Source organism: Carettochelys insculpta, chromosome 4 (assembly GCF_033958435.1).
Source record: "Carettochelys insculpta isolate YL-2023 chromosome 4, ASM3395843v1, whole genome shotgun sequence".
Classification (NCBI taxonomy): domain Eukaryota; kingdom Metazoa; phylum Chordata; order Testudines; family Carettochelyidae; genus Carettochelys; species Carettochelys insculpta.
Genome location: NC_134140.1, coordinates 47226377 through 47370555, shown reverse-complemented (window position 1 = coordinate 47370555; position 144179 = coordinate 47226377). Strand labels below are relative to the sequence as shown.

Here is a 144179-nt window from a genome sequence, read left to right as displayed (position 1 = left end):
GAATCATGTAAGAAGTCAATCTGAGGTGGTTCCATACTAAAGCTGTTAGCAAATTTTTTATATTGTAAAAAGTGTATTTTACCCCACTTTACTTACTCAGAAGTAGATAAACTTTAAAATAATAAAAATTAACCTTTAAGTTGTGCCTGAAAAATTTGAGCATAGATATACAATAATTGGAAAATAGAGCATTGTCTAAACAGAAAACTTGTTCTGCTTTAGTTACTCTGCACTGGTTAAATCAGTGCAACTTCGCTACAGCAGACAGAATTATAGCACGATAAAAGTGCATATCACAATGTAGTTCATTTCCATATAAGAACAATAAGCTGTACAGGTATACAGCACCTTTATACCTGTATAACTGTCTACACTAGAGATTGTACTAGCTAAAGCGCTTCTGTGAAAAACTCACACCTGACATAGTTATACTGATGCAAAACTTGCATTGATCAGGCATAAGTACTCTGAATGGACATGCTTAAGCAACCATATTGGTATCTGGGACAAAATGCTCAGCTTCCATTTACCCACTGAGTTCTTAGTCATGTGTTTCTAATGCAACCTTCCCAAATGACGGTGAGGTGAGTTTTTTCTTCTTCTCTGCTCAAGATTATTATCTTCTTATAGATGCTTGTTGAAACTGTCAGCTGTGTCATAACTCACCTTTCACTTCTTTGTGAATATATTTTCATACTTTCATTGAGCTGCTGCTCTGATGATTTCTGTCTCTGACTCGAGATAATTCACTGCAATCTTTCCAACATTCTTTCAAATTTCAAAGTGAAATCCTGATGACACACTCATAGTCAATAGCAGTTGTCTGTGGCTGAATTTGTATGAAGCCTCGATTACCCTATATCTTTCCCTTAGCTTATTCTATACACTTGTACTATTTCTTCAGAGATATACTTTTGATAGGAGTAATTTAATAAGCTACCCATATGAAGCATTGTTTTACTATAATGCAGTAGTTATGACATTGGAAAGATTACACTGTAACGCGCGGCAATTCTGATAAATTATTCTGTAGTAATAAAGTAAATATGTCTTATATCCCCTCTACAGTCTATCCAATTTCTTTTGCTTTATTTCATTAAAGAAAATCTAAAAAAAATCCACATACTTACTAAGATTTCCTTTCCTGAGTTTATAGTTAAATAACTTCAATCTCTGTCACCATTAGCCTTTTGTTTGCCTAAGTCACTTTTCAGAATGGAACATGAGCTTTTAAGTCACGTAGGCATGTTTTACCCCAGGCACCTTTTAGCTGTTAGCTTTTTCTTTCCTGAGAATGGTCAGAATTAAAGTTAATGTGACCGAAACAGCACAGAAAGGCAATAGGAGGCGGGTGCCCTACTTCCTTTTGTACATCTCCTTCAAATTCTGCAACATTGACACTAAAAACAACAGCCTAGTCCCTTGTCCAGAAAAAGTAGTGAGGGCCAGCTGATTTGCTTGCAGTAGGAAGCTTTTTGCATTTTGCAGCTGTGTCTTGTCAGTTTTTCTGTAAGCACACATCAGCTCACAAATAAGAACACTTTTCTTGAAGTTAACCAAAACCTGAGTTGTATTTATAGTTGTTTTGCCTTCGCTAAGAAAGATCTTCAAACTATCCTGAATGTGTTTGCTGATGCTTACACATGATCTCATGCTCAACATTAAGAAGGCTAAAGTGCTCCATAAGTCTTTTCCAAATGAGGTACCACAAATTCCATTTATTAAAATCAATGGAGAAGTACCTTTTCCTCTACCGTGAAAGTCCTATCTCATCCAAGGCAGATATTGATGCAGAAATCCAACACCCTCTGAGCTGGGCCAGTACAGCCTTTGCTTGTTTACGGCACAGGGATTTGGAAGATCACAACATTCAAACAGGCACCAAGCTTCTTGTTTATCCATCCATTATTCTCCCAATATTGTTATATGGGTCTGAAACCTGGACAACCTATAGGTATCAGTTGAAAGTGAGAGGTCCTGGTCTCTCAGCTGAAAGAAGAGTAACATACTGTAGGAGGACAACAGAAAAATTATAAGGATTTATTGAAGGATAACTTAAAGAAGTGCAGTATCGATATTGGCACTTGGGAGACACTCACCCAGGATTACGCAAGACGGAAGAAAGTACTATGCGATGGTTCCCTGCGTTTTGAACTTGTCTGCTGACAAACTGAGGAGGGCAAGAGATGCAAGGGATGGAGAGACGTGGCAACAGGTTCCTGCTGTACCTGGAAACATCCCCCGTCACGGTCATAAACCTATGGTTCAAGGATAGGCCTTATCAGTCACCTGAGGAGCCATAACACCCAGGGAAGATGATCATACTCAGCAACAAGTGATCGTCATACATCCACATCAACTGAATTTATGGCAAGACTTATTCATTTAAACACTAGGCTAAATAACTTTCTTTACTTCAATAAAGTATTTCTGCATTTTAATCACTAGTGACTCTGGTCTAGATAGGGCCTCTGAATTTAGCTTTTAACCAATGAACAGCAATAAAACACCCCAGTAAATAAAAATCAATGTTTATGCCATAAGCCCAGGAAAAAAATCATGATTATTTGTATCTGAGGGCTTGTCTACATGGAAAAGTAATGCAGACCACAGGGCTGTGATTTCTAAAGTACACTATCATGTTGCTCCCTTAATGAGTCCATGTCGATTCTTTCTTAGGGTGTAAGCAGTCCTGGGTGCATATCCTGGATGAGCCCCCTCTTTCTAGGTCCAGGGAATGGCTCAGTGGTTAGCATATTGGCCTTGTAAACCAAAAGCAGGGAATTCAGCCCTTGTAGGGGACTCAAATGTATTTCATGATAACAGCTTTCAAGTACCTAGGGGCAGGTTAGGTGTCTGTCTGGGATGAGGTATGTGGTGACACATCCTAGTGTGTGTGCAGGTGACTGGACCTGGTGATGTCAAGGTCCTTTCTATGACTTTTTGGGGAGGGAGAGCTCAGTGGTTTGAGCAGTGGTCTGCTAAATCCAGAGTTGTGAGTTCAAGCCTTAAGGAGGCCATTTAGGGATTGGGGTAAATAGATGTCAGGGATGGCGCTTGCTCCTGCTAAGATAGCAGGGGGTTGGACTAGATGGCTTCCTGAGGTCCCATCCAGTTCTAGGACATGCATATCTCCAATTATTTACTTTAACATAGTGTTGTGTGAAATAGTGAGTTTGAACCAAGACTGTTACCGTTAAGTCATAGGTGCTGGGAACATGTGTGCCATGGTTTGGTTCTGCAGCTGGTTTTCTTCACCATCATTATTAATAGCCTAGATGAGGGGATGGACTGCACCCTCAGCAATGGGCATATGGCACTCAACAGGGGGGAGAGAGTGATACATTTCAGGGTAGAGATAGGGTCCAGGGAAACCTAAACAGTTAGGAGGTCTGGGACAAAAGAAATCTGCTGTGATCTTTCTTAAACCTCATCCGATTCCTGCACTTAGGACAGAGGAATTCCAAGCACCACTCCAGGCTGGGAAACAACTGGCTAAGCATCAGTTCTCCAGAAAAGGATCTGGAAATTACATTGAATGAGAAGCTGTATGTGAGCCAAGTGTGTCCTTGTAGCCAAGAAGACTAACTGCATACTGGGGTGCATCAGTAGGAGCGCTGCCTGCAGATCTAGGGAAGTAAGTATCCCTCTTTATTCGGCACTGGTGAGGTTGCATGTAGAGTGTTGCATCCAATTCTTCCCCCCCCGCATTACAGAAAGGATGTGGAGGCACTGGAGGGTGTCCTGCAGAGGGCAACAAAAATGATTAGGGGGCTTGAGCACATGACTTATGGGGAGGGGCTGAAGGATTTAGCTTTACTCTACAGAAGAGAAGTGTGGGGTTAGATTTGAGAGTTGCCATCAACTACAAGAAGGGGGAGTTGCAAAAAGGATGGAGAGAGGCTGTTCTGCAGTGGTGACAGAGGGCAGAAAAAGCAGCAATGGTCTCAAGCTGTGGTGGGGGAGCGTTAGGTTTACTATTAGGAAAAACTAGCTTGCTAGGAGAGTGGTGAAGCTCTGGGTTACCTAGAGAGGTGGGAGAACCTCCTTTTCCAGGGGTGTTTAAGTTCTGGCTTTACATAACCCTTTCTGGGATGATTTATTTGGGATTGATCCTGCTTTCAGCAGGGGGTTAGAAGCGATGACCACCTAAGGTCTCTTCCAGCCCTGTGATTCTATGAAGCTCTCGCCGTACCCTCTAGTTATACTCGCTAAAGTAGCAGAGAGAAGGAGAGAGTAGAAGCTGCTGTGCCTCCTCCATGTCACTGGAGAAGCCTCCTGTTGCCTGTCATCATTCCATGGCCAGTCATCTATGCGCCCATCTTCTTCAGTGAGGGAACTGCTTTACCAGGGCCTGGTCCAGGAGTAGGGTTACCATATAAAAAGAGAGGATACCCCTGAGAGGGACTGTATCTTTATCAGTATCTAGCAAGTCATGTTGTATTCATGTGTTATAGTACATCTAGTACATTAATACAATGTGAGTTGGTAGATGCTGACACAGAGATGCTCCCTCTTAGGGGTGTCCTCTTTGTTGAAAGCTCCTGGCTTGGGTTACCATATTTTATCTATCTGCAAGTACCCCACAGCCTTGCCATTATGAGTCTCTTCCAAGCTTCTAAATGGAAGTGACTCGTCAGGAAATTATTAAATCTTAAAACATAACTAAATATTTTATCCAGTTTTAATTCTACTGTATTTTCCTTCTTCCACTGAAAAAGAAGAAATAAAATTTGATATGACAACCCATGGACTATCCATTAGAAGAATTGTTCAGGTATATTTAGATGCCTGTACATTGCGTAAAGAGGAAAAAACCAAAAAGACATGATGGAGAACACATTTTGAAAGACTGTCTGTCTTTATCTAAGATGAGCTATAGCCCATTTTCAAAGGATAATAGTTATCAGATCAAGATAAAAGAGCTATTAGCTGAAATAGCACTTTCAACATTTATTTTCTGTGGGTTAGCTGCACATTTCCCCCATTCTTACAATAGAAATAGTTTATTTTTAATAAATAGTTACATATCACAAATCCTGCAATTATTGGGCCTCAGAAACTGACAAATTTAGTAATTTGATCTACTAAGCTTTGGGAGCACATGTGTAATGTATTTAATATTACTTTTGGATTCTATTTTTCTTTCATAGGAAGACTTTAAAAAATAAAAAAACTTTTGTATCTCATAATTTGTAGGACGCCTCTGTTTAAAAAAATAAAATTGGGGATGGTGTAGAAAAGGCAGAATGGGGAAAAAATTCAAGGTGATGAAATTTACAGCTATGATGACAAGCAATAGGTCAAGTCACAGCAAGAGGTTTTAGAAAATCTTCTTTACGAATACTACTGGGTTTCTATATGACCAATGATCAAGTGCTGTTTTCATGGACTAGAAATAAAATTTCTCTTTCTCACTCGTTAGGACTTGCGGTGCTGAATGAGAACATTGCTGACCTGCCCATTGCACAATTTGGGGTTCTATGAAAAATACAACCTAATAATACAAGATCACGTTCTCTCAGTCCCAGTCATCTGTCTCACCTTCATTCTCCAGTTCTGCAGAAATCTCCTCAAGCTGGGCATCCTTCTCACAACGTGCCCTCTAACTGTGCGTAATTCATTAATCTCTCCCTTCCAAATCGGAGGGTAGCCGTGTTAGTCTGGATCTGTAACAGCAACGAAGGGTCCTGTGGCACCTTATAGACTAACAGAAAAGTTCTGAGCATGAGCTTTCGTGAGCACAGGCTCACTGCATCTGAACAAGCGAGTCTGTGCTCACGAAAGCTCATGCTCAAAACTTTTCTGTGAGTCTATAAGGTGCCACAGGACCCTTCCCTTCCGAATGTCTCCCCACCTCTGAGATTAAACCCGAGCCACAACTCCACCTTTAATCTAAGTTCCCTATAAGCTGTTGCCTAATATGCAGGGGCTCAGGACTTCCCCCCACCCACACACACAGAGCTGTTGCAGCGGGGTGGAGAACACCTCCACCTTATGTCAAGTCTAAGGTGACCATCCGTCCCGTTTTCGACGGGAAGTTCTGTATTTGGGGTGCCAAAAAGGCATCCTGACTTATTTAAAAAGGGGATTTATTGTCCTGTATCTGCTGCGCAGGCGCAGCTGCCTTCTGGGGAGCATGTACTGTCTATCAGTATGTGCTCTCCAACAGAGGGAGTCGGCAGGTTAGCTGGGGGAGGGAGACCCCTGTGGCTGCTCTGTCCTGGCCACTTCTCCGAGGCTTGGGGAAGGGAGGGTGAGTGCTGCAGCTGCTCCATCCTGGCTGCTTCCCTACAGTTCAGGGAAGTGTGGGGTGGGGGGACGCGTCCGCCTCCATCCCATATGTGGCCATGGGAGATGTGGTCACCCTCGGCAAGGCCATCAGGGAGCTGCCACAGCCTGGGGAGAGGAGTCTTTTTAAAGTTTTCCCACCACAATCCCCAGCAACCCAGACCTGATGAAACCAGGAGAGAAGTGTCCCTCCCACAGCTCATGGCTGGCAGAGAGACCCCCTCACTTGGCCCAGAGCTGTTGTGAAGAGAGAGGACCGTGGAGAGCCTGTATCTCAAACACTTCATCACAACCCCACCCTGCATCCCCAGCTGCTGCCTTCAACCCTGCATCCCTATCCTCTGCCCTGGCCCTGAGCTCCCTCTCATACCCCAAACCCCTTTTCCCCCAGTCCCATGCCAGAGCCTGCATCCCCAGCCAAGGCCCTCATCCCCCTAACCCTGATCCCCTCCCATGCTCTGAAACTCCTCAGGTCCCCCCTCCCCCAGCCACAAATCATCCATGTGCAGAATGAATTTAGTTGTATGCACCAATACGGAGGCAATGTGTCACATCTCCCAGTTGGTGAACATATCAAAATCCATTCTGAGCATGGGCATAAAAAATAGAGAGAATATTGCCCTTACTCCTCCCAAACAATTTCACCCTTGAAGATCCTGACCACCTAAAATCCATTGTATAACCATTTCTCCAAACATCTTGCTCCTCTACATCTCTGCTTCATTCCACCGGCATTCTCGTCAGAGAGGAGCTGAGGTGTCTGGCTGGGGAGAAAGGTCTCAGCTGCCAATTGCTTTCCTTCCTCTTGCACCCAGCCACAGTTAGTTTCAGGGCTCCCTCCTAATCATCTCCTTTGCTGCTTGTGTTGTCTGAACCACGCAGAGGTCTTTGTCTCTTTCCATTGCCACCATATAACCTTTTATTTAGGAATTGCTTCTAGTGGCAAGTGCTGCCCGGCTCTCAGCCTGGATCATGAGAGAGTGGGTGCTCTTGGGTGGATACAGTGATGCTATTGATTCCAGTATAGCTGGTATACCCTACTGGCTAACAGAGTAAAGAGGACACCCACAGTAGGTGCTCAGAAGCAGAACAGAGGCAGTTCAGTATTTCAGTCACGTTTGAAGCACAGCTACGTTTGATAAAATGGTCAATTTAGGCTATATCTGTTGACAGTCATGTGAAGTAATAGTTTTTTATTATAGTGGCAGCCACCTTGTCTCAATTCTCGGCTTCTAGGTTTTTTTTTTTAAATTAAGTAACTGGTGTTTACAATGACAAATCTAATCATCTCCAAAATGTAAACATAGTAAAACTGATAAAATGAGTCGTCAGAGCATCTGGAACAAGTGCTATGGGAGGTGTGAAACTCTCCAGTCACCTTGCAAGTCATTTTATCTCTGAAATTTTTTTGGTATAGTCTTAATTATTACATATTAGTTAACTTTAACTACTTCACTGTTGAACAGAACACACAAAGGTTGTAGCTACATGGGTACAAATCTTCGAAATAGCCATACTAAGAGCCATTTGGAAGATTACTAATGAAGCGCTGAATTCAGCCCCTCATTAGCATTAGGACGCTTCCAGCCACGGTGCTTTGAAAGCGCCACTTTCAAACATCTGCGGCTCGGCAGAGCTACACGGGGGGTCCTTTTCAAAAGGACCCCGCACATTTCCAAATCCCCTTATTCTGCTCAGCTGAACAGAATAAGGGGATTTTGAAACGTGAGGGGTCCTTTTGAAAAGGACCCCCATGTAGCTGCGCCGAGCTGCAGGCATTGGAAATCGGTGCTTTCAAAGCGCTGCAGCTGGAAGTGTCCTAATGCTAATAAGGCGCTGAATATTCAATTCAGTGCCTCATTAGTAATCTTTGAAATGGCCATTAGCATGGCTATTTCGAAGATTTGTGCCCGTGTAGACACAGCCACAGAGTTTAGATTTGAATAACCTGCAAATGAAGGCCAAGCCTTTAACAAAAGCCAGCTGAGAGCTAGATTAATGGCTCAATGTGTGGTTGGTGGTCAGTTTCAAGTGGGGTGCCCCAAGGATTCGTTCTAGGGCTGATATTATTCAACATCTTTATTAATGACCTGGATGAGGGGATGGATTTCACCTTCAGCAAATTTGCGGATGACACTAAGCTAAGGGGACAGGTAGATATATTGGAGGGTAGGGACAGGGTCTAGAGTGACCTAGATAAATTGGAGGATTGCTCCAAAAGTAATCTGATGAGGTTCAGCAAGGACAAACACAGAGTCCTGCACTTGGGACAGAAGAATCCCGAGCATTGTTACAGGCTGGGTGCCAACAGGCTTAGTAGCAATGCAGCAGAAAAGGACCTGGGGATTATGGTGGATGAGAGGCTGGATATGAGTCAGCAGTGTGCCTTATGTCTGAGAAGGCTAATGACATATTGGGATGCAGTAGGAGAAGCATTTCCAGCAGATCCAGAGACTTTATTATTCCCCCTATTCAGCACTGGTGAGGCCTCATCTGGAGTATTGTGTCCAGTTCTGGACACTCCAGTATAGAAAGGATGTGGATGCGTTAGAGCGGGTCCAGTGGAAGACAATTAAAATGATTAAGGGGCTGGAGCACATGACCTATGAGGAGAGGCTGAGGGACTTGGGCTTATATAGTTTTCAGAAGAGAAGACTGAGGGGCAATTTGATAGCAGCCTTCAACTTTCTGAAAGGGGACTCTGAAGTGGATGGAGAGAGGGTGCTGTCATGAGTGACAGGTGGCAGAACAAGGAGCAATGATCTAAAGTTACAGAGGAGGTGGTGTAGGTTGAATATTAGGAAAAACTATTTCAACAGGAGAGTGGTGAAGCAGTGGAATGCGTTGCCTAGAGAGGTGATGGAATCTCTGTCCCTAGAGGTTTTTATGTCCCAGCTTGACAAAGTCTATAGTTGGGGTTGATCCTGCTTTAGGGAGGGGGCTGGACTAGAAGACCTCCTAAGGTCCCTTCCAGCCCTAGGATTCTATGATTCTATAAGTTCATGGAGGATAGGTCCATTAACAGCTATTAGCCAGGATGGGCAGAGGTGCAAAACCAAGCTCTGAATTGTGTCTAGCCTCTGTCTGCCAGAACATGGGATGGGATGACCCTGGAGATTGATCACTCAATGATTATCTGTTCTGTTCATTCCCTTCAGGTCACCTGCCAGAAAATAGGATATCTGACTTGGCAGACCATTGGGTTCAGCTAACATGGCTGTTTTTATGTTTTCCAGTTATTGTCATCTCATTTTGGTGTTGCAAATGAGCAGAGATTGGGTAGTGTGTGGAACTTGGAGTGTCACTATTTTTTTTACCTCATTTAAAGCTTTTTTTCTGATAAGGTTATGTTAAATGTAAAGCTATAATTATTGAAGTAAAACAGGCACAAATAATGCTCACTAGATATGTAAAAGAATATATATAACTAGAAACTTTTTCCATTATTTTCTCCATTTAAAGATGTTCCCAAAGATGTCATAGCCCCATCAAGCTATGGTCATGTATCTGATGTAGGAATCTTTCATTTAAACAAAAACCAAAATGTTGCCATGGAGATCAGCCAGAGATAGCCAAATGACGAACTACTTCCCTCTGCTTTCACTTTGGTTTCTATGGTTTCCAGATGGGGGGTGGGAGGGGAGTTGTTGATTTTTGTAAAATGTGAAAGGTTAATGCAAACTAAAAGATCAATCTGAAACTGCACCAGCCAAAGTAATCTTTGCCTCCTCAGTCATTGAAGAGATTTGTATAATACATGTTGTACGGCCTTATGGCTTCCCTCACTTATTCTAAGGGAAATATTGGTGATTTCCTACAAAGCAGTAAAGCTACTTTGGAGTTACAACTGGGAGGATGAGTTTGGAAACACTAAAGTTAATAGTGATAGCGGCAGCTGAGTGGCTACAGTAGTAGCTTCTTGCTTCATTCTGAACTATTGATGTTCCACAAATTTGAGTTCCATTAAATATTTGGATGCAAAATCTGGCAATGCAAGATCACATTACATTGAGAGTTCCAGTAGTGGTTTGAGCCCATTTAGAACAAAGGCAATATTGCAACCCTTATGTATAAGACAAAACTTGATATATCGTGAATTTTAGGTGTTACCTTTTCAATAGCGAGCAGGCATCATGACCTACATATCTCAAACATGGGGCCTGAGGGGAGCAGCCATACTCCAACCCACCATCTGGAAGCCTGCTGCCAACTGCTTTCCCAGGACCCATAAAGTTCAGTCCCAGTGTGAGGCTCTGCCCTTGAGACCCTATTGGTAATGCCCCAGAGTTGATTGGTCCTTTAGCCTGCCTGAAGGCATCAGCAAGAGGAGAGCTGTGTGAACAACTGGGATCCCACATGCAGTGAACTGTGGGCCTTATGCTTCCTGCTCCCATGGTGTCTGGTGTCTGACTTGTGAGTCTTGACCTCCAGTTTCTCTCTTACTTCTGGCTCCCTAGTATCATGACCCAGACTCATTCCCAACTCATGGTTCTGATGTTCCGTGTCATTGCAGCATATTTGGATTAAAAAAGTAGAATAATATTTAAAACACAAGTCCACAAAACTGATTCACATGTATTTCTCCCTGGCACTTGATGACAAATTGATTTATAATACAAAAGACTATCTTATTTTCTAACTACCATTGTAACATGAGAGGTATATGCCCTAAATTACTTTGTTTTACATAATTTAAATGTTCTACAGGTCTCTTTAATATAATATTCTCATAGAACCTCAGGCATGCTTTACACATCTGATTGTTTATTCCGCTGTCTAGAGTAGGGAGTAAGAATCATTACTGATGCAAAATAGCTCTTAAATTCGTTGTGTGTTGTTTGGGTTATTACAGACTCACATTTTGCCTTTACTAAAAACAGTGTTCATTCCTACGATGCTTGAAGACTGTTAGCTGTTTTGTTTAATTATAAAAAGTATCAAGCTAGTTCAGGATATTCCCAGAAGGTCTCTGCTTTCTATCAGTGAAACAATCTCCACTGCGTAAAGGGAGATTACGTTTAAGGTTTTTACAAAGTATCTGAAATGCAGTCTTGGAACTTCTATTTTGTATAAACGGTCTATAATTTTGTTCTATATTTAAATAGATACATACCAGTATTTTCTTATTGTGATTGAACAGAACATTTAATAGGGGTCTTTAATTACAAGTTGTAAAAAGATGAGTGGGACACTTTGTAAAAGAATCTAATGCTTAATATTTGGAATTGGAAGCAGTGAATTAAATCATAAAAATGGGCCTTTTCCCTTGCAAATGGGAGAGAGTAAAACTCTTGGCTTAATATTCAGAAAAAGGATTCTAGGAAAAAAAATTATTGGCAATTTCCTTTATATACAATCTGTCGTCTTCAGCTGTTAAATAAATTACACATGGGAACTACTTTGTAGAACAACAAAGGAGTTCTGCAATCAATGTTTTTACTTAAAGGAAAAAAAATAACTCCTTATAGGCCTAAAATGGCATAAGTTTCTTCAGAAAGAGTATATCTTCAACTATTTTGTATCTATATACAAGTCTGAGAAAATATTTCCTGATATCTTTGCTATGTAAATAGTGAGATGTTTCATGTAGCAAGATCACTTAACTGGTTGCTAATATCTCATAACTAATGTATGAGCCCATTTAAAGAATGACAAATAAATAATTGTTTCTCCAAGTGATATTTATCTGACAATGCTTAAGCAACTTTTTACTAAACTGATAAATTAAAAGAACCTCCCCAAGGACCGAGACAAGATAATGCCTTGTTTGGCTGTTTCAGTTTAAAGATTCTCTTTAGAATTATTTAAATTCGATTATTTTGAGAGCTGAAGGACCATTACACAGGAAATATGAGTGTGTGTATTTGACATTTCCTTAGCGTGAAATTTACCCGAGCACAACAGCTTGTGCATCACTCGAGGGTCTTGCTCAGGACCTGATTGTGCCTCTTAGTAAAGGCTGTATTTGGAAGTAACGCAGGGGAACAGTCATTCACACGGAGCAATGACACCACCTACCCGTAGGAGCGAAGCTCATCTCTGCAGCAGTTTGGGATTACGAGGGAAAGGCTTTGCTGAGAAAATTTGTGTATTGGTGTGTCTGATGTCAGAACCGGGAAGTGTGAAGTGTTCCAAAGACTATACTGAAATGTGCTAAACAGGGATGGATTTCTGTCACGCTGAGGCTGTGGCCACACTACGCGTCCCTTTCAGAACAGGCATGTAAATTACGGCCGTTCAAAAATGCATAATGGTGGCCAAGCAAATTTTGAAGTTGCTAACTTTGAAATGCTGATTGGCAGCCTAGCCATGGGCACTTCAAAATATGTGCCCAACTACAAAATTCCCTTACTCCGAAAACAAATTTGAAATTCATGTGGCCACCATTATGCTAATGAGGTGCTGCAGATGCATAGCAGCACCTTATTTGCATTTTCAAATGGCCGTAATTTACATGCCCCTTCTGAAAGTGTTGAGTAGGTTTTCTAAATAATCCCTGGGGTGTGGTTAATGCAAATAATCCAACACTGGCTATTCCCACGCCCCCCCCCCACTGGAAAAAAAATAAAACAAAACCCAAAGCTTTGTAAATCTTCACTCAGAGAAGAGAGTCACTGATTAGTGGGGACTTGTTGCAGAATCCCAAAGATCAAAGACCCAAACTGTACAAAGAGACAGCTGAGATGCCCCAAGATTGATCCTGATCTTGGAGTGAAACTGGGCATGAACACGTAATTCAGTAGAGCTAAAAGTGAGAAAATAGCACCTAGTATAGCCCTATTTTGAAGTCAGAGGTCAATTTCTGGTAAGGTTTTAGTGTACATGCAGGTTCCTTTATTTATAATAATTTTGCTCTAACGTTTTTGACCTGCAAATAAAAGCACTTTGTGTTACGAAGGGTGGAGGGTAACTGGTGGTTTAGTCCTGGAAGAAAGGCCAAGCCTCAGTTGCTGCATCTCATTCATAGCTGCTGGGGAAGTTACAGTGAGGTGGAGAAGCCCTTTTAGAAGTCTGAGCTTTTGTAATTTTGGCAGTAAATCTAAGGATTGGACAGGATTTGCTCAGAGAATATTAATGTGAATTCAGATTTATATTAAGATCTTTTATTCTTAGGGTACTCCCCCTTTCCTATCCAGTTAAGGTACATTCTACTAATGCTCAGGCAATATCTGTAGCATGGCTTAGAGGGGCTCTCTTATAGAGAGACATTTTTATTTGGAATATTCTAGGAGATCCAGCAGTGCCCTGAGAGAAGCTTGGAGAGACTGCTGTCAGTATCAGGACATTAGGTTTTCTGAAAATAGTACATTTGAACCTCTGTAATCCAGGTGTCCCTAATCTGGGAACACCTGGAAGCAGGAGGAAGAAACAGCTCTGTGTGCTGCCACACCCCTAACCCCACAGCTGGCAGAATGGCAGCACAGGGATGTGCTTTTCTGGGGGCTTTTCCGTGTTACTCTCATAATGGGAAGCAGGACGCATGGAGCTACATGTACCTCTGGGAGCAGGGCACAAGGCAAGTGTCTTGTCCCTATGCCCCTCACATCCAGACCTTGCATCTCAATCTCCCTCATGCATCCTCCCTCCCAGACCCTGAACCCCCTCCCCAATGCTCTCTATGGTCCAGAAAATACCGTAATCTGCCATATCCTATTTCAAGTGTAGTGTAGTTTTTGCATAAAGGTGCAAGTGTAGTTAGTGTTTGCATAAAGGCTTTTAATAAATGGAAAATAGTGTTAGTTTAAATTTAGAAACCTTAACATGGCTGAACAAAATGGTGAACATGGGGAGAATGTAGTGGAAGATTTCCATCTTTGAAAGCTACAGTGTGAGGTAGTAGAAAATTCCCTTAGATGATGTCATAAAAAAGTGACATTTGGTCACATCTAGATACATGGGAATGGAAGGGTTGAAGAAGGTGCATGTGGCAAGGAGGGTCTTTCCTACCTACAATTAGGGATGACATTTTGGGGGCAGAGCTGAAAGTCTAGAAGCTGAGTGGCAGAGCCTGAGAGTGCAACCAGTATATAAGGCCAACAAGCTGAATTTGTGCCTTCTGGATCTTGTAAGGTGTCTGCAAAGAAGAAGGAGCTACTTGAGAAGTAGTAGTAAGAGAACTGAGGCTGCCTGGCAACAGTTGCTACAGCAACACAGCCAGCAGTTTTTGCTACCCATGACTTAACTGGCATAGGAACCACAGAAGCATCAATAGAGAAGCAGTAGCCATTTTGCATCAGCAGCCGCATGAAGCAGTAGTACCTGTTATGGAAAACCTACGATCAATATCTAGACAGAGCAGAAGGACCATATGAAAGATGAATCAGACGGACATTGAGAAGGAAGAAGTGTAAGTCTAATGTTTTCTACCCCTTATTTAAAGGCTACGGTTTCACTAGAGTGTTTTGTTGATAAAACACACTGCACATTTACACACAAAGTGCCTTTTGTCAACAGCGTATGGCCAAAACCCAGCACTTTCCCCAACAGGGTTCTGCCTCTCTACCGCAAGACTTGGCACTTTTTCATTGGCAGAAATCTGTCAACAAAACAGCTGTGTAAATGCCCCCAGGGGGCCTCTCTGGACAGACAGGGCATCCACAACAATGGGCAGCCCTGTCTGCTGTGCTTCCCCAGTGCCTGGTTTCTTGAGAGCAGCCCGGCAGTCCAGCTGCTCTGTTGACTGAGCGGACTGCTCTCCTGATTTTCTTTTGTGCGTTGCCGCACTCTGTCACCAGAAGTTTTGTCAGGAAATCTCTTCCAACGGTGGTTTTGGTTGATGGAGTGCTGTCGTGTAACCACAGACAAAGATTGTGTGGGTTTTGTCTGCAAATAAAGCTGGGTGCCTGTGTTTTGAGTGAGATCTTCCCCTAGCCATCCAGTAAATGCTTGGCCAGTGCTTATTGGGCATTAAGGGTGCGTCTACACTAGCTGGCTACTTTGAAGTAGCCAGCCCAACATCGAAATAGCACCCGTCGCGTCTACACACGCCGGGTGCTATTTCGATGTTGAAAGCGATGTTAGGCAGCGAGACGTCGAAGTCGCTATTCCCATCTGAGGATGGGAATAGCACCCTACTTCAACGTTCAACGTCGAAGTAGGGTGCGTGTAGATGATCTGCCTCCCGCTACTTCGAAATTGCGGGGTCCTCCGTGGCAGCCATCAGCTGAGGGGTTGAGAGACGCTCTGTCCAGCCCCTGCGGGGGCTCTATGGTTGCTGCGTACAGCAGCCTTAAAGGTACCACCGACCCGGATTTCCTGTGGCAGGAAGCTGAGAGCATGCAGGCAGCAGCACAGGCAATGTGCTAGCCCTGCACACTTCTCACAGGCCCTGATCCCCGCTGCCTTTGCCCATGGCCTCCAGCCAGCCCCTCGAGCGCCCCCAGGGCTCCCCTCCTGAGGGGACCCAGGCACCCCCAGCAGCCAGGCAGGGGGCCAAAAGGACGCGGGGCCCCTCCTGGTCGGAGACCTGCTGGGGCTCTGGGGTGAGGAGGAGGTGCCACATGGTGGGGAGCAAGCGGCGGAACACAGAAGCATTCGCCCGATTGGCTGAGGGCCTGGCTGACCAGGGTCACCCTGCCCACGCTCCGAATCACGTCCGGAGTAAAGTGAAGGAGCTGTGGCAGGGGTACACCCGGGCCCGGGACTCGGCCAGCCAGTCTGGGGCTGCCCCCGCCACTTGCCCCTATTACAGGGAGCTCAGGGCCAGCCTGGGCCCCCGGGACAACTCCTTCCCCCCGACCACCCTTGACACCACGGCTGACGAGCCCCAGCAGGCCTCGGAGCCAGAGTCCGGCCTGGAGACCAGCCCCGCACCCTGGGGCCCACCCGAGGAGCCCTCCTCGGGACAGTGGAGGAGGGGTCCAGCAGCGAGGAAGGGGGCGCTCCTCATTGAACTCCCTTCCTGGAGCACCAGCTGGGCATCTGCCCACCGGGCTTCCCCCAACCACGGCAATGGATGGTCAGGTGTGTACCCCACAGAGCACACATCCATGGGCCACAGGGTGGGGGCACCAGCTACGACTGGGAGCCTCACACACCCCCAGCGGACCCCAACCAGCGAATGCCCAGCCACAGTACAGTCCCAGGATGGCGGCATGACCCTCAGCACCCGTCAGCACCCGTACCCATGGACAGAACTCAGTCTTGACCCTGGGGGCGAGGGGACAATGCCATGGCAACAGCCAACAGGGACATTAAACCCACCGATGGGGACAGAGACCCAGCACCCAAGAGGGGGCAGGGAGAACGGGCCACGGGCCAGGGCACTGGACTAACAGCCTTCCCCTCCCTCTCTCCCTCTTTCCAGCTGCAGCAACGGATGCCCCAGGCAGCCAGGCACCGTCCATTGTTCCCAACAGCCTGCGGGAGGCCAGCCACTGCCAGCAGCCGGAGACACCCCCAAGGCCATCAGGACAGTCCTGCTACCTCCGGACTCTTGAGATGGGCCCTGGTAGACCCTCAGCTGCTGGCAGCTCTCCGGCGGCAGACGGAGGAAAGACTCCGCTTCGAGCGGGAGGAGTCCACCCGGTGGTGGGCGGCGTGGGAGGACTTTATGGGGGTTTTCAGGGACATAGTCGGGTCGATCCTGGAGGCTGTCACCCGGCTCCCGCCCCCCGCTGCCACCCGGGCCGCCCTCCCCGCCGCTCCACCTGCCTCGCCACCTGCTGCCCCACCTGCCGCCCCACCCACCTCACCAGTGGAAAGGTCCACAGAGCCCACTGGGGCTGAAGACCGGCCAGTGGAGGCATCCCGGCCCTGCCTGCCAGTCCTCCCAGCCCCCAGCCGGCCACGCTGGGGACTGCGGACACGGGGAGGGGGGTTGTGAACCATACCCGCCGGGGCTCGCACCCCTCTACCCCACCCCGGATTGATGGGGGCCCGGTGGATGGCTCGGCTGTTGGCCCATGTATATAGTTGTCCCCCTTTTTGTAGATTAGTTGCAGTTTCTTTGTTTAATGAAACAAGTTATCCAGTTTAAAAAAAAAAGTTTTATTTTCCAAAAAGCTGGAGGCGTGGGCTTGTTGGGGGGGGGCACGTGCGGGCATTGCGGGCTGTGTGTAGGGGGGGGTCTTCTGGGGAAGGCCAGGGAGGTGCTCAGGGGTCTCCCTGATCGAAGTGGGCCCACAGGGCCTTGCGGACCCGTACCCCCTCATGGTGGGCTTGGCGGCTGGGTGCGGCGGCTGGCTGGGGGAAGCCCGTGCCGGCATCAACCGCCCACCCCTGGACGAAAGCCTCCCCCTTGCTCTCAACGATGTTGTGGAGCGTGCAGCACGCGCCCACAACCTGGGGGATGTTTTGGAGGCTGACGTTCAGTCGGGCAAGGAGGCACCTCCAGCGGCCCTTCAGATGGCCGAATGTCCTCTCCACCACCTGGCGGGCGTGGTTCAGGAGGGCATTGAACCGCTCCTGGCTGGCGTTGAGGTGACCGGTGTATGGGCGCATAAGCCAGGGCTGGAGGGGGTAGGCCACGTCCGCCACAAGGCATGGGGCACAGTGGTGTCCCCCAGAGGGATCTCCCTCTGGGGGTTGTAGCTCCCTGCCTCCAGCCAGCGGCACAGGCCCAAGTTCCTAAAAACATGGGCACCGTGTGTGCAGCCGGCCCAGCCCACATACACGTCCTGGAAGCGGCCCCAACTGTCCACCATGGCCTGCAGGACCACGGAGTGGTAGCCCCTGCGGTTGATGTATCTTCCTCCGCTGTGGTCCGGGGTGCGGATGCGGGTCCCATCCAGGGCCCCGAAGCAGTTGGGGAACTCCATGGAGGTGAATCTGGCAACGGCTGCATCCAGGTCCCCGAGTCAGACGACTCTCTGGAACTACATGGCGTTAAGCGCACGGACCACCTGTGGGGAGGGAACACAGGTGCCCACAAGGCTGTGCAGGGTGCCCTGGGGCCCTTCCCCCAGGCCCCCCTCCCAGGCAACTCCCTGGGTACCCCACTTGCCCAGCCCCTCCCTCCACCCCTCTGTCCCTCCCTCCCCAAGCCCACAGCCGCACCCCCCCTTGCCCCCCAGTGGGTGAGTGCCCGGGCCTCCTTACCTCCATGATGATGACCCTGGCCATGGCCTTTTCCACTCCAAACTGGTGTCCCACGGAGTGATAGCTGTATGGAGTGGCCAGCTTCCAGACGGCTATTGCAACCCTCCTCTCGATGAGGAGGGCGTGCTGCATCCGGGTGTCCTGGTGCCTCAGTGCTGGGGTAAGCCACTGGCAGAGCTCGAGAAAGGTCTGCTGGCACATGCGGCAGTTCTGGAGCCACATAGTGTTGTCCCACTCCCGCATGATGAGCTGCTCCCACCACTCAGAGCTGGTGGGGTAGCTCCAGAGGCAGGGGAGCAACCGGTGAGGGAGGAAGAGGGCAGCCCGGTGGTCAGGGGCATCCCCGTCTGCCTCCAAGGTGGGCTCCTCTGGCAGGAGCCACTGGGCGGCCTCCTGGGCAGCACCTAGCAGGGCGCTTGCCCCCTGGATGACTGCCTGGAGGGCCTCCGCTTCCTGGTGCTGCTGCTGCAGCTGGTGCTGGGTGTCCATATCTGCTGTGACTGGTCTGTGAGAGAGTGGCTACTGCTCTGCAGACCTCATGCTGTGCAGGCCGGGTGTGTCTGCGAGGGGACCTTTAAAGGAGCGGCTTGCAGCTGCCCCGGAAGGGCTAGTGTGCTCTGTGACCCAGTCCGTGGTTTGTCCTGGCCCCTTATTTCGAAAGAGGGTGCTTGTGAGTGTAGACGCTCTGCATTTCCTTCCAGGGTGGCTCTTTTCGACATTCCCCGTCGCTACTTCGACGTTGACCGTTGACGTTGCCAGCCCTGGAGGACATGTAGATGATATTCGTCGAAGTAGCCTATTTCGATGTTCTTACTTCGAAATAGGCTACTTCAACGTAATGTGCTCGTGTAGACATAGCCTAAAAGTTAAGTGTTAGCTTAAAAACATTTACTTAATGTTAACACTATGAATACAGAGATGGTTTTTCATGTATATAGAGGCCACACACATCACACTGTATGTAAGTGTAGTACCCACAGGCACTGAGACCTCATCTGGGGTGAGTGAAGTCTGTGCTCTGCTCTCTGGTGTGAGAGCCAGCTGGCCTTTATCTCATGTGGTAGAGTGCAGCGCTTCATAGCCTCTACTCACAGGTCTATCCCTGGGGCTAACAACCTGGGTCTGTTGGCATTATGTAAGTATGGGATTAAATTGCAATATTAAGGTTAAAGGCCTTTGTGTGGACAGGACTCCTATAGGTTTGTTACATTGAGACTACTATATTTTGTGTATGTATTAAATAGTCTTTTATTTTAATATGCTTTTTATTTTATTGTTTTGCTATATCTGTGAATTTTGTTGCATTAATTCTATTCTTTCCTGTTCTACTAATAACATTGTAACCATTAATTTCTTTTTAATAATTTTGTTTAGTAGAATTACTCTCTATATAGGGCTTGTCTACACTTGCCCCCAACTTCGAAGGGGACATGTTAATGAGGGAGGTGGGAGATTACTAATGAAGTGCTGCAGTGAGTACGCAGAACTTCATTAGGATAATTCTCCGCTGGAGCAACTTTGAAGCACCAAATTTCAAAGTGCCTGCATGCATGTAACTTTGAGGAGTAAAGGCACTTCACAGTGCCTGCAGTTACAAAGTCTGACTCTTCGAAGTTGTCGCAGGGGAGAATTAGCTTAATGAAGTGCTGTGTAGCATTAGTAATCTCCCATAATTGAATTAGCTTAATGAAGTGCTGCATAATCATTAGTAATCTCCCATCGCCCTGATTAACATGCCCCCTTCGAAGTTGGGGGCAAGTGTAGACCCAGCCTTTGTGTGTCCATTCTTGACTGTAAGTTTTTCCTTTCAGAGATTAACCAGACTAGTTTGCTCTAGGGAGCTCTCTGTGGGTCATGGAGAAGCCTTTAGATAATACTCTGGCAATTTCTTTATGGGAGATCACAACCTTGGTCATCCTTTTGTTAGATTAGACACATTTGTAGGTAATTTAATTAGTATGTAAAAATCTTAGCATAACACTGTAGCAGCACATTCTTTGCTTTTATAAGGGCGGGGTGGCTTACACCTGCCCATATCCACAGTCCTCAATAGGGCTGGGGTCTTGGACCAGCCAGTCCTGTCTGGAGACTGCAGGTGTTTTGGGCCAGGGAGAAGGGATTATAAGAGCCAGCTGAGAAGGGGTCAGCTGATTCCCATAATTGGCTAAAATCTGAGTTGAATGAGAAGCTGCAAGAAAGTGAATCTAGTGTTAGTTAGGTCCTGCTCCATGGTAGAGCAAAGGGAAAGGCTGATGTGTTCCTCCAGAAGATCCTGATTCAGGGAAAGGACCAGGTTAATATGTGCTGATAATATTGAACATTTTCGTTGCATTTGAATGCTATATTGTGCTTAAAGGCAAGGTCTAAAAGGGCTCTAGGCATAGCATTAATTTTGCCTTGGGTGGGGGAATAGGCTAGTATCCTCTGAAGTTTCTTTAATAAAACACATCCAGCTAGAGTGGAATCTGTGTGGACAAATGCATCTCTAAAAGGTCCAGGTCCTGTAGGTAAGTAATCTTTTGGCTATATCTTGTCAGATTGCTTCAGCTTCCAAGCTTATGATGACAAATGAAGCTAACAACTACCAGAAGCAGGGAAACATTACTGAAGGCTCTGTAAAAAGAAGGAGAATAGGTTATTCACAAGAACTGCTTGATGTTTTCAGTGATTAGCTTTTTAAAAAAGACTAGCTTTCAACTGAAAATTTTAAACAAATGAATCTTTTTTTTGACTAGCTCTGTTGCTTATTGTAAGAACTTGGGTATTCCAAATATATTGCTGCTATGGAGCAATATGATAATTTATGTATTTGTCATTGGAACCTTTCTAAAATTACAGGGAGTACTATGCTTCCAGCTTCTTGAATGAAGCACTCAGCACTCCTGCCCTCATGGCAGGACCAAGCACCTTCTAGATCATCCCTGACAGACGTCTATCTAACCTGCTCTTAAATATCTCCAGTGATGGAGATTCCACAACCTCTCTAGGCAATTTATTTCAATGTTTAGCGACCCTGACTGGTAAGAAGTTTTTCTTAATGTCTAACCTAAACCTCCCTTGCTGTAGTTAAGCCCATTGCTGCTTGTGCTAAGTCAGTAAATTACACATTTCCCTTAAAAACACTGTTTACCTTAGTATATGAAACCAACACTTCCTAACTCTGTGCCAAATCCTGCAGCCCTTAATCAAGAAAGAGTGCAGAGGATATTTTGACTGAGTAAAGACCATGGAATTTGAGCCAGTTATATTGCTTGTTCATGTAGTGCAGCACACAATAAAGTCATAGATAGGATATGACAAACCATGCTTTCACAAACAAATTACCCTTATCCATCATTAACCAACACAGTCACAGCCAGTGCCTACTGAAATCGCTGTGGAATAATATGGCACATTTTTCAGTGGCAACTTTAATGTTTTCAGTGTAAAAGAAACTGTGTTGCTGAGTAATAGCACAGCTGACTTTCTGTTTTTCAATCTGTAATGTAGTCAGAGCATTGCTGTGCTGAGTAAGTCATGCAAATACACTGATTCTGGAGGTTGGTATAGTTTGTGATTGGAAAATCTGCTCCAGTGGTTACATTAAAGAGCCTATTACCCTCAATAAGCAGCTTTATCTTCTGAGAACCCCAACTTCAGCTGTAAAGTTAAACTTGGGAATTCAGATATTCAGTCAAAGCTGGAGGATGATACTTGAAGTTAACAACACAAACAGATTCAGAATAAGAGTTAGCCTATATTGCCAATTGATTAACAAATCTTATCATTGGCAGGTGCTTACCCTCTTCCCCAAAATATACAAATTTTGATGCGGCAAGTGGCAGAAAACTCCTATTGACAATGAGCAGTCTCTGGTCGACAAAGCAACCCCAGCTCATTGTGAGTAGAAGTATTTTGTTGGCAAAAATACCAACAAACAGTGTTTACCCAGACCACTTTTTAAAGACCCACTTTGTCAGTCTTTGCCCATGAAAAGTTATGCTCCAGTAAATCTTAGTCTATAAGGTGCCACAGGACTTCTTGTTGTTTTCTGGCTAGCAGACTTTATTACCAATGCACTTCCTAATATCTGCTTTTGTAACCTGGTCACAAGGAAATACAAGTGTTTGATGGAGAGATTGTTCACATCTGTGCTGCCCGTTAATTAGACTATGTAATAATTCTTCTGATAAATATCAGAGAAATAACCATGTTAGTCTGTATCTTCGAGAACAAGAAGTCCTCCGGCATCTTATAGACTAACAGATATTTTGGAGCATAAGCTTTTGTGGGCATCTGAGGAAGCGGGTCTTTGCCCATGAAAGCTTATGCTCCAAAATATGTCAGTGTATAAGGTGCCACAGGACTTCTTGTAATTCTTCTGAGAGTTATTCTCATTAATATCAGATGCTGTCACCATGATTAATATTGCCTGGTGGCAAATGGAGAGGTGAAGGAACCAGGAAAGCTGTATTCTTAGTTCTGCTACTGACTTCTACTGTGAAACCTTGGTCAATTCACTTGACATTTCTGTGCCTCTATTACTTAACACATGGTTAAGCTTATTTCTATGATGCATATACACACTGAGATCTTGCGGTGGAAGATGCTTAGAAGTACAAATATTATTACATTATATCACCAATTATTTCCGGGGGTATTGAGGATATTATACATTTTGCAGAATTGGGTCGTTTAAGTCTGTGTGGAAAATAATAATGTTACCAGAGATATGATAAGCCCAAACAGAGCATGCTTGGGGGTGGGAAGTGACTAGACAAGATTTTCTAAACTCATGGTGGGAATGCATCAAAAAAGCAGTGGCCGTGCCATTCACAGCATGCTTTGTGACAGGTGCAGGTACAGGGGAGCTTGCACTCTGATCACTCTGTCATTTAGTTCCCCTGTTCAAAAACTGATTGGAGTAAATAAAGGTACCTAGCTAACCAACTGGGCTTAGTTAGCTCATGAGCCAATTTAGTCCATCAGTTCACCACTGATAAATAGGCATGGGAAGGTAAAGCTAGGGGAGAGCAAGGAACAGTCTCATGGAAGGGAGATTGCTGCTCTTCACAGGCTCAAAGTAAAGGGGCAGGAAGCACAAGGGCTGTTGTAAAGAGCATTGCTGCAAGTTACTGTGGAGAGGTTGTGGAGGAAACGCAAATGAAAGGCAGGGGGATGGATATACACCAGCAGAGTCTGAGCCAGCTTTTGTGATGTGAAGAGCAGGGAGCAAAGCATAGTTTGTTTTGAACACACTTTGTCTGCTGCTACATCAGAGACAGTAGCAAAAACCAGCCTGTATTTATTCCTATTCAGATAGGAATGAACTTTCTCTCAGTAGCTACTGAGTAGGGACGTGTACATGTATAAAATAACTATTTTAAAAAATTTAAATCCTCCATTTTTCATTTTCCTTAAATAAGCATTAGAAATGAGTTATTTCTGTACACACATGAGGTAGATGATTGTCACTGACTATTCTTGCTTGAACATTTAGGCCATGTCTACACTTAGGAAAACCTTTGAAATGGCCATGCTAATGGCCAAATCAAAGAATACTGAGGTACTGAAATGAATATTCAGCACCTCATTAGCATGCTGCCAACCGCAGTGCTTCACAAGTGTCATGTATTGCTTGCGTGTGGCTCGTCTAAATGGGGGTCCTTCTCAAAAGGACCTGCAAACATCAAAATCCCCTTATTCCTATCAGCTGAGTCCTTTCGAAAAGGACCCCCATGCAGATGAGCTGCGTGAGAACGAAACATGGCGCTTTTGAAGTGCCATGGCTGGTGGCTTGCTAATGAGGTGCTGAATATTCATTTCAGCGCCTCATTAGTATTCTTCGATTTGGCCCTTAGCATGGCTATTTCAAAGTTTTTTCTAAGTGTAGATATAGTCTTAACTCCTATGAGCATAAATTGTACTGAATCTAATGCTTTCAACAAAATCTACAAACCTGTTCAACTCCAGGTACCTTAACAGTGTCCATTAGTCTGTTTTGTTTCCTAATCAACATTTACTTATATCCTGGATTGTTTTGAGAAATGTACTAATACCAAGGGGAGATGAGTGACAAAGTCCTCGAAATTATAGAATTTTATTTTGATATTTGCTATTAAGAAATAAGCAAGTCATTTTTTCCTCTTCTTTTCGGCTACGTCTACATTATAAAAATCTGTTGGCAGAAGTTACTGTCATAAGAGATCACCCAGCAAAACTTCTGTTGACAGATCACATCCCCACACGCAAGCAGATTAAAAGAGAAATCTACTCTGTTGACAGAGAGCGACCAGATTGCCTGGCCACTCTCTCAACAGAACAGCCAACCAGAAATTCAGCAAACAGGTGCCTGGTGATCCAGAAGCCCTGTCTGCTGACAGAAACGTGCCCCTGCCCCCCATCTGCACAGCTTTTTTGTTGACTGAACTCTCAACAAAGACGTTATTCCTCACTGTGGAGAGGCAGAACACTATTAGTGGAAGTGCCAAGTTTTGTCGACGGACAGTCAACACAACGCATTTTGCGTGTGGATGCTCCAAGGGTTTTCTCAACAAAACTCTTTACTGTGTAAACATAGACTTACTGAAAGAGACACTGGAAAAACTCAGAGATCTTGGTATGACACCGTCACACGCCAATGTCTACAGGAAAATCCCTGGCCTCTTCCATCCTTTCTTGATACTGTTATTACCATCTAGAAGAGTAAAGGAAAAACTGTCTCTCTAGTTATAAGCCTCTAACTTTTCATGCTTTATCTGCAAAAATCCACAATTTCATTTGTTCGTACCATTAGCCATGAGAAACTTCCATAAAATAAATGAGGTTTCCTGCATGTCACATGAAATAAGACACTACATAGTAAGATAAGTGTTTGGCTAAGTCATTGGCTAAAATATTCTAAACAGTTTCAGGGATTTAAATGAATCTGCAATTAATATAACTTTCACTTTTTTTTCTCAAGAAAATTATTGAACAGGACTCTCTTATTCATCTGAGGAAGACAGAAGCTTCTGTAGTTTTAAGGAAGGTTCTCCCCCCCCTGCCCCCCCCCCGAAGAAAATATCTAAGTACTTATTTTTTGTCCTATAAATTAAACATAGGAGTGTAAGGGTCTCACTGCTAAGAAAAGCTGCAGATTCTTTGTTTTAAATGTCATCTATTTGTTCTATTTACATTGACGAGATAGCAATAATCATTAAAATTGAAATAACTTCCTTTTTCTAACCTGGTGTTTTCTGAGAAGAAACCAAAGAGATTTGCTTTAAATTTGACAGCTTTTGCTTTATGCCTGTTGAAATGTTAATATATGACTGTCAAACTAGTTGCAATATTTTATGTAGAAGTGGTAATTTCAGCAGGCTACAAATTTGCCTTTGAACTAGTAATTCACGAGTATGACCCATTTACATATGTACTATCTCGCTCATAGAAGTGGTTGGGAGATAACTCGTAGTTTCCTCCACTTCGAAAATGTTAACTATGTTCTGGCAGTCACAGTGGAAAAAGATATGTTTCAATGTAAGGGGAACTGAATTACCCACCAAAAAAGAATTGACCATAAGAAATCTGATTACTTGCTGTTAATCTGTTGCTTACTTGAACTACCCAAATTCACATTTTACACTTCTACTCCTAAACAGCTAACATTTTCAATGGTAATCCATCCTTATAAAAATACTGAAGTATTGTGTTATGGAAAGCTCCTACAGGAGGATAAAATAAAAACATTAATCAGTAGACAAATATGAGAGAGGTAGCTGTGCTAATCTGTATCTGCAAAAAAATGAGAAGTCCTGTGGCACCTTATAGACTAACAGATTTTTTTGGAGCATAAGTTTTCGTGGGATGCATCTGACAAAGCGGGTCTTTGCCCAAGAAAGCTTATGCTCCAAATAGTCTCCTAGTCTAGCTTTCCTGGGCAAAGACCCTCTTCATCAGATGTATCCCACAAAAGCTTATGATCCAAAAAATCTGTCACTCTGTAAGGTGCTACAGGACTTTCTCCTTGTTAAATCAGTAGAATTTATTAAACCAATCCCTCTTGGATTCAGATGCATATTTATTGCATCTAATGGATGAGTACTTGGGGGTTTTGTTGGGAACCAGGCAGTGACTAGCAGGAAATCACTGGCAGGCTATGGCTAGACTACTGATGTTATTTGGGGATACAAATGTATCCTGAAATAGCAGATCCTGGGCTAAATGTGTGCTTGAGATACAAGTGCTATTTTGAACACAGTATTCCGTTTCCGCTACCCCTTTGTCAGGGGTGGGGGGAAGGTAATTAGTGGAAACCTTGAAATAGTCCCTTATTTTGAAATTTGGTGCCTTTTGGATGGCACCATGTTTGAAATAAGGTAACTCATTATTTTGAATTGTGGCTATAGGGTAGCAATATCCTCAGGGTATGGGTCAGTTTGTTTATAATTGAGCTTAGCTGCGTAATGCACAAGGAGTGGTTTAAGGGAAAACTGGTAGTTTATGGTAAAGTTCTGGGATTTTTGTAGGTGTCTAGTGATAAGGAGCTGGAGACCACCAGGGAACATTGTGAAGGGACTCAGAGGCTGAAGTGCCTCTAATGTCAGCATAAAAGGCAAAAACAGGGCTGGTGTAGCCCAGAAGAGAGAACTTGAATGACTGACAGTCTGCTTGTGTTAAAGTGCTGACATCTAGCTAGTATAGCCAGGCATTCCTCTTGCTGGAGGCAGGGGATTACAAAGTGACTCACAGCCAGGCCTGCCAACAGGGAGGTAGGGCAATAGGGGTAATTGCCGCCATAGTGCTGCTGCATGTGGTTATAAGGGGGGAGCCCAGCATCGCAGTCCAGGGAAATGCTGAGGGTCTAATGCCCTAGGCCCTGCCCTTCTGCCCTTGACCCCTTCCCATCTTGCCCCATGGTGACTCTTGGTGCCACTGGTCACACCCTTTTGTTCCCTGGGAAGTGTCATGCTCTTTCTGCTTTTTTGACTCCTTTTATTTTATAAGTTAATTAAAGAGCTCTTATCTTTCCTATGCATTTGGGGTAGTTTTTTGTTGTACCTTCCATATTGTCTTTTTGAGGAACAACCAGCTCTCCTGAACTTCTTGTTTTCTGTTGGATTTTAATTCCTGTGTGACCTTACCTATCTGGTCTGAGCTTGTTAAAGTTTGCTGTTTTTGAAGTCCATTGTCCCTCATTCTACTGCTTTCACCACACCCTTACCTCAGACTCCCAAAATCTGTGTCGTGTCATAATCTTTCACCCAAATTGACTTCCACCTTCAGACTTGCCACTTATTCCTCTGCATTGCTCAGAAGCAAATCTAAAACAGCTATTTTATTTGCTTTTTTTCAAAAATTGGTTCCAACTATATTCCAAGGATTCATTTGAAATTTGCTGTGTTGTTTGAATTACTTAGACATCTGATGGAGAAGTCTCCTGTTACTACCAGGTGTTGTGTTGTGCATATTTAATACCCTCAGCCTCCATAAACAATGCTGTCAGCCTGTCTCCCCTCTCCCACCTTTATCTTCACCCAGAGACTGTCAACTGGTCTGCCTCTTACCTGCTTCTGAACCTCAGAAGAAGTGTACGTATTCTTTAGGTATAATGCAACACCTTTCTTTTTCCTGAGTAACCTATACGTATCTCCTGACCAATGAATATTCCAGGCAACTAAATTCATCATAGGAACTAATACTTCTGATTCTTCCTCTTTATTCCTCATACTAAACCACATAACTTCTTGTTGAAGTCACCTCTTTTTATGCCTACCTGTTTGCTTTTGTCACCAGCCCTCATGAACCCAGTTTGAAGTTCTCATGAGCTGGTGAGTTGGTGTCTTGGATTAATCCTATAGGCTTGAACTCAAGCTGCTAACTTGGTTAAAAGCTGAATGACCATATCTTTCTGGTTATTTCAACATGAGTTACCTAATCCAGATGAGCTAACCAAAGCTTTTTTAGCCATTGTAGACATCCTCTGTGCCTAATTCAGCAAAGCACTTAATTTGAGTTTTAAGCATGTCAGTAATTATGTTGCCCTCAGTGGGATTTCTTGCATACTTAAAATTTGGGGTGTGATTAATGATTTTCTGGACTGAGGCCTTTCATTTCTAGAGGTTGTTTTTTTTTTTTTATTTTATTTTATTTTTAATTTCATGCACTGTGGGTTTTTATAGCTAAAAATATTGGGTTCTCTTCTTACAGATGACCCTAATAAACACATTGCCACAAAATAATTCTTTTTGGGAATCTGAGCTGCTGTGAATTTGTTTTCCCTACCAAAAAACCAACACAAAACATGCACAGATTCCTTTGTGCAGTTTTTTCATTTTGCCAGTAGATTTTTTTCAGTGAAAAGAGCTGTTCTTTGTATCTTTTCTCAAGCATCATAAGTGGTGGGAAAACTAAGGACAAAGTTTTCTGAATCTCTTAATCAGACTCAGAATTTGAGTTCCCTATACTACTTGACACAATTTAAAGTTTCAGTGGCCGGCGTAACACTGACATTCCTTGTTTTTCATAATTAATATCTGGCCCTTAATACAACTTTAATGTAGCTTTTACTTGTAATAGCTAACTAATTTCCCTGCTGTTAGTGACCACCTGTGCTCTCTTCATGACTATCTAATTATGGGCATATGGCAAAATCCTGAAATGACAAAGTAATAAAGAAATTAAAATATGAATAGGCACCTTGAATCCTTCTCTGAATATAGCAGCAGCAGGTTTCAGTTTCGCAGCTGACTTCCCTTGAAATTCAGATTACATCACCACCTAGTCTTACCTCAGATATTAATGTGTCAGTGCAAGTATTCATACTTGTCATCTATTTGATTAAAATAACATCTGGGGATACTTAATTCTAGTGAAGGCTCCAACAGTCATGGGCATGTTGGGTGACTTATTTTTGACTTAAGGATTTGTATGCCATATAGGAACAAGTTGATGCCCCAAGTTGGCTGCAAAATGGAAATCCCTTCCCACCAGAAACTTTGAATTATCTCAAACTGGGATGAACTGTCAAATACACCGAGAGAGATTTTCAAATATAATATGCTTTGAAGTAATCAAAGCAATCTCTCAGTTGCCCACACTTGTGAAATTGAGGCATATGTTAGTCTAGTGCTCAGTCTCCCTGTCTACCCACAAGTCTGGAGCTGGAGAAGCAGAGTCCAGGCATGGTGTCTGTCCATCTGCCTGGGCTTGGGACTGAAGGGAGGCAGAGAACCAGGGCACATGGCATCCACAGTGCTCAAAAAAGCTTTTGTTAATTTCTCTGTCACAAGTGAAATGTTGTGAGCCTTCCAGATTAAGAAACATTCTGCTTTCCTTACCCGTGACTCGCAACCCCATAAAAAAGAAATAAATTCTTCAGCAAAACAAATTTTTCCATTAAAAATATACAAGTTTTGCAAAACAGGGCATACTTTATTCCAATGAAAAATATACAGTGAGCTCATTCTCTAAAACAGATTCATAATATGGTGAAAAAGGAGCATGATCTGAGGTACACTGTAATATTTGTTTGGGCCAGAAGACGTGATCACAAAGCCCAGAAACATCAGGTTTCATTTTCCATTAGCTTCAGCTGCTGCTGTTTCCAGCTATGCTCCATGGCTTTTCTTGTACATCAGGGCACTGAAGTTGTCTTCTGCTGCAGGTGGTCTTGAGTAATAACGCATTGGAAGTGTCAGAGGGGTAGCTGTGTTAGTCTGGATCTATAACACCAATGAAGGGTCCTGGGGCACCTTACAGACTAACAGAAAAGTTGAGCTTGAGCTTTCGTGAGCACAGACTCACTTCATCAGATGCTGGTCATGGAAATCCATGATTTCCATGACCAGCATCTGATGAAGTGAGTCTTTGCTCACGAAAGCTCATGCTCAAAACTTTTCTGTTAGTCTGTAAGGTGCCCCAGGACCCTTTGTTGCTGTAACGTTTTGGAAGTGATCCATTTATTGTCTACAGTGGGATCTCTAATAACCATAAGAGAAATGAGTCCATTAGTAAATGATGTGGATGAATAAACTGACATGGAAATAACTAAGATATTGGAGTCATTTAAAAACCTGCCTTCTCAAACAAAAGAAATATGTGTAGAGGAGGAAGTTCATTTAAAAGTAACGATTGATAAAGATCAGGGAATGAAATACTTAACATATCTGATCGCGTACAAAAGAGCTGGTCTGGATGGCATGCAAGAAGCATTAAGCTAACAAACAACCAATTGCTTTTTTAACAGAGTCAAGGACAAGCAGTGTGGAGACATGCAAAGATTTGGGAAAAATACACATATGGGGTAATGATCACTGCAAAACAGAAGAGCAAGCCTGGCAATTTTTGTCACAATAACTTCTTTCCCTGGTAAAATAAGGAGAAAGAACAAATAAGAAATAAATTTATAAACAGAAACAAGGTTGTGGTGCCAGGAGCAATAAGCATGAAGGCTTTGTAAATAATACATTTTGCCACACGCATTTGATTTCTTTTTTAAGAACAATTGTAGTAGAAAATTGGTGGATGAGCAGAATGCAGTAGATTTTAATATATTTTCATTTCAGTATAGCTTTTGATGTCAAAAATTAATTCAAATTAAGATGAATGAAAGAACTAGGATATGGGCTTAAAAACCTAGATAAAGACTAAACAAAGTATAAGGGTAGATTAAATTAAATTAGCCATGTAACAAAATGGGTGAGAGATTTGTTGCCATAGGAACCAGTAATTTAACATGTATATTAAAGAGAAAAAAGCATACTAGTGAAATTCACACAGGTACTTTAAATTCAGAGGCAGTGCAAACACGAAAGAAATCAGAGGCAGAAAATAATGAGACTCAGCTTTGAAAAACTCGAGCTAGTATATTTGTGGAGGGAAGGGCATCAAACATAAAAATGGTGGTGCTGAAAGTGACTGGGATTGATGGAAGTGGACACATTAAACTTGAATTTTAAGTGTGGCATGACTAAAATCTGACGTAATTGTGGACTATGTGGGCAAAGTCACAAAGCAAGAGAATAAGGATGTAATAACTCTTCTTGGGTACAACTCATACCCTGGAAGTGCACACAGACATCAGCCTTCATGTGTGGAAGGGGAAGTCAGTGGTCCTTCCCAGGAATCCCCTGAAAAATTTCTCTGAAGGGCAGGCTGGGGTGGAAAATATGCATACCCTTTTGGGTAGGGTGGCCCATACTGGGCAGGCTAAGAACTGCGGGAAAAATCCATTGGACTGCATAGTACCATGGTATGCCAATACAGAATGAAAATACAGGCTGCTGAATGGGTGACTTAGGTCATCAGTGGACTTCCTGAACAACAAGAAGTGTCATGGCACTTTATAGACTAACAGATACTTTGGAGCATAAGCTTTCGTGGGCAAAGACCCGCTTCATCAGATGCATGAGTGGGGGGTGGTTTCAGAGGGGTATTTAAAGAGTGGGGTCCCAATAAGAGGGAGGGCCAGAGCCAACAAGGTCTATTCAGCAAGATGGAAATGGCCCAGTATTAACAGTACTTATCAAAAGAGTTAAAAACAAGTCAGATCAGACAGGGGGATGTGAGTCTTTGTCAGAGTCTAAGGGACTCTGGACTCCAAGACAGACTCCAAGCTGTTAGGAACATTATCCCTTATGAAACCGAGGCACAAATGGTGGTGGAGCTTTGTGACTTTGTCCTCACCCACAACTATTGCAGATTTGGGGACAATTTATACCTTCAAATCAGTGGCACTGCTATGGGTACCCACATGGCCCCACCGTATGCCAGCATTTTTATGGCTGACCTGGAACAACGCTTTCGCAGTTCTCATCCCCTAGCGCCCTTCCTCTACCTGTGCTACACTGAGGACATCATCATCTGGACCCATGAGAAGGTGGCTCTTGGAGAGTTCCACCGTGATTTCAACAGTTTCCACCCCACCATCAACCTTAGCCTGGACCAGTCCAGACAAGAAATTCACTTCCTGGACGCTACTGTGCAGATAAGCGACGGTCACATAAACACCACCCATATTGAAAACCCACCGACCGCTATGCTTATCTACACGCCTCCAGCTTCCATCCAGGGCATACTACATGATCCATTGTTTACAGCCAGGCACTAAGGTACAACCGTATTTGCTCTGATCCGTCAAACAGAGACAAACATCTACAAGACCTTTACCAAGCTTTCCTCAAACTACAATACCCACCGAAAGAAGTGACTTGTTTTTTCCTCTTTTGGTAAGTACTGTTGATACTGGGCCATTTCCACCTTGCTGAATAGACCTTGTCAGCTCTGGCCCTCCCTCTTATTAGGATCCCGCTCTTTAAATACCCCTCTGAAACCACCCCCACTCATGCATCTGATGAAGCAGGTCTTTGCCCATGAAAGCTTATTCTCCAAAATATTTTAGTCTATAAAATGCCACAAGACTTCTTGTTGTTCTCGAAGCTACAGACTAACACAGCTGCCTCTCTGATACAGTGGACTTCCTGAGTTCCTAAAGCCTGGAGCTGGAATATGAGCTTGTTCTTGCCTAGCAACAAAGAGATGAATAATGCCTGCTGGATATTGGGGTAGCACAATGTAAAAAGGGGGCCATGTGACCATCTCGTATGTTGCCTCTGGAAGGTATCTTCCAGTCTCAGCTGCATGGGCTGCAGAAACCAATCCGAACAGCTCCTGGGGCACTGGGGCCTCAGGGGCAGAAATACATGCTTCTGGGCAAGGCCTGTACTGACCCTGAGACTCTCTCTCTTTGGAGCTCCCATGCCCTCAAAGATGCCTCAACCTGGGGAGGAGTGTGGTAGCTGCCCCATCTCCAGCTGAATTGATAATCCCCACTCTGACCTCTGACCCTGTGACCAGTCCAAGGCCACCAGACTCACCTTCCAGTTATTTGTGGAGGGAGGGCTGTGTCCTTCCTCCAATGCGGCTCCCCACCAGAATGTTTCTGGCTTGTTCATCTGCTCTCCCTGGCAACCAGGCCTGGATGGGAAGTAGAGGGAATGAGATGGAGCCACTTCTCACACCAGGTGAGGGTGGTTTTTTTGCTCCTCTTTGCAGTGTGGTGGCTACCTGAGATCCCATCCCTTCTACTCCACACCTAGGCCTGACTGCTAAGAACAGGGCCCAAGCAAACCAGACATGCCTCTCCCCCACAATCCACTGCACACTTCCAGCTTGCTTGGGCTCTGTAGCTGGCAGCCAGACTCGGGACTACTGCCATTCCCCACAACTGGGCTCTCTGTCAGACATTCACCATGTGGCACAGAGGAGCAGCCAGCATGAGAGAGCTAGAAATAGTCCTGGTGCAACTCACTACATCTCCCCTATGCATCGCCTCACACTGTGAGCAATTTTGCACCAGGGGAAACTTGTGAAGGTTCTGACCCTTTCTCCTGCCTCTATTTCCCTCCTGTTGATTTTTTTTTTTCTTTTATCAGGGGGAAGAATGATCTGTCTGTCCTTGAGGGGCCACAATTAAAATACTGTTTCTGCAACCACATGTCAGAAAGATACAGATAGATTGCTTGGAGGGCAGAGAGCAGTAACGGATACGATCAAAGGTGAAAGCAGATGATGTATTCAGGAAGATAAATGTATAGCCCAGTGAAGAATAAGGCTCTGGTGGGCTGTGATAACAGTCCACCAAAATTTAAAAGAGAGAGAGAGAAGGCGAAAGAAAAGTTTAGTATTGTATGTGCTCAATACCCTGGTTGAACAGGGCAGTGCTATTATCTCCGCTTATCAGGTGTGGAACAGAAACAGTTCTAAGTGGCTTATCTGAGATCACCCAAGAAGTCTTTCATTGAGAATAAAACTGAACTCTGGCATCCCAAGTCACAGAGTAGTGCCTCAGTCACTGGGCTATTCTTTCTCCATCCTCCATGAGTCATGGGATACAATTTAGGTTATTGTGCTTGGCATCAGAGGACACCCTGACTTTGAATGAATGGAATACTTTCTTGTGAATGAGAACTTCTACGTGAAATTCAGCTCACCCCTAAATTTTAGACACCCATGGTCACTGTCTCCAAGTTGATGACTTATCACAACTCTTATTGTGATACCTCATTTTAATCAGGTGAAGTTCAGGTTACACAGCACTTGTGGAAAAAGGCCCATAAAAATTCAGAGGCTATATTATTTTAATTATAGCCGCATGTTAATATATCTTAATCTCAAGTAATGATTGGAGTGTGACTAAGATGTGTTCTTGTATCTGTGCCTTCAGTCTCTCTCTCTGATTTTCAGCTCCATAATTGTTCTCATTCTCTTTGGGTACAGCTGATTACTTTCTTTCAAGTGGTGTAATGCTGCTCTTTCCTTCAAGGCGGGTGTGTTTCAGATGTTTGGCTTCCTGATATTTAAATATCTCTTCCCATTAACTGGTTTCTCGACCCATCTGTGCTCAGCTTACTTGGCTGTCCATATTGATCAAGATCAATGGGAGAGTTTCTCCTGTCAACCTTCCTTATTCCTCACATCTTGCAAAGAGTATAGGGTTTCAAATGCGACCCGAGAAGTTGATTTCACATATTCCCACTAGACACGTGAAATCGAACCCCAGAAGATCGACCCTGCATGGGTTGATCTTCCGGGCTAGTGTAAACATAGCCTTACTGATCCATGAGAGAACACTTCTACTTATCCCATAACTTCCTACCAAAGATTCTCAAATAACATGAGGTATTTTTTCAAATGGTTTCTGGAAGTCCAGCTGCACTATATCCCTTTGATCAACCTTGTCCGTTTGTTTGTTGATTCCTGTATAAATATTCTAATAGATTGGTGAGGCATAATTTCTCTTTATAAATGCTGTGTTACTTCTTCCCAACACATTGTGTTCATCTGTGTGTCCATTAGTTCTGCTCTTTACTGTAATTTCAAACAACTTGACTGGTAAGCCTAACTTTAGTACCAGCCTGCAATTGCCACAGTCACTTCAGGAGCAATATTCCCAGTAAACTGTGCTCTTGTATAGCTGCTCTGGTGAAATTCAAATACGACCTAATCAGGTAGTAGTGCACCCACAACTAGATTCTTTGGTTTTATTGGTGGTGCACATTTGTACATATTTCAGTGCACATAACATTATTCTGCACATGGACCAAAGCCTTCTGAATTAATGCCTCAGTCTGTACCAGTTTTTCAAATTATCATCTAAAAAGAATAGGAATTTCCTCCACATGCAGTAAAAAATCAACTCTCTGAATCAGTCAACTTCTCTGAGGAAGTCTTATTTGCCTTAAATGCTTCTTTTGCACCTTGATTGTCCTGTGGCCTATTGATTATTTGGCAAGCTTCTTGTTTCTGATGTAAATATTTTTTTTTTTGCTGTTGCTTTTCATATTCTATTTTTGGCCTGTCTAATTATTCTTTTTACCCCTGAGTTTTTGTACCTTTCTATTTTCCTCATTCAGATTTGACTTCAAAATTTAAGGTATGTACTTGACTCAGTTTAGCCCTTGTGGTATATTTGGACCTCTTTCTGATACTTGGTGGGGGCACATGTAACTTGAGTCACTTTTTACTTTCAAGTTGCCATACAGTTTTCAGTCTTTATCTTGTAATTGTTCCTTTTGCATTTGCATTTAACTAGTATCCCCACTTTGTGTCATTTCCATTTTTGAAGTTCAGTGCCATTGAAGTAGATTTCTTTGGTGTTTTCCACCCCAGAAAGCTGTTAAGTTTAATTACCTTCTGGTAGTTCTTACTGGGTAGTTCAGCTATACTCTCCTCTTGGACTAAATTCTACGTGCTATGTAGCACTAAATAAAGAATTGCCTCTCTCCTTATAGGTTTCAGGACTAACTGTTCTAAGAAGCAGTCATGAAGGGTATCTAGTATCTCTCATCTTGTCATGAGACACAGGTTCCCAGTCAATGTGAGGATAGGTGAAATCCTCCATCGTTATGGAGTTGTATTTTGAAGCATTTCACAATCACCCTACCAGTCAGGTGGTCAGTAGTATATTCCTACTCTTTGGCTACGTCTACACTAGGAGCATCTGTTGACAGAAGTTACTGTCAGAAGAGATGTTCTGACAAATCTTGTTGACAGATCACATCTATACATAAAAGCGGATCGATCTTTCAATCCTCTCTGTCAGAAGGGCCTGCTCGGAGCATCTACATGGCTTCTGTTGACCAAACACATTTTGTGTGTAGATGCTCCGAGTTTTGTCGACAAAACTCTCTAGTATAGATGTAGCCTTACAGTCTTATTCAAACATGGAACTTGTTTTCAAAGATATTTTATGGTACAGTTTTATTCATTTAAGATTTTTACTTCATTTGACACTAGGCTTTTTCACACACAGTGCCATTCACCCACCAGCACAATCCACTGTGTCACTTGCATATATTTTGTACCCTGGTACTACTATGTCCTATTGATTATCATTGTTCTACCAAGTCTCTCTGATACCAATGAAATCAGCTAACACATTAAATCAGTTAACACATTAAATCATACTTTAAATCCTAGTTTAGGCATGGATCATCATACTGAACTTTAATACTACTGTTGAGAAATTTTGTAATTTCACAAAGATGAGGGGAGTGGGAAAGGAACTTTTTAGTAGGTTTCTCTCTGTGTGACTGATCTGTGTTAATGCTCATGGGGTTATGTTTTAATATTAATTATTAGGTTACATAAAGCTTTCTATAGGAGCCTTAAAGAAATGAGAAGCATTAAGTTGTCTCCTGTTTGTCATCTAGGATACATATGGCTGAGTTAAGAGCAACCTATTTCTGTCATGCCTCAAAAGTACATAGTTTCTAGAGTAGGTTGATGTCTTTCTATTCATAACATCTATTTATCTTTATTAATTAGGCTGATGCAGGAAGGTTCTTGAGCATGTGTAACCCACACACCTCCTGGGTGTGGTGTAGTGCCCCATCTTGTGGCACTGAGGCTACTTAACAGAGAATGATGCATCTGCTTTACAGCCCAAGTTAACAGGCAGTTGACTTTTAGCTCATATGATACAGGCCATGTGCTAAGCTCCTGAAATCCTAGGTTCGAATCTGCTGGCAGATGAATGGGTTCTGTGGGTGTTACACATCACCCCTTGAGTTCACGTGCATTAGACTTACACCTGGCTGAATTATAGCCTAAATCATGATGATAAACAGAAAATAAATCTAATTTCCATTAAACTTCTTGGTGGTAGAAAACTTACACTTACCAGGTACCAAACAGATTTTTCAGGATTTATTATTTTTCAGGCTTGAATTCCACCTTTGACTTATCTTGGTGTCTAGCCTAGGATGTGCAATAAATTTTAAAATGTTCTTAATCTGGTTCCTGTATGTCCTTGGTAAGGACATATATTTTAGAGGAACATAAATCTGTCAAGAGTTTTTTTTTTTTTTTTAAAGTACTTATTGAAAGTTGCTTTAAATGAAGCTCTTGTATGGACATTTAAACTGCATACCATGAATCAACCTATTGAAGGGCTGGATTCTGCAAATTGCTGAGCACCTGTAGCTACTAAGAATTGTGGGTACTCAATACCTTTATAGGATCAGACCCTAGACGATGAACATACATAAACAATGAAATGAAAAAGCAACACAGGTGGAACACACATTCAAAGGAAGGTATGTAACCAGAGGTGTCTGTCAATGTGTTCTATGCCTTACCTGCTGTTTAGCACTGGTTTTTCACCTACATTCTGGAGGGTCTCTCCTATCTCCAAATTCCTGTTTCTGATATAATCCAGCTCTCAGAACTGGGAAGCACAAAGTGGCTGGCTGGCTAGCAAAGTCAGCCTGCTAGCAGCCTTATAGTAGGGACACTTCAGGGCTCCGGGGAATGGAATTGTGCCTAGATGGCTTGTACAGGAAGAGGTAACTATCTTGATATCTGCAGTGTGAACACTATTCTCCGTAATTCTCTCAAGCGGTCTGGCTCTTAACTCTATCCCAGAGTGGTGGAAGCTCATAAGAACTGTAGCATTTTTTAATATGGCTCATTCACATCATTCCACACTCTCTGTATGGTAGCGGTTCTTTGGTGGCAGCCCAGGATGAGGTCAGGGAAGACTATATATAAAGCTAATGTTTCAGGATTGTAGATAAAAGGCATGTCTGAATGGTGCTGACTTAGGTCTGATGGTTGGAATTCTCCATACAACCTAGAAGAACTGAGCCTACAAATAGGGAGCCCAACCTGATGGTGCGCTGTAATATAAGGATTTCATTGGAATTGTTTATTAGTTGATAATTTACAGATGGGATTTTAAGCACCTTGGACTTTGCAGGAAGAGCACTATCCTCTACTAAGCCAAGTTAAGTACCAAGGTTCCCTAAACAATGAATGGGAAGGGACATGAGCCTTGGAACTTGATCCATGAAAGTCAGCATTCCAGAGGTGGATCTGCCTAAACTAGCCAGTGGGAAATGCTGATGAGAATGGGTTGTTTTAACCCTCCTCCTCTTTCCAGCTATGTCTAGACTAGAGGGATTTGTCGACAGATGTTTGGGTCAGAAGATATCTTGTGACAAAACTTCTGTCAACAGATTGCAGCCAGAACGCCAAAGCAGATTGCGAGAGAAAAAATCTGCTCTGTTGACAGTGTGGATGGACTGTTGGCCACTCTACTGGCAAAACAGCCAATTGGAAGCACAGCAAACAAGGTTGCCTTGTGTTCTGGAAGCCCTTTCTGTTGACAGAAGCCCCCCCGCCCCCGAATGTCCAGACAACTCTGTCGACAGAGGTGTTCTTTATTGTTGTGACTGGGGTAGAGCTGTCAACAAAAGTGCTGTGTTCTCTCATCTCACTGTAAACAGAATGTCTTTGGGCATTTGGACCCTCCACAGGCTTTGTGGACAAAATGGCCATTTTGCCGACACAACCCTGTAGTCTAGACATTGCCTCAGTTAGACGCCTACATCCAGGCTGCAGCAGGGTACGTATCTCAGCTTGGCCTTTATGAATGGGAACCTGCCCCCTAAAAATCCAGTGCCTTAGTCACCGGCTTCATGCCACATCAGAGACAGAGGAAGTGCTAGCAGTGTCAACACCCATCTTATAACTTTTAGCCCAGCAGTTAGTACACTTGCCTGGAATTGGGGGCCCAATTCTGCCGCCCCCTTCCCCACCTAAGAGGCATGGGGAAAAGCAGGACAAGTGTGAGCAGAACTGAGGGTCAGAGATGGTTTTGGCACAAGGGTACAAACTGCAGACCAGGCTTAGGTTCCTCTGACTTTATTTACATGCAATTAAAAAGCCATGTCTGGCCCGCGCCAGTTGACTTGTGCTAAGGCTAAGGGACTGTTTTATTGCAGCGTAGACATTCGGGCTTCAGGACCCTGGGGTATGGGAGCAGGGAGTTCTGGAGCTTGAGCTGCAGCCTGAGCCCAAACATCTACACTGCAATTAAACAGTCCTTCAGTCCGAGTCAGTTGGCACAGGCCAGCAGTGACTATCTAACTGCACTGTAGAGCTACCTTTATTCTAGGCTACACTAGCAAGTGCTTTTGAATATTTTTCAAAGACGTGGCTCTTTCAAAACACCCAGCAGAGCATTTACACACACAAAGCATTCTCTCATAATTCAATTGAAAGAACGTGGTGCTCCTTTAAAAAGTGCTCTTCCACTCCTGTTTCAGGAAGAACACCTTCTTTCGAAAGCTTCCTTCAAAAGAAAACAGGTGTAGATACTCCACAAGCCTTTTTTTCAAAAGAGCAGTCCTCATGGTGCTCGATATTTTTCGGTCCCTGGCCTGTTCTTTCGAAAGAGCGGGGGCTGAGTGAACACTCTATTTCAAACTAGCAGATCGCTCTTTTGATCCACTTTTTTGTGTGTGGAGGCACTCCTTCGAAAGAAGTTGTCTTGGAACAGATTTTTAGAAGGACTTCTTTCGAAAGGTTGCTGTAGTGTAGGCGTAGCCTAGGAGAATAAGAAGCCCATATCTGGCCTGTCCGCCAGGCTCACCAGGTCAGCTGCTTAGGTGCCTAAAACCTTCTCCTCAGTGTAGCTCTCCTGGCTAGCTTGGTTTGTTCCCTGCTTAACTAGTTGGCTTCTGAAAAACCCTTTTTGAATCACTTCACTGTCCCCATGCACTCTCTAGGGATCCAAGGCAGTTGTGGAGCCACCTAAATTGGGTGGACAATTCCTGCCAACTGGATGGTGGGGATCGGTATTGCAACGCTGAACGAAACAACCCCTACACCCTTTTTAAAATCCAGCCCTTGAGCCCCTTCTCCAAGCTGCTGTGAGCCTTCAGCCCAAAGGGTAAATCAGTAGGATGAGAAGGATAGCTTATCGCCTCTCATGCTCAGCACCTTATTTCAGACATCACCACTGGATGTTCACTACTGCTAATATCAGCTTGATGGGAGCACATTCTCAGTCTTGAGAACAGTATGAAATGGTGATATTTTGTTTTCTAGAGAGCAGCTGGTAAACACATAATTGAACAATAGTACACCCATGGGCTTGATGTATGGTACCTAAATTCAAGGACCTATAATCAAGTTTCAATTTTTGATTATTAATTGAATATAGAAAATGTAACTTGCTATAATTTTAACAAATGATAGCACTCAGGGATCTCAAAAGAAGCTGATATATCACCAGTGATAATGAAAAATGTTTGTCAAGCAGACCTGTCTCCTCCCTCATCCCCTCCCACTCAATCGATATGGTCTTGGTGGTTCTATCCATTACACTTCTAAAAGCTCACCTTTTTCCTTCAGTCCAGAGAACAAAAACAACAGGACTTTCATTTCCCACCTTTTGAATGCCAATCACCTTCTCTCTGATACACCCAAAATGCAGCTGCCAAGATCATCTTCTTGGGTCATTCTGACCATATTTCTCCAGATAAATTCCCACCCTCCCACACTATCATTTTCAGTTCGAGTGATCCCTTAGGACATGACTGTTTTATTACTCTGCTGGGATTTATAGCATATCTTAAAAGAAACTTGTTAGAGGAACAAAATGCTTTCAATAATTAAACTAATTATAAATATTAATTTTGAATTGCTATCACATCTTTTGTACAAACTTTGTTATTTGAATGTATAAGCAAAGAGGATTGTACAGGTAGGGTTAATTGGTATAACAGTGTTCATGCTACAAAACAGGAGTGGGTGGTGTTAATTACTGACTACTACTTGGTCACAGGCGGAAAATGTAAACAGTGTCTGTCAAAAATGGCTAACATATATTCTTCGGGTATTGCTAAATGTAGGGGAGATTTTTACATAGAGGATTTACGAATTCAATTCCCACTGCTTTTCAATGGAAATTTGCACCTTTTGCACTTTTTCAAAATCTCCCCCTTAAAGCGTATGTGTTGTGTAATGTTGTGTTTTACAGTTGGCATATGTCCCTAGACAGAGTTAATTTGTAAATGCAGAGGCTCATGCCTTGAAGTGAAGTTTTGGGACAAAGGGTGTAAAGTGTGGGGAGGTTTTGAAGTGACATGACAAACAAAATGCATGGAGACCAATTAGTGGAAAAGACTAATAATACATGAATTCATGAAAGGCTTCATTCTACCCTTGCAGTGTAGAGAGCTCTTACTCTTACTTAGCCAAACTAACAGGTTATTCAATAATGCAGTGTGGCTTGCTGAGAGATTATGCTTGTAGCTCTGACTTAGTCTAGGTGGGCACCGAAAGCAACTGTCTAAAAGGATAAACAAAAGTTTCATGTTCTGCCTAAAGATACGGCTGCTGAACCCCAAAATGCCAGCATTACCTGGATTGTCCCCACTGGTTTTCCAAAAGCAGCAAACAAATGCTGCAGGGTATCCCGTACAGAACACAAATATAGTCACTGTGGGAACATTGGACAGTGTTTCATCTGCTCAAAAGAGTACGTTCTGTGAAATGGCACCGAAGTTATGAGCGGCCATGTGACATTTATGACTTCAGATTCTGCAGAAAGCAAATTTATCTCATTTGGCTTGTCTTCATGTTAATCTGGCGGGTAAACTTGTTGTTCTGGTAATGAAAATAGGTTCCTTAGTATCATAGGTACCAGTTTCTTTCTATATATAATTTCATGAATTTATTTTGTTTACTAAGGAGTGGGTAATGATCCTTTTAGGACAACATTGACCTGTTCCTAAATATCTGCCTGGTGTAAAATACAAATTCTGCAGTCCAGTTCTACTCTACTCCTTTGCAAGGTATGCATTTCAGAAAATCAGATCATGTTACTGAATTTGATGAAAATGACATTAGATGATCTCTTAGATTCCTCCTTTACATATTTCATCTGTCTCCCTTTTTTTCCTCCTTTTCTACCCTATGAAGAGCACATGGGTGTGGAATATCTGTACAATCAGAAAAGGGTGACACCTAAAGTTAATTAACCATTGACAAGTTTGTTGAAGAATGGTGGTTTTTTGGCAAATGAGTTACAGCTGACAGTTGGGGGATCACAGTAAGCAAGTCAGCCACACAATGAATGTGCAGATATATAGGGTTTGGTTGTTGCTTCAGCAAGCAGTGATATGTAAACTGCTTCACTGCAAGAATAGCCCTGTGGTGACTTGGGACTCAGACATCTCCAAGACATAGCCTTCCCACTGCTTCCTCAGTAGGTCCAGGGGGCAGTAATTTAATCCAATTCATGGCCTACATCAATAATGAATTAATATCCCTCTCCTGTGCTAGGTCAGGGAGTAGACGGTGAAGTCAAGGCTGAGCCCATTTCCTGCCTACCTGCTTTGGGAGTGAGCAAGCAGGTGAGTGGCCCAATTCTAAGCATTTAGAGCCAAGGCTTGGTTAACTCATACAAAAGACTGTTCTTAATCCTCTGCATGAGCACAGGTAATCCAAATCACCCCATCTGACCCCTGAGTCCTTCTAGGATATCCATATGGCGCAGTAATTCATGGATATTCTTTCTGATCTGGACATTCACATCATGTGCTCCACCAGCTGTGTTTCGTTTGGCTGGAGATGGAAGGAAAATCCTGAAGTTCATGCTCAAACTATAGTCTTCAGGCAACGCTCCCACTGAATTGTAAGGAATTTCTCCTGAATTAAGACTGATTAAAAACATAAGGCTAGATTACGATGCTCAAAGAGAGAAGTAACATATTGCTTGAGTAGTCCTGTTGATATCAACTGAGGAGTAAGGTACAAATTACTGTCAAAATCTTGTCCTTAATAGTGAAAATGTGACCCCAGGGCATTTAGAAACACTGGTTCTCATGATTCTTCAGAAATTCTGCTCCCTTTGAAATAGAGGCATTGCTACATAAGGGCATTGGAAAAGTATTGTGGCTAATCCATTGCCCTCCTGTCTCTCTTCTGTTAACCGCATAGCCATGGCTAAAGAGAGAAGCCAACTTCCACTTAAGTATTTTTTCATGTACTCTGTTTCCCATTCCCTTTAAAATGACATTGGGTAGTAGGTCTATGACTGGTGATAGTTCCCATCAGATTAATATTAATTTTTCTGCAAGGTACAATGAATTTTGTGAGGGTGGGCACAGCCCCAGCTATGTTCAAACATTCTAATGAAAGTAAAGGTTAGCAGAAAAGCTACAATATCTGTTGTGCCTATTCCAGTGCATTCTTGGAAGGTGGAAAAGGAGCCACCTGGAAGGTAGGAAAAATTTCCCATGGCGTGGGACTGTCCAGAGTTAGTGGAGTTAGTTTATTCATTTAAAATGGTCATGAGAAAGGAATGACTAATTGAGTACATGATCTGGACAGTAAAAAACTTGCACACTTGTTCATAACGTCTTTATCTTTTACTCTTCCAAGTTGGCAGAGTATATATTCCTCACTAAGGACAATAGAGAATACATGCCAAATTTGAAATTTAATTAATGACTGTTTAGTCTGAAAGGTCTCCAAAGTACTTTCACTAAAAATAAAGAGAGAAAGCTTGTCCAAAATACTTTACCACAGGCAGTCGATTTCTACAGTATCAAAACAGAAATTTATAAACACATATAAACTTCACTTTTTCATGTTCTAATACTTAAAATAACCAAATTTTCTCCAAATATCCTTAGAAAAACAAATCACTGCTGTGCTGAAGAGAAATGTGAGAAACATGCATCCCCATAGTTACTTTTTTTTGGGGCAGAGGGGTGTATTGTAGAATGAAAATGCCGCATAAACCATAACATTATTTACTTGGCTTTCAGATATTTTGACCATATACCCCCATTGCCAAAACAAGAAAAGCTGGTATGCGTACTATGCATATGGGTGACACTTCTAATAAGAATATGAGTATTTCATAAGAATATGGTCATTTGCATGCAAATCTGTCTTTAGAATGTAAGAATGGATGGACTGGTCAGACAATGCTCTATCCAGCTGCAGCTTGTAGTGTATCATCTGACAGTGGCTCCTGCCAGATGCTAGAATGGACAGAACCAAGCAATTACTGAGTGTTCTGCCTCCCATTGTCCAGTCCTGTCTTCTGATAGTCAGAGGTTTAGGGACACCTGGAGCACTGGGTTATGTCCGTGACCATCCTGGGTAGCTAGAGAGACAAGATGGGAGAGAGAACCTTTTATTGGACCAACTTCTCTTGGTGAAAAAGACAAGCTTTTGAGCTTACATGGAGCTCTTCTTCGGGTCTTGGAAACTAACTCAGTGTCACTGCTAAATACAAGATTTGAATAGATTGTTTAGTATACGTAGGTGTCACATTTCAAGGGACCATTCAAGGTAAAGTTGCTGAATAACACCCATCCATTCGTAAGAGAGAAGCCGGGGAGGGGATTGTTAGTATTTTATGATTATTGTAATAAGCCATAACTCCAATGTGTCCATTCAGTCCATGATCTTTAGTGTCTAGCAGAGGTATAAATTTAAGCTGTGAGGTTTGTCTTTTGCAAGGGCTGTGCAGATTTCCTTTGAGAATGAAGACTTAGTAGGTCCAATATAGAGTGATGGCTTTGTAGACAGTGTGCCAAGTGATATGGCATTTCTGTCTTTTATCATTTTTCATGTGTGAGTTCATTAGGTTGTGTAGTGATTGTTTTTCACCCTCATACTTTCTATCGGGGCATATAATGAACTGGAGAAGATACATGACAAATTCTTGTGATGGGCATATGGAAGACCCATGGAACTTGGCTAATGTCTGTTCATGGACAGATGAATGCCCCTATGAGCATATATAACAATCTTCCGTTGAATAGAGGCGCAATATAAATATTTGTGCAAGGCTGAACCAAACCAAATGGCGGGGGGAAATGTGGTTGGATCAATTCTCTTTTTAGCATTTCACAGATATGCTCATGAATTCCCGCCCCCTCACTAATCTGAGGCTATTTGGAATTATGAAAGGAAACTTTTTTCCTCTGTCTTTGCTTTTAGAGTTAAAATTGATTTCTCCAACCCATATCAAGCATGTAATGCAAAATGCAATGACTTACTTTAAGAAAAGGGTTTCAATGAGCTGGCAGTAGATGATATTCTACAGGATAGCTACATTGGGACATTTTAGTCTATTTCACTACAATCCAGTAGCAAAGCTGCCCATGAAAAGGGGCAACGGGCATTTGTTGTGAAGCTAGAGGTAAACTCCTGCTGGGTCATTATGGCTGAATTGATTAAATCACTTTTCATTCAGCTTAAAGGAATGAGGGGCAAAGCGAACTTTAAATATCAAAAGAAGTCTCGAATGAGTGCAATTTATTAATTTAGTCTGTAATACCTGTCACGTATTATAAGCTTTGATGGGGCTTTTGCTTTTCTAGCTACGTCTTAGTCTACAAGTTTAATGCATTGCATTTTATTTATTAGATGGTCTGTTCAAAGGAACTTTTGTGAGTAAGTCTTTATCTCACCACTCTGAAAATGCTATAATCATTCACGTATAATAAAAATATTAGAAGCTAGTAACATCACCATATACATAAGATTAGAGTAGTCTGAATACAGCAATTTCTTAATGTATTTCACCTCTCAGATTGATTATTTAAAAACTATTAAACCATGAATGAAATATATGTTACATAAAAATCTTATATGCAGGAGACCCTGTTAATGTATTAAATTAACAGAGGCTCAAGCTCATATTTAAAATGGCTAGGGAGACATTGACTTTATATCTTTAAAATGAGTTTTTTAGAAAGTCCTAACTGGGAATTAAGTCAGGTTAACAGCTCTTTTAATTACTGTGGTGAACTAGTTTTAAGAACTAGGGCTTACTGTGCAATTATTTCTGCAAGGCACAGCTTGTGTTTTCATGCAATATGCTATTCCATCACGGAACACGGTGTATTCTGTTTTTTTTTTGGGGGGGGGTGTTTTGTTTTTGTTTTTCCCCCCAAATGTCTGCATCTTGGGTATTACACCTAATAGGGATACTGTGGTGGGAGGAAAGTGGGGAGAGACAGCCCAGGAGCAGCTAGAATTCAATCAGAATGCTCTTGGTTGGTTTTTGTTCTCTTTAATTATCTCTAAGTAAATTTAGTGACCATGGAGGGTGCCAGGTTAACAGCAAAGGAGAATTAAAACTATTTGTGGGCAAAGGAGTGGAGGCTAAGTTCAGTTACACATTCAGAAATTCAAATGTGGGTTTTTTTAAGCTGTCGGGGGGCTGCAAAAAAAATGGATGGAAATCAGGAATCAGCTCTTATATATAATTGGAATGGTTGTCCTGGAAAGTCCTCTAGAATTTTCTGCTTCTGGCTCAACTCAGGCAATTGAGAGGCATTTGGGGAGAAAAAAAAAATGTTATCCAACTCTTCTAATCCTGGAAGGTTGGAGGAAACACTTTGGAATGGTGGACAAGAGATGAAGGGGAAAAGGTGGGGTTTTTTTTGCTTTTGTTCTAATTGGTTTGTTTTGTTTTTGTTCTCTTTCCCAGTCAAACACATCACAGAGAAGAGGTGAGTGGCCCCTTTAAAAGTGTGGCCCACTGCATTTGTGACTGACTGCCTTCTGCCCAGTTTCCTCATAGGGCAGAACCTGGGTCTTATAAAGGGTGACAGCATCAGAGGTAGGGCTACACCACGGAGATGTGAGAAAGCTACATAGAAAACTGCTGCAAGGATTTCTGAAGAAAGTGTGTGCGGGAGTGGGATGGAATACTGAAAGCCTATAAACACGGCCTGCAAGAAAGAAGGGCTGCACAGCTCCCTAAATCCAAGGGGAGTAATGACAGATCAAGGCTGCTTTATTTTCAGCCTGTGGTAAACAGATTTTAGTTACTTTATATGGACTTTAGTATGTTGAACTTTACAAGGGGAATTTTGTTCCACTGCTTTTGGACTGTGTGGAATTCCTCAGGAGCCCCAGTAGAAGGTAAACTGAGGCAGGACTCTGCAGAGCCATTCTCTGGCAGCATGGGGTGCAGGAGGATTTAGGGAAAGGAGAGCCATTCTTATTGCCAGGTTGTGGAGTAGCAGAGCCAGAGGCTGAAAAAGTGGAATACAAGAAGTTTTTAGTGTTATTGATAATCATTAAAACAACACCCCGGGTAACTCCAGGAGACTGGGTGAGCCTCCAATTGCTTTTAAGGCTTGGAGTAGTATATCTGAAAACCATGTCAGTAGAACAAGCGAAAACTAACAAGACAACCACCACATGTTTGGTCTCTGACTTCACTACTACACTGGTCAAAAGGATGGCTGCTGGCCTGTCTCCTCTACCCTGACTTTTGTGTGCGTTAAGGCATGTGCCACTACTAATCTTTCAAGGCTGGTTCAGGCACCTACCTGTTAGAGAGAGTTCCTGATTGTTGTTTTCAAACAGATGCATGCTGCCTCCTCCTCTAGCCTAACACCCAGAATGGGGTGGAGCTTTAGACACACACTTTCTTCTGCACCTGCTGTTGGCTAGTTTGGATGGCTTCCATCCTCATGTATTGGCAACTGAGGATCCTGTTCTTAGGTCTTGTGTCTTGCCAGGTGTTTTCTAAAGAGCCTAGGCATGCACTCCAGATTGTGTGGCTTCCACTGGATAGCTAAGCACCTGAAGTTAAGCTATTCCTAAGTGGTTAAAACAAGGTCCACATATGGATTTCAGCGGCTTGATTGCTGTCAGTACAATGCACAGCTTATGCAATTTTTAACATCTGGAAATCCATAGTCCACCAAAATGTTCCTATTAGGTCTTGACTCCATCTCTCCCCTTTCTTCTGTCTCCCCCCACACAATGCTGACTTCTAGCACCATGCCTAAACTCCTTTTTAAAATCAGTGGTGAAGGGCATGTTTTCAGATGCCTGTTGTTCCCCATCTGAATGAAGAAATGCACAGCCTCTGTGATACAGAATTGGTGGGCAGTAGAGCCCTATTTGGATTAAAATAGCCAACTCAGGTAAAGAGGTTCCACGAGGTTCAAGGTGCATGGTGAATACTTCATTGGTGGAATTTTCTCCTCCAGAGTGTTAGTAAGCATGAGTAAGGGTGTCATAATTTGGCTCAAAAGAAGCTACCTTAAATTAATTTGGGTTCCTGAGGTTGTCTATGCCTGTCCTTGTTCCTCAGAGGTGTAGTTTGGTTGCAAATAATGTTGGGGAACAGGCCTTTCTCAGGCTGAGTAAGGGAAGAATTTTTAAATGACCAGATCCCTGATCATTAGTCCCTGGTCAAAATATATAAATGTATTTGACACATATAATTCTGCTCCCACACATTTAAAGGGGATGTATGCCCATTCACCTCAAAGCAGCATTGTGAACTGCGCAGTAACATAAACACCTTGCCTGGGTATGATGCTAACTGGTAAGCAATAAAAGTACATAACTTAGACATAAAATAACTTTCAGAATGGATTTACAGCAGATACAAATGTACATGCTACTGTTACAGATGAGAGAGGGGGTTTTTGTTTGTCTTTTTGGGTAACGAAGGTATAGGGAGTCAACTTTGTTAGCTGGAATATGTCACTTTCAACAAACAAAACCTACATAAGACAAACCTCTAGTATGGAGCTAGTTACAGTAAACTCTCTTTTAACTGGCATTCAAACAACCGGACTTCTGTATTAACCCGAATTTCGTTGCAGATGGAGGCTCCTCTGCTTTCCTTCCCACAGCAGCTTCCTGCGTGGTGCAGCCATGCTGGAGCTGCCTAGAGTGGGTCCCAGAGGGGCAAGCTGCCCAGATCATTTGGAACCTCTCAAGTATCCGGCATATTGGAATATCTGGCAACCCCCAAGTCCTGGGGCTGCCAGATATCAAAAAGTTTACTGTATTTGTTGAACCGTGTCTGTGTTCCTGATTCTGTAAGCACAAAGCACATAAAATCCTCTCCCAGCATTAAATCCACTTCTGCGTGAGACAAGCACAGCAGAAGCACCCTACCCTTTAGAACACATGCCTGTCTGCTTTTTATGCATCTTATCAGCATCCAGTTGCACTAATAATGAAAACTGGACTTCAGTGTCAAATGCTCAAAATGTCTATGCAGCGCTGGCAAAGCACTCTGGGGAGAGATGATTTGTAAAGCACTAATGTTTTGCTTGCTAACTGCCCTGTGTGGACCCTGGTGGCATGAACTAAAAACAATCAGTTTGGTTCAGCAAACTGGATATCTTTTTTTAGAGCCTTCTAGCAGGGTCTGCCCAGGACATTTTGAGAGTTACACATTAGTTGTGTATAAATCACACTTCTCTGGTGTGCTTTGTTGTACCATGTAGGTAAGTACTCAGCCAGGATTCTTAGAACAAAATAAATGGGCAATCAAACAGTTAGCATGACAAAAGCATATTGGACTGGTGACCATTTACAGTAATTTTGGTCATAAAAAAGGGTGGCTAGTATTTTTGTGCCAGTTATTGACAGGGGTAGACTTTCTGAGTGCAAGTAACGATTCTTCCTTACAGGTCATATTGCATTATTTTATCCAGTAAAATAACTCTCCTTTTTCTTTTCTTTTCTTTTCTGTGAGATAAAAAATTCAAATATTATTTCACTTTAATACAATTTAGATTATTTTGCTTCTTGGAAAATAGCATTTCTAGGTTATGTCCTATTTTTTGAAAACAGTTGTGTGCTCTCAAATCATTTGAGAAATAACTTGGAAGTAAGACTCTTGTGTATTTAACCACCTAGATGAATCCACAGAACCTGAGTTAGGTGCCCAAGATCTCTCTATGATGCATGGGGGGGAGAGAGGCCCTAATGAATGGGAGCCAAGGAAGCTTGCATGCTAGGCAAGGAGATAAATAAATAGCCAATGGTAGATTGGAAGAGAAGGGTGTGGTTTCAGCCCCATGTGTCTGTGGGAGATAGGCACCCAAATCTGGGCCAGAGAGGCTACTTACCTCTACCAACTACAATATGGGGTTGCTTCTTTTTGGCACTTGCAGAGTCCTTCCCCTGTATGTGGTATATAGAGTTTTCCCAGACAAAGAAAAAGGGTTCTTTACCTCTCCTTCCTTGGAGATGTTTTATGGTGTGTGTGTGTGTGTGTGTGTGTGTGTGTGTGTTTGTTTGTTTTTGTTTGTTTTAAGAGCATTTAATATATTAGGCAGATCCTCAGTCACTCCTTTGGGGTCAGCTTATCTGTGGGCTTTGAGAAGACAAATGTAGATGCCTAATAACTTTCACAGTGGAAAAAGTAGGAGCAAAATGAGTTTAGGTGCCTACAGGATTGGGCAGCAGCTCAGCATAGGTGTCAGGCTCCAAGTGCAGAAAGTGGAGGCCACAAAATCTTAACACACTTTGCCTATGCACAGGCTTTAGTTAATAATTTTCCAGGGTGTCAGATCCTCTGGACCTTGGAGGCTACGCTGCCACCCTCCCGCTCTCTGAAGTCCCCCTTTCATCCAGGCAGACACACTGGGGAATTCCTCCTGTGTGTGTGCATGTGCGTGCGTTGGGGTGGGGGAACCTTGCTCTTGAGAAAAAGAGCTGTAAACTGGTAGCTATCTGGCCGAAGGCATATAGGTAGGCAGGCCTCACAGACAACATAGGGAATAGAACTGTCTCTAAAACCAAAAAGGTGCTTTATTCAGAAAGCAAGAGAAGACTTAAGCCAGGATTTATTTCCTCGCTGTGATTCAGCTTAAAACTTTCAGGAGCAAAGAACCAAATTAATAACCAGAATCATTAAAAGAAAAGTAGAGCCAGTCCAAACCACGTTTAAAATAACCATAACTGGATCTCGTCTAACTAGACACTAACCACCTACTTACATCACTGTGGCTGATTTGGAGATGCTCAGGATATTTATGGCATTCATTCCAATTGCCTGGGAGACATCCTCTCTCTACATCCCCTTTCTGACTCCCCAGCAGACAAAAGACCCCTAAAACTGCAATTGTTCTCAGTTCAAAAAAGTCACTCCACTCCCATGGGCTCACCTGGTCTCAAGTTACCTGAGAAAGAGATTAACCCCTTCCCTGCACTCATTCATGACAGTAGGGGTTGTGGATCTGTGCAGTAACACACAACAGTCCTTGACCCTAACAGCTTAGGGCGTAAAGACAAGACATAGCAGGAGGGCACAGTCAACTTGCAGCCTTTCGTGGGAGCAGTGTAGAGAGGGTAACGTGTCTAATGGAACATGCCATTCTTAGCTAGTCATTAGTGGTGAACACAACTTGCCACCTGCCTCATCCTTACAGAGATGCACTTTTCTGTGTACTTTCCAGCAGTGGTGAATTTTTGAGGGAGGATTTGTATACCTGAGGGGTCACCTCTCTCCCTGGGCCATGGCTGTGATCAGCAGAGGTGCTCTAACTGTGTCAGCTTCAATATATAAAACAGGACAGATGGAGCAGCAGGGCAGCTTCTCTGGGAATACTCAAGACTCCAGAACTTATTGTCACTTGATCCAACATAGTCTGAATTTGGGGCTTCCCGGGAATACTGAAAAATACAGCAGTGTGAGAGGTTTCTTGAGGGCCAGTGGTATTTCTGTTTGTGATGAAGGTGAGAGGGGGTTGGGTTCCTGAGTTCTCATTGGACTGATCACTGCTGCTAAGATTTAACTGAGCTGTAAATAGCGTGTTGCCATGTCAGGGTTCTAGCTTTGGGCAGGCATCACTGTTATTTTACATCTAAATAAATTAAAATCCCTATATTTTTTTTCCTTCCCAAATCAAAAGAACTTGAGCTTCAATTTTAATGTTTCTTTTTAGAGGCTCTTAACTTACCTGAGTCTCCAAGTGAATATTACTGCAAATTAGGCTGCATCTACTTAACAGATCTCAGCGAAAAGTTAATAGTATCAATAATTTAATATTAAATGCAACATAAAAACTAACTACATGTAAAACCACACAGCAGAATTCTGCAATGAGCTGTCTTTTTTGCATGTTTACAACTGCCCTCTGCTGGCTAGACTATATCACACCTATTAAACTGGCCCGTTCCTCCTTCTGGTTGAGTGACGTGTTTGAGCAGAAAGACATGAGTGGTAACCCAGTGCTGCAGGCATGTGTTCTGGTACCACTGTGTCTGTATACTGCCAGTGTAATTTTTTAAATAAAGTGTCCTGTTTTGCTGATATTAATTGAATCTTAGCTGAGACTGAATGAGATTGGTAATGGGTTACAAACTGCAAATCCATCCCAGGTTGATGGCATCCAAAACCCATTGTAATATGATTGCTGCCTAGTGAGCTACACTTTTCCAGATTACAATAAAATAATAAATACAAAACCAACCCACCCACTTAACCATTCAGCAGCTCTAGTGGCAGCAGTAGTCCCATACAATGGCCACAACAAGAAGTCTTGTGGCACCTTATAGACTAACAGATATTTTGGAGCATAGGCTTTCGTGGGCAAAGACCCGCTTCATCAGCTGATGAAGTGGTTCTTTGCCCACGAAAGCCTATGCTCCAAGATATGTTAGTCTATAAGGTGCCACAAGACTTCTTGTTGTTCTCAAAGCTGCAGACTAACACAGCTACCTCTCTGATACATTGGCCATACATTGAATACTGAAGATGGTGTCTCCTTTGAAGTAAGGTTGTGGCTAATTGGCAGAACATACATTTTTCTGGACTGCCCCATTTTAAAAAAAAAGTGAGGAATTCAGTTTCCAGAACTGTTGTTTGGTTCTCTTGATCTATATTCAACTCTTTTTAAGTCTTCAAAAAGAGGAAAAATCAACGAACACGCATGCTTGAAAGAGCACTGGAGGTGAACCAGGTTAAACAAATAACCAGCCAACAAATGGTATTTTTCAGTGAAATAAAAATCCATCTCTTCTGCTTCTACACAGCTGCCTTATTTTGTAAAGCCAGTCTACTAAAAACATAAAGCACAAATACCGAGTGAGATACAATTCCATACTTGGAAGTCTGAACTTCTGTTTTCCACTTTTAGCGTCAATATCAAAATCCTGAACGAAGTCACAGAATATTCTATTTCCCTATTACCATCTTCTATTAACCTTTCTCATATCTCGGAGATTTACTATCTACTTTTTGCTTGCCAGTGGCAGGAATAAATTTGCCATTTCACCACTGTTCTTGAGAGATCCCAAATGAGTTAGAAACCTATGGAATTTAATTATGCTGATTTTTAAATTACTTTGCCAACCTTTTTAATTTTTACCACAGTATTTTTTTTTTTTAAATCACCATCTGAGCTCCCGGTGGAAAAGAGTAAACTTGATCAAACCTAAAACATGGCCCATATTGACTGCCCATACTAGGGCTATCTGGGGTTGCTGGAACAGTTTTTATAGTGGGTGTGGGTGGGTGCTGAGAACCCTTGAACCCAAATGGAAACTGTATATAATAGAAACCACTTCCAAACCTGGGGGTGCTGCAGCACCACTGCACCCATGGATCCAGCACCAATGGGGCTGTGATAGAGAGAGGAGAAGAAGAAAATTCCCTTCTCTGAAAAACTCTGAGGTTTCAACTTTTTATTTCATTCTGCTTTGGGATGGAAATGAGGCTTTTCCAATTTTATTGGCAAAAATACAAATGAATGAGAGGTAAGAGTCCTTCCACCTCAAGAATAATTTACTGGTGTGGGCACTTATTTGGTATGTACAGAGATGATACAATAGCAAGATTTAAAAAAAAAAACACCCTGCCTTGCTCTGTTGATGAAATCCTACTGGGCAAATATAACACATAATGGATTGGCTATCTAATGTAATTAATTAGATTGGTGGTTGCCAAATTCTGAGAGCCAAGAAATGCAAAGGAGAGAAGACGGGTGAGACTGTACAACATGTGTAGAGTTGAAAGTATGAATTGTGAGCAGGCAAAAGACAAAGCGAACATTTTTCTCTCTACTTCTTCATTCTTTTATATCCTATGCCACAGCCGCCTCCTGCTGTCACTGAAGTCAGTAGTAAAATGCTCATTGGGAACAGATTTAGGCTTTTAGAGATTCTCTTTTTCCACTCACAAGCCAGTTTCTGGCTGCCTGAAATTGCTCAAAACAGCAAAAAAACGTATCCAGGAGAAGCAACCTTCCTGTTAAACTTTTTCTTCAGCATCATGTGAGATGGAGTTTGCAAAACATATCCAAGTATTAGATTTAAATGTTTCTTGTAATTATTTTAATGGGATATTGGGATATTGAAATACTGTTGTAAACTTAAATACTTACAGCTTCTTCTTAAACACAAGACAGTACAAGTTATATTTCTGGAAATCAACTTTGGTCAACAGAAAAATAACAGGATTTATTCTGGAATTTAAGATTTATATTTAATGGTTTATTCATCTCCAGACAATTCCTTCAATGGTATCTTTTCTGAGTAACTGATTTAAATACGCTTTTGGTTTTGTAAGTCTTTGGCCATATTAAACTACTGAGTTTATCCATGATATTTTGAACAGGTTTCTTCAACCTGCTATTTCTCGTCATCACTCATCTGAGATCATTGCACTAGCCAGAGTCATAACATGGAAGAAGAGCACTCAGCTGTGTTTGCAGTAACTTACACCCTTGTAGCCTGCATAATAGGTTATTTGGGAGATTATTACAGAGAACTTGATGTTCTTCAACAGAGCCCAAAATGTGTAAACATAAATACATCATATAAATTTAAACATTCTACATGGTGGAGCTTCTCTAGCTACTTCTAGACTATTCTGACCTGAAAGTCATTCAGTAGTGCACTGAAAAAGTGTTTTCTTAAACATTCATGGTGTTTCATAGAAAGAGGGACATGCTGTGAACATTACTTTAATGACAAAGGATAATACAGTAAGCTATATCACAGCTGACGTCAATGGGTACAGCCCAAATGACTTCAAGGAAGTTCCACCCATTCATTCCAACAGTAAATTTTGCCCAGCAAGTATCTGACTACATGAATGGAATTAGGGAGGTCTAGTTTGTTACATTATTGCATTATAATATCCTGTCCTTCTAATTGTATCAAATTTACTCAAGAAGGTATGTGGAGAAGATAAATCCAATTTGGTAGTGCACTGATATTTCTCCACAGTTGTTACTGTTGTATCCCCCAATCCATTGGTGAGGGGATTTTTACAATTTATTCTTTATCAGGAGACTTTGCATCAGTGTAATATTCCTTAGATGTCTAGCAAACCCAGTTTAGCTGCTTGTGGTTTCCTGATGCTGTCAGAAGTGAAAAAATACAGGAAATGTAATCCTTAGCCTTCAATCTACTAAAATGTGATTAAGTAAAATAGGCAAATAATAAGAGCTTATTTTTATCTGATCAGCTATGTGGATTTCATTATCTTTAATTTAAGGATTATTTTGGTTATGTCTTTTAAATACATATTTACATTGTGGCCACATCTACATGGGAAACTTCTGTTGACAGAAGTCACTGTCAGAAGGGATTTCCCAGCAAAACTGTCAACAGCTTGCTCTTTCCATCTTCTTATGTGTAGATGCAATCCGTTCTGTGGACAGAGAGCAGCAAGGCTGTCCAGCCCTCTCCTGACAGAATGGCTGACCAGAAGCTCTGCAAACAGGGCTACCTGGTGAACTGGAAGACCTCTCCGTCAACAAAAGGACCCTGGAACATCTACGTGGCTGTTTTGTTGATAGAACACTGTCATGAGAAGCGTTATGCCTGAACGGGGAGAGGTATAATGCTGCCTGCAGATGTGCTGGGTTTTGCCTACAAACTGTTGACAAAGTGCATTTGCTGTGTAGATGTGCCACCTTTTTTTCTGGCAAAAGTCCAGTTTTGCTGGGAGAAGCCACTCCTGTAGATGTGGCCTGAATCTTTGGCACTTTTTGAATGATATTTGCACCAAAACAGAAGGACGCATATTGGCCCATGAGAGGCATTTTGAACCCAGTGCATGCTTCTCGATTTTTGCTCCTCACTAGACTCCCAGATCTCATTAACATACAGCAGTTTGTTTATGCAAACATAAGTGAGCTGTACGTATGTATTGCAAATGAAAACCTGGGGATAGATGTACATTCTTAAATGTAACGCTTCCAGTACTTAATGTTTTATGATCATGATTACATGGTCTTGAAACATTCTTTGCACATTTCCATAAATGTAGGAGTGTCTTACTTTCAGAAATCTGTAAAAATCACTCTGGCATTATGGTATAGTTTTAATCTTACTCTCCTATCTTTCATTTACACTCTCCTACCAGTCATCCCTATGACGGGGAAAAAGGAAAAAATGGGCCAGCTCTTCTGTTGTAACAGAGCTCTGTTCAGCACAGCTAAGTAGAGGAGGATGCAAAGATGTCCTTAAGCCACCTCTTATGTGATGAGAGAAACAGTTATACTTTTTACTGTAGTCATGGTGCACTTTTATAGACTAACAAAATAATTTATTGGGTGTTGAGGTTTCGTGGGACAGACCCACTTCTTTAGATCTGAGGTGGGTCTGTCCTGCAAAAGCTCACCACCTAATAAATTATTTTGTCAGTCTTCATAACGCTACATGACTGCTGTTTTGTTTTGTTAGAATATAGACTAACATGGCTCCCTCTGTTTCTGTGTGGGACTGTATAAAAATATGGAATGGAGACTTTGCTGAGTTTGTAATCCAAAGGACCATTTATTCACACTCTACATACTGTTGTGATTACTATCTCTACAAAATCTCTCTTGTGAGGTACCATTTGAAAACTAATAACTTGCCAATCAATAATACTATGGTGAAATATTTGTAGGAACATTATATGTAAATTTTGATTCCCCCCACCCCACCTAATGTTACTTGTTCAAAACCACAGAACCCCATGGAGGCAAAAGTTGTTAAACAGGCCTATCCTAACAAAGCAATGTGTGTTAACCTCACCTTACAATTAAGCAGTAAATAAACCCATCAAGATAACAAGAAGTGAAGGCAAACTTCACAGTAACAATTGAAGGAGGAAACATAGTGGCAGCTCTACCAATCAGAAAAAAAGATTTGGTTTGGGTTTACTTATTGAAAGAATCCATTTACTTATTAGTCTTTAAGGTGCTACAGGATGACTTATTTGTGAAGCTACAGACTAACACAGTTACCCTTCTGGTCTCTAAGGAGATTCTGGATGAGGCTCAGGTCACAATCTGTTGATTCTGTACAATTATTGTTTTATAAAAACATGAACTGAGGTCTGTTCTGAAAGTTAATGGCACACCTGTAATTAATATCATTGTGAATTGTGTGCATTAACACTACTAAAGGAATTATGAATACTCATTTAATGTTTTAAACTGTCTGACCAAAACAATGGCTGTGTGGTCTGCCCAGATAGAACGGAATATTACAGCTGTCAACCTGTCTCCTACGTAAATTAAATATGGTGGAATCAGAAACAATGGAAACCTTACTTCCATGGCAATCATAAAGGGGAATGTGAAGTCCAAAAGATGAGAAGAATAGCATGAGGTCATCCTGCCTCTTGAAATAAAAGCAAGGATGGAAGCTGGCTATGGCATCCATTATTTGCCAGACATAAGGGAACAGAGTCCTTGCAAGCTGAAAGAGAGGGGTTCTTCAACCAAGGGAGCAGTGAAGTCTCTGGAGCTGAATATATAGGTGAGAACTGAACTCTTGTAGGCTAAGATCTTTCAGTTATGACGACAAAGTAAGCCACCTTCTACTTCTGTGGAAGGTGCTGATGGAGGGAAAGTCAGCCAGGGCTGGAAAAAAGGGTTCTCTCAGAAGTCACTCATCTTAACAAAGCCTGTATTTTGGTATATTAAGCTTTAGAAGCATATTTTGTTTTGTTTTGCTTGCAACCCTTTTTATATCCTCGTTCTTTGAACCTGAACACACTTAATCCAAGGTATGTGTTGTTAATAATGTGTTTCCTTTATAAACCATTAACACCTACCCAAAGTGGAATAGCCAGACAACTACCCCCACCCTATTTTTGCCATCATCTCATGTTTTTCCATCTCCTCTCAAAGGTTAGGGAGCTGTGACTCTGGTCTTTGAGGGGAAGGCACAGGCAGAAAGAATGGAGCAGGGGGTGAACCTCCCCAAGGGGGGTAACACACCTGCCACACCTATCTGAGAAATTTAAATGGGTCTGGGGCTCCCAGGCCTTATTAAATTGCCTGGGGCCCTGGCCCCCTTTGCCTGCTACCCATCAGTGGGCCAGGCTGAGCCCCCCTCCAACACTCCAAACCCCTGAGCTCCAGCATGGAGCCCCCTCCTGCTAAACCCCAAAGACTTCATCCCAGGCTCTACCTCAGAGCATGCACTGCTAGCTGGAGCACCCCACCTCCCATATTCTGAGCCCAATACTTTTGTGCTTACCTCAGATCCTAGGGGCCCCACAAAATCTAATAGTCCTGGCTTCCAGAAGTTAATCCAGCCCTAGCAGCTCTCCTCCATGATTCCCCTTCCTTGTCCCCTTCTTCCTATTTCTGCTCCCTCCTGAGCCCTGTCGCCCATCCTTCATGGGACTCCTCCAAACCCATGATTCCTCTTCTAACCCGTGGCCTGGGCCCAGCTACCCTTTACTCCAGCGACTTGCCCATTTGTGCTGCCTGTGGGCTACTAAGCTAAGTGCAACCCCCAAGTGGCTGCCTTGATCCCCACCATAGGGCCCTGCCCTCCCTCCCTCCCTCCCTCCCCCCCGCAATCCTATTACCTGCCAGCAGCATTTGTGGTGGTGTAGGAGGATATATGAGACACAGATGCCTCTGTCTTTCTCAAGCAGAGTGTACAGTAGCTATGCAGCCTGATCCTTGCCCTTTCCTCCATCCCCTTGCCCCCTCAGGGTCCTGGGGGGCTGCTGGCAACAGTCCATTTAAACAATGGGCTAAAGAGCCCATACACCTCCTCCAGGAAGCTCCTGAAACAGACGGCTCCTGTTGTTTAATGAGCTGTCTCTTTAAAATTCAGTTCCCTGCTTTTAAAAAAAGTTGGGATGCTCTCCAGAAAGCAAAAAAAGGGGACAGTCCGAGCTAAAATGGGATGGATGGTCACCTTAATGCTGCATATCAAAATATGAGGTTAGATCAAGATAAGCTCTGGAAGAGTAGTCTAGTGATTAGGGCACTACTTGGGGATTTAAGAGATGTCTTCAACTCCTTTCTCTGTCACACCACCTCTGACTTCACGCAAGTCACGTAAGTTCTGATCTTGAACCATTAAAGTCAATGGTAGGCTTTTTCCCCGTGACTTTAAATAGGATAAAGCCCTTAGTCTCTGTATGCCTCAGTTCTCAAGCATTAAAATGAGGATAATAGTACTTCCATATCCGTGGAGGAATGGTGAAGTAATCAGATACTTTAGCACCAGGGTCCATACGAGTACAATGGTTTTTGCAGGAGAGTGTCACCCAATTGTTCAATTCAATTCCAGTTACTTTGCTGTGCACATAAATGAAGGACTTATGTAAATCCCTATAATTTAAAGGACAGTCATTTGGGAGATGTGGGGGTAGGGTTAATACCAAGGCATTATAGGTAGCATCACTTATGGAAAAATCTTAGGGAAGCTAATACAATTATATTACATCCAAAAGAATCTTTTTGCAAATGGTAGTGTTTTCCCCTGTTCTGATGCAACCCCACTTGGAGGGGATTCTAGTTTTAAGCGTCTTGATTAAATGAAGAGGGTATTTGGAAGAAAAGTGCATACAACTGTGAAAAGTCTCTATTTTCACTTCTTTCTTCAGAGACCTATACTTTCTACATAAGAACAAACTGCCCATACCTTTGGTTATGAATACCTGCATAATTTTCTTCCCAAGATATATGGTAAGGAATAGTTTCCCTCCTCACACATGAACCATTGGAACATTCACCTTAAGAAATCTTCATATGGCTTTCACCAGAAATCCATGCTTGTTTCTGCAAAATCACATAGGGTCAGATTCTGATATACTGATTCAAGAGCGGTGATTGAGTCCACCTGTTGCTCCATTGAGGCAAACACAATTATTTGTTAAGCAGACATGAATAAAATGAATAATTTGGCTTTTAAAAACAGCAAATGATTAAATAAATAATGCACCCAAATCTGCATTTTCACTTAATAAATTGCTGCCTATAAAGTTTTTCTATTGTCTGTATTTTTCTTTTTCCTTGTCATTCCTCACAGTTTTGGATTCAGGATGCTCTAAAATGACTTGTTGAGATAAGCCAATGAAGGGAACAAATACTGGACACAATGCTGTTTAGCTCCTCATTTTCATGTTATTTTAAGAATGGAAATAAGCCTAGTTTGAAAATAAATCTTGCCCTTCAATTATCAAACCAATCATAATCTGCTAGGCCTAAAAAATCCACCAGAACTATTAACAGTAATTCAGTCAATATCAAAGAAGGATTAGCTAACTGGAAGGATGGCACCATATAAAAGGGTAACAGCATGTATGCAAAGTGAATAGGAAGATGAGGTTTGTTCCCTCAGCTGCCTGAATCCTGAGCTGGGTTTAAATGACAGACTTTACATCTTTCTGAATTTCAATTAGATTGTGCCAATGGGCAAGTGGGGGAGAGAATATTAATGATGCAGTATGAAACCCACGGTGGGAATTAGAGCAGACAAAAGTCAGTAATTGTTTGTTTAGGTTATAGTACATTAAACACTTACTTGAAAGTAGTGATTAAGAGGTTAAAAAGGCCACTGCAAATATTATTTAGCATTTAAGGGATTTCTTTCTTCCTTATTTAGTCTTGCACAGGCAAAGCTAATGTTGGGGTCTTAATATCTAACCACACTGATGCATTCACGTTTGCTTATGCAGTGTCATTAGAGGGGAGGTCGAGTCATGTGTATGTTTAATATGCTCATATCATCCGAACTGATGATTCATCCGTCGCGAAGGGGGAAATTAACCAGGCAGCTGCCCTCTTTCCAGCTTTGCGGTTTCACCAGGGTTGCACGCGAACCACGCCTAATAAGCAGCGCTGCCCCTCGTTCCCTTTAGCCCTCGCCTGCCTGGTTCCCTTCACATTTAGACGCAGCAGCACAAGGTACAACTTTCGCGCAAGCACCGTTTGCCTGTCAGCACCCGAGGGAAACCCGAGCGTGCCCAGAAGGCAGCTCAAGCCCAAGCCCCCAGAAGAGGGTGGAAGGGGCTTTGCAGCGGAGCTCTACGTAACACGCCTTCCAATGCACATGGAGCTGACTAGTGAAAGGCTAAATAAGGAAATACCGCCCCCCCCCCGCCTCAGGTCGCTCTGGCTGCTGCTGGGCTGCGCCAGTAACGTGTCAGCGCCCCCCGTGCAAACTTCTTACACCCCACCGGGCCGGGGACGGTCGCGGCAGGGCTGCCGGAGGGAGCAGCTGCAAAGGCAACGGGAGTCCCACGGGGCCGCCGCCGCCGCTGCTGCTCCGGGGTGCGGGCGGGGGGGAGGGGAAGCGGGCCCGTGCCGTGTCCCAGCCCCCAAAGAGGTGGGCGGCTGCAGTGAAGGAGACGGGGTGGGGGAGCACGGGCGGGGTGCCTGGCGCTGCAGGCCGCCGGCGAGGAGCGCGCCAGGTACTGACGGGCACGCGGAAGCGCGGGGGAACCCCGGCTGCGGCAGCGCGCCGCTTTTCAGCGCTCGCGCCGGCCCGGCAGCGACGGGAGCTCTGCGACTCCCGCTCCCCCTCCCGCCGAGTCCCGGGTGAGGAGAAAAGGCGCGCGCGCGCTCCCCTGCTCCTGCCCCCTTCCCTCCGCCCCCTTCCCAGCCTCGCGCGGCTGGGGCTTCGCTCCGCCTCGCGCCCAAGCACTCCGGAGCGGCTCCTCCTCGCGCGCCGCTGCAGTCTGGCTGCTCGGCTCCGAGTTTGCCCATCGTCGGCATCCTCCTCTCCGGAGACCGGCGCGCGCGGGGTGGGGGGGACGCCCCCTCGCCCTCCCCTTCTCGGAGCGCCTCCTGCCAGTGCTCCCAGGTAGGGACCCCGGTGCCTCCCCTTCGGCTTTGGGAGAGATGCACAAGCGGGGAAGGGGGGGGGGTCCGACATTGCTCCCTCCCTTAACCTCAGGCGAGAGGAGCCCCCCGCGAGGCACTAGCGCCTGGTATTCTGCAACTTTGCACCGCGCCGGGGCTGCTCCCGTTTGCTTTTTGACGGGAGTCTCTGGCCATGTTTTTAAGCCGCTGTCCAACGTGTGCAGTGTTGGGCAGCGCCTGCCGGGGTTGGTTCACAGTCATGCCACTGAACCTCTGCAAACGGGCATGGGGATTGTTTTGGCGGGGAGGGGGTTGCGGTGTATTGTGGCGGACGGAGGAACGGTTCAGAACTGATTATTTGTTGGGTCTTGTCGGGGCTCTGTGTTACAGAAAAAAGAAGCATCTGATGCATTGGCTCGCATGCCACTTTTGATTATGCGTTACATGCGTGTACAAAGCAGGAGCCTTGCAGAAGATGGAGCTATAAGTTGCGAGTAGGGGAAAGTGCTGCAGGAATCCAATGGTTTCCCCTCTCCACTGAAGTGACATGTTTTTCCTTTGGCTAAGTTGAACGCGTTGGTTGGTGAAGACTCACTGGCTCTGAGCGGGTCTGTATTTTTCTTGCATGGTTAGGTTGTGAACAGAGCAGCAATGAAGAGGGAACTGACGTTCTGCAAGATGCAGTTGGTGCTTCTCGTTTTATCCGTGTGGGTGCCAGTCAGGTGAGCAAAACGTTTCTTATTGCTGTTCGGTAGAAAGGCATATTGTGTTTCGATCTGTCATAGTCTTTTCCTGTAAGGGTGATAAGTGCTGCGGGGGGCGGGGTACAATTTCGTGAAAAGTCTTGGTTGGGTGTCTTTCGTACAATATTTGTTAGATTCTAGATCAAGTTCAGTGACAGAAGGATACATTGTTCTGGGCACACTGTAAAGTTAAAGTCTCTGTCTTAAACAATTTGCTACAAGCATGGCTTGATGTTTTTAATTCAATCGTTTGAAAAACAACCAACCTCCCCCCCAAAAAAAACCCAAACCAAAACCACCCTTTTATTTTCTTTGTAACATCTGAGCTGTAAGAGATATGTTGGAATCAGTATGTCACTGTGGCCAGCTTACATCGAAAGCTAATCAGGTAAAACAGTAGCGTGGGCAAAGTAATAGGCTGTTGTGAAGTCAAATAGCAAACTACAATTTGTAAACAATGTTGGCATTTTTGAACACAGACTCGTTCCCCCACCCCAGAGTTTTTTTTATTTTTTTTTTCAACACAGCAGACACCAGAAATGATATTTAAGCTTTAAACCTCTAGGTGGAGATAGCATACAACTTCACGATCTATATAATAAAAGAATAGCTTGGTTGATCAATCAATTTTTTAATATTGTTGTTTAGAGATCTCAATTTCTGAAGTGACAACATACCAGAAAACAATTTAAATGTAATTAGTTTAATGTTGCCTACACTCCCTGAACATGCAATTAATTGTGATTTATAACTACATTTTACTTGCTTCAATTGTGGCTGCAGTGGTTTTTCTGGGTAATAGGATTTTCAAAATCATCAGGGTCTCATTTGGCTGAAAAAATCTCTGCATTTATTTTGGTCTAGTACAGTTACCTTGTGGTTTTCTCTCAGTGAGTAGATCTAGATAATTTTTTTTAAAAAATGTGATGTGTCTTACTTTGTATCCAAACATGGTGCAGTATTAGTTAAGTCACGCTGGGCCCAATCCTGTAATCCCTTGCTCACACAAGTAACCCCATTGATACCAAAAAGACAATTTCCTTAATTAAGGACCTTCCTTGTGAATAAATCTTGTGTGATTACTTTCTAAATTGCTATAACTATTTACACTGGGGGTTTCAATCACACCTTGACTTCAAAAACTATCCTGATTTTCCAAGAGATATATAAAAGGCAGATGTTCATAGTATTGAGATATTGGTGAAGAAAAAACAACAATAGTTCTAAATAAGATCAAAGGCTGTGTGGAAATTTACATGTGACATTTTGGTATTTAGTTTGTAAATGAACTGATTATGCTTGTTTATAAGGGTAGTATCTTGGAAACCATGGGCTGTAACAATTTACATTTAAATACTTCCTCCAGGATGATAATTGTAGGGTGAAAGGAAAATCATTTCTTTGTTAATTTTAGGTTGTTTTGTCATTAATTATAAATATGTCACTTGATTGCTTTTGCTGTAGATCAGACAAAATGTGTTAATTTTACGTAGTGCAAATTGAGTCATAATTCCTTGATCAGCATTGCTGTTACAGAAGATCAGCACATACAAAAAATTAAAAATCTGAAAGACAAAAATACTTCAGATTTTTGAAAAAATAGTATAAACTGGTAATATATCTAACATGATGTTTTACTGCCCAAATGCTTTACCCTGCTATTAAATAAAGATGGTGTTCTGCTATCATTTATTCACATAAATGATGCTTAACATTTGGTTACACAAGAGCATTCCCATATGAAGGCTCTATATAGGAGGAAGATCCAAGGAATGGAAAGCTGTGGTTCGGCTTTCCAGACCTAGGCAATATGTTGAGTACCATTGTTAACTGGACAGCAGAATCACATTTGATTGGATTTATGGCTGTTTTACAAGACAAGATGTTTAATGGAGGATAGGTATCTTTCTTCACCAAGGAAACCTGACACATTTGGATGGGGTAAAATCCTAAATAAACCTAACTTTTACAAGATGTGGCTGGATCTGGCAAAACCTAGGGAAATACTCTTGTCATTTGAAATACAAGAATTCTTTCTAAGTACCAGCTTTTAGGCTGTTTGCAGATCTTGCTCAGCTTGCTTTCTACTGTCAGCCTCATTGTGCCCACCCCCTATGTACTGACATCAGAGGACTCCCTGGGCATGATCAGTGTTTTCCCTCACATACTTCTGCTCATCTACGTTATATGGCCATTGGGTGGAGGCATAACCAAAGTATCTGTTCAAGAGATAGTGTATGTGGGGGCACAAGGGAATAAGTCAGGGCTCTAAGGAGATAGTTTTCTGTTGTAAGGGTGTCAATCCATGAATAATGACCAGTGGCAGCATATAGCATTTTTTTTAAATAGTTTTGCACCCGAACAACCCCATTTTCAGTTGAGTTCATTTACTGTATTTTTAACATGGGTTATTAGGAAATGAAGTATTTGAGAATTTAGTTTTGTTTCTTAGAATCACATTTTCAAACCATTTGTTTAATATATAATTTTTCTATATGTATACACTTACACTACATAGAACGTATTTTTTCGTGTTTTCTGACTTGACATTTTTGTAAGGAAAAAGTGGCATGATTAGGATAATGAGGATGATTAGAGGCTAACAACTGACTAATTCAAAAGCTAAATGATAACAATAGTTGCATATTCAATGTACATAAACATATATTTTAGTTTGAAAAATGTAAAATTTTGTTTTAGATCAGTGCTGGCTGACTCCCTAGAAGATGAAGCTAAGAATAACATCACCATCTTTACTAGAATACTTGATAGACTTCTGGATGGTTATGATAATCGTCTTAGACCTGGACTAGGAGGTAACAAAACATTAAAACTTGATTTTTTAAATAAAAGTAAGATTCTATGTTGCATTATTTCTTTAAACAAATATATATTTCCCTTAAGAACTCTTTTTTCTGATGATTTGATACTGCTGCTAAATCATTTGATTCCATGCTTACCTGATTTGCAAGAAGTAATGGAACAATAAATGAATAATGAAAATAAAATCTCAAACATTTATACACAGTATTACGCTTTTTAAAAAAGAAAAAAGTCTGGTGGTTATAAAACTGAAATAGGGTATGGATAAAGTCATTTTCTTCTATGTAGATAGAACTCCTTTGGCATTAGTTGTTTTTATCGTGAGATCTCTGAGGCACAGGTTGGTTTGATAGCTCATTCCTTTGCACGTTCCAAACCCTTATGAATGTCCATGCAAAATCTGGGTGACTAACATTTCCTTGCAATTGAACGAGTGTATGATAAACACAGAATATTATGCCAGGTCATGCACGCGCATGGATACAGTGATCATGTGACACTGTTTGAGGCAGAATTCTCATGCCATTGAAATTGGTGGGAATATTATCATTGACTTTGTTGGGACAAGGATTTGGCCTGTAAAGATCATGACTCCAGGCATCTTACCCTTCCTTCTTCTTTTTCAAGCATCCAAATAATAGGCTGGAGGGAGGAGTTAGGGGTGCTGTAGTGTCCTGGTTGTATGTGATTTTCAAAACGTATACTTATCTTATTTGCATTTTAATTTTGAAACTGAATTCCAATAAAGGAAAATTATCCAAATGGCAAACTTTAAGAAATTTAAATGAATTCAGAAGACGGACAGTTTTGAAAGCAGGGCTTTCTTTTGAAGGAACCCCATATATGTGGCTATTTTGCATTTTGAAAGCAGCACTTTCGACACAGCGAGGGGCTTCCATTATGCAAAGGAGGCACTGAATATTCATATCAACCCCTCATTAGCATTTTTGATCTGCTGCATTTACAAGCCCCTGCCAAAAGGGATGGGTAGTGTAAACGCAGCCCCTGAGAACCCATTTCTTCTCCCATTCATTTCAGGAAAGGGTCTGCTTAAGCTCCTCTTGAAATCAATGGAAATATACTTTGTCCTGACTGGTAGCTCCCCTGGTATGCCAGTTTGGAAAGCCTTGGCTAGCATATGGCCAGTAAAAAGCGGCACACACTACCTATACCTCTGTCATTACACATTAATCCTGACATGGAATCCCTTTTAATACCAGTTCTGTCCCCTCTTCAGTAGATATTTGCAAATACATTGTTTTATATTTTAAATGTCTTTATATGTAGATGCTCATACAATGAAAAGTACAATGCAGTAACTGGATTTATGTTCATGTATAGCGATTGCTTGAAAGGAGATACTATTTCTTTGAAGAATTATTGATCCTTTCTTAACCATTATGACGTAGTAAGAACAGATTGCTATGCAGATGATGTATAGAAATACCGTATCAGAAAATTGAATTTAATTTGCAGCTGTTAAAAATCTTTTTATTGCAAAAGTGGTGGAAAAATTCTCTGCCTTTATACAGAAAGGAATGTGCTAATTAATGAAAACAGTCAGCAGTTGCTTTGCATATGGAGCCTTGAATTAAGAAAATTGGAATTAAATATTTATGCTATTAAAAGCATGAATTCAGGGAATGCAAACTCTGTATTTTTATCTTTCTTATGTATTTACAATTTTGAAAGTAAATTTTTCTGAATATCTTTAAGAAGAAAATGCCCAAACCTCCCAGGTAATTAATGCATGCATGGTGAGCATGGAAATAAAGGGATTAACATCTGTTCAGTATTGACATACATGCCATTAACCAATACAGAGCATGTGTGAAATGAAAGTGTGTCATGCATAATGAAGCAATAATGATTCATGTTATATGATAATTTTAGACTGATGTCTGCTAGACTATTGGTAATTTAAAAAAAAATCTGTTACATATCAAAAGCCTGGTCCTATAAACAGGCAATTTAATATTTCTACAGAATTGCATATTGTACAAATTGCATAGCCTTTTCTTCTTATGCTTTCTTATTAAGGTTTCCTGTGGTGAAAATTTGAGAACATTGTTTACTGAAGTTTGTTTTTTCTGAATTGCTTGCTACGTAGATATTGGTAGGTTGTAATTGTGTCTACTCCATAACTTTGCCTGGACATTAATCTTGGCATAATTTAGAACTACCTGGACTAGACGCTAATCTCAGATAACCTGTCTGAATCTGAAGCAACTCAGTTGAAGTAATTAGAATATTTACTTTAGTGTAACAGGTTACATTAGTGTAATTTACATCAGAACCTGGCCTAACTTATACTATGACATAACTATCAAACACCTTTTGAAAGGGAAACCCAACGTACCTGTTGCTAATTGTTTATGTGATGCATTTTCAAAAGTGTCACTGAATTTTCTCTGGTATACTTAGGGAATTAAGGAGTTCAATAAAAATGAATATCTTCATGCTGAATGTTGAAATGGGTAATGTTTGTTTAGCACTACGTGTTTTTAGCTGATCGTTGAAAAATAAAATGCAATACAAGGAAACTTTTCTAATCACTTCACATACTGTCCAAGGGTTTGTGTAATCTTTAGCTATATGAAAGTCTCTTTGAGTCCCTCTTCCTAAATTTTGGGAGAAGTTCAGAAACTTATAATATCAAACTTTTAAAGAAATTATGTGTCTTTGTCCACTACGTCAGTTGATCTTTTTAAGAATTATGTACTGTTGGTGCAAAGCTTTTGTAAAACTCATAGTTTTGGTTACTGGAGGCCCATCCTGACAACAGGGGTCCTCAAGTTGGGTGTATTGCTACTATGGAGATTTATGCAGCAAAGAGGGTGTAGCCATGAGAGGTGATAGGGAGACAGTGTCTTGCCTGTTGGGCCATAGGCAGAAGTTCTGGCAGCTCTCAGGCTATTCTTAAACTTGTTCCTGTGGAACAGCCTGTCATGGAGTAGCCCAGGGATGGGATTGAGCCTGCCAGAATGGTGGATTAAATCCACTTTATACCCCTTCTGCTGAGTTTTGCATGACATTCTTTGGTGGCAGCTACGGAAGTGGGCCAGATTACCTCATCCAAAGTATGTTGTTTACTTAAACTTCATTGTTCTTTACACTCTTCTGTTGGGACATCAGGGTTACGGCAAATGTTTCTTTAAAACAATAAATACACAGGTAGTTTTTGAAGTGCTACAGGACTGCTCTTTTTGTTTTGTGAAGATACAGATGAACACAGCTACCTCTCTGTAACAAATAAATGTATTGTGTGATATTTTGCTTGAAGTTAGAACAAATTTTAACTTATACCATCTAAACATTTAGATGGTTTGCATTTTTTTGTTCTGTTTATGGGCAAAATCCCCTATTCCATGCAGAAGTTTTCTTCTATACTTTTGCTATAAGCATCTAAAAGGAATTAAGGAGAAGATCCATTCAGACTAAGCCACAGTAGGAAAACATGGATCCAGGTGAATTTTTTTTTAATTTGTATTTCATAAGTGATATTTCAAATTTTGTCCTTGAATGTATGTCCGGAATCTTTCTCAATAGAACTTAAGAAAAAATGGCCACTGGTGACATCCAAAAGCTTTGTCTACTTTATCTAACTTGATTTCTTCTGTTGTGTATTGGGACCAAAAGTTATATATGGACTTTTTCTCCAAGATCATTTATCGATTTGGATCTTCTTCTCTGGGAGAAACTAGCTCAGGGGGTATAGGATAAGGTACACATATTGCACATGCTTAATTTTGTGTGTTTGAACACAAGAGGTATCTGTATGAAGAAGGTAAAGAAATGGAGTTATTTTAATTTTGTTTCCAATTTAAAGAAAGCTGTCTCAAGGGTCATCCTTTTGATCTCTTTGAACAGTTCCTGGAGTCCTGGTCTATTCTGGGGCTCTGAGGCACTACCATGACACGGATAGCAAACAACAATGATAGTACCAACTGTATTTTCTAAATATAATATAAAACAACAAAAGCAGGATGTGCTTATTTTCTTATTAGGACTATTTTTATTTTGGCATCGTTCTGACTTACTAGTAGAAGGGTGGGGGACAGAATATAGCTCCAGATTTTAATCTGTGGCAGGTGAAAGTGTAATACTTTTGACAGCTTCAGTCCTTAAATGTGGACCAAGTATATAGAAGGGAAAAGATGAAACTACTTGAAGGAGGAAGAAAATCAGTCACTAGTATACTAATGACAAGATGGAAGAACTGCATTGAATTTGAGAGGACTGGAGAAGTCTAGAGAGCAGACAACCTGCTCTCGTGGGTAGTCTTTGTCCAGGACATAGTATTATTGTGAAGAAGCCTGAGGTAGTCTGGCAGATGAAAAGTGGACCAAGCAATGTATTTTGTTTAGCACCCACAATAACATGGGGTACTATAAAGTGCTGAGTGCCCTTGGTTCCTAGTAAAGTCAATAATAGGGTTCAGCATCTTTCGGAGGATGCACAGTATTTCCTGGCATCGTTCCACAAAGGAGCTACTATCTGATACAAAAGTTGGGAGTAAGAAGTAAGTAGTGGCACTGAGTGGCGGGGTCCAGTGGCATTTAAAAAAGGGATCATCAACACCTTGTAAGAAGGGCTTTGGTAGCCTCCTTGATGAACAAAACCAACCAAACCAAAATCAAACAACAAACCCTGTTCTTTTGCTCACCACGCAGGCCAAAAACAAACACCCCAAACTCAACCCTTCACAAGTATCTTTGAGGCAAATTCTTTCTGTGCTCCTCTTTGTGCATTTTCCTGTCTCTTCCCACTTCAAAATATCAAATTCCATACAGTCTCTTTGGGAAAATACCCACCTTTCCCCTTCATCTAAAATTCCAGCATTTGCTCCATTTCACCCCCCACTCCATTTGTCTGTGACCTCAGTTCCATCTCCCTCTATTCACTGTCCCTAACACCAGTTCCATTGTTGCCTTTGCCCCTTCCCATATACCATTTCACATACACAGCTTTCTATCCTGTTCTGTTCAGTGTGTTTTATTATATTGTACTCATTACTCTAGCATATGAGTGCCTTCCAGTAATTCACAAAGCAGGGTGACTAACATCTGTCCTGTGTGTGTTCTTTCATCCTCCCCTTAAGGAATTCCACTGCACGTACTACTTTCCTTAGGGCTTTCAGGTGTTTCTGTTGTTATTTATGGGGGATTTTGTTTGTTTGTTTGATAGATTTCATTATACCAACCAATCAATCTGATCTGGGATGGAGGAAGCAGAACTATCTCAGGGAGGCATCCTGGCTGGACATGAGGATGGTTCCAACCCACCCCATCACAGCCTTGCCGCTCAGCTTGCATTCATGCAAATGCAGTGATGTTGGAAATAGTGGTGGCCTGAAGCAGATCTGCTGCTCCTGGTGAAGGGCATACCAGTGATCCTCTCCAGGAGAGACGCCGTTATTTCTTCACCTTCTTTAACACATGATCCAGTCTCAGCACACTAAAGTGTTGCTCTCAATAATAACAGCTTTGTCGTGTGTGTGCAGCGTGCAGTTATGTTGTATGTAGCAACTTCAAATGTTTTGCAGCAATATTTTGTTTGCATTATGTAGCCAGTAGTTTTAGTTCCTCGTTCATTTATTGTGTGGTGTTATGATGGTTACAGCATTATTAACGGTGTGTCAGTTAGAGTTAATCTGTAGGATTATAAAAATACAAGACAGTTTCTCCCAGTGTTGAACTATGTGTTACACAGGAGTAAGGCAAGCTAAGGTGCAAAAACCTGTAGGCTAAAGCCTGCAGCACTTTAGCTCAGCTATTATTAGACCTTGGAGAAAAGAAATGATGGAAATAGTGACTAGAAAATAACCCAGTGCCCTCAGATTATGGGAAAAGTAGTACTAAGTGGTAACTGTGCAAAAAAAAAAATTACCCAAAAGATGAATATTCAGTCATAAAAATACTGTAAACCAATATCAGTCTCTAATATGTGCCTTAACCCCAGGATAAAAGTTTAGTGTCAGTGCTCGTGAGAGTAAAGGGAACTCACACAACCGATAGAAAAGTGGGATTCCTTAAGTTTCTAGGGCACACAGATCCATGAGAGAGAAGAGGGTTGACACTTCTTTGGAAGCGTACAGAATTTTGAGATAAACCAATGATGGGCCACGTGCGTGCTGCATGTGGTCCATTGGGAGTTGATATGTGACCCACAAGACATTTTGTTGACCGTTATCTGTGTGCAGGGTTGCCAGATTCCACTGGTTTCTGTCAATGTAGGTTTTTAGCCCTACCAGTATTATTAAAGTGACGTACATAAAGCAAGGGCATGTGAAGTGAGGTGTGTGCTAATAGCACACAACATTGATTGTTCCAGCCCTCTGCATCCAAGCAAAGCACTGCTATGATTCAGTCAGCACATCCTAGGAATTCTAGGAAAGTAAGCAAGGTGAGCAAGACTGTCCTATGCCAGGAGACCATCTCGGTTATGACAATCTTGCAGCCACTGAGATGAAAGAGGAACACTCTTGTGGCCCGCCTACTAGCCTATGTTGCCCAGCTCTGGAGTAGACAATCACATTAAAAAAGGGAATGCCCAGAAATGGGGAAAATGAACTTCCCATTGGAGACTCCAACAGAAACCATCCCTCTGGTGCTAATCAATCCAGGAGAGACCCATCAGACCCTAATGCTATTGTTAAGGATGTGAGTATGTTTCTAAGCTTGTGCATACATCTGTAGAATTTTTATATGCCTGGGTAATCATCACTTTAATAAAACTTGGAAAAGAGAGAGACCTTGTGTTTGTGTATGTACAAGTAGCAGAGGTGACTTTCACTTTTTTATACTTGAAACTGTGGCCCCAGAGCTGAATCCACAATATTGTAACACCACATTACAAAAGTTACTTTGAATAAAAGGCTAGTTATTGTAATTGATTTTATGCGCTGTGGTAGCACTCAAAGATTCCAATCAGGAGAATAGATGAAGAGGCAGTTTATGGTGGTATTGACGTAACAAACCACAATAGAGGTTAATTGTTCATTCAGGTCAGTAAATGGTGCTTAGTGATTAGGCACAACAGAGAGACTGAAAAGTGGAAACGGTACATGGGTCAAACAGGATTAAACAGGTACATGGGTACATGGATTAAACAGGTGACAAATTAAGGATGATAGTATTTTCAGATACTTATCTGACAACATCAAAATGAAACAGCTAATATGATGAGTTGATTTATTCATTTTTTAGAAAAGAAATGACCTTACTGGATTCTAATGATCAGTCAGTCTCAAACATAGCTATGGAAGATATATTAGATAAGCTACTATGTAGGTGTGTAATTCACTAATTTATTAGATCGGAACAACAGACAACAAATCTGAATTAAAATAGTAAATTATTTAATTGTTTTTAATTATAAGAATCAGCTTTAATATATCAAGATAAATTCTGCTGCAACTGTGTGCCTGAGGAATATCTTTAATTGGACCAAGTTTTGTTGGTGAAAGAGACAAATTCAGAGTCATTCATGTTTCTGGAGAAGATTTCTGCATCTCAAAAGCATCACATTTTCAGCAAGAAAAAGTGGTGGAATAAAAGATATAGCTTCACCCACACTGTCTTCCTAATTTCTTGGGACAAACATGGCTACAACAATACTGCAAAGATAAATCCTCACTTGCATTTTTTTTTAAAAAGTCCTCTTTTCAGACTGATACATAAATGAAATTAACTAGCAAGAAAAGGAATGTATTTTATATTTATTCCCAAAAATATTTTTTATATTTCAAAACCTTTTGAAAGCAGATTTCTGAAAATGTGAGTTTGTTGATAAATCCTGATCCTGCTTTACTGTTTCCATTAATGCTTCACAGAAGTGAGCCTTTGGATGTAAATTCTACTCTAGCATGCCACATATATCAGACACTTACACTGAAAGCAGGTATTTTAGTAAAATGTACTTGAAATCAGCATTGTCTGATTTGGAATATTATATGCAATATGGACCACAAATTATTCTAGGAAAGTTATTCTTTGGACCAATATTTGTCATTGGCTACATATGTGCAATTTCTGTTGAAGTTAAACAGTTATGTTCATATGTCACAGAATTTGGCAGTTTAGGTGAAATGATGTGTGCCTTATAGCCATTCAGGTCAAGCTGTTGTATGTAAAAAATGCTAAGTAAAATCGTTACATATTTATTAAGGCTGTCCATTATCAGTTAATGCCAACAATTAACTAAAAAAAATGCCTTAATCACCAGTTGAATTGCACTGTTAAACGGTAGAATACCATTTGAAATGTATTAAATATTTTGGATATTTTCTGTTTTCAAATATATTGATTTCAATTACAACAGTATTCGTGCTGTGACAGTGATAAACCAAAGGAATCATCAGTTCATCTCTGACAAGTTCTATAGTGCAATCTCTTTATCAGAGATGATTAGAAATTCCTGAGCTCCTTTTTGGAGCTTTGTAGAGAGGAAAAGCAAGGTAAACTGTAAAAGAGGAGACGTAGAAATTTAGTGGTAGGGTAATTTATATATGCCCCATCACAAAATTTTCTCTCTTTTACATATTTATATTTTTGAAATGTGATCCTGCTCTGTTATCTGATCACGCCTGCATAGGACTTCCTGGTCTTTTTAAACTGTATAATGCTCTTCCCTTCAGCTGAATAACAAAGGTCTGGGAACTTTTCTGTTTTACAGAATGACTTCTCAGAAATAGATGATTGTTTTTATGGATGAGATGCATAGCCTGAATTATTTAAACAGGTAGTGCCTATATTTCTGGGTCTCTTGTGTTGACAGCCAGTTGCTTCTGTTGTACATCTTTTGCTTTGCCTTAAATGCACCCAGATTCTACTCCCTGAGACAGCAAATTTCCACAGTACTTTTTGCCTGGAGATAAAAAGTAGTAGATCTTCATCCATTTCCATCATGTCTAGTATCTGAGCCTTTCAGCAGAGCTGGAGACGGTTGGTGGGTGGGGAAGGATTTATCTTAGAGACGTGAAAGAAAAAACAGAGGTTGGTTGTTCTGCTTCAGCATCCATCAAATGTTCTAGAAGTTTCCTCCTGGCCCACCATTTAGCGGGCAATATAGGAACCTTTTTATCCTCACTATTTGTGTGTCATTAAAGTTGCTTCATAGTTTGTAGGATTAGACATCTGTGGGTGAAACATAAGTAAGTGGCTGTAATAAGGAGTAAAAAACAGTGAAAAGGGGAGAGGAGAGAGTCTTGGATTCAGAGTTGTTTTGATGATAGCCCAGTATCAAGTTGAGAACATGTCATAGTATTTCACTGCCACCCATACTGGTGTCCACATGGCTAATCAAGTGCAGAAGGATGAGCTTCTTTCTGCTCGCTTAAACTTGAGCATAACTCAGCTTTTCCAAGGGAACCCCATTCTACATATGTTTTCTCAAAAAACAGACATGCCAATTCATTTAATGGGGCTTACTCCAAAATTAAGTGCATCTTAAGCATAATGAGTCTCAGCTGTTTTGGTAACTTGATGTAAATCAGTAATTTTTATTTTGATGTTTCAGTCAAACTGTGAAACAATAGAACACAAATATAAATTTATGATAGGTATTGTTGGATATTTTCAGATACATTGGTTTCATTTACAACACAATATAAAATGTCCACTGCTCACTATGAATTATGTTGATTGAATATTTTATTGTAATAAAATAAAATATATAGTATTTTTCAATTCACTTCATGTAAGTTGTGTGATTCATGGGGTTGTAGTTATCCTGAAACTCTTCAAGTGCACTTGAATGTAGCGAATAGTATTCATTTGATGCTGGTGGAGTAGCCATAGCACAAGAATGGTAGGCAAAAGCAGGTTTAGCATGCAGATGGCACTGCAAAGTACCTTGGTGCTATTGGGATTCAACTTTGCAATAGCTACGAATAACCATTTATTTTTAGTCACAGAACTATCTGGAAGTTTTTTCAAAAAATCTTCCCATTCAAAAGACGTGAACTCTGTTTTGCTTCTTTCCTCCATTAACTTTTTTCTGATATTTACTTGTTCCAGATCATTAGGGAAAAAAACAAAACAAAACAGGAGGACTGTGCCAATGTTCATCATCATCATCATCATCATCATCAACAACCACTATGTGCTCAGCACCCGTCAGTGTTCAGTGCCTCCCTCACTATTTCCTTCTATTTTTCCCTGTCCAGTGAGGAGTGGTTTAGTTTCTGTAGACTGGCTCCACGCCAGTCTACTGTATCATCTATCCATTCTCTGTGGGGTCTTCCTCTCCTATTCGAACCATCCGTTATTCATGCTACTGTGGCCAAGCGATAAAGTACAGTAAGTGAAGAGGGTCAAAACAGAGTTGTGCGATTAACTCTCATTTTAAAAATGCCTTAATTTATTTTGCATTAGCTATGATTAACTAACAGCCCTAATAGTAAAACTTCTAATTCTTATAGGAGAGAATATCAAATAGATTCTAATGCAGAAACCCAATCACTAAGTTATTAACAACAGGTGGCTTGCTACAGATGGTCTTCTCTAATTTTTTAAGTGTGTTTATTAAAATACTCCAGATCAAGACTAACTTACTGTGCTTCCACCTTCCATGATACAGGATTTGCTGTTAGGTTGACAAATAGAATCAAAGGCTCTCTAGTTTTCTGGGAGATTTTGAAATTGCTCTGCTTCAGCATCCTCTTCTGAAATTCTGTTTTGTAATGTCTTACAACATTTCTGATTAAAACAAAACTAATATTTTTGAGCCTCCTATTTCAGCAGTACATTGTCAGTGTCCCATTGTCACAAAAGCCGTACTTAACAAAGACACTTAGTTTTTCTACTCTGTTATCAGTAGTGTCTATATTTAAGTACTGATCTAAGAAGGGAGAATAAAGCTGTGCATGCAATTTTAATCCACCCTTCACTGTAATAAAATAATCTGCCTGAAAAGATCATATGCTCTATCATTTGCAGCGGTTTCATAAGCAGGTGTTCTCGTGTTGTCTTCAGGAGAAACTTTCAGCCATTCTACAGATGCTTTATTCATGGAAGGGCTGCTTAGAAATATAATGGCAGGAGACTTGGACTCTTGCTGACCTCTGACAACATGTGAGGGCTTATCACAGAGCAAGCATGACCTTTGGCTTCCCAGAGAGTTTAATTCTGGTGCCGTGAACCTCAAAAGCCCCATTGATTGCACATTTCATAGCAGATTATAGATAAGGATGGGGAGAAAGAAAAGGTTGTTCTCTAAGGGTCTCCTTCAAAGCCCATTGATGGAGCCTCCACCCACACACTGATACCAGTAGGGTCCTTCACTGCACTTGGATGCTGGACAAGCAGGTCTGAGTGCTGAGGTTAGCCTTGTTCAGATGTGAACAGCTGCACTGCAAAGCCTTACCCATGTTACTGTGTTCTGTCTGGTGGTGTACTTGCCCATGTATATTGCTAGGATTTTGGGGGGTGGAGGGCATAATCCATGGTTCTTTGTGCTGGAGTAAACTGAGCCATCCTGATTCTTCACCAGTGAATTGTGGGAGACCTTGAGACTAATGCTGGGCATGTGGGAAGGACTGTCTGAACTTGTGTGATTTAGCCTGTGTTTTCACTGCCAAGTAGGTAGCTTATCCCTCTGAGTGACAGTAGTAATCTCCATTTGTGGTACTAGCCTGAATTGAAAGCACCACTAAATTTGGCTGAAAGCATTTTGTGTTGGGATGGGAGGACAATGAAGTGCAACAGCTGAGTGAGAGATGAGGTTAATTCTGCCAGGAAGACATACCTTAAGACAGGCAGACCTCAACTTATTGACTGACTAGAAGGAAATATCAGGAGCTTGAAGCCAATCCAGAATTGGATAGGACACAAATGCAGAGTACCAGTGTGGGGGTGATATGCTTTTTGTCAGTCTGTTACCTTGTACGTGGAACTTGATGAAGTTTCTGTCTAAAATGGTCAGTCAGTTAAGTGAGATCATATTGCTTCAGTCCAGCCTGGAGGTGAAGGTATGGTCTGCACCTGAAAGGAAGGGGCATTTGGCTTATGAAGAAGGGGAAAACACCACCAAAACGGTAACGAGTCTATTTGGAGGGGTAATTGTAATGGTGAGGCCAGAAGAATTTTGAGACTGTGCATCAGGCACCCATTGACTGAAGTAATAAGTAGAGAGGAATTTACAAACATAGCACTCTTCCCCTAAGAGAGATTCCACAGTCAGGGAAGAATCAGGTACCCACAGCCCTTCAAAAAGATGTCTGATGGGACCATTTCATTACTTTCTAGCATAGCTTATTTAAATACCTTTTTAATAGGCTCCTGCTTCTGTGTTCAGGGAGTCAGTGTTTTATGGTAACAGCAAAGGCACAATGGGTCCTGAGGTGCAAAGATCTAAATTTAGTGATCAGGAAATGCTACATCCTTGACAGACCACTGAGGTGTTAGACCAGGAATGTGCTCAAAGAGATGCTACTGTAGTGACTGATAAGGGTGCTTCTGACTGGCACATATCAAGATTTCCAGAATCAAGCATTAAAAACAAAACAAAACATATAACCATTTTGTGTATTAATTTCAAACTTGAAATGCTGTTTTTATTTCCAGTATATAAACCACTTTTTCCTGGATGTGCATTATGGTATCATTCCAAGTAATCTTGAAAAGGTTGAGGAAGACATCCCCAGATGGGAATGATAGACAAGGTGAGGGAGGCAAAATATTTTATTGAGCCAATTTCTGTTAGTGAGACAATATTTCAAACTTACACGGAGCTCTTCTTCAGATCTGGGAAACATATTCAAGTGTGTCACACCTAAAAACAATCTGTTCCACCTTGTAGTTAGGTGTGATACATGGAGTATGTTTCCTACACCTGAAAAAGTGCTGTGTAAGCTTCAACAGCTGTCTCACGAACAGTAGTTGGTTCAATAAAACTTATTACCTTATTCCACCTTCTCTAATATCCTGGGACAGACCACAGCATAACAGAGTAGGAAAAGGTGTTTGCTGCTCAAACAGCATTGATTCTAAGTGACCCACATCAGTCCCTCCTCCACCTCTGTTTCAGCCATCTGCTATCATGCCACCCACAGGCTGTCCCCCGCACACTCTCTCATACCATGGACAGTGCTGACAGCCCTTGGGCTATCCAACCCCTTTTAGTTTTACGTTATGCCCATCCTATTGATCTAAATATTATAATACTCTGATTAATAACTCAGTCCTGGTTATTATATGCACACTCTTCAGATCATAGGGGAAGGTGTAATGGCTCAATAGGTGAGGCTGAATGCTAAAAGGCTTGCTTCTTATTTGATAAATGTAGGTTTGGCTCACTGCATAGCACCTTTTTCACACCAAATCAATAAGCTTTACTTCAGTCTTGTGATGGTCAGACTATCTCAATACAATCAGACATTTTAGAGCCAAAATCTAATCTCCTTTCAGCTTCCAATTTAAATCTCCAGTGGACTTTTTTACATAACTTCTGACTAAAAATAAACAAGTAGAAGATGACATAACTCAATAGTTAATCTTTATATTCTTTAATTATCATTTTGGAACAAGATTCATATATGCAACATATATTCTGTTTTCCTTGTTTGTTTGCTTAGCTTTTGCACCGTGCATGTGGGTAAAATGCATGTGTTCTGTTATGAAAATGTGGGGAGTGTTTCACCTTCTTTTCTTTTAGCCAAAAGTGAGCTTTATTGAGAGCTAATTAGTTTTATCTTCAGGTCATAGAATCGGAGGTTCCATCCACTTTTAGTATACTAAAGAGGTAATCAAGTCCAGTCCTGGCACTCGTTGCAACACCAGACACCATCTAGACCAGAGGTCAAAGGTCTAGACCTTTCCAAGGCGGAGTGCTGAAATTTGACCTTCTGACCTCTATGTATGGTCCAAGTGCTGGTGATACTTTTTAAAGTCACTATTAGTTGTACTTACAACTGCTTTGTTAATAAATAAAGATGCAGAGCTTTACCGTTTAGGTGGTGGTTAGTAGCATTAGCTGGTCGTTTGTTAATCCACAGGCAGCATGGCTTTGAGCAAGCTGCATGGGGGAGGAGAGGGCTGAGTTCCCACTTCACGTGCTAATGAAAATCAGCTCGCGTGTCACTCTTGGTACCGGGGCAGGGGTTGCTAATCCCGATCTAGACCATCCCTGGCAGGTGTTTGTCCAACCTGCTCTTAAAATCTCTAATGAAGACGATTGCAGAGGACCCCAAGACTATTTATTTCAGTGGTTAACCACCCTGACAGGAAGTCTTTCTGAATGTCCAGTCTAAACCTTCCTTGCTGCGATTTAAGCCCATTGCGTCTTGTCCTTTCATCAGAAATTAAGGAGAATAATGTTTCTCCCTCTTGCGTGTAACAATCTTTTAGGTTCTTGAAAGCTGTTACGTCCTCTCTGTCTTCTCTTTCCACACTAAACAAGTCCATTTCTTTCAAGCTTCCCTGATAGGTCATATTTTCTAGATCTTTTATAATTTTTGTTGCTTTTTTCTGGAACCTCTCCAATTTGTCCATATCTTTGCTGAAATGTGTCATCCAGAACAGGACACAATACTCCAGTTGAGGCCTAATCAGCGCAAAGTACAGTCGAAAAACTACTTCTCATGTCTTGCTTGTATCACTCTTGTTTAATACATCCCAGAATCATGCTCACTTTTTCTTTCAACAGTGTCACATAATTGACTCATATTTAGAGTGTAGTTCACTGGGACCTCTAGCTATCTTCCTGCAGTACTCCTTCCTAGGCAGTCATTTCCCATTTTAGATGTGTACAAGTGATTGTTCCTTCCGAAGTGGAGTACTTTACATTTGTTCTTATTGAATTTCATCCTTTTGGTGTCAGACCATTTCTCCAGGTGTCCGGATCATTTGAAATTGTAATCCCATCCTCTAAAGCATTTGCGACCTGTCTCACTTGGTATCATTCACAAATTTTTGAAATGTGTTCTCTATATTGGGTGGGCAAGATATGCCTGCCAAGCCTTTTAATCCAGCCCATGACCACCCTGCCAGAACCCTCAGGTAGGGAGCAGCCTCAGGGCTCAGAATGGAATGCTGCTCCATCTGCCTGTCTGCATGGATGTGGGAGGGGAAGCTTTGCTCTCTTTCTGGGTCCCCAGCCCAAACTTTCAGCTCCCATTGGCTGGGTCTGGCTAATGGAAGCTGAGAGACTGGGATAGGAACAGTGCATTGACGCTGCCCCCTTCCTCCCACAGCACAGAGAAGCACATGGAATGGTTGGCAGCTCTGAGATCTGGAGCTATGTAAGGCAAGGAGCCTGCCTGAGGGTTCTGCTGGTCTGCTGGCTACGAGATTCATAGATAAGCACCTCCTGGCCAGACCCTGCCTGTGGCACCCATCTCCCCACACACTTCAACTCCCTGCCCTAAGTCACCACCCAAACCCTCTGCGCCCTCTCTGCCCCAGTTCACAACTCCTTCTCAAACTTTGTACTCCCTCCTTCACCCCTCCTGCAGGCCAGAATTCTCTCCTGTACCATACATCCTCCCAGACCTTGCACTCCCATCTCCTGCCCCAGGTCACTCCTTCATCTGAACTCCCTCTCAGACTCCATATGTTCTGCTGCACCTCACTACTGTCCCTGATTTCCTTTTCTGCACCCAACCTCTGTCCAAATGCCACACCTCCTTCCTAGTAAAGTTTGGCCCTTTAATCACTTTCCAACATCTTGGACTGTCCCGCCCCCTTCCTTAAAAATTGCCCACCCTTCTTAATGCCATTTTCTAAAACACTAACAAAGATATTGTACAGACCCAGAACTGATCTCTGCAGGGGCCCACTCAATATGCCCTTCTACCTTGACTATGAATCACCTGATGATTATTCTATGGGAATTGTTTTCCAGCCAGTCACACCCCCACCTTTCATTAGTGCCATCTAGGTTTTATTTCCCTATTTTCCTTATGACCTGAAGGACAAGGAAGTGCCTCAGAGTAGCTGGTCTATGTGGCTAGATGAGACTCAGCACATCTGGATCTGAGCAAGGGAGTCCAATCCAGTCAATATAAAAGGCTGATCGTAGTTGTATGTCCCTATGTTTATGAGAAGATCGTAAGACAGTATAGAAAGCCTTCTAAAGTCAAGATATACAACATCTATCACTTCCCCATCTCCTTCCACAATGACCAGCACCCTTATCTCCTGTGATAATGTTTCCGCAAAGTGGTTCAATATATGTAAATGTTTGTTATAGGTTCATCAGTCTGTATATTTCAAGGCCAGAAGTTGCTATTGTAATAATTTCATCTGACCTTCTGTATAACACAGGCCCTAGAACTCACCCTAAAATTCCTAGAGAAGATCTTTTAGACACAAACAAAAATATATACAACAAAAAATCTTGACTTCAAAATAGCCAGTGATGGTGAATTCTCCCTGACCCTTAAGAAACTGTTCCAATGGTTAATTAGTCTCACTGATAACAATTTATGCTTTTCAATCTCACAAACGGGTAGAAATAGAACCCATTATCAAATATTTATTTTCCATGTACATATTTACATACCATAGTCAAGCCACCCTTTAATCTTCTCTTTGTTAAGCTAAATTGCCACAATAGGTTTCCTAAGCTCCACCAATGTACCTCTTCACAAAAGCCAATCCTGACTTCTGGAAGAGTCAGAGTAACAAGATTGAACAAGCACTGTGCTTAACAATAGAACACCAGTGTTATCTAACCTGTGCAAATCTAGGAGTAGACTCAGATAGGCAAAAATAGCACATTTTTACTGTAGAATTCCTTTTGCAGATGCAAGCATTAGCCTTTAAATTTGCCTCCATAATTTTGAAATGGGCAAAGATGGGTGTTAACAATTTGATTGAACGTATAAATCAGTTAGTCTGAGATTCAGATATCCACATTTCGGTCTAAAATTAATTTTTCATTTACAGATTTTGTTAATGCTTTCAATTTATAAAAATGAAGACCTGATCTCATCTCAGCTGAAAATATATCCCCAAAATGGCTCCTGGATTTGGTTTTTATGACACATTAAAAAGGATGTTAATAGTTAAGGACATTTTTTGCAAAGCTATTTTATAATATATTTCCTTTTAGACAAAAATTCTCACTCATTCAAGTGTTGAATCTACTGGTAATTGGGGGTTTGCAATACAATAGATGCACCGCAAAATATCATATATCTTTTCCCACTATGTTAGAAAAAATCTGTCCATTCTCAGAGTAGAGTTTCTAACTATTTTTCAATCAAAATCCTCTGTCAAGGATGAGTTGATAAACAAATAGGGCAGATCATTGTAGAAAAATCCTCTTCTGAGGTGATTTATATGTCCCTGTCCATGAGCCGTGGTGTCTGTGTGGTTGCCCTGCATCCTGACCAAACAGCCCTTAAGCTAAGCATTTAAAATTTATAATCTGCTTTACCAGCAGTGGTGACATATTTCCCTCACAAACCACATCAAAATTAGATAAATTGTAAAATATATTTACTGTCAAAATGGTGTTTAGATACACAAAATGGCCGCTGGAAAATGACAGTTGCAATTAATATTCGGCGGGCTATGAATATGTATGAAGTTATGGTTTGAAATGTTTCAAACTGATTGGTCAATTTAGAATCCTTATACATATGTAGTAGTCAAATGCCCCTTTGATACATTGTGGCACTGAGGAGGACCTAGCAGGCAGAAGTTGTCAAACAGGTCCACCCAGGCTGCATATATTCAGGAGAGCAGCCCTGCTTGGGGCATTCCGGACCAGACCTCGGAGGAGAGCAGACAAAGAAGAAAGAAGACTACAGAGAAGGACTGAGCTAAGAGCTGGACTGAGCCTGTAGCCGAACATCGCTGGCGGAAGAGCCGAAGCTGACCTGCGTGTCAGTCATTGCTCGCTAGCCGCCATGGGCCGACGAAGAACAGAAGAGTTCCAGCCAGAAAACCAGAAGAGCTCCAGTCTACAAAGAGCAAAAAATCACTAGTAAGGCTCCGGTTCTTTTATCCGGAGGGTTTGCCTGGCAGACTGCACCGCCTAAACAACGGTGCCCTGCACGGGGAAACCGCAGCAGCGACCCTGCCCTTCCAGTCACCGACCCTAGCTCAGGCCGGTGTCTGAAATATCACGGTCGTTCCTAAAAAACACAGGAGGTTTTTGTTAACCAAGCCGGTTTTTCCTCCTGGCTCTCTTTTTCTTCCTCCTTTACTATCTGACCTGACGCGGCTGCCGTACAAGCGCGCCGTGAGGGTCATAACTTCCTAGCTCGAAGAGAACTACAGGCCCAGCGCCTGGATTACAGAGCAGGAATAAGAAGGTATTTGTGGTCTGGGTTTAAAGTCAATATAAGTAATTAGGTGAGCAGTTAATGTCTTTATATAGTTTTGTAACAGAGAGTGGATTGGGACTTCCCCAAGTCCATGATCTGCGTCTTGTATTTTGTACCCCTTGTCTCTTTGTAAAGGCACAGGAGGCCAATGCTATTGGTCTAGCCTAAAACTATTACATGCACACAGAAGAATAGTTAGGCAAACTGCTTTATAATTATAATCCAGAGCTATAAGCTCCCCCCTATTTAGGAGGGTAGAGTGGTCAGGGATAACCCTATAAAGGGAAAACCCTGGTGTTCTTAGTAACCCTTTAAGGGTAATCAAGGTTCTGCAATAAAGGGCTACCATAGCAAGGTGGTCGAAATAGGCAGTACCTTTTTGAGGGGATAACCTTTAACTAGGAAAACCCCACCATTTAACTAAGGGGATAACCTCTCAGAAGGAAACCCCGCATATACTGGGCTCTCCCCTGCTTGGCCAGCAGGGCAACCCACTTAACTAGAGAACTGACATAGCTTAGCGCAGGCAAATTCTTATTCTAAGTAAGATCTGCTCCCCGCGGTAGTCGGCCAAGGGTTGAGCAACCTGGTGAACCTCAGGAAGATCCAGGAATAAATAAATACAATATTCAGCTCTAAAGTTATCCTTTCCATTTTACAGCACGCATCAAAGGCTGCACGGCCCGTCCCGGAAGCGCAGTAAGTAGCTAAGGGGTTAGATAGCAGTGCTGTTATAGCAGTTACCTATTGTTTAAGGCTATAAGCCAATTAGTATTTAAATCCTGTGCTTATTTCAGAAAAACAAGGGTCCATACATTTTGTGTCACCTAGCTTACCATAATCCACACTTTTACTTTGTTAAATAAACCCTTTCTCCCTGTTTGAATCTAACACCTTGTCCGTATTTCTTCCTTGGGTAAACACACCGCAGCAGCGCAGTTCACACACCCTGAAACCCCATTGTGATTAGACCCACCGTAGATGGCGAGCAGGGTCGCGGGGTAAAATCCTGGGAGCATTGGTAAGGACTCAGTTTTAGTCCAGTCCATTGCTCTGGTGTGACTGACTTAGCCTAATCAATATTCAAATTTATTCTTACGTCACTCACATCCTCGATAATCATCAATGATGTTAGTTGGTGTAGCTTGATTTTGAAAACAATGGAGTTCGACTGATTTACCACTATTGAGGTTCTGGCTAATTAAATTATAACTCAGAGAGTTGTTTTACTGGTCTTTGCAGTTGAACTTGACTGAGTATGTCTTATGTGATTGTGGATTTTTTCCCACGTCTTTTGTTAATAGTGTGCCCCTGGATGCGTCAATATAGGTCTACAGCCCAGTTAGCAGTGGCACAAGACTGCCTATAAACTGGGTGAGTTGCCTTGAGATGTGAGCTGAAGCTTTCCATTGATATTTTGACACAGAAGCCCTTGAAGAACTATCTTATTTCAGTACCACAGAAAGGGGAGCCAGTTTTACAAAATGACTTCATGGTGCTGTGCCAGCATGTCTCTTCCCTGCTCCTTAATGGGGGAAGGTTGTTTGGAATTCCCTGAGGGAACACTCAATGGGAGGTAGACGTGGATCAGGACAAGTTTAGGGGGTGACTAGATCACATTTTAAGTACCTACAAAGGGAACAAATATTTACTAAAGGGCTCTTAAGACTAGCAGACAAGGGTATAACACAAACCAATGGCTGGAAGTTGAATCTAGACAAATTCAGACAGGAAATAATGCCTACATGTTCAGTAGGGAGGATAGTTAACCATTGTAGCAATTTACTGTGAGTCACGGTGAATTTACTGTCTCTGTCAACTTTTAAATCGAGACTAGATACTTTTCTCAAAATTACATTTTAGGAAATATTTAAGAGAAGTTCTGTGGCCTGTATTCTATAGGAGGTCTGATTCAACTAGGTTATCACAATGATCCCTTCTGGAATCTGTGTGAAACTGTAGGTGCGACTCTATACAAATAGATAATAATACTATGCAGATTCATTGGTTTTGTGGGATCCAATATTTTTCTGGTCCACGTTATTGGCAATGCATGATCTAGGAGTATTTCCGCATATGCCATTTTAACAGTCTTTTCTCATCTTCCTGTTCTTCTCATTTGTGTGTGTTTTTGTGCATGTACACACACATACGTATCAGTGGCTCGTCTTCTGGAATCACCATCTTTGCTGGTTACTTGTGACCAGGTTACGGAGGTCATAGAGACCTCTGTCTTTATCCCATTGGTAACACATATCATCATTTATTCAAATACCTAACCTAGTTTCTTTGTACTTTTACATAAAGCTAGCATTGTAATATAGTGTTCCCATTCACTGATAGGCTATGAAATTATAAAAGCTATCACTTTCTTCAGTGTCATCCTTTTGATTCAATGATTTGATGTGCTTACACTTCGGCGGTATAAAGAACAGCTTTGTCACATTTTTTTCTTGCAACCTTATTACGGTTAAAGTCAATGTGCATTTTGCTGCTGAATTCAAGGGAAAGTGAATGAGACCCTTTCTTCTTTTATACAAAAAAAAACCCCAATGATATTGATTTTCCTCGTACTTTTGCCAGTTTTCCACCAGTGTAAGTTCACTTAGTTCAGTAAAAGTATCTTCTGATTTACTTTGTTGAGAGATCGGAATCATGCATGGTAGTTGCTTTACCACGATGGCAGCTGAGGCAATTATATGGCTACCAGGTAGCTTTATTATGTGGCTACTTTCTAGAACTGGCAATAACATTGAAATAGCCTTTTAATAAGCATTGCTATAAATGGGGTGGAAAGGTGTGCTTAAGTGGAGTCTAGTCAAGCAGACAGAATATGCAGAGGTGCTATGTACATTAAGAAATCTTTTCAGTCAGAAATGGGGGAAATTAATCTGTTCCCTCTTCTCCCAAAACCCAGCTTAGTTTACCAGCTGAAGTCCCTATGTACATCTTTACTTGAGTACCCATATGTGGTTCTAAAGTGTTCTATTGTAACAGATGACAGTGGATAAATGTAGAAAAGCTTGAATAATTGACAGGTACAGCAGTCCTTAAACCACTGAAGCAAACTATAGACTGAAATATTTACATTCCTTTTCCTTCCTCCACTCCTGGAGTTCCCAATTATCTAACCCCCAGCCCTAAATTGTCTTCAGCTGGCACTTTCAGCTGTGTTAATAAGCTTGTCAGCTAAGGAAAGAATGTTGAGTTGGAATACCATTTAATGGATTAAAACTCTGTCTCTTTCACTTGTGCAGCTCCTGGATTGTATTATGAATCACAGTTTCAGTGTCTTTGGGCAAAACTGCCAAGCTTGTCTGTGGAGACCGTATTACCATGTCAGAACAATGTCAATTCTAGTTAAATATATTTTAATAAAAAATAATTAAGATAACATCAGGGTTGTGACAGCTTTTCCACCCAGTCTTGGAAATCCTGTCTAAAGGCTCCCACAGCACTTGAAACTTGACCCTCTTTTTTTATTATGTCAACATAAAATGAAAAAGAGTGCTTCATTTTCACTTTTTATGCCATAACAGCTCTTTAATCAAATTACAACATTGCAGCATTCTCCAGGGTCCTATTTATTGCATGTACAAAATAATTTTTATAAGATAGAGACATTGTTGCATGTCGTGCATTAGAATTGTGTATTTACATATTTTAGACACCCTGCTTATTAAGAATATTCTGGGTATTAAGCTGTGTTAAAGCAATATATTTTCCTAAACGACAGTCTGAGGTTAGCTTTCGGATCTGTTTAAACCATGGCATCAGTTCTTTAGTTGGTGGGGTGGGGGAAGGAGATCCCAGATTAGCTTCATGGCTGAGGAGGCCAGTTCTATTCAGGCTGCCTTGGATGGCGCTAAGGCCACTGAATATTTCCTGCCAGCTACCTTCAGCAGAATCAGCTCTTCTGTTTACCAGCATACCACATGAATTGAGACCACAAGGAGAGCCAGCTGAGGTGCATGAGAGAGAGCTTGTTCAAGCTGACTAAGCAGGGGACTAATCCAAACTCTGATTCGGACTCCCTCTGTGACCTTTGACTTATTGTGCGCACACAATCGACATTTGCAAATTTGGTTGTGGTACAGTTTAGATCAGCCTAGGTGCTGCTCTGAACTGCAATGGCTGACATAAAGTTCTAGCATCTGAGAATCACTGTGGTGCTTGTCTTTTTCTTTTTCTTTTTTTTTTCCCCTCGTTACATCCTTGGCCTTCTTCTAGGACAGGGACTCCACAGGAGGTACCTTAGGGCCAGCTAGAGTTATCCCCAGATAGTTATGACAACTTTTCAGCCATTCTCTGTCTGTTGCCTCTATGATTTCCCTCAACACTGTGTGTTCACTTTCTGTTTTTCAACAGGGGGACCATAGTTTAACCCTACCAGTGTGTTTTATGTTCTTAGGATTTGGGATTGATTTGCTCACATTGAGATGCAAACCTGAAGCCAAGTTTGAAGACTGTGTACATTATAATTTACTGTCTGCAAAACTGATAATAAAATTCTAGTTTTCATTATATATTTTATTTTTCAAGTGATACATAACCGTGTAAAGATATATTGTAAAATACAAAAGGATAGTGTTGGGTTTTCTATTATAGGTCTACTTTTTTGGATCAGATTAAAATCGGTTGCATTGGAGTAACTCCTCAGTGACTCCTTTGCCTGCAGTGCTGTTACTACATATTATACCAGAATAGATCTGTCTTCCTGCTTTTTGGAAGCTTGATTGTCAATGATGCGTTAACACCTTTTTTAGATAGGATTATAATTACGTTTGTGAGTTTTTGGAATAGAGCAAGCCAATTTTCACACTTAAACTCTCCAGCATTGCTTTGTGTCCTGAAAAGAGATTTGTTTTTGTCACCTTTCATTTCCTCACAGCCTGTAGAAACAGGTGCCCATTTGGAGAGAATTAACTTCATTTGGAGATTTTTCTCATAGGCAAGATTCAGTCTCTGTATTTGTGAACCATAATTGAGGTTTCCACAGGTTATTACAGTGAAAGGCAGGCTTATTCCTGTCCAAATACTGAGAACATTAATGCACCCAGTGTATTATGTTGTCCCTGTCTTATATAGGGATTGCAAGCTCTTTGTGCCAGGGTCAGTCTCTGTTCTGTGTCTGCACTGACACACCGAGGAAGAATCTTTTTTTTTTCTTTTCGCAAAAGGCAGATAAATTGCAGGTAACCCCAGAGTAAAAGCTTTGTCAAGAGGTAAGAATATAGGGAATACTATATTGTAACAACATGTAGCTACGTAGGAACTTTTGCTACTCAGCATGACAACTTGGAACTTTGTGGTACCGGTTAGGACAGAATTTAGGCTGCCCTGTTTCAAAAGTACAGGCCCTCATGATTAGTCTGTGTGGCCCTTTAAAGTATGCCAGCACCAAGGCACTTTTTTTGCCATTATTCTTGAACTTCACATCCCCCGTTTAGCAGCAAGGCACAATTACAAGGTCCCGGCTCTCCTTCAGCAGTTCCTTTTAGGACCCACTGGGCACAGTGGGTCAGCTGTAAAGGGGAGTGCATGTTTCATCATAAGCGACAAGGCAGGGGTGCGTTTGCTGTGTGCTCCAGAAGTCCTTCCTGTGGGGGTGCGTCTGTACACCATTTCCAAACCCCAACAGTCTCTAACTACTACCACACCCTTGCCTTCTCTGTTAATAAAAATAAAACTGAGTGTTAGTGTACAAAGTCAACATAAACAATCGAACACGTCACATTTCATTCAGCACAGAGCAGTGGGGTACATGCACACTAGCACAGTCTAGTGCACTGCTCCTTTTAAAGAAGACATTGATTATATAAGAAATTAATCTATGCCAGTCTTACTTTTCATCTTCCAATGTTAGGCCCACGTTGTAGTTTTCACAAAGAAACAAAAAATTAAGTCCCATCACACAGCATCTTGGTCAAAAGATTGTTTTTAGAATAGGTTTTAATGGAGCATAAAAAGCATGAAATGCCTGTTTTTGTGTCAAATATGACGGTAAAGATATAGCAAAGAGCAGTTAAGAGGTGCAGTGTTCTTTTCAGAAAAGAACAAGGTTCTTTTTTTGTCAAATTGCACTTAGCTGTTCTTAGGTACCTTTTTATTTTCTTTCCCAGCTACAAATTTTTTGTAAGGCAGAATAATTAGTATTTAAGTGCCCGAGACTTAAATGGTAGGTAGAAACTGCTGTGGGAAATTTTCTGTTGGTATGGCCCATTCCCATTTGTGCGTATCATTAGTTTTGTACCTCACTAAAAATTGAAGATAGAAAATTTGGCAATTATTTTTTCTTACAGCACAATATTTAATTTGCTGATATTATGGCTGTCCAACTGTAATCATTAGGAGGACATTCTTTCCAGTTCTTACAGTGCTACAACAACAGTTCAGCAGAATGGTGAATACAGGGAAGGGATTATTATATTTAAACATCTGTCACTTACAAACAATTAAAATATAGGATATTTTGCACCTCATTTTTAACACCATTAATTATCGTATTGAAAACATATTCTTTGGTTCTGAAAAAGTTGTTGAATCTGAGGGGGCGGGGGGTGGGAAACACCTTGAATTAGAAAGCTGTTATTAGCCATGATCTGCAACAGTAGGAATAATAGCTCTGAAACAAAGGTGCTTTATGTTTAGCAATGTGGCACCTTATTAAATACCTGGCACTGTAACTATTTTTGCTGGCTGTGAAAATGGGAATGATGTTTGTATTTGCTGTAAGTGAATCCCTCAGAGGGGTGCGGGAGGCAAGTTTTCTTCTAGTAACACCAGCATAACAACAGAATTATTCTAATAAAATCAGTGGGGTAACTCATTTCAACAGTATGACTAAGAGCAGAATCTGGTTCAGAATGTTTCACATCACTTTGTGTGCAGAATACAGGAAATGTATGTGCTAAAAATGGGTTTGTTTCTCTCTTCTTTTGTCAGACAGCATAACAGAAGTCTTCACTAACATCTACGTAACCAGCTTTGGACCTGTTTCAGACACAGACATGGTGAGTTCCTGATTGAACCAATATTTTGCTCACATAGCACAGAAATGCTGAGGAGACATACTGTTAACCTTAAATGTGTACATTCTGCTCCCATTTACACTGGAGCAAATTAGGAGTACGTTCATTGAAATCAGTAGAATTATGGCAATCTAAGATTGTGTAAGCATCAAAGGGCGGGTGGGGTGACTTGGTGGCCGTAGGCTTTTTTCTGGTCCTCTGCACTTGGGTGGATTTCATGCAGATTGACTGTTAAGGTGTCGGGCGAGGCTTGGGGCAGGGGAAGTATATCAGTAACAGTCCCCAAGTACAACAAGAAGTCTTGTGGCACCTTCTAGACTAACCAATATTTTGGAGCATAAGGTTTCATGGGCAAAGACCCACTTCATCAGATGCATGGGGGCGCATTTCAGAGGGGTATTTAAAGAGTGGGGTCCCAGTAGGAGCTTATGCTCCAAAATATCTGTTAGTCTGTAAGGTGCCACAAGACTTCTTGTTGTTCTCGAAGCTACAGACTAACACGGCTACCTCTCTGATACTAGTTCCCAAGTAGTTATAAATCTTTTGTTGAATGGTTGTGTATATACACTCTTTGTAGAGAAGCATAGGGTTTATATCCACTCATGGTAAAGAGCAGAGATTCCCCAATCACTGGACAACTTCAGGAGCTTTCAAGGATTTTTGGATGGATGGCTTGGGACAATGAGGGGGAGAGTGGGCTGTGTTTTTATTCTGCATGGGCCTCAAACTTTGTCCCGCCCAATTAAAAGCTCTGAAAGAAATTTGTGGAAGGCAGGGGACTTTTGTATTTTTAACTTTCTGACAGGGAGTTTTGAACACCAGCTCCAATCCAGCAAACACTTCAGTAAATTATTCTTAGGTAGTCTTCTGAAAGACAGTGCAGCTACTTGTGCCAGGAAGGACCATCAGGATCAGGACCAGTGCCAATTAAATGAAAGAAGCTAATAATATCGGCCTATGTTGTTAGTTCAAGCTGTGGTATTGGCCGGAGTATAAAATGCTTTCAGCACACACCTCTCCCACTTCTTTTTTGTTTCTTAATTATGCCAATTTGCCATCACCAGACACTGGTGCCCTGAGCTGGTGCCACTGTGTCTGCCCTCTTCTGTTTTTCTGTGGTGAGGTTTCTCAACTGGCTCCCTGTTCTGGGCTTTCTCTGTTTCTGGATCATCACGATATGTCAGGGATCACTCTATAATTGGTGGTAGGGCTGTGCAAGATACAAGGAACTTGAAGAATGGGTTTGAGGTTTGGGGGGATTTTTGAAATAGGTTCAATTTTGAAAATAAATAGCACAATTTTGAATAAATATTTAATGGTCAGCACTGATAGTATATACTGGATTTCATTAGGTATTTCAATTAAAAAGCTAATAAAATGGGGGCTTTTTTATGGAGCTGAATTATAGGTGGCCTTGATTTTTTAGAGTAGCAGGATAATTTTCTCCCTAACGATATGACAAGAAACTTCTAACATCATTTGTTATTTATTAGCTAACATTATAGATTTGATTTTCACAGTCGTATATGCCAGAACACACTAGGTGAAAAATGCGTGTCTCAGGTACTTATCTGTTTTCCATTCCCATTATCATAATACCTGAGCCACCTCCATAATCTGTCTTCACAGCACCTCTTTAAGCTAGGGAAGTGCTGTTATCCCCATTTTACAGCTGAGAAATTGAGGCACAGAGAGACTGATCTGGATCCTTAAAGGGATTTAGGCACCTAAATCCCACTTAAAAAAAATATTGTGGATCTTGCCTGAAACTTCCACCTAAACATGTACGTACCTACACTTACACAACACAAGTTCTGTCTGAAAAGGTTCTCTAGGCATCTGTTTCTGGGGCTAAGTAGGGACTTAAATCCAAGTCTCCAAAGTCCTGGCTGAGAACCATGTGATCATTCTTCCTCTCCAAAATTCTGTCACATTTGAGTTGAAGAATTTGATTTTGTGGAGGTGTAGATGAACCCTACAAGTGGTGGGACAATGGAGAAGCACGTCAGATAATATCAGTCCTATAAATTCATTTTCCAGGGGGATGCTTGTGGAAATGAAATACAGTAAATTGAAATGACAGTTTTTTATGTATCTGCAAGCTAATCTAAAACTAATAGTGGTAGTGAACATGTAAACCACTTTTACTTGTCTATGTCACCAAAGATTCAGAATTAACTAACATTGACTTTTTTATAAAACTACTTTGTAATGCCTGCTAGCTAGAAATCTGAGTTTAAAATAATTATTGATTTTTCCAGTTAATCACATAATCCGTCAAACATAAAAGTAATATTTGCGTGTCATAAACCATCCTTCAAGCACATAAGTATGGACTTGTGGAATTTGCACTAGCCACTCTCTAGGATTACCCAGGAACTCCTCTAAACTCTTATTGTCTCCACATCTCCTGTTAAGCAAAAATGCCTCCTAAACTCTATGCCTTGAGAAAAGGGCTATTGATTACCTGTTTTTTGAAGGCCAGGATCAAAGAACCAAGCTATATAAATGACTGATATGCCAGACTTTGTTCTAGTTCTAAATCTAAGATGGATGAATATATAATCAGAACCCAGTTGTGGTTTTCGAAGGGCTAAATCTATTAGAATCTTAAGTTGTAGGTGCTGATGACCTCTGGAAATCTTTGAAGCATGCTTGTATGTTCTTTTTTGTTTTAACATGCTTCTCTGTACTGCTCTTTGCCTTAAGAATAAATGCTTTTGCTTAGAAGATATGTGGTAACTTGAATCTGTGGACATTGCAATGGTCAGCCACCTCCAAGAAAATGTGAATTGCAAGTGCTGGCTTTTTTGGGTGTTTGGTTTGTGGGGTGATATTGCTGTATAAGCCAGGGCGGTGGGCAGCTTTAAGATCCCTGATTAAGAGGGAGTGAGATGCAGATCTTTGTCCAAGAGAGGTAGGTGGTGGCTGAAGAGCTGAAAGTCTTAAGTGGGTGCCTGTGATTGACTACAGAAGATGATATGGGTACAGTTTCCCTGAAAACTGAGAGTTCCCTTTCAGAAATGTCTCTAAATTGTTTCAGTGGGAGGAAGGATTTGATTGCCCTCCTCTCCTCCCTGACCTTAGTTTGCCAATGGAATAGCAGTGGTTCTGCTCCCAGACCAGCTGAATCCCAGGGATCTTCAGGAGGGTAGGATTTTTATCACTGAGTACCATGAAGTCAGGTTCTCAGCCAGCGCAGTTTCATTTCTAGGATTTCCCATAGCTAGTACTGCTTCTAGGACACCTTTTAAAGGTTTTCCCTGCCCTCTTCTCCCCCTGTTACCACCTAGCTGAAGGTGGGTAGCAAGTTATAAAACAGAGACTGCAGGCTCTGCTTACATTAAATTTCTGCAATCTTTTCTAGTGGGATCTGGGGATGGAAGATTGATCCATGTGGCGTGAGGTCCACAGTAAAGGTGTGGCAGCAATGCTGTTGGGTGTGGTGGATTCTCACTATTAATAATAATTTATTCTGTGAAGCTTTCAAAATTTGATTTCAGTCCATCTGACAAAATGGTTTAACATTGGAACAGTTTTTTTTTAAAAAAATCCTGTTTGGGCTGATGAGTTGTGCTGAACCCTGAAAGAAGGCATTGCTTCAGCCCTCATCAAGATTTATTTAATTTGGCAGGTTTGGGGGACTCTTATCTCCTGCCCATAAACTGTCAGTTACCTTATGTCCCAATTCTTGGCTTCAGAATTGCTGCACACACTCAGTTTCGAAAGAGCTATTGCATAAATTTGTGCATTAAGGTGACTGTTTACTTCAATGTTCAAAACTATTTATGATGTGTTAGTAGAAGGGAATGTCATTAGCACTGGTGTTTATCGTGGTGGATCACAAAGTCCACATCATGTGAGCTCATGTTTTTTTATAATGGTAGGTCACAGCTTCCCTTTCTGCTATCATTTGGACGAAGAAACCTTTGTGACTTCATGTTCGCTGGCCTCCATGAAGGGATGCAGACACTTATTTCTCTCTTCCAATTATGAAACTCAGACATAACAAAAGAACGTTCTTAAAAAATTCTGCAGCTACCTTTGTAAATCCAGGATTTAATTAAAACTTGCCAGGACTCATATGTGATTTTTGTTTTTCTTTTTCCACTTGTTAAGGCTGTTACCTACTCTGGCACATTGAGTGCAGAAGGTGGGGGCCTGAAAGAAGTTTTACATACCCTGCCACTAAAGGCTTGTTTTTAAAAAATCTCCCCAAGATCACAGATTCCCTGATCCTGGTGATATGCTGCCACCACCCAATTGCAAAACCCCCTTTGAAAACCCAGGAGGACACATTTGGGATGTCTCCCAATGGGGTAACTCCAAGTTCTTAGCCCTCCCTCCAGAGAGAGTTTTAAAACATCTTCAGTTTCTTAAGCACCAACCTTTCAGCCACAGGGATTTAGTTTAAGTTACAGTGCACACAAGGATTCATAAATCAGCCAGAGAAGTCCTGCAAACCAAATCCAAAATTAAGAAAAAAAAAAGACCTGATTGTGTCTGACTAAACAGCCCCTTTCTACTCACATGTCAGTTGTTCCAGTATTCAGGACTTTCTAGGTATAGATATTGCTGAAAAATTCCATACCTGGTTTCTAGCTCTTTTCATTCTAGTACCTTTCCACCAGACTGCAAGGCTAATTGCTGCTTCCAATGCAGATCTCATTCTCTCTTCCCATTGGCTCACCTGGCTTCCTGCCAAGACTTTCTGGAGATTTTCAGGGACTCACTCTTTCTGAGTTTAACTCTTCACAGGTAATTTAGTTTGCTGAATGGCTGGGATGTTTAAAAAAGGGAGTAGCCCTCCGATCAATCACAACACTACATTTTTTTTCCCATTGCAAAATAGCTTTAGTTGTTTCCATTATGTTCTGTGGAGGCATCAGAGATGCCACTGATTTTGTGAGTTGACTTTTTCCCTTTAATTATTTGAAATGTTCCTCTTGGAAACTTGACAACAACAGAGTGGCTGAGAGAATCCTGAAACCATCAGTGTAATTCATTTATGTACCCAGTACAGAACTTGGAAACTGAATTCATGGTCACTCTTGTCCAGCAGTCCCTTCCTTACCTTTATCTATTGCACTTGTCTATTATGATATAAGCCGGTTGGGGGCAGGGGCACAAAGAATATCAGGATTATTCAAATATGTATGGGCTATATCTCAATCTTTGTTATGTTATTGTTAGACTATCTGGGTAAGCTTTAATACCTAAGTCTTGTATGCTTTCTCCATTTAGCCCACTTTTCATTGTCACTTTTTCACATGATCATTGTTTTGTAGATTTAATAGCCAACTGATTAAACCAAACCAAAATAAATACCTGCCTTAATTCTGAGATAAACTGGATGAATTTTGTGAGCTAGGCCTCAACCCCTTGTACAGCTCATGATTATGGGAGAGTGAAATGAATGACTTCCTCTTCTATAATACTTAAAGTTTGTACTTCTAGACTGAGAACTAATGCAAAGCATCTTTCAGCTGTGATCTAAAGACACTTCTGTATGTAAAGTATCTTATGTTACTTCAGGAAAATAAGTAGGTTTTCATCTTTCATTTTGCTATCACACAAAGGCTATGTCTATACTATCCCAAAACTTCTTCAAAATGGCCATGCAAATGGCCATTTCAAAGTTTACTAATGGAGAGCTGAAATACTTATTCAGCACCTCATTAGAATGCCAGCTGCCACGGCACTTCGAAATTGCTGTGGCTTGCTGCTGCACGGTTCGTCCAGATGGGGGTTCTTTTTGAAAGGACCCTGGCAACTTTGAAATCCCCTTATTCCTATCAGCAGAATAAGGGGATTTCACAGTTGCTGGGGTCCTTTCAAAAAGGACCCCTGTCTGGACAAGCCACGTGGCGGCGAGCCACGGCAATTTCAAAGTGCTGCGGCCACCGGCATTCTAATGTGCTGAATATGTATTTCAGCTCTCCATTACTAAACTTTGAAATAGCCATTTATATGGCTATTTTGAAGTTTTGGAATACTGTAGACACGGCCAAAGTGATTATGGATAACAGACAATGCAAAAGTCAACTTACACTGGTGTGACCCCATCAATTCTGATAGTTACACTTGCTTGTCACTAGAATAATACCATGGTTAAGCAATCCCATTACTACTTGAAATTTTTTTCTTGTGGGGGGAAAAAAAAGTAAATTCTTTTTTTTTGTAATATAGCTCCTCTTTATTTTTAGTAACAGTACTATGCTTTTAAGTAGATTTAAGACTAGCAAAAGTAAGTTGGATAACTAACATTAAAAAACAGTTACCCCTTTGAATGCAGATATATGATTAGAAGAATTTGTGCATTCATTGTCAAAATACCTATTAGTCCTGATTTTTTTTAAAAAAGAGCTTAACAGCTGCATCTCATATGACACCATTTAGTGAATAAGTGCAAGTTTCCATTAAACTACATTTCCTTTGAAATTTTCTTTTCATGTGCTCTTCTCAGCTTCGTTGAAAATCCTGCATGTGCATTTGAATTCAAGACTTAGATGCTTTTTACCAATAATAATATATGCACCTTTTCATCTAGCTTAGATGAAGGTAAAGAAAGCCTATTATTACTTAAAGTTATTATAAATAACTGAATACCACTTGTCATCACCTGTAGCTCTCAACTTACATCCATCCAGTGTATTATTAACAACCTATACTGGAACATGACCCTTCACTCTAGCAGGCCTTGGCTACGTCTACACGTGAAGCCAACATCGAAATAGCTTATTTCGATGAATAACGTCTACACGTCCTCCAGGGCTGGCAACGTCGATGTTCAACTTCGACGTTGCGCGGCACCACATCGAAATAGGCACTGCGAGGGTACGTCTACATGCCAAAGTAGCACACATCGAAATAAGGGTGCCAGGCACAGCTGCAGACAGGGTCACAGGGCAGACTCAACAGCAAGCCGCTCCCTTAAAGGGCCCCTCCCAGACACAGTTGCACTAAACAACACAAGATACACAGAGCTGACAACTGGTTGCAGACCCTGTGCCTGCAGCATAGATCCCCAGCTGCCGCAGAAGCAGCCAGAAGCCCTGGGCTAAGGGCTGCTGCCCACGGTGACCATAGAGCCCCGCAGGGGCTGGAGAGAGAGCATCTCTCAACCCCCCAGCTGATGGCTGCCATGGAGGACCCAGCAATTTCGACGTTGCGGGACGCGGATCGTCTACACGGTCCCTACTTCGACGTTGAACGTCGAAGTAGGGCGCTATTCCGATCCCCTCATGAGGTTAGCGACTTCGACGTCTCGCTGCCTAACGTCGAAGTTGGTGCCGCTACTTTGAAGTAGCGTGCACGTGTAGACACGGCTCTTGAGTGACAGGCCTATCCTCTCCTACAGTCACCCAACCTCAAGAAAATACTCACCAGCAGCTGCACACCATACCAAAGAAACACTAACTCAGGAACATATCCTTGCAACCAACCCCATTGCCAACTCTGTCCACATGTGTATTCTAGCAACCCACTCATTGGTGAGGCTGATGTGGTTAGGTCCATCAGCAGCTTGTACACCTGCTCATCCAATAAGGGGATACATGCCATCATGTGCCAGCAATGCCCCTCTGCCATGTACATTGGACAAACCATGCAGTCTCTGCATTAAAGGATGAATGACACTAGGAACTGGAAAATACACAAATCTATAGAGGAACACTTCAACCTCCTTGGACATTCAGTAATAGATTTGAAAGTAGCTATTCTTGCAGAAAAGATTTTAAAACAACATTACAGAAGGAGACCTCTGAATTGGAATTAATTTGCAAATTCAACACATTTAAATTAGGCCTTGATGGAGGTCTCCATTACCATGTGCATTACAAAGGCAATTTCCAAGCCTTTGATATCTGCAGGAACAACACATATCCCACTTAACTTAATTTGCTTCATCTGCTGGTCCTACTAGTGACAGGCAAACCCCTTTTTTCTCCTTTCTTCCTCTCTGTGATATCAACCCTGGATTCTAGTTGTCTTCTCCAATAATCCAAAGAAGTGGGTCTTACCCACAAAAGCTCATTACCAAATAAATGCCTTTTGTCTTTAAGGTGTTACCAAAGTACTTGTTATTTGTGAAGCTACAGACTAACAAGGCTACCCCTCTGAGACTATTAAAGTTACTATGTTAGAAACCACTTCTATCTTGTGTATAGTGACAATTTTTAGTATTTTTTTTCCACTGATGCACCAATGCCAGACCAGTTGTGGGAGAAGTGTTGTACATTTTTTGTATAATCTGAAATCCATGCAGTTGAGTGTTAGAGGGAAGGAAAAGGTAATATGCTGAAGTTCTTTTTCAGCTTCATTATGCCAAGTAATGGGGACTAATCAAGAGAAGCCAAAATGCAGAATAAAGCAGATTGTATCTTTAGAGCTTCAGCTGTTGCATTGTTCATTCTGTGAAACATATATATATATTCAGTATTTTGATGTAAAGCCCCAAGGCTTCCAACCAGGTCATGATGTAAATTTATTGTGACATTAGCTGGAGAGGAAAAAGCTGAAACTTTAAAAACAAATACAAAACAAAAACAGAGCAACTGAAAAACAAAGCAGAATCTCCAAATTGTTAATTACGTAATTGTCCAAGGAAAGTTATAGGAGTAAACGATAATTAAAGCAGTTAATTACAGCATCTATAATTAAGTTTAAAAAACCTTTAACCTTTGATTGGGCGGGGATAGCTCAGTGGTTTGAGTATTGGCCTGCTATACCCAGGGTTGTGCCTTCAATCCTTGAGGGGGCCATTTAGGTATCTGGGGGAAAAAAAAAAGGGGGGAGGGGATGGTGCTTGGTCCTGGAACTGGACTCAATGACTTCCTGAGGTTCCTTCCAGCTCTATGAGATGTGTATTTCCATGTATTTTAAATATATTTAAAATTCTGAGGTAGAAAGCAATTAAACTTTGGGTGGAATATGGCTGATGATGACAAACTCTGAAGTGGATTTGTGAATTTAGGCATTTAAAGTTGGCTCTTTCTCTATCCCCAATTATCTCCTTTTTTGTTATATATTTTCCCTGTTATCATCAGTGGTTTTTATGTCTTTTTCTCAGGATTAGTTGCAAGAAAGCCTCCCTCTCATTCAGCCATCTAGAACTCCACAAGAAGCCAAAAAAAGTTGATCTCCTCAAGAAAAGAGCCTGTAAATTTTAAATGGGAAATATTATTTATTTATGTATATATTTATTTATTTACCTTCTGAGCAATAGACCTTATTTGGAGCACAAAATGTAGCCAGTTCCTAAATCTTGTAGAGGAGTGCCACTATGAGGAAATTATAGACAAATTCTTCTCATGGGCTATGGCTACGTTAGTGAGTTTTGTCAACAAAACTTGGGGAGCATCCACACATGATGCGATTTGTAAACAAAACTCAGCAATTTTGCCAACAGTGTTCTGCCTCTCCGCTGTGAGGTATAACGCTGCTATCGACACATTTTGTTGACAAAAAAGCCATGTGGATTCTCTGGGGGCCCTCTGTTGACAGATTGGGCTTCCGGTTCAGCCGGCAGCCCTGTTTGCTGAGCTTCCAGTTGGCCCTTCTGTTGAGAGACTGGCCAGATGGTCTGGCTGCTCTCTGTTGACAGAGAGCACCCAGACTTTTGATCCGCTTTCTTGTGTGGACATGATCTGTCAATAGAAGTTTTGACAGGAAGACTCTTCTGACAGACACTTCTGTCAACAGATGGCACTAGTGTAATCATAGTCCTGGAGTTTCCTCTTTTGGGATTTTAGTCTTCAGTGGGACTATGCACAGAGTGAGCTGTTACTTGCTGTGAGGGTGCAAAATCTGGATAAGAGTGTGCAAAAATTGGGTTACGCTTGGTCTGAATATTATAAGAAATCAACTTCCTGACATTTTTTTGTATTTTAGTTTTTAACCTTAACTTTGCATTAAGAGCGTGCAAAAGGACTCTTTTTTGAGGCCCAGATGGGACTTCAAGGATCCAGAGGCTTTGTGCAAGACCCTGGCACTGTACAGCTGGCTGGAAAAATTAAGGCTTACAGTGGAATGGATCTTTCAAATGTAAAATGTGGGGAGATTTTGCTATAATTCAATAGACTGATATTACTCTCTTTTTATACTTCTAACATAGCAGAAATTACTTTATTTAAAAAGCTGAATGCAAATTCTCTGAAACTCACTGATTATTTTGAATGGGATTTACCCCGGTCAGAAGGTCTGCTTGAAAATCCCCTCCTTTTGTTTCTGTGTTCCCTTGTCCCTTTTCTCCTTTTTAAAAAACGATTTTTTTGAAATTTAGGCGTTTTATCAAAAATACCCCAAACCCAAGAAATTTCTAGCCAAAGTATTTAGATTTATATTTCACTGAAAACTCTACATTTATTGCAGAGGAGTTTTAACAAAAAAACAAAACAAAACAAAAAAAATTCCATAGAAGAACAAAAAGTAAATTTTTCAATACAGGTACATGGTGCTGTGGTCTAGCTCAAAACCTGTTGCACCCACTCATTTGGGCCTCAGAATAGAGTCCTTGTGCTGGCCTTTCGGGTGGGGTGAATCTTACCCTTTATGAAACTGAAGTGAGTTTGTTGTCTCTTTTTACTTCATTACTAAGCATGGTTCTTTCCTCTAGAATCTGGGATGGTGTGTTTGTTTTTAGTAATTGCTAAAATTTGTACAGCAGGAAATTGTTAGGTTCATCTTAGGTAAGAAAGCAATGGCTCTGTGTTCTCCTGTCTTCCAACTCACAGAGGGGAGCAAAACGTTGGAAGTCTAAAGGGAGGCAAACATAGCAAATGCGGACATGGTCGCAGATCACATTACCTTCCTGTAACACACAGGAGATCATGTAGGTCCCCCCGGAGAGGATGCCCCAAGGATGGGAATCAATGAATATGGGGATAAACTTGGGGAAGAAAAACAAAGGTCAGTATAGCCACCCTGCATGACATTCTCTTATGGAAACGTATGTGAGACATAATTCAGGTTAGACCAGCTGTAGCTCCCTCAGTTGGGTTGTAGAGAGCAGGCATAGGGATCAAAGCTAGTGTACTATGTTGACTGAGGTTAGGAATTACACAGAGGTCTCCTGCGTTCTTTGATCGATGGGATTAGATGTGAGTTCTCTGTGGGTCTGATGAAGACAAAGAGTTTCTGGCCAAATGTTTAGCCATGACTGAGGTCTTTCTTGGAACCTACTGTAAAGCTGATGGATCTGGGTCATTGACAGTCAAGATTGAATCTGGGACCTTTGTGGCCCTAGCCATGAACCACTACCACATGAGCTACAAGCCAACTGCCAAGTCTTAGGTAAGGCTATAGAGCAGACTTTGGTCTCCCTAGTAGTACAATTCTAGTATCACAAATGTACTCAGCAACTTCCCCTGACTTTTTTCCAGGTTCATAGAACATTTAGTGCAATGCTCCCTGTTTATGAGAAAAAGTATCGGGAAAGAGTATTACGATATTTACAGTATCACAATTGGTAGGGTAGCCTCAAATCCCATTGAGGCTGAATGAGAACACCTGACCACCTCCAGCTACTTGTCCTCCATGGTCTTTGACTTGTAAAAACCAGAAGTTTGAGAGGTTTGGGGGAAAGAGAAGTTGACTTTTTTATCTTTAATGGAATCTGGACATGCTGTCAGGCTAATAGCTAATGATAAGGCACATAAAGTACATGGTGTTCAAGTGGCATAGGGCAAAGGAGTTACAGGTGGAGAAATCGACCCCCAGGCCATGTCTGCTCTTCAGTGTTGTGTCCCCTATTTTGGCTACTATTCTACTCCTACTGCTCAAGTTGTACAAAACGTTGGTAGCCTTTGGATTAGCAGAAGTATTCCCACTGCAACCTAGCATGCTCAGGTGTGAAGAACCACTGTGATAGGAGAATGGACTCTTCTTACAACATGGCGAGAGTACAGGTAACCATCTTGCTGCAATTCTATGCATATTCCTGTGTGTGACATTGGCAGTGCACAGGGTCTTGCACTGGTCCTCTGCACTTTGAGTAACGTCTTCCAATGGAGAATTAAATGATAAACAAACAAAAGTTGGCTTATTACTGCTACTGCAGAACTTCCTTCAGCTTGAGTTTGGAAGCTGGGCCCGAATGTTAAACATTTATTCAAAGGCAGCACTGATGAATTATTCACCAGTAAAATAAGTTGCAGGATTTCACTACTTTTTCTGAGTGCTCATTGCTCAGGCAAGTATCACTTTGTGACAAGGAAGCAGATGTATCCCAAAGGCTCAGATACAGCACAGATGAGTCTGCTTTGAATAATTGCTTGCCTTTTTTTTTTTTAATGGGTCTTGCCTAAAACTGTTTTTTTGGGTTTCACAGAAATGTTTGACACTTAGCTGCAGAGTACATTATTAATAGCTTTGAAACTAAACAGAAGCAGCACTAATTTCGGAGGCTGAATGCTGAATTTTCTTAAGAAAAATTAAGATTTGGCACCAGGAGCACTGGTGCTTTAAATAACAAAACAAAACAACTGACATTAGTCTGTAAATAAATATCCATTGTTCGGTTCTGCCATCATCTGCCTACATGGATGCAGCTCACAAGTGAGACCTCTTTTTCAAAAAGGGGTTTTGTAAACCTCTGTTTTTGTTCTCATCAGTTTATTACCCACATATATAAATTAATGGGGCGGGGGATGAGGAACTTTCTCTGCACACATTTTTGATTGTCCTTAAAAAGATACTTTAACTTCTCCATTCTCCCCTCTTACTTTTATTTTCAATCAGTTTACACTGATTGTTTGTGTATTATTTGAGATAATTAACATTATATAGTAAAAGGCCAATCTGAATATAAAAGACCAACTTGGAAAAATCTGAACAAGCCAGTAAATGAGGAATTGTGGCTTGATCTACTCACTGAAGCAAAAATGCTCGGTTGCAGGGTGTGATTAATAAATGTTCAACCTGGTCAGTGTCAGTGCTGAATGGTGATGCAGACTCACATTGTTTGAAGTATTTGGAATGTTTCCATCTCTTCTCCAGATGCAAAGGCTGCCACAGTCTGTCAGCTGTGGAATGATGAGGGAGGTAATTTCTTCCTCCACCCATCCCCAAATACTGTCTGTCCAAGGCTAGCCTTCATAATAATAAAGAAGAAGATTGTCAAGTAAAGGGAGATTTGAGTCTATTTGAAGTTTTGCTCCAGAGATACTGATTTACATTCTAATGCCTTCATTCATGCAGGCATCATGTACAACTTTTTAATAGTGAAAGAATGAAATCCCTATCATGATTTTGCCCGGTGTCCAGTTGCTGAAAAAACAGGCCCCACAATTCTAATATACAATATTACAGCAATTGGCAGGCAGCATATAAATTTGATAGCTAACGGAACCTGTGTAAATGAATAGTATTGGAAATCAGCTCACAGAGCCTCATCTCAAATACACATCAACAAGGGAGTATTTATTAGGCCAGAAATCAGCCTCAAGCTCTCTGTAATACTGAAAGTATGTTCTTCTGGTTTAATGGAGGTACTGTGCTGGATAATATTTTGACTATTACTGAGTGTGTGGACAATGCATCTTTCTTGATGTCATGGTAGAGCTATTTCGGGATTCTTAGGTATCCCAAAATAGCTATTCCATGTTTCTGAAACATGCCCATTATTACAAAATATTTTTCAACATAACGTGCCATTTTAGTATCTCTGTACTCCTCATTGCAGAAGGACTATGGCATGCCTCAAAATAGAACATTATTTCAACATTATTTAGACAGCACCACATGCTGAAATAGCCTATTTAGAAATAAACTCAAGATAAGGTATGCAATTTACATAATGCAAATTGTGTATCTTATTTTGAATTTGGGGTGCTGTGTAGATGTAGCCAGTGAGAATACCTGTAAAATTCACAATACAAATTCAATGTATCTGTTTATGGTTCATTATTTTCCCCCTAGAGTCCATCTCTGCATTTATACAAAGCAGTAGTCTGCATTAGGAAGTGTTTGCCATCAATTACCACACACTGGTATCTGAGAGCCCAGATTTCCCAAATGTGGTGTCTTTGAGGTTTGCGGAAGAAGGGTCATGCAGAAGGGGGATTTCCTTCGGAAGGAATCCTGTATTCTTCCGAAGGAGTGTTGTCCACGTGGCAGCTTTGCTCCTGGAAGTCAATCTTCCAGAAGCGAGATCCCACAGGGATGTGCATAGGAACGGAATAGTGTTCATTTTTGTCCTTTTTGAGCCATCTTTAAATTATGTAAGAATGTGGCCATAAAAATGTTTGCTGTCTGTAATTTTTTGCTATACTGTTCATAAAAATCATTTTCAGTGGTTGGCAACCCTGATATTGAAGTACAGCTTCTTTAGGCTCCTTTGAAAATCTCAGCCTTATATCATGTCCGTATGGTTAAAAGATTAATTTTCCAATTCATGGCAGTGATTTCTTCTCTTGAATTCTTAGTACAACTTCTCGGTTTGGAGTTGGGCAAAATCATGTTGATGCTTTTTGGACAATTGTCATTTCTGAATTTCCTGGTATGTCGAGCCAGATTTCAGATATTCCTCTCATTATTGAATAATTGCTGCTCCGGAGCCTCTCTGACTTTCAGATTTTTGATAATTGAGAGATTAAGCAACCTGGGATTTCTCAATAGGATCTTAAGCCACAAGAAATTTAGCAGCCAGGCGCATAGGCCAATTCATCCTGGCCTACCTTGAAGAAAAGCGGGTACAGGTTGAACCTGTCTAGTTTGGCACCCTCGGAACCTGACCAGTGCTGAATGAGAGAATTTACGGTACCATGGGATGTCAATGTTGTCTAGCAGCATTACCAAAGTTCTACTGCTTACTGAGCTCTTAGAAGACATTTGGGGTAAGTTAGAGCTAAACAACAGCACAGAACACTGAGAGCTGGGGGTGGTGGCTGTAAACAAACTTTATGGGATCATGGGAAACTTGGCCACACCCATGATACATAGTTGACCAGACCAACTAAAATCATTCCAGATTACGGCTGTTGCCTGTAATAAAGGAGTACCTAAAGAAAGGAGAAAATGTGTGTCCTTTCCTCACTGCAACAGAGGCCAGGTGTTTGCCACCTAAAGCATAATAATATCATAGGAAACTATGGCCCATCTTAATTTCATGGGGAGGCACTCATTAATTAATGTTTAAATGGTGTATTTTAAAAGAAGTCCCAACATAACTGGGATTGGTTTACTGTTCAGCAAAAAGTCTGAGATAGTACCATAGCAACACATGTAAATGTACTTAACAGCAAACTCTGAAATATGTAGCAACTGTAGGAGGATAAATATATTGGCCAGTAAAATAAAGTTAAATAGGGTATTCATATTAAGGGAGAAAATATGGCAGTATGATTTGACACAATTTTCACGGGTTTCAATGGAAAGATTGAAGTAACTTGTGGATTTAAGACTGCTTTTTTTGGTTACAAACAGAAGATTGCATCAGAGGAAATAGAACTCATCAATGAAGAGTAAACCATTATTTTGGATTCTGTGATAATTACCTGTGTCTCATCTGCCTCCCCTCCTCCCGCCCATCTGCATGAATGCAGTGATATGGTTGCTAGTCATTATAAATTATTTTAGTAACCTCAAAGTCAAATTGACCTTGAAGTTGTCATGTTGTTTCCTTTTTATTTTTCAGGTTGTGTGCAATTTTAATACACTTACTAGTCCACTTGTTGTTAGTCTGCAAACCCAACATTTGCAATAGTTGTGGTGCATTACAAATACCTGGTTGAGAGTTTCTCTCATTGGTTGCTCTCAGCTCAGTCACTCCCTCTAATGCTGTGGAGAGCGGGGCTATTGTAAGCTCTGAAAGCGGGAAATGTTGTGTTTATAGCCACTTCCTCTGCCCTGGGACAGTGTTTTTCAACCTTTTTTCTTTTTTTTTTTTTTTTTTTTTTTTTAAAATAAAGTACCCCTTAAAAAAAGTACCCCCCAATACCTGCAATTTTCAGACACATTTTTTTTCTACCATTGTAATGCAATTGTTAAAATACTTAATCGTAACTGGTTGGTTGGAAGAAATTGCCTATAGGCTATAAACTTGCCATCACACTTATGATTGTACAAAAATGACTAAAAAAAGACAAACATAAAATAAGTCCAAGTTCTTATTCATAAAAAAGGTTGAGAAACACTGAGCTAATGTAGTCTCTGGAAGAGCTCTGCCCTCTGGAGAACCATTGCCCTGGGACATTTGCTAATTAACATTTCTTTTGCTTACTTATGCCTGTCTTTTTATTTCTTTTTCCCCCCGGAAAAATAAGGGAATACATTTAGGGTTATGATTATTACACATCAGACTCTCAATTATTCCTGTCATTTTAGACTATTCTGTCTGAGCTGTGGCTGTTCAGATAAGGGTGTTGGCTTGTTCAGAATAGCAGGTCATTGGTAAAACTGAGGAACTTTCTCAAAGCTTGTTCTCACTGTGCGTGGCTCCACTCAGTGCCGTCAGCTCCCCAGTTTCACGAGCACTAACACTGTTTGATGTGCTCTGTCTATGCATTACAAACACCACATGATTTTTTGTTTTTATGAAGAATGATGCCCTGGGAATGTTTTTATTTTTATGTGCATGGAACAGTTTTTCCCATAGTATTTCCCATATTTTGCTCCTTCAGTGTGAAGTCATGAGTGGCTCTTCAGTAGAGCCAGGATTTATCTCAAGTGTGTCATTCCTGCCCATGTTCTTAAATCAACAAGATCCTGCCCTGGCTAAAATCCACAAGGTACATCATCTTCCTTAGTACTGTATTTGGAAACAAACACAATAGGCCAGTGTGAAAGCTTTGTCAAAGGCCTGATCTCCTTCCTGTCTTCCCTGTTGTGGTGAAGTTGTGTCAGCTTCAAAGATCTACTTCTTCACTACATGGTATTCAGATTCAGTCTCTAGAAAGTTTGCAGCTTGTACAGAAATCCATTTTATGTTGATACTGAAACTATATATCAAATTATTCACCAGCAGTTTGGTTCATTCAGTAGCTGCATTTAACAAAATTTCTTCTAAGGATTTGTGAGGAAGTTTTAAAAAGGGTTGTTGTTAAATTAGAACTTGCACATCTGCCTGAAAAATATTTAATTTTATAGTAGCTGTAAGTGGAAATTCACTTCTTTCTCAGTTCATTTACTTTATTACATCTTTGTTATATAAGATCAGGTAGGTCCCAATTTTACCTGCAGCTCTTTGCAGATGGACCCCTGAATGGGAATCCCATTGAGGGTCCACGTTGGAATGTGCCTCTACTGCACAGACCCGCGTGTGGGATCAGGGCCTGTGTGAGTTTCCTCTGTTTGCATGGGGCTTTGCAGAGGGATTGGGAAGGATGGATACACAGGCGCACACAAGTTTGACTGCATGACCACTGAAAGCGGCAGGGGCAGGGGTAATACATGAAACTATTTTAACTTATTTTTTATATGGGTTGGCTTTTATATTTAATTGTCATTCAAACATAATGTGCACATAAGACAATCTTTACAATGTACAGTATTTGCAAAGTAGTTAGAAGAGAACAGATTATTGGGGTATACTGATTATTTCAAATGCCCAGTTACATTTGCTGTTGTCCAACGAAACTGCAGCTGCACCAGAAGTAATATTGCAACTGAACGATTTATAGCTTTAAGCCAATAAAATTTTCATGCCTTTAAAATTCCAATTTTTTGCAATATTGATAGTTACAAACTAGACAATTTACACAATTTTAACTGGGTTGATAAACTCAAACTTAATAGTTGATAAATGATCAATATTTTTCTTAGCTATAACAACAAACAATCCTCAAGCTGTGTTTAGACTGTCCATAGAACAGTGAGATACCTGGTAGTGACTCATGCATTGGGAAGTAAAGCATCAATCTCCTTCCACAGCCTCCTTCTCTGAGCACAGATTCCTCCCAAGACTAAACACCAAGGCATACATCTATCAGCCCCTTTACAGGCATGGATTTCAGCCGAGAGTCTCCCCCTTTTGTTCATCAGATGTCAGTGAACTAGTATAGCTCACTGTTCCTTATCTATGTATATATGCTAATGAAGTCCCTAATTATTCAACGGCTTTGTTACTGACTGGTTTTGCCTTGGGAAGAATCTTTCTTATATTAATATTCATGCATACATCCTGCCCTTTCTGAACATGATTGTTTTCTTGGCTCAAAACATGGTCATTCTCAGTGCTGTTGAAGTACCGTCTTCCTTTTCCTGGTGCATTTGCTGCAGTGATGCATTCTAATTTGGCCTCTGCTGATCTTCATTTCTTCTTAATAAAATGCAAAAATGATTATGAAAACTAATTTGCACTACAATCATCTAATCAGTAGGGCTTATATATACTAACATAGTGTGTCTATTAAGGTTAATGAACATTACTCTAGCTGCCCTTACCAAGAGGAGTATAGATCCTAAGTGCTTTCTGTAAGTTCCTCTTCATTAATCTCAATATTATACCATTACAGCTTTGACCATTCTTCCCTTTCAAATACGTTCATTAACAGATTTTATAGAATGAGCATTTCAGTGGTCTGTGCTTGGAAAACAGACTGATGTTCTTTATGACAAAAATAATGTCTTTTTCCATTATAGGAATATACAATAGATGTTTTCTTCCGTCAAAAATGGAAAGATGAGAGGTTAAAATTTAAAGGCCCAATGAACATCCTTCGACTGAACAACTTAATGGCTAGCAAAATCTGGACTCCAGACACATTCTTTCACAATGGGAAGAAGTCAGTAGCTCATAACATGACAATGCCAAACAAACTGCTACGAATCCAGGATGATGGAACTCTCTTGTATACCATGAGGTTTGTCTTTTTATACCTTTGTATTCTCAGTATTTACTTACATGGTTTTTCCAAGGAATGAATGCTGTGTATCTCTTGCTTTATGCCTTAATCTAGATGGAGAGATGGAGTCCACTTTCATAAGCAGTACAATATGTTCAAAGAAAATCATTCAAATATGTCAGAGATTTTTGAAGACTGTTATATCATGATTGTAAATGTACCAGTAAAAGTAACAACATTGCAACAGAACAGGAACATAGAAAAATGTGTACAAACATAGACTATGATGTGTAATTTTGCTGTTGGTATTCTGTTGTAGTGCTGTTACTCTTTCTCATCTGTTTAAAACCATTGTATAACAATTTCCAAAAAGCTCTGACTTGTTTTTTAAAAGATTTTCTTTGAACATATAAAATGAATTGGACTGATTATGAAAGTGGACTCATCTCTCCATCTAGAGCCAAGGCATAAATCCTGAGTTGTAAAACAATCAGGTAATGTGCAGTCTTCCTTAGACAGCTCTGCCAGTGCACCTTAATCCTGGTTTTCTATACAACTCCCAAGTAGGAACAGTTCTAAGCCTTGACAAATAGACTGCTAATCATATTGAATTATGTGATGGTTGGAAGATGCAGAGAGAGGTTTACTAAGACCTAGATTGAGGCCACAACAATTTATAGTGATTTCACTTGTGATCAAGTCAATATTTGAATCCATAACTCTGTTAACTGACTGAAATGTCAGCCATCCAGAAACTTCATTTGGTGTGCTGAGAATCAAAGAAAATATCATTTCCACATAATCTGAAGAGATTAAAAAAGAGGCAGCTAGTGCAAACTGGTATAGATTGTGCCATATAAAATTAATTATGCAATTTATGTATGATTGTAAATAGACTAGGTTGCTCTTCGAGCTGTAAAATCCATGTCTTAAATGTCTTTAATTTTATAAATTCTGAACTGACCATTGTACAGGCACATGTCTCAAATTATAATGCGATTAATGTAAACTTCCTTAATTTCTAACTCTGAATCTTGAGAAAATAAAACTAATTGAAGTGCTAAGCCTATCTTGTGGAAAATAAGATGCAGGCTTTAATAGAGAGAGTCTATGATTACTAGTGTTTATTCTTATCATGACTTATGGTACATAAGATGGTTTATATCAGAGACCTGCCCATTCATGCAATTCAGTGTTTAATCAAAACCAACCCACATAAAAAATCAGAAACAAATTGCTTAGAATGCTGTAAGATTATACTTATCCTTGAGTTTGAAGGAAGCATGTTGGTTATGACATTCCATATATGAATTGTTAACAAATTTGGCATTGGTGTATGAATTGCAGAAGGTGAGGAGCTGTGTTTTGAAAAATGAACACATTTGTTACACTTCTTCCATTTAGGAAGTAAAAAAGAAATGTTCAGAGACTTGTGTAGCATATTCCCTCAGCAAATCAGTTGTGGTTTGTGTGTTTCTGTGAAACTATTGGGAGCTGTGCAATGTGTAATTCTGAATATTAGGAGAAGAAAATGAGTGTTCTGAACAACCCACAGTTTCATAATTTATATTTTCATTCAAATGACCTTTCCTCATAGTTTCGAGGTCAGCTGTAAGTTTTGGATGTGATAAATCAATGTCTTCTGAAGGACCACATTAAAGTGAAGAAGCAAGAGGTGATTTGGATTTTAATTGGTTTGATATAACACTGCAAATTTCATCTTCTGAATCAGCATGAACTTTGTCCATTTTTGTGGAACTGATTTTTCTCATCTTATTAACTGACTTAAACATATAGTGTTCTGTTGCCTTTTAGACTTACAGTCCAAGCTGAATGCCCAATGCACTTGGAGGACTTCCCTATGGATGCTCATTCATGCCCATTGAAATTTGGCAGTTGTGAGTACATAACTTGCAGTATAGCCATTGGCTAATGAATGTCTTGAGTGGTGATATACTCATAACTTTGTTTCACAAAGTTGCCATTGCCCAGGTTTATGTAGACACAGGGGGTTATAGTGAATGATGTATTTTGACATGTTGAGATCCTTTGAAAGACAGAACTCTGAAAGGCATTGAAAAATTCCTGGGTTCTGGTTTAACTAAAAGTATTATGGGAAAAATTTACCGTGCATTGTTCCAGTTTTATCTAGTGTAACTGTTGATTTCAATAACACACTGGTGACTCAAGACCTATATACAAACATATAAATGTTGTATTTATGCAAAGTGAAGCAAATCCTTCTAAACCAAAATACATATTCTGTACATTCTAACTGGAATAGTTTCTAATATAGTGCATTTTCTCTCTTAACATGTTTTGATTCCTGTTCAGTGAAGGCCGTAGCAAATAGCCTCTGGAGATGATATATGTAGGGTGTGATTCTGATCTCACACCAGTTTTTTACCATCATAACTTCATAAACTTCAGTGACAATACTCCTGTTATAAGTGAAAGCAGAATCAGGCCCATGATTTATAATAGTTGGGGATTTTAAAATAAAATATATATTTCTTGGTATATATTTCCTTGATTTTGGTTTTTGCTTTCCTTTAAGACAGAGCAGCAAATTCATGTCTGCACAACAAAAAGAAGGTGAATCTCAGGTGTTTGGTTACTGCTATCTGATTCTCTGGCTGATTTCACAAGCTATGTCTACACAGCAATGTTATTCTTGAATAAACTATTCTGGAAGAGGTATTCTGAAATAGTTTATTCCAAAATAGCACAGCTACACACACAATGCATTTTGAAAGAGTGCTACATACAATAGAACCTATTTCTAAATAGCGCCTTTGGACTCACTATGGCTAATTTTGAAATGGGGTCTATCCCCTGTCTACACAGCCCCTATTTTAAAATACCTATTTCAGAGTAGGTACTATTCTTTGTACCAATTTTGAAATAAGGCAGCTGCCTTTGCGTTATGTAGCTGCTCATATAGTTATTTTGGAATAGCGGCTGTTATTCTGAAACAACTTTGCTGTGTAGACATACCCACACTGGCCGTAGCTCAATAGAGTAGAGTGCAATGCAACCCCACAATGCACAAGGTGACACTTAAAGAGGCTATTTTGTTCATGAGCTGGGCTCTGTCAGAGCTCTGTATTCTGTTTCTGGCTCTGTTTCTGATGTGTCCCCGTCCCTGGTAGTGTATGGGGGAAAAATGTAGGACTAGACCGTTCCAGGTCTATGCCCTTTGGAATAATCTCCATATTGGGGAAATCCCCAGTTGGAGAGAGACAGCTCATTTTTATTCCCTTTTTACTGCCATAGAAAGGGCTAGAGATTCTGACTAGAATTAACTAGAAAATATGCAAATGGGAGTTATGACTGATGAAGACTGAGTAGGGCTGGCTGTTACAAGCCTACTTTGAATGCTCATCAAATTTCTTCCTCATGGAAGTCATCTTTTGTTTTATATTTGAATTTAGCTGTGTGTTACTCAAATTATGTAGCACAACCACATAATGCCAGAAGTGTAACATAAAATCAACTTGTAAATAACCACATACAAATCTTGTGTGGAGAAAGAGTGCCCACGATTTGGGGTACAAATAAATACAGTAAGTTCTCGAAATGCATGGTTTCAAGTTGCGCTTAACTCACATTAATATGAGCTAAGTGCAACTCAAAATGCCACTCCCTCTGGCCCCGGTTCAACCCCTGCAGCCCCGCTCACCACTGGCACGCGGCCCTGGCTCACTCCACCACCCCCGTACCCGGCTCTGGTTCACCACCCCTCAGGCATGTCTCTAGTTCAAACCCCCCATCAGCTCACCACCCGAGCCAAGCTTTGGCTCAATACCCTGCTCATGGCTCCAACTCAACTGCCCCAGCTCTGACTCAACACCCCCCCCATCCTGGTTCAAACACATCACAAGCGGCCCCAGTTCAACTCTCCCAAGACCTAGCTCACCACCTGAGCATGGCTCTGGCTCACTACCCCCGTGCGTTGCTCTAGCTTAGCACCGCCCGACCTTGGTTCATCTGCCCTCCTGTGTGTGGCTCTGGCTCTATTCCACCACCTGCTCCACTGCCGTCCCAGCCCACCCCAGGCTTTACCCTCCCACCCACCTCTCATGGCCCCAACCCACCGCCAGGCTTAACCCCCTCCAACTGCCCCTCCAACACCAGCACTTAACTTACAGAAGGAGCTCCAGGTGCTGCTGCTGCTGCTTCCCTGCTGGCAGAATGTGCTTTCTGCCAGGGAAAAACCCCGTCCTCCGACTTAAACAAAATTCAAGTTATATGAGGGTGCATGGTGACTGCAACCCTCATGTAAATCGAGTCACTACTGTACATATTTACCACGTGTATTAGGAAAATAACAAGTTACTTAGCAATGAACTAGTCTGCAGACAAATTATTATGAACAACTGAATTCCAAGGGTAGCACAGAAAATTAGAGGTAATCCCAAAACATGAAACAAACCCACTGAAATACATACTTGCAGAGAGTTATTGCTCTACAGCAGGACTTCATTTGTACACTGAGGTTTGAAACATATCAGGCTGGAACTGGGTTTATTAGACTGAAGGAGTTTCTCCTGCTTTTTGGTATCTAAATTGTTCTGCATGACAGTGTGTAACAGGATCCACCAGCTTGTGAGCGCCCCTCTGTGGCCAAGGGTACCATGTAAGGTCTTTCTGGTTGGCTGCATCTACACTTACATTCCTCTGTTGAAAGAGGAAGGCAAATGAAGGAAATTGAAAATGCAAATGAGTTACTGATTTACACATCTTGTGCTTCATTTGCATTCTCTCTTTTTGGAAGAGATTCTTTTGAAAGAAAAAAAACAGTGTAGATGGGGCTCTTTCAAAAATAAATCCCGTCTTCAAAAGAACTCTTCTTCCTGAAGCAAAATAGGAAGAAGGGTTCTTTTGAAGATTGGGTTTATTTTGAAAAGATCCCCAGCTACACTGCTTTTTTTCCTTCAAAAGAACGTCTTCTGAAAAGAGATTATGCATCTGAAGCACGAGATATGTAAATCAGTGCCTCATTTGCATTTGCATTTTCCCTAATTTGTATTCCTCTTTCAAAAGAAGAATGCAAGTGTAGACACAGCTGTTGTGTTTAGGAATCTGAGGATGGGCTCTGACTAGCCTTTGCCCAGCGTGCTGATAGTTCCTATACTATTGTGGCCTGTCTGTGGCCACTGGCCCTGTGTCTTGCCCAAGTCTAGGTTCAGCTTGCACTCGGAGCTGTCCAAAGTGCTGCTGATCTGCTAGGATGTATATAGACCTGTCTTGGCTGAGCTCCTGTGAGGAACTACTAGGCCCTAGCTTAGCAGCTCTTTTATATTAGCTTGCTGGGCCCTGATTGGCTGCTGCAAAGACAGCCACTCTGTCCTCCCTGGAGGACTTCTTGTCTGCTCCTCTCACTGGGATGGGGTATGGCAAGGCCTCTGGTCTCCTGCAGGGGGCATTGTGGTTAAGTCCATCCAATCACACAGTGTTAGCACTTATTTTTTTGGCATCCTCCCAATTTTCCGGTTCTGTAGGAAGAAGGGGAATTGAAGCTTGTTCACAATAGTTTTGGTTTTGGAAAGCTGACTCTGTTTCTGCAGGCTGCAGCTCAAAGTGCTGAAGAACTGCTGGAGTTTCTCAAGCATGCCTTTGCACATGCCCACTTTCCATCTCTCCCACTTGTTCTTACTCTTACTTCTTTCATTGTTTAGTTCCTCTATATTAAAATTATTTCTGGAGTGTCATGTATATTTCCATTTTTAACAAGGGAGCGGAAAGAAGGAAAACTACTGAATAATTATAAAAACAAAGCTAAGAGCTCCCCTGAACCCCCAGCATACCCCCAATTTAAGTTGTGTATAATGCCCTTTGCCATTTTGTAGCTCATGAGGGCTTCTCCAAATGAGACTGAACAAACAAAAAATAAGGTCCTTCTCCCACTCTTCCTTGAGAGAGAGGGGACCTGTTAAAGGGAAAAATGGTAAAGGTGGTCTGTCTCAGGCAGTCTTTTGGGGTCACCCCTTTTGGGTTTTGCTCATCAGCAGCTCTTTAACAGGATCTGCATCCAGATTCTTCTCTTGGATCCCTGCATTTCAACTTGCCTATGCAGTTTCAATGACAGTGAGGCCTGTGACTTTCCCCCTCTTGGCTAATCTGGCTCTGTGGTCAGCAGTCTAAGGATGTAGTAATCTTCTTCCTGTCCACAAGCCCTTCCTGGGGTGTTGTTCCTTATTTTAAGCTCCCTTGCTCTGGGCATAGTATTCCTTACGAGTGTTCCTAGCTAATGCTGAATGAGCCCAGAATAGCTCCTTAATCTCCTCTCTTCAGGAGTGAGGGAGAAACCATTCACAATTCTCCTTGGCAAAGTGGTTACTTTCCCTTTTGCTGGTCTCTGGATTTTACTGTTTGTCCCACCCCTTTCGGAGGGGCCATGTTAAACAGTAGAATTGTAGAAGGAAAAAACAGGCCCAGCGACAGCAGGGTACAGTGGCTCTTGTTGCAGTAGTAGGCAAATCCAGCACATTTAGTTATGAACATCAAATGAGCAGGAAAAGTTTGTAGCTCATTTCAAACTCGTAGATAAGGAGGAACAATTTTCCAGAAAGACAACCTGTCCTATACATAACAAATCATTGATACAATCATCAACTCCAATTCAGATTTTAGGGCTCATTTAATAGGTATTTTCCAGTGACTATTTTAGCTGTTCAGAAATAGATTGCTCAACCGCAATAATGATCGGTTGTTCAGTTCAATGAAAATGAACAATGCATGGTCCTGTGCTGCATGTATCCCGTGAGGCTTGCATACTTACATATTCTCAAACAATTCAAAAATGATTTTGCCCTATCAGCCTTAGAATATGATGCCAATTTTAGGAAAATAATTAAGTATTTCTCTGAATTGTTTATGCCAAAAAGCTGCACATTGTGGGCACATTTTGTTCTAAAATGTTGACAAAATATTTTCTTAATATTTCCCATAGATGCATACACTACTTCAGAAGTGACCTACATTTGGACTTACAATGCATCTGATTCCGTACAGGTTGCACCGGATGGCTCTAGATTGAATCAGTATGATTTGTTAGGCCAGACGGTTGGAAAGGAGACAGTTAAATCGAGTACAGGTTAGTAAAAGTGCATTGGAAGAAAAGGATAGTTGCTTTCATAATAATGAGCATAAGACGCTGTTGGTATGTCGTTAGGCTACCAAAACCAGTATTTGCAGTAATAAGATTACTCCATTCAAGTATTGCTGTATACCACAAACAGCCTTCAGGAACCCTTTTCTAATTCGTTGAAGTTTAAGGAATTAGCAACTGGCACAGAAGGTGAACTGCTCCCTATCACGGTTTCATCAGGGCTCTTACAAAATATATTATCAAGGGGTTTATAGTCTTTGTAACTGAAACCTTGTTTAAGATGGAAGTGCCATTTTTAGTCCATTGTCTTCTTGATGTGATCTGTTTTTTTCTTCATGGGCAGTGGGATGATTAGTGTGTCCTATTGATGTATCCCATAGGCTCATATATTTAGTGGATCCTTGCATCTGCATCAAGCCCTACTGACTTCAGTGAGGCCTTATATATCCACTAGTGTTTACCCATGCATATGAATGTCCAAGATTGAAGCTTAAGGTCTTTGTCATGGCACACAGTTTTTCCTTGTTAAAAAAAAATCACTTCTGGAACATACTGTGTAAGACAAATATTGGCTCCAAGGTTGCTCTTATTAAAGCCTATGACTAAACTTTCCTTGAGTTCAGTGATAGTTGGATTCAGCCCACAGAGTCAAAGTCAAATAATTCATTTACATTCAGGAGGATTTTTCTGCCTAGAATTGTTTTGTAGACTACATCTATAGTACAAATAGGTGTATCACACTACTTTTAATTGCCGGAAATGTGAATTGTCTGTAGATGCTCACAGTTCATTTTATAGCTTTGTTTGTTTCTCTTTGGTGCACTAGGTGAATATACAGTAATGACAGCCCATTTTCATTTAAAGAGAAAAATTGGTTATTTTGTGATTCAGACTTACCTCCCCTGCATCATGACAGTCATTCTCTCCCAAGTGTCATTCTGGCTGAACAGAGAATCTGTACCTGCAAGAACAGTCTTCGGTGAGTATTCTGAGAAAGACGTGGCATGTATATCAGGCAGCATCTGCGGCAGTCAGTCATCAGTTGTGACAGGAAATGAAACACACTTACTTTTTTTTGTAGGGTGGTTGGCAGTGTTGGACTGGAGGGCCAACAGCTAGCCTACCCTGCTTACTGGAAAAGTGCAATCAGCTGATTCCGCACTTAAAAGCAATCTGAAGTGGCAGGTATGCATGGGGATTTCAGCAGGGAGTAGAGTTTTGAGATTTGTTTCTACGACCCTACAGAGGAAGGGCTAGGAATGGCCTATTGAGGGAGGGGAGACCCTGAGAAAATACTTGTTTGTTGGACTTTGTTTTATTTTGAGTTTTCTTTCTATACATATACCTAGAGCTTGATCAATGGCCATGAGGAGCACTCGGGGGAGAGGCATTTGTTACAAAGATCCTCTCTGCTGCAAGTTCACTGTGGGAGGTAAAAAAGTGCAGTTGTTTTTATTCCATAGATCCCTTGAGTGCAGTCTGCAGATCTCCTGGCAGGCCTGAGGCTTTTCAGGAAAAGTAGCAAATGAAAGTGGAATTCAGATATTTCCTTGATTTTTTTAAGGGAATAATTTGCATAAAAAGTAATAAGGTTCTAAGATGTATTTATATTGAAGTTTGACTTTGAAATTATTTCATCTGTATTATGAACAAGTATTTGTGTGGTGGAAGTTTATGTATATTTCTAGCTCTGTTTATAAAATAAGCAGAATGAAAGTCTCACATCATTTCAAAATATGGCAATGTACAAACTGCAGTTCTATTTCTAGTGAACATGTGGCTCTGGGCCAAATCCTGCTTACTCAGACAAGCCACAGTGTGACACAAGGAGTGAGGTAGTTAATGGGGTTCAGCATCTAAGATCAAGGAGAGCTGTCCATCTAAACCTTACATGCTCCCCGGCTAATATAGTATCTAAGTACCTCACAATTTCACGTGGATTCATTGCACTTCTGAGAGGTAGAGAAGAACTGTTGTCTCCATTTTACAGGTATAGCACTGAGGCACAGAGAGACTACGTGACTTGGTCATTGAAATGTGGGGCTGGAAGGGATCTCAAGGTCATCTAGTCAAGCCCATTGTGCTGAGGCAAAACCAAGCATACCTAGAGGATCTCTGAATGGTGTCTGTCTAACCTAGTCTTAAAAACCTCCAGGGATGAGGATTCCATTATCTTACTTGGAAGCTTGAGTACTTATTTTCCATATGGATAGACGGTTCTCCTAATAACTACCCTAAATCTTCCTTACTGCAGATAAAGCTGATTACTGCTTGTTCTACCTTCTGTGGACCTAGAGAACAATTGGTCAGTCCTCTCTGTAGCAATCGTTGTCATATTTGAGGAATGTTGTTAGCTCCCTCCACCGTCTTTTTTCCCTCACTCAAAGCTAAAGGTACCCAGTGTTTTAACCTTTTGTCTTTGGTCAGATTTTCTAACCTTTGTATCATTTTTGATTGCTCTTCTTTGCACTCTTTCCTCTTTGTTCCTAAAATGTGACATCCAGAATTGGTTATTCTGATATAGGTGCAGCCCCACCAATGCTAAATAGAGAATGTTTGCTTCTCTGAATACAGCTCAGAATATTTGCCCTATTTGTGGCGCACTCCATTGTTGATTCATACTCAGTTGTGATTCACTGTAACTCCTAGATTTTTTCAACAGTGCTCATGCCTAAGCAGTTAGTCCCTATTTTGAAGTTGCTTCCTAAGTGAAGTGTTTTCCATCTTTGTTGAATTTCATCTTGCTGATTTCTCTCCAATTTGTCAATGTCATTTCAGTTCTGATACTGTTCCTCAAAGTACTAGCCAGGTGCCATCCACAAATTTTATAGGTATACTCTCTCTATTCTATTATCCAAGTCATTAATGGAAAATATTAAATAGCATGAGACCCTGCTAGATCTCTCTCCTGAGTTTGATAGCAAACCATTCGAAATTACTCTTTGAGTATAGCTCTTCAACTACTTATGCACCACCTTTATAGCAATTTTGTGCAGACCACATTCCTCTAGTTGGCTTATGCTGTTGTCACATGGGGTTTGTCAGAAGCCTTAGTAACATCACGATTCATCATACCTACAATTTCCCTCCCTATCCACTAAGTCAGTAACCCGCTCAAAGAAGGGAATTAGGTTGGTTTGACATGATCTGTTTTTGACAAATTCATCTTGGCTATTCCTTATTACCATTTTATTCTCTAGGTAATTACAAATTGATTTTAAAATATTTTGTTCCACTATCTTTCCAGGTATAAAAGTTAGACATTTGTAGAGTCCCTTTTCTTCCCCATTTTAAAGACATGCACTGTGTGTGCCATTCTTCAGTCTTCTACGACCTCACCCATCCCCCATGATTTCTCCAAGTTCATCAATTGCTAATGTTTCTGAGATTGCTTCAGATAGTTTCTCTGGTATCATAGGGGGAAATATATTCAGAACCCGGGGTGACTGGTGAAGGGGGACCCATGGGGCCACTGGCCACATGGCTCCTTCCCCAGCTTGGGGAGGGGTCAGGACAGCCTCCATCTCTCCCCACCCCCTCCTTGGCCCTGCCCTATCCTACCCTTGCTCTGCCCCACCTCTTCCTCCAGTCGAGGCAGTCCAGAGAACTACTGGGGCCAGCACTGAGAAAGGTAAAAAGAATCCAGTGATTTGCTTCTGTTTAAACAGGATCAATATAATACCATATACTAGAATTGTAGCACACTGGAAATAGACTTCTTAATAAGGAAATGGGATATTTTTGCAATCTCCTAACGTGGTCAGTCTGGCTTTAGACTTGGTCATTCCACTGTCAACCAGATCTTTAATTTGAGACAGGTTTTTTGAGAAAACTGCTGAATTTAATGAGTCATGCTCAGCCTTTGTTATAGGCTTCCACGAAACTTTTGGTTCAGTGCACTGAGCAAGTTTATAGAATCAGATGAGGTGACCTGTTCCGGGGAGAGAGTGTGTCATTGGTATAGAAGCTCTATAATGCGATGGAAAGCGAGGTTCAAGTCAGTGGTGCACCGACAGTAAACCCTTGATTTAATGGACCAGTTGGGGGAGAGGGTCATCCATTGTTCCCAAAGTTCCTTTAAACGTGAGGGTTCAGTGCCCCCACCAGGCTCTCCAGTACCCCCACCCAGCCAAAAAAGCAAAACAAAAATACCTGACTTATGAGAGCTGCCACTGGAGGAGCTGCTGGACCCTCACGTGTCTGGCACCTCTCCGAGCGTGGCTGGAAGTGCCTTGCTGTGTGTGGTTAGAGGCACCCCAGTGGCATGGCTGGACATGCCTTACCACACATGGCTAGAGCAGCCCTGCCATGCATAGCTGGAAGCGGGATGCCTCAAGATGTTTGCAGGGAGGCGCTTCCAGCCACGTGTAGCAAGATGCCAGCCACACGGGGGTCCAGCAGCCTGGAGGAGCCACCACTGGAGCTACCTGCAGTGGGGATCAAGTGCCACCTGCTAGCGTACGCCTCCCCAACCCCTGGTGGGAGCACTGTGTGGCAGCCACAGCAGAGGTAAGTCCCTTTACTTTTTTTGGGGGGGGGAGGGAACAGAGGGATTTAGGATTTTACTGACTTCAGTGAAATTTGGGAACAAAGGGGGATGTCCTTTGTCCCTGAAGTCTGCTAAATCTGGGTCCAGGATTTACTGTAGTTTCCTATGTCCCTGGGAGTATGGTGAGGCTGCATTCTGCCAGGATTATTGTTCTGTATTGGTAGTGGTGGGTTGAAGGCAGTTTTGGATAGTGTTGAGATGAGCACTATTCTGCTGTGAGATCTTGAATATACCAATGATGATGGCTTCTTGGCGTCAGTTCAGTGAATCGCTGCAGTTAATGGCAAGTCTGGTCAGGCAAGAAACAGCCCTCATTGGTCTACTTACCAGTCAGGATAAGCCAAACTCTCTGGATATTACCCTGAAGCAGTCTGGAGCTCTAGATTATAACCAGCCCAGTATTAACCTGTCAGGACTTGAAATCAAGCAGGTTACATATATATATGTAAATTGATGTATCTGGGCAGCATCCTAAAATATGCTCAGGATATGTAACCCCTCCATATCCAGCTGTTTCTGCCATGTTCGGGACCTTCATTAGCTGCTATAGCTGCTTTATGGCTGCTACTCTCTTGGGTGTCAAAACTTTGGCAGCACAATAAGATAAACTGAGCACAGAGCCAGACCATCGTAAGGCACAAACCAGAGACTAAGCTCCAAGGAGGCCATGTGTCCCTGAGGATTTGTCATGGTGACACTAAGATGTTTTTCCATGGAAACTATAGGGGAGCAAGTTAAGGGTTGAGGGCTGTGTAACTCTCATAATGCATTAGAAAAGGAAAATAAAATGATGCTTTACAAGAACTTCCTCAGAAGGTGACTTATTAAATGACAGTTTATTGATGTTATTCTCAAAGTATTTGCTGGTGTCTAATGTAATAATGTTATAATGGAACCCTAAATTCAAAACCATTCAATCTGAGAGCATCAGCACTCAGCACTGGGCAGCTGGAGACCGGTGGCTGCAGGCCAGGCATGCAGTTCTAAAGGCTGCCAGCGTTAGCAGCAGCAGCAGCAGAGACTTGCAGAGGGAATGGTGAGATGACTTCTACCAGGCACCAGAGTTGAGCCACGGGGTGGCAGGAGACGCTCCTGTGCCTCGTGCCAGGAGGGGACTGAGCTACTGGGGAGTTCTTCTGCTGGATACGGGGTTGGAGACTGCTGAGTGGCTTTCCTTGTCCTGTGGTTTCTGCTGGGGCTGGGAGGGAAGTGCTGACTGAGGGGCTTCCAGAGCAAAAGCCACAGGATAGGGAGTGGGGTCACAGCACTGAGGGCTTTTTCTGCTGGAGATGGGTTTGGGGCCACTGGGGTTTCATGATTTCTGTCAGAGTGTTGCTGCTGGTGGGGCTTCCCCTGTCCCACGGCTTTTGTAGAGTGGCTGGGTGTCCAGTTGTCAACCTGAGGTCAGCACTGTCGACTGGGCCATTAAGGATCTGGTCAGTGGTGCGGCAGATCTTAGGCAGGCTTCCTGCTTGCTGCTCGCACAGCTCCTAGAAGCAGTTATACATCCCCTCTCCAGCTCCTATGTGGAGGGGCTGCCATGGGCGCTGTGTGCTGTCCCCATCCATATGCCTGCCCTGGAGCTCCTGTTTGCTGGGAACCACCACCAGGGGAAGGTGTGGGGGCAGCACCTGTGGAGGGATGGAGCTCGGTGTCATCTGGCCACACCTCTGCATGGGAGCTGGACTGGGGACAGGCTGCTTCTGGGAGCTACCTGAGGTAAGTGCTACCAAGAGTTTGTACCCCTGAAGCCCCCAACTGTCTGATCCCCTCTGGCCCACTGAACCCTTCAGTTCCAGTCTGGAGCACTTTCCTGCATGCCCCCAGCCAGAGATTCCACACACGCCTGCATGTCAACCCCCTGCCCTAGCTCTGATTTGCTCTTCCACCCTCCTAACCCCTCAGTGCCAGCCCAGGACCCCGTCTGGCATTGAAAATGGCTCATCGGCAATCCCACCGCTGAGTCAGTACCACCAGCCAGAGCCCATACCCCCAGTCAGTGCTCCACCTCCCTGCTCCACACTCTGGCCCCGTGCCCCAGCCCTGAGCCCCCTCCTGTGCTCCAACCCTCTTTTCCCCAGCTTGACCCCAGAGCCCATATACTCATGCCCCCTCCTGCTGTCAGTCCACCACCTTCAGCCCAGAGCCCCCTCCCACACCCCAATCCCTGTCTCTGTCCAAGAGCCCGTGCTCCCAGCTGGAGCCCTCATGCCCACCTACACGCTAACCTCCTGAGCCAGCTCCCTGAAAATGAGTGGGGCTGGATCTCAGGGAAGGGGCACAGTGAGGGTGGGGCAAGGCTGTGCTTTTTTGTGCGAGTAGAAAGTTGGCAACCTTAGCGCTGTCCCGTGCTTCTGATGGGGACAGGGTTGAGGGGCACATGCCGCAGACAGGGGTGCTTCCCCCTATTCGTGGCTTCTGGTAGCAGAGAGATTTAGGGATGCAGGAGCTTCCTCAGCCCCTGCCAGTGGGTGACAGAAGCTAGGAGCCTCTTAACCCACCACTGCACCTGTTACTCTGGACGGGGAGACTAGATTGAGATTAAGATTGAGTTTTGGAGTTGCAACGCTTCTGCAAGCTCCTCTAGCATGATAAAGGTAAAGTGAACAGCTTATGCTGAAAGAAGATGCATACAGCTAGTGTCATTCACTGTAGCAGTTAAGCATGTGTCCAGTGCATGAGGAACACTTTCAAGTACTCACATTTGTGCTAGAAACTAAACTGTGAAATACGTTGATATTGAATTCAAGAGTACTGCGAGTCTCTCTCCTGTACGATGAATAGGAGAGGGAAGATAGGCTAGCTGGACTGTCTTTTGGAGGCTGTACAGATGGCCTGGGACCATTTTATGCTCATTTCTATGCATCACTAGTAATTTTTAATTTTATTTGATTTCTGATTTGCAGCTTCATTTGCTAGTTCATGCATGTAATACAAAGATATAAATAGGGTTCAGAAATACAGGACTTCTCAAAATGTTTACAAAGTTAAATGTTTACAACAGCCTACAGTATATTCAATAGCGCAAACCACATCCCACTCCCTTTTGCAGTCTTATAATATCCCTACTGCAGCTACTCATCTTTAAAAGAATCATTCTTCAAGTGCGGGTATAGGTCAGATATGAGGCTGCTGGACAAATATAAATAAGCAAAGTATTTGGAGAATCTTCATTGCTGGTTGTAAAGTACAAGAGAGAGAGGAGGGAAAAAAGTGATTTTTCAGATCACAGATTGGGTTTGCAGGGCTGACAGAAAGGCACCTTGATGCACATCAGCTAGGTATATTTGACATAAAAATCATTGAAACATTAAACCCCACAATGTCATTTTTGTTTTCTAGAACCATATTTCAAACAACAAAAATAGAAAATTCCAAAATTAAGATTTTGTCAGTCATTATTCTTGGTATTTCTTGCCTTCTCTTTGGTACCATATCTGTACCAGGGCTATGGAAGGGCTAGAATATTACTGGCTGAGGTCGGATGTAATTGGAGCCTGTTCATCTCCTTATCAGCCCTCTCTCTTATGAAAGAGTGGTTAGGCGTCAGGTGATATCTGTGAGGCCCACAAAGTTGGTACAGTTGTTCAGACTGTTGCGTGATTGAAGGCAGGAGACAGCTTTCCGGAAAAGAGGAAGTGTCGGTCTTACTTACCATCCACTCCTGATTCTCACACCAGCATTACGTCCATGTTTCTTCAGATGTGTTAAAACCTGTGTGTGGGTAATAGAATGGAAAATCAGACCATGAATTCTGTGGTGTGGCTAATGTGCAGACATTAATTTTCTTCCATCTTTGTAAGGCAGATGAAATACTTGTGCTTTCTTTTACATTACTTCAGCCTGATTCTTCAGCGTTACCTACTTCCCCCTCCCCCATTCAAAATAGGTCCAACAGTGAGAAGTAGGCAAATTATCCTGTATATAATGCTTTGTCTGAAGAAGGTTTTTTTTTCATTTTAATTAATCCTGATAATGCAAAATCTGTTGTCAGTTGATGGAAGAACAAGATGCCACAGATTTGCACATTGGAAGTTTGGCAAAGCAATATAAATTCTCTTTAATTTGGTTTTCATAGTCCAGGTTATACAAATTTGATCACTTGGACATCATTCAGTTTATTGAATGGATACATAAAACTCTAGAAAACTTCATTAACTACTGTTTGGGGATTTTGCTGTTTAAATAATGTTTGGGGGACACAATGTGCAGCTGAACATTTTAAAGGAATTGGCAACCAGTAGCACTACGTAAGATGTAAATTAGTCACATTTAAAACCAGACTAGTAAAGGTCACCAACAAATCTTGAATTAGAATGTCAAAGAAGCCAATGTGGCTTCAAGAAGATTAGCATTATGAATTAAACAGAACATTGTTGGCTGCTGTCTATAGTTACATGGGCATTCAGGTCATCTTATTTTTGAGAAGCAGTCACTTCATAGATACCTGCATACGCATATAATGAAATTGATGTATCTGAATTATCTAAATAGCATTACAGTTTGTATGTATTACTTCCAAGCTGAAGGTGTGGAGTCCCTTCTGCCTTTTGGGGAAGGAATCAAAAGTAATCGGTAAAGTTCTTTGAGTCAGACAGTGAAAATCTATGAAGGGAAGTAAATGCTTGTTAATACATTTACTGTGTGTCTGCACACCATGCTTATCTTGCATTGCTACAGTGTAGAGCATAATAGCTCAGACCTGTCTCAGCAATATTGCTCTTGGTTTTAGAACTACTACTACCTCCCTAATAGGCAGCTTCTAAAAATAAAAATATCTGATGTATGGTTTGATGCCTAGAAACTATGTGCAGTAAGTAGTGTGTCTCTAACTTCCAGAGAGGTCCTTTGGATGGAATTTGTCTGCCTGTCCTCCTTTTCCCTTCACAGTCCTCTCAGAAAGGGACATGCGTTGCTTAGGGTCTGAAGGCAGGCAGGGACAGCAAAGGCAGAAGGGGATTGGGCAGACCCATTCTCTGCTTCCTTTTCTTTCCCAGTTGTGCTTAAAAGCATCTTGCCAGTGGAGGAGACATACATGTTGGAGCCCTGTTCTCCAGAGCCTAACAACTGATTTCCACTGATGGAGAACCCTGCTGAGTTTTCCTTTCCTGAGTTCACCATTCTTTGTTTCGTGCTGTTATTTTTTCCCATAGAGTTAAACTGTATTCCTGTTCCTTAAAATCAAATCCTTATTTTTCTCTTAGTAAATGGTAACCATCTATAACAAATATTTTTGTTTGTAATATTTGAATTATGAGCTATGAGACACTATTAGCAATTCTTTTCTGCCACTGAGGCTCTTTTGACTATGGTGATAGTGTGGCAGTATTGATTTCTGGTATGTGTACAATTTTGTATTGGTTTTTGTTTTTTTCTACCCAGGAAAGTCATACAGTTTTAATGGAATTCCACAGATGGAATACTTAAGGGTGCCTGGGTGTAACTTTGGTGGCACTGGTTGGGTAGGGTTGATTTGCTAGGGGAATTGTTGGTGTATTTGTGCCAAAGGGTGGAATAAAAGGTGATTTATATGGATATATGGCTTTTTATCCCTGTACCTGGATTTTGTATTGTTTTGAGTATAGCCTTATCATCCACTACCTGGCTTTCATGAAATACAATATATTTTTGTTTTCCCTGTTTTATTCGATATTTAAATAAAAATACTGACAAGAAGACAGAGTATTCAGAAAGTTTTAATTAATTGTACAACAGTGTTATCCATTTTAGCTCCATAAGAAAATGACAAGTTTTCCTCACTTAATAATTGTATGTGGCAGTGAAACTGCCCCTAACAAAGATACCTGTAATCTCCTGTTGTTTCCAGTGGGATTAAAACCACAGGCTGTCCTTAGAACGGCTGCCATACAAGTATAGTCTTTGAAAGCGGACACAGAATACTGCTCCTTAGAAAAATAGCTATCAGTTCCCTTCGTCTGCTTGCAATGCTGTTGAAACGAGGCTGACCTCAGAATCATTGGTCTTCTCATGTTTTGTTGTTGGGAAACTAGACAGGAGACTGTGAGAAGATGGGTTATTGGCATGGCAAGTGCTTGTCAACATGTACTTTTTGCTATACTGCCACAAAATGATCTCACACTCTCAATTAAGCAAACTTGTTAATTTAGTTTCCGCATGGGGAGGGGGAAGGTTCCCCTAACAGTCTGATTAGTTGAAAACGGACAAGTATAATCTAATGTTTATTTTCAAGACTCTGTCTTCTGCCACTTTCACCAAAAATTCATTTGAAAATAAAGTGAATCAGAACTGGAAGGAAAATTCTGCTGCCAGCTTTAATATCGTGCATCTCGTATGCCAGCATACTACAGGTTGAACCTCTCTTGTCCAGCACCCTCGGGATCTGACTGGTGTCAGATGAGAAAATTTGCCAGACGATAGGGGGTCAGTATTTTCTAGTACATTGCCAATACTTCCCCTTTTCACTCGGCTCTTAGGAGGCATTTAGGGGTAAATTACAGCTGAATAGCAGCACAGAACCAGGACAGGTGACTATAAGCAAACTTTACTGGACCTTGGAAAACTTAGCCAGACCCATGATAAGTGGTCATCCAGCTAACTAAAATCATTCCAGATTAGAGTGTTCTGAATGAGAGAGTTCTGGCTTAGAAACATTCAACCTGTATATGAACATGACATAAATATGTCTATAATTCTTAGAAATGTAATGCAAGGTATTTTTCTTCTGAATCACATTCATTTTCAAAATTGAGTTAAAATTGCTAACATTTTCCTTTTCCCCCTCCGTCTTACAGGAGTAACAACCGTGTTGACAATGACCACTTTGAGCATCAGTGCACGAAATTCCCTCCCAAAAGTAGCTTATGCAACAGCCATGGATTGGTTTATTGCTGTTTGCTATGCATTTGTTTTCTCTGCATTGATAGAATTTGCCACTGTAAATTACTTCACAAAACGAGGATGGGCATGGGATGGAAAAAGCGTAGTCAATGATAAGGTAAATGATAATAAAACACATTTGTATTTCCAGTCAATTCTAAGACTCCTTTTTAACATCTATTTTGATAGTTGGTTATTACGGAAAAATATTTGACATTTTAAACCAACGGAAAGATAATGACTTGTGAGATGAAAGTAGGAGTGGATCAAAAAAAAATTAAGTGTGTGTTCAAATTGCCAAACTTTAGCAGAGATTAAACTGCATACAGCAACTTTCTCTAGCAGGCTGTCCTTGGAGAAATGATTTTTGTGTTGAGGCTCTCTCCATATTAATCAGTAGCATATCTGAGTCTTGTTAAATATCAAACATATAAAATCTGAGGTTACTCCACAGCATACTCCCGAATCCTTTGTGTGGAAATGAAAAAAAACAGTAATAGTTTTGTAAAAACTTATATTCTGACAATGTAAATAAGCATCCTAGACTCACATCCATTACATTTCAAATCATTAGAGAGATTCTCACATTCACCCAACTTCTTTTTTCCTTATTTGTTTCATGGTTCTTCATTTCTCTCTTGTTCTTTATCTTCATTACTCTGAAGAATGAGGGAGTTATGTAGATTATGTACCATTTGCCCTTCAGGTTATGCCTGATAATAACCTGCCCAAATGCCAGAAGTTAAATCAAAGAGGGTTTTAAGGAGGAAGTAATCAGGAACAGATGTAGTGGCAAAAATAAGGCTTCTTAATTGATTAAGGGGGGTGAATTATTAATTAGGGAATGGCCTTGCTTGGCTCCCATCAGTCTGAGTGGTTGGTTTACTCATCCTAAGGCTGATGGCCTGGGATCTAAGGAAGGTCCAGACTCTTAGGCTACATCTACACTAGCACAAATCTTTGAAATGACCATGCAAATGCCCATTTAGAATATTACTAATGAGGCACTAAAATGCATATTCAGCCCCTCATTAGCATGCCGCCAGCCATGGCTCTTCAAAATTGCTGCTTTTCGCTGCCACGTGGCTCGTCCAGGCAGGGGTTCTTTTCGAAAGGACCCCGACAACTTCAAAATCCTCTTATTCCTACCTGCTGATAGGAGTAAGGGGATTTCGAAGTCCCCAGGGTCCTTTAAAAAAGGACCCCTGTCTAGATGGGCTGTGGGGCAGCGAAAAGCGGCAATTTCACAGAGCCGTGGTGAGCGGCATGCTAATGAGGGGCTGAATATACATTTCAGCACCTCATTAGTAATCTTCAAAATGGCCATTTCAAAGATTTGTGCTAGTGTAGATGTGACTTTAAAGATGTTTCCCATGGGATGTGTGGGGTGGGTTATCTGCCCAGGAAGTGTCAGGAAAAGCTAACAGTCAGACAAGGAGTTACACAGGGGCAAACAATACTTGCTGCAGGCAGGAGCATCTGCTTCTTTCAGCTATAGATGGGTGTTAGCTGACTTAAGGGGAACTCACAAAAGAGTGCAATGAAAGATTAAAGTTTAGTTATGTGGAACAGTGTACATATAGGACTCTTTGTTGTTTGGCCCTTTGTTCCATGTACTTTTGGCCTTTGGTGAATGAATAAGGCTTTGGTTTAAAGATGCAGTTTCTGGGTTACTTCAAACTGATATTGTTATAGATACCTGAAGGGAAAAGATGTATAGGCATCAAACTCAATGAGGGCTCATAAGTTAACAAGTTGAGGAAAAAGCCGAGGGAGGGGTCTATAGAGCTGAGACCCACTCTCTTAGTGATTGGACAGTGAGATTCCACTCAAAACAAGTTCCAAGAAGCCAATTATGTCACCTGAGGCCTTCATACAAGAGGGCGTTTCCCTAACCATGACACGTGCAAAATTAGCAAATGCCAGAATTACCTCGGTGTTGTGAGGAACTTGGCAAAATTCAATTCAACTTGCATATGGGCCTGGTATCTAGGTCACAGAGGCATGGAAAAATGCAAATACATAATGCTCTTCTGACCTATTTAATTTCAGAAGACAAGGCCTGTCTAATTTTATGCCTGTCTTATGCTACCCGATAGTTCCTCTTGTCCATCTTAATCTAACCAGTAGCTCAGACTGGCTAAGATGGAAGTGCTGACCTATTGGTAGGACTTCTAAGCATGGTGGAGGAAGCGCAAGAACCTGGTTTACTGACAAGAATAGAATGTCCAGACTAGGTCACAAGGAGCTAGGAGTGAAGGAGATCGTTTCTGTAGAATTCAGGACACATTTCTCAGGGGCTGGCCTATGTGGCGGCTCCGCTTGTGTTTCCTTCAAGTGCAGCTCATAAACACACTCCAGACAGGCAGTAGCAGTAATAGAAATTATTAAAATGCCAGCACTGTAGTTATGGTTTTTATTGATTTGGATTACATTTAAACAGTTATCAGAGAGGTAGTTGTGTTAGTCTGTATGTACAAAAACAACCAGAAGTTCTGTGGCACCTTATAGACTAACAGATAGATAGTTTGGAACATAAGCTTTTGTGGGCAAAGACCCATTTCATCAGGTGCAGTTGTTTTCTGACCACGTTGTGTCTCGGGCACTTTGATCACAACCACTTTCTCCCTAAGCCATCAGTGCTGAGTTTAGTGCAGTTCAGGATTGTTCATGGTGCTGATTTTTATGCATATTTGTTTGCACTATGCAGAACTCTCTTTACTCAAGTTTTCAATAGCAGCTCTTTTTGTACTTCTACTGGAAGCACTTATCAACCTGTAAGAGAGTCAAGAAAGTGTCATTTGGGTCCCTGTAGTCATTCACTGTGTTAAGGAAATTGATATTTCACTGCAATCGTTGTTTTAACCCTGGATCGATTTGCTTACTATTTAATTGAATATTTGGCTGAGATAGCACCGAGAGTAGTTTTAATAGTTTGTTGGTCTTTCGCATCTTTCAAATATCACAGAGCACGTTTGAAACCTTAGTAATGTCATTAAGACTAACAGAACAGGCGGTGTGAAGTATTATTCTCATTTTACAGAGCAGGAAAAAAGACACTAGTGAATTACCTTTTTCAAGGTCATGCTGAGAGACTGTGATCAACCAAAAACCAGGACTTGCTGTTTGTAATTCCCAGTCCTGTGCTCCAGCCTCTAACGTACACGTCAGTTTCTAGTAACTTCTTGATGGTTGAAAAACTCAGTCTAAAATTCTTTTTGCAAACTGCAGGACAACTTTCCAAAAGTAGGAGTCTAAGCAGCACTTGCAGAATAAGAATGTCATTGTTAAACAGTTGTCTTCATGAATCAAATCAGTAGTTGTATGCACAAAAACTTGGTTTGACCACGTAGCTGCAGATTTTGTATATGTAATTAATTTTTTTATGCTTACAGGGTCTGCATATTTTACAGGCACATCTTAGGCACTTATTGAAAATGTGGCCCTGTGTATTTTACACTGCAGACGCCTTGCCTATTTATAGCTTTAAGACCCAAATCCAACACCTGTAAAAACCAGTGGAAAGAATCACATTGGTTTCAGTGGGCACTAAATTGAATATTTAGTTTTTACAGTGTTAATGCCTGTCTCCACAAACAAGCTGAAATTAGCGTATGGTCTATTCTTAGTATCAACAGATGATGACATCTGAATGAATCAATGCAAGATCTCATCTTCCATCACACCGCTGGATTTATTGGAAACATATAGTTATAGTCATTATCCTATAATAGCAGTAGCTGAGACACTTTGGCTGGGTCTACACTTGCCTCCAACTTTGAAGGGGGCATGTTAATCAGGGTGATGGGAGATTACTAATGAAGTGCTATGGTGAATATGCAGCACTTCATTAGGCTAATTCTTCCCTGCTGCAACTTAGAAGTGTCAGACTTCGAAGTGCCAACATGCATGTAGCCGTGGGCACTTTATAGCGTTCATGCTACTTCAGAGTGCCTTTATTCCCCAAAATTTTGAGAAATAAAGGCACTTTGAAGTAGCATGGGCACTTCAAAGTGCCTGTGGCTCCACGCATGCTGGCACTTCCAAGTGCCTTTGCTTCTCAAAATTTTGGGGAATAAAGGCACTTTGAAGTAGTGTGAACACTTCAGAGTGCCCACGGCTACACACATGCCGGCACTTCAAAGTTTGATACTTCGCAATTGCCGCAGGGGAGAATTAGCCTAATGAAGTGCTGTGTATTCACCACAGCACTGCATTAGTAATCTTCCATTGCCCTGATTAACATGCCCTCTTCGAAGTTGGGGGCAAGTGTAGACAAACCATATGACATTTACAGCAATATATTGCAATAACTCATATAATATTTTATTTAAGAAGTCTCCAAGCACCAGAATTTTGTATGACATCAATCTATTTATTATCAAATCCTAAACATACTTAGTTGTTACTCACACAGAATTCCTGCTGAAGTCAACATTCATTTTTCCTCATTAAATAGTTCAGGTTTAGCTCATTTATTTTTAAATTCTGGCTTGTTGCACCTATTTTCAAACTATTTGGACTCCATTTTGAATCTTCCTACTTCCTTTTAAAGAAGCTTCATGCCATCCTGAGAGGCAGAGCACGGCCACATTGCTGTGTATAGCTGCACAGTGTCCATGAAATACTCCAGCTGTGCAGAGGCAGTGAGACATGACAAGGCTAAAATACGGCAGTGTAGCCATGGGAAACGCACCCATAACTAGGCCTAGAGTTTCAAAAATAGTTCAATGTCTAGCATCTCACATTATTCTTCAGTAAAATCTGATCAGTTTATTTTAGATGGCTAAATGGGTGATGGTCGCTCTTGGAATATTGAGTCTCGATCTTGAACCTCCTTGTCTGCGGTCAGCCTCTTCAAAACCCCAGTGCAGTCAGCCTTCCTGTGCTCAGACAGAACACTTTGCAGGATGAAGACCTGTTCTCCAGGGGAGAAAGTGACTTAAGACATGCCTCAAGCTTCTGTGTGTTTACCTACTTTTTCTCACTCATTCATATTTCTGATCGACACTGTTTTAGCACAGGCTGACTTATCAGGGTCTACTGTTACATTTGCTGTTTGCATAGTCAAAAAGATGAGTTACCATCAAGGAATTTACGCCAAAATATAGGGGTCATGCAACTTCAGTTTTACAATATTTATTAATAAATATTTTGAGGTGCTTGAATTTTTTAATAAAATATCAGACAGGTTTTGGCTTTCATGTGACCATTCCAGTATAGCGTTTGCAACCCAAACACTGGAGTAGTATGTTAGCACACAAGAAAAAATGCAAATTGTAAAAACATGGCATGTGATTTTGAAAAACAATTTCTGAACAGAGAGAAATACACTAAGTAAACAGATGTTGACTAGATTTTTAAGAAGTGTTCTTTTATATAACCTAGGAGCTGATCCTATGTAGTTCAGGAAAGAGTGTGGGAAAGGTTTTTCGGACCATAGCAGTCTAAAAGCCAAAGCTCTGTTAGTTCCCATCTTGTTCAGGTATCTAAGTTATGGTACATAGACAGACTACAGGTTTGTGCTCTTGTGTATTAAAGGGATGAAGGGACAGGGAACAGAAGTGGCCATTGGCAGGCCTCCTTGCCCTCAAGTCTGACCAGGAAATCTGGGGCAGGGGTAAGTAGATACAGATCTGAGGTAGTTATGATAATGAGAAGTAGGGTTGTTATTCACTCCCAAATGTCTCTCCCCCAGATTTTAGCCATTGCAGGATTTTCAAGTGGCCTTACTCACTAAAACAAGCAATATAAATATAACTAAAAATATGCGTACTGTATAACCAGAGTCTCTCAAGTAATTGAATTGTAGTAGGGATATGAATGATTAACCAGTTAACAAGTAGGGGCTGGAGCAGCCCTCCTGGGGCCACCACAGGTGGAGGGTGCTCCAGCATGATTGAAAAGCCCCTGTCTGCAGTGGCCCCTGTACCTACAGGGGCTGCTCCGACTGGGCTGGAGCACCCCACCCATGTCATGCCAGTGACTGTGGCTGCTTTGGCCTGGCTGGAGTGTCTGTACCTGCAGTCCACTTTTGCTGACCTAAGGCCCAAGTCCCTACCGTAGTGAGGTGGAAGGGTTCTGCATACATTCATATAAAAAAGAGGAAGTGGGTCATCTTGTCTCCCCAAATCTAATATTTGCATTACTCAGACATCCCATAATTCCACATCAATAAAATATAAATTGCAGCAACAGCTTATGAATGTAAAATCCTGTATAATGAGTTAACCAGTTAAATGTCAGTTTTAACCAGTTAGCCGTTAAATGGGCGTCTGTGGGGGCACAGACTGCTCCAACCCAATTGGGCTGGAATGCCTCTTTGCCATGGACAGGGGCTGCTCTGGCTTGGCTGGAGTGCCCACCCTGCCCCCCAGCAATGCCCTGGGCAGGGACACTCCAGACAGGCTTTCAAGATGACCCACATCTTCATTTTTATATTAGTGTATGCAGAATCCCTTCACTTCACTATTGTTGGGCCTGGGCATTACATATGTTAGTGTGGACTGTATCGTTCTTACCTATTCTGGTGACCCTTTTATTTTCCTGATCCATTTTCCTGCTTTGTGTTTACCGTCAGCTTTATCAGAACACTGGGCCCCAAGCCAAAGCTAGAGATTTTAATCCTTTTCTGGCACTGGCTCCTACTCAGTAGCAGCCAGTTCTTGAAACATATCCACAAGCCAGAGTTTCCTAAAGACTCCTATTAACTTCAGTGGGACTCTGTGAGCATAAGGGCCTATCCTTACAGATTGCCTTACTACATTGTGATACTAGTCTATAACTTCCATATGCAAGACTGAGGACATTGTTTGCATATGATTTGTCATTATAGTACTCACTGACATTTATTTTCCCATCTTCTCTTTAAAAAAAAAAGTTGTAATGCTGTTTTATTGAAGCTGACTTGGCAAATGTACCACACACTAAATATATCTAACTTCATGTTGTCTTCCAATAGAAAAAAGAAAAAGCGTCTGTTATTAAGAAAAACAATGCCTATGCTGTTGCTGTTGCCAATTATGCTCCAAATATTACCAAGGACTCAGTGCTACCAACGATCTCCAAGAGTGCTACAACCACAGAACCCAACAAGGCAAAGCCAGAAGCCAAGCCGCAAGAAGCAAAGAAAACATTCAACAGCGTTAGTAAAATTGACAGAATGTCTAGAATAGTGTTTCCAGTCTTATTTGGTACTTTTAATTTAGTGTATTGGGCTACATATTTAAACAGGGAACCTGTCTTACTTGGTTTTGCTCCCTCAACCTAAAAGCTGACTTACACTGGGGATGTATAGCATCATTATATCAGATAGGTTGTTTTGCTATGTACAGTATGACTAATAACTGCTAATCTGTGAACCAATATGTACAGAGTGTATATAGATATCTTGCCTGTATATCTCCAAAGGAGGAGCACAGTGTTTATTCATGGGATCTGTAAACAGATAACACTCCTGGCAAATACAGCCAGCTCTTTAAAAGTTCTACCCAGGGGATTTCCTTTAAACTGGGATTCAGATAGACAGAATTATATCTTCTCCATACAGTTAGATGAAAATATGGTCCTGCATTACTATTTAGGAATAGTATTTTTTTAATTTAAAGCTAAAATATTTTTCTATAAAATAACTAATTCTACTTTAATGGGAGAAGCTGTCATTAAAATGTTTTTTTTAATTATCTCACACTATAGGATTGCCCATGTACATATTACAGAGAGATTAACTCAAAACTATTCTGTTGTTTGCAACCATTTTGAAAAAAAGTAGTAATGTTTAAAACTTAGTAAAGACTACTGGCATGCGAAAACCGTTGGTTCTTTAGTTCTAGATTGGTCTTGAAATTCACTCACTTCAATGAAAAGTAGCAGTTAATCAAACTTCTGGCATCAATCAATTTCCACTGGAAAAACTGTTTTATTCTCCTCAGTGTTTATTAGTTTGAGGTTGCTAAAACAAGTTCTCTTATTCAGCAAGGTGATAAAACAGGTTTTTTTTAAAAATTAGATTGATAGGCTCATAAATATTAGTAATTGACTCTCAGAAATTTTTCAGGGTAAAGTACATGAGAAATATATATAATGCTCTTTTTCCTGCTTAGTGTTTACAGGAGAATATGCCTTAAAAAGGTTTCCTCACATCTACCCATAAAAGCCACTGTTTTTAAAGGAAACAGCAGTTTGTGTTTGCAGTCCAAGAAGTTATCTTCATGGAAAAGATTAATAGCTGCTTTTGTAATTGCAACTTTACATTTCACAGACATAACTTTGTATAACAGAATGGGTTTTGCTAAGATTTGAATGTTATTTTTAATAAACTTCTCGAATTGTCAGTTATGTCATACAGAAACTATAGCAATTGGAGCTGCCATTAGCAATTTTTATATAAATATTTAGTATTAGTAAAATTAATTATTGCCTGAACTTTTGCAAATATTCCTTATGCCCTAAAAGGCCTGGTAAATCATGTCCTCACTAATAATTGTGCAGTGTATTTAGATTTTAATATACTTGGCCAGTCAAAAATAGTTTGATTCACATATACATTAGCAGTTATTAGTTGACCTTTTAAAATAGATGCACCTTTATGATGGTGTGTTTACAGTAGAAACATATGTCATGGTATAGTGTCACTTATTGCAGTTTTGTACAGTACTTGAGTATAGTGCATAAAATAAGTATGTTCAAAGTTTAACGAACTTGTACAAATATTTCTAAAAATGAATAAATGAATTATCTTAAGACATGAAAACTAGAAAAAACAAAGAAGACTCAAATATTTTCTTTTTGCTGTTTAATTTTCTTTGTTTTTAATGTGATTCTATTTTGTGCTTTGCATGACAGTATAGATGCCAAGGTCACAAATGCAATTTATTAGTAGACTTTACAATGAAGACAGACTTAACTTTAGTCAAACAAGGTAGTCCATACATCAGTAAAACAGAAGGGAGAACCACTAGTGAAATATGTGCATTCTGTTAATCCCCTCTAATCAAACTATCTTTATTCATCAATGGTAGAAAAAAAAAGAAGCACTTTACTCAAAACAGTAAAATAGAAATATCCTTATTTTCATATATATATATATATATATATATATATATGTTTATATATAAATGTAGATCTTCCATGTAATACAGAGATGTGTGCAATAGTGTGATAAAGTGTATAAGGTTTGAAGGCAAGCAATAAAAAGCTTTTTTTTTCATGGTATAATTATGCATTTTAAAAATGTTTTATTTGTAAATTACAAAAGATCCCTTTAAAGTCATGGTGTCCAAGTATAGCATATATAAATATGTATATATGTAGAATATTTGTAAATATTGGTTGTGTAGAAAAATCCTTTCATGTTTCTCTGTGTTTTCAGCAAGGGGTTCTGACTGTGTAGTGCAGTGGAAGCCCAAGCTTATCTGTTCTCCAAATAGGTTGATACTGTTTTCATGTACCTTTGAATACCATCCTGCAACCTGATGGGAACTTTCAACTCCCATTAGCTTCAACAGCAGTTGAGGACTCTCAGCACCTCAGTTTCGAGTAAGGTCAGTATTCTACACTAGTTACATCCTGGAGATCTCTACAGAGTTAGGTTTGATGGCTCAGAACGAAGTCAGAACTAGGCACATGAGCAGTGCTTAATTTATGCCAGGGCTGGGACCCAGCACCTTTGAGGCTGGTGGTTTATAGATCTGGCATCTCTGGTCTTACAGTGTCAGTCATGAAAGTTTATTTAAAAAAAAAAAAAAAAAGCCTGACCCACAGCACCTAATTGCCAGAGCCCTGCTACCTCTTTCTGTGCAAATAAAGCACTGTGAGTGAGTCCATAGGTGCATTTGATTGTGTAATGAGGGAGAGTTGTGTATCCTTGTTTAAAAACACACACACACACACACACACACACACACACACACACACACACACACACACACACACACACACACACACACACATCTGACTTACAGAATCAAGCAAGTCCTGTTCTCACTTAAGAAAAATAGTGTGAAAATTTTATAGCTGCACTAGGATTGCTCTACCTTGTGCACCCTCAGCTTCACATAAGACCTGATCTTGTTCCCACCAAAATCAATTGTAATTCTGGGAACACCGTCAAAAATAATGCTTTGGGGCAAATGATTTAATTCAATGAACAGTCCCTGTGGACTCATGCAATATTTAGAGTAAGTTTCCTAACCACCAGCCCTTTATTGCATAGTATGTAGAAAAACAAACACCATGTAAATGCAATTTGTGTGCATAAATATGCTTTCAGATGGTTGCATGCAGCTCCTGCGGAAGTCAGTGTGATTTGCAAAGGCATATCTGAAAGCAGAGTTTCAGGTCAGACTTGTACAGTTGGTCTAGCTTTAAAGTTGATGGGTTTTTTATTGCATTTTAAGCAGTTTCTATTAGCTGCCCTTATGTCCCCAGTGTTACTTCATTTGTGATGATGGTAATGACTAAAAATAAAACTGGCAAGCTCTTAAGAGTGACAACTATATGTTGAATGTAAAGATTTAAGTAAGTACAAGTATCTTAACACAGATTTTGAAATACCAGCCTCAGGGGTTTTTCCTTCACTTTAGTCTGTGGGCAAGATTTTTCAAACCTGGGTACTGAAAATTTAGGCTTCCTAAATAATATTTAGGCACTTTTATGGTTGCTGAGCACTTGGAGTACTTCTCCCACACAGCGATAAAAACACAGGGCTGGGCTGGATCATGGGATCCTGGGCTGCTGGGCCGAACAGTTGCTGTGTAGATGTTGGGGCTTGGGCTGGTGGCTGAGATTTGGGACCCTCCACCCTTCCAGGGTCCCAGAATTCAGACTTCAGTGCAAGGCCCAATTTCTGCTTAGCAAGTTTTAACCCAACAGGCCAGGCTGTGTCAGCTGACTCAGGCAACTGCAGCCCTGTTGCAGATCTGCTATCCATGTTTAGAGTTAGACTCGAAAGCCTTGTCAATTTCAGTGTAATGTTAAGCACTTCCAAAAATCAGCCCACTTTTACTGAAGAGATTTACTTACAGGTGAGGAAACCTAAATTTGTTTTTTTGGCTTCTCTTACTCCCTGACTACTACTTCTTTCTTATTTATTCCTGCCTCCTCTGCCCTCTTGAGCTATTGCCCAAGCCTTCTGGGATAGTGTTTCCAAAGGACCCCCCCAAAATACAATAATAATTTAAAATGTTTTTTGTAATAAAATGGCCTAACATTGTGGTAACTTGTACAGGGCTCAGCAAAGTTCCAAGCCAGCGTTAAAGAGTAGCTTTTTGATGTAGGAGTGCAAAATTTACTCCTCAGTGCATTAGGCAAAAGAATAGTATCTCATGCTAACAGTAATTTGGAATTAGGGGGTGAGGAAAGAGAGGGCGCCCAGGGTTTTTCAGCCATCGTAGCCTCTGTGGTAATCTCCTCACTTACTGCTTTTGTTTTAACACAGTGACTTTCAAACATTCTTGTTGAGATTTTCAGACAGACAAAACAACTTCTCCTTTCATTTATATTTAATGCAGCTGTGAACTCCTTTGCTATTGTGATGTTTTATTTATGTCCTTCAGTCCTCCCAGCACTTTTGCGCAAATTTTTGTACTTTAAATGGCCATGATGCCCTGTTATTTCATTTTACGTGAAATTACATGGGCCCAGGTCTTCAAAGGTATTTGGTCTCATAACTTCCATTGAAATGAATGGAGGTTGAGTCTAAATATCTTTGAGGATGTGAATGGGATGCTCTCAGAGAAAATGTCTGCCGTGAGGGTTCTACACAGTTTGGCAACGAGACGAGAAACTACCTGTGTTTGTGGGGAGGTAGGTTAGATGCTCAAGGGAGTGATGGAGAAGAAGGTTGCAAGAAAATGTGAAGGGAAGGGGACTGGAGAGAAACATAGGAAGGATATAGTTCAGGAGATTGTGGGAACCTGAAGTGAGAATGTGAGTGGGACTAGAGATTGATTGAGCAGTGTGGGGAGCAAATGGGAAGAACTGGGGCAACAAGGAATAGAACTCCAGTTCTCCAGAAGAGATGGTAAGTGGAGTCCCTTCTAAACAGCCCTTGAGGAAGTTTACATACCGTTTTGGTTTGCATAAGAGCTTGGATTTTGAACCTATAGTTATCACACACCAAGGACAGATAGTTTCGTAATAAAGACTAAAAGGCAAATCAATTCTCAATGAATTTTTGTAATCATTTTTTTAATGACTCATAATCTTGGATCCTCTGGATTGGTAATGCCACTAACCACTTCATAAATATAATGTAGTTAATTTTGTTCTCTTCCCTCTCTACACAACTCCTAAAAAGAAAACGTACATCAGGAGTAATATAAATCCTGTTAGTTCCCAATATATTTTCCTCAGGCTATATGTAATGCCTTATTTTGGGGCCTAAAGTGCATTCTCAGGGGTGCATAGGACCGCTGCACAATCACAAATAACATTTTTTGCACTTTTTTCAAATTTGCACTCCTGGCTTGTGTTTGTGAAAAATAATTCCATGTCTGGATATGAAATTATGATCAGCCCCAATATCACTTTGGAAGTATGGGCCATGTGTTAACTCAGTTAGCCACCACAGTGCAGAGCAAAGTGAGTGTTATCAGCAGAACCAAAGAAAGTTACTTAATTTTTTCTTCACAAGCAGTTTAGTAAAATGGTAAGTGTGTGAACATAAGAACAAGTCTAAATAGGGCTTTATCATCAGATGTCAAAGAAATAAGGAACTCTACATTTCTGTTAAAAATCTCTTGGATAACCTAGCATCATTAATCAAGTTATGTTTACCTGCAAAACTATAGCAGTACTAGTTATTTCAAAAATAGCATTTTCCCATGTGAACCGCATAATGGGTCTTCCATTGGACAACTAATTCTCATCATAATTTTAAGTTGTAAAATAATTTTGTTGATTTTATTATATATATGTCTGGAAAGCTTTTTCCTCATTATAGCAAATAATTCCACATTCCTAACAATTGGAAAATATGGCTAAATTATCCTGAATTTATATTTTGAAATTACAGTTTCATCAGGATTTTCAGGGATCCAGGAGTGAGCTGATTGATTCACCATATCATAAATAAGGGTGCACAAGGCAAACACTCTCTTTAGAGTTATTTTTGGGAGTAACCCAAGCTAATTGCACTTATATGTTGTTTTGTTCTGCTTTTATTGTTAAATTTTTAATCTTTCCTTTGTTTTCAGCTAACCCCCCATTTATTTTTAAACTTAGGTCATGCTTCTCTGCTCAGGGCCACCTGGCTGGTTCCTTTTTGCCCATGAGGTTCTTGTTGCAGGACTGGGGCCTTACATTGAGGGCCTGATCTTTCTCCCACTGGCTACGTCTACACTATAGCGATCTGTCAAGAGTAGTTACTGTTGGAAGATATCTTCTGACAAAACTTCTGTTGACAGATTGTGGCCAGACTGAAAAGTGGATCAAAAGAGCAATCTGCTCTGTCAACAGAGAGCAGCCAGACTGCCTGGCCACTCTCTCAACAAAATGACCAACCCGAACATTCAGACTGGCTTTCAGTCGACCTATCTCTGTCGACAGAGGTGTTCTGCCTCACGGGAGAGTGGCAGAAGGCTGTAGGCAAAAATGCTATGTCCTGTTGATTTACTGTTGACAGAATGCTTTGGGAATGTGGACGCACCCTGGGTTTTGTCGAAAAATGCTAGTTTTGTCAACAAAACTCTCTAGTGTAGATGTAGACATGGAGACCAGTGGTTAAACTCCCATTGATTGTAGAGAACTGTGGTTAGGTTCCAACCAAACATTACAGAAGTCAACAGAAGTCTTTCCAATGACTAATGGCAGTCAGATCTGGTCCTCTCTACATGAGAATTGCTCAGATATTTAGTTTGTACACTGAGAAGATGAAATTTTAATAAGGTAAAAAAGCACATTTAAAATTGGACCTCGATTACACCAGTTTTACTCCCAGTACTGTATTGATATTGGTTTAGGAATATTGTGAAAAATACTCTGGATTAAGGGGGAATGCCTCTTGTGAAAAGTAATTTGAAGTGTGTTCTAAAATATGCAAGATGGTTTATACCCTTCGCCTAGTGCTTGTGTCCTCAGTAACTAATATTTATATCCTGTAACTTGATTATTTTTTAAATTAATCTATAGTTTCACATGTTAGTAGCTTATTTTACATAACTGAATTCTTTATTCTGTCAGCTATATGTCAGGCATATGCATTGAAGGTGGTCAAAGATTTCACTATATGATTTTGTAAACTGCCAAAGGAGGTAAGCTTCAAGGGTTATCTTTGTTTTCCATCTTAAGTTTTAGGTGTTTTGGAATGGTAGCAAATATAGAATGAAACAAGGTATTTTGCTTGTATCCTCTGATTTTGGTAGTGTAGTATTTAGGTACTTGACTTGCCTGAATTAATCAGAATAGTGATTAAAACAGATTGCTGTAGATCAGCTTTAGAAGTGAATGCAACTTAGTACTGCACAACTATATATTGAAATACACATGTACAGTACAAACAATATAAACTATTTCGTAAATAATATCCAGCTGCTAAACAACAACTTTTACATAGAGTCACTTTATTCAGCAATGTTTGAGGGCACTTTAAATTTATTGAACAGAAGTGGTCACACTAAGTATTAATGCACACATTTAAAAAACGAGAGAAATAATTGTTACTAATTTCTCAACTAATTTGAAATCAGACCATACTTGAACACTTGATGGTAAGTTTATTTCCATGTGTCACCTGGTCTTGAAAATGTATAGGAGCTTGAAGAATAGTTAAGTAACAGCAAATAAGAATGAATATGATGCATTTAAAAATAGTCAGAAATTTAAATACAAACCACATGCACAATAAAGAAATTGCATGTTAATTGTGGGTACACTTAACCTTGAACATCAACATAATTTAAAAACTACTGGGTGACAGTTCACTTATTTAGTAGATTTCATAGTTATACATAAAAAGGGGATGATGATAATCTGTCATTTGTGACCTTGTTTTAAGTGGACAAAGTTGTTACTTTTTTAAAAAGTGTTAAAAGAAATAACTTATGTTGAATGTGTCACTTTGCTTGCTGTTAAAGAATATTTATTAAATACATGCAAAATATTGCTTAACATTATCTTTTTGTACTTCTTATTAAAAGTTAATTTAAATATACTGCATTTTGGTTTTTATTTTGAATTGACCACAAAATTGTTTGACCCAGCTCACAAGTTTTCAAGTGAAATAGTTTTAGCCCTGCAAAGGTGTGTTTTTTTAATTACAGATTGAGTTTACAAGAAAGTAAATAACAAAAAAGAAAGCTTTCTTGAAGGTTTTCGGATGTTTGCTATTTCATGAAGGAATTGTTTTGTTTTTATTTCATTAACTCACTTCTCAAATGCCAGCACATTGACTCAAAGCAGTTGTTAACAAGTATATATTCAAATTAATGAGACACTAATGAGAGCAGGATTTTCTAACATTTTAGAACCTGCAGTCTTAAATCACCAACAAACCCATATTTGCAGCTTCTGATTTGTTCCCACTATAATTCACCATTTCAGAACAGACAAGATAGTGAAACATCAGAG

The 144179-nt window shown here is 41.2% G+C and overlaps 1 protein-coding gene across 1 annotated transcript; it reads left to right on the top strand.

Annotated features, from left to right (window-relative positions):
• The first annotated feature begins 62353 nt into the window (after nucleotides 1-62353).
• GABRA2 (gamma-aminobutyric acid type A receptor subunit alpha2) lies at nucleotides 62354-135890 on the top strand. The gene is made up of 10 exons (XM_074991800.1): nucleotides 62354-62436; nucleotides 63069-63157; nucleotides 65879-65994; nucleotides 91224-91291; nucleotides 109889-110109; nucleotides 111907-111989; nucleotides 117047-117190; nucleotides 118032-118184; nucleotides 128528-128730; nucleotides 135574-135890. Exons 2-10 carry the CDS (start codon nucleotides 63087-63089, stop codon nucleotides 135880-135882), a joined length of 1368 nt encoding a protein of 455 aa, XP_074847901.1. The 5' UTR covers nucleotides 62354-62436; nucleotides 63069-63086; the 3' UTR covers nucleotides 135883-135890.
• The last annotated feature ends 8289 nt before the right edge of the window (nucleotides 135891-144179 follow it).

Bases quoted from the DNA above. Each gene is read 5' to 3' on its own strand.
- GABRA2 (XM_074991800.1), top strand. From the start codon at position 63,087: ATGAAGAGGGAACTGACGTTCTGCAAGATGCAGTTGGTGCTTCTCGTT. The intron at 110,110-111,906 runs GTTTGTCTTTTT...GTTGCCTTTTAG, and splicing joins ACTCTCTTGTATACCATGAG to ACTTACAGTCCAAGCTGAAT. The intron at 111,990-117,046 runs GTGAGTACATAA...TATTTCCCATAG, and splicing joins CCCATTGAAATTTGGCAGTT to ATGCATACACTACTTCAGAA.